At 32.2% G+C, this 110,716-nt stretch overlaps 1 protein-coding gene and 1 long non-coding RNA gene across 4 annotated transcripts; one reads left to right on the top strand and one right to left on the bottom strand.

Annotated features, from left to right (window-relative positions):
* Nucleotides 1-2,918: 2,918 nt before the first annotated feature.
* On the bottom strand, nucleotides 2,919-82,401 carry LOC139087526 (roundabout homolog 2-like). Of its 3 annotated transcripts, XM_070636359.1 has the most exons (14): nucleotides 57,489-57,690; nucleotides 53,224-53,759; nucleotides 29,704-30,000; nucleotides 16,449-16,602; nucleotides 15,600-15,730; nucleotides 15,203-15,343; nucleotides 13,574-13,705; nucleotides 12,677-13,330; nucleotides 10,150-10,427; nucleotides 6,980-7,099; nucleotides 6,601-6,841; nucleotides 6,005-6,511; nucleotides 4,796-4,991; nucleotides 2,919-3,682 (listed from the first exon to the last, which is right to left on the bottom strand). In XM_070636359.1, the coding sequence occupies exons 2-14, from the start codon at nucleotides 53,288-53,290 to the stop codon at nucleotides 2,926-2,928; spliced, it is 3,675 nt and encodes a 1,224-aa protein (XP_070492460.1). In that variant the 5' UTR covers nucleotides 53,291-53,759; nucleotides 57,489-57,690; the 3' UTR covers nucleotides 2,919-2,925. The 3 variants fall into 3 exon arrangements, with proteins under 3 accessions (XP_070492460.1, XP_070492462.1, XP_070492461.1); XM_070636361.1 differs by lacking the exons at nucleotides 53,224-53,759; nucleotides 57,489-57,690 and adding an exon at nucleotides 81,910-82,401; XM_070636360.1 differs by lacking the exon at nucleotides 57,489-57,690 and having other exon boundaries at nucleotides 53,224-53,767.
* An 18,151-nt stretch (nucleotides 82,402-100,552) lies between these two features.
* Nucleotides 100,553-104,037, top strand: LOC139087529 (uncharacterized). Its single transcript, XR_011544141.1, has 2 exons — nucleotides 100,553-103,007; nucleotides 103,404-104,037. It is a non-coding gene; the product is annotated as an uncharacterized lncRNA (long non-coding RNA).
* The last annotated feature ends 6,679 nt before the right edge of the window (nucleotides 104,038-110,716 follow it).

Here is a 110,716-nt window from a genome sequence, read left to right as displayed (position 1 = left end):
TCCAATCTTGTTAGCTTCTCGTTCTAACCTGGAGTACGCATCGGTAACGGACCTAATGTTCCTACCAACAATGTCCACGTCATCAGCAAAACCCAGCAACTGGATGGATTTTGTGAAAATCGTTCCGTTCAATTCCAACTTGGCTCTCCTGAAAACACCTTCCAGTGCGATATTAAACAGCTTCGTAGAAAGTTCATCGCCTTGTCTCAGTCCAATTTTGCACTCAAAAAGGCCCGATGTTGAGTCTTGAACCTTTACACTGCACATGACCTTTGCCAAGGTTGCCTTGAGTAATCTGATCAGCTTGTGAGGGAAGTTATACTCCCACATGATGTTCCACAGCCCCTCCCTGTCAATCGTGTCATATGCTGATTTGAAATCGATGAACAGGTGATGTGTTTCTACATTCCTCTCGTAGCTCTTTTGAACAATTTGGCGTATGCTGAAAAGCTGATCGGATGTCGAACGCTGCCGCCTAAACCCTGCTTGATATTCACTCAAGAATTGCTCTGTATACGGCTCCAGTCTCAAGGAAAGGATCTTAGACAGTACTTTGTATGCTGATGGAAGGAGTGAGATTCCACGATAATTTGAGCATGTCATCTTACATCCCTTCTTGTGTATGGGACATATCACGCCGATCATCCATTCATTCGGAAGCTTCTCTTCCATCCAGACTTGCACTATTAGCTGATGAAGTATGCTAACAAGCTCCTCACTACCCGTCTTGAACAGCTCAGCAGGTAAGTTATCGAGACCAGGCGCTTTGTTGTTCTTAAGTCTGCTAATAGCCGCCTCTACCTCCTCTAATGATGGTGCTTCGAAATCTCTGGAATCATCAATCTCATAGGATTGCCTGTTATGTGTGGAAATTCCATCTCCACCTGCGTTTAGAAGCTCGCTGAAATGCTCCTTCCATCGCTCCAGAACTCCTTCTTTATCACATACCAGACTTCCATCCTTTCTTCTGCAAACAGACACTCTCGCAAGGAAAGACTTCTTTGCTCTATCGATGGACTTATAGAACTTTCTGGATTCACTCATACTATGCGCCTCCTGAACATCAGTAATCAATTTGAGGTCGTGAGCCCTTTTCTTCCTTTGGAGCACTCTTTTCTTTTCTTTTTGCAGACTTCTAATCTCCTCAGCTTTTGCTCTCGTGATCCTTCCTTTTCTAGCATCGATTACTTTCTGAACTGCAGCTTTGCACTCCACGTCGAACCACTCGTTCTTTGTGTGTTGTTTGAAACCGAGACATTTCTCAGCACTATCTTGCATGGCGATGCAGCAATTCTGCCACAACATCTCCTCACAAATTATACCACAACATCTCCTTGAAAACCGATTAAAATCCATTTTATAGCTTAACTATAAAATACCTATTTTAATTAGCATTAAATAATTTCATCTTCAACTCATAAATTCCATAATTCATCAGCAAATCTCCACCTCAATGTCCATTCTTCAACAACAACAATATTTTCCTCATCATGATTATTATTTCTATTTTATTTCTTATTTAATGAGATTTAATTGCAAAAGCACGCTGAAGCAACATCTCAGCAGATAATGCATTCATTTATAGCATATTTTATATAAAATATCTATGTATCTAGAAATGAACATAAAGAACGCATTGTGCTTGCACATTCATTCACTGTGGTTGAGCAAGCACGAGAAAATCGAGAACAAAGCCATTTAAAATGCGGATGGAAGGAGTGGGGGAAATAATTAGTGTCGAATTACATTAATTAGGTTTCTATAGAATGTGAAAAAAAGAGTAAAAGAAGAAAAAATGGCAACAGAAGTAAATGAAAGGAATTGAAAAAAGCTTTTTTATGTTGTTAAGCTCCTTTCGCTGGCTTTTTTTTTCTTCTTTTCATCTTTCTCAATTCTACATACATATTGACGTGGAGATTAAAAGTTTTGTGTTGCTTCTCATTTAAGTCACTAAGACACATAGTAGGTAAGGAAGTATGTTATTGAGTTGAGTGGATTTTTGAGCGCATTTTTGTGCATGGTATCTTGTCTTTTGAAATGTAGAATTGACAGTCGCTTAAAATGTATGCAAATAGGTTACTCAAGCACCCGACGTAACCCCGACGTAATCTACAACAGCTAAGATTGTTTGTTGAACTTGTGATATGGAAATGGTCTTGAAAGCTTAGTTGGATAAGCTGCAAGTCACGAAAATTGGTGTTCAAATTCAATTTCCAGGTTTAAATCTCATTATGAAAAGTCAAGAAATTAGGAAATCTTGACATAGTCACATAATGCTGTTGGTTGTGATTAGTTAGACTGCTCTACACCCGACTGAGCTTCGCAACCACTGGATTTCAGGCACCAATAGAGATGCCTTTTGAACGTTTAAAGTCTGGAATCCTAAAGTACTGCCAACTTTCATCACAGTGACATTAGGGCAACTTTATGTCTTACCATTAACATGACAGCGTAGCGGTATCCTAGAGAATATCTTTTGTTCGTCGTGATGTAGTCGGAAACCTTACCAAAGAATCGCTAAAAAAGCGATAATCTTCCAAAATAAGGCCTAAACTGAAACAAAGCTCCGATTTTCCATCAAAGTTTCAAGGGATCCCAAACAGTGCCATATAAGAGCCTGGGATATCGCCACATTGATGGTAAGATACGTGGGTGCAATATCAGCTTCGCCACGGCTAATTTCAAGTCCCATTCTTAAATAGAAAACTGAAAATTGTTGCACCGTGCTGTTTTATGATTTATTAAGGCAGGACTATACCTCCTAACTATCTTTGCCACAAAGATGCCCTTCCTACGTAATTGTTTCCTTTCAATACCTAATTTTCGATGCAAAAAAATCCGCTCAACAATTTAATTCCATTTTCTCATTTGTTCACGTTCTTTTCAAGATTCCTTTTTTTATAAAGTCGAAACAATTTTTTCATTCTACACATTCTCAGGAAAATCTTTTGAGCTCATGTAGCTCATTATACTATGATTTCCATCATAAATAAATTCTTTATTATCATCATCATCATCATCATCATCAATACGATTACTATCAGGTTCATTAGTTATTGTAGCGCTACCATTCATATGATTATGCAATTGATTCTCATAAATATTAAAATTATGTTGACTCCAATTTATGGATCCACTCTGTGTTGACTGCGGTGTATGTGATTGCTGTGATGAATTTGAATGTGGACCAATTTGATTTATTTCACCAACTTTCACATACAACTGCTCATTTGGACTATTACTAAAATAATTTCGTATGCTTTGTGGCTTCATCAGCTTCAGTCGATTGCGTTTATTTGATGACATTTTAATACCATTTGGTTGATGCTTATTAAACATATTTGGCATCATTGTATTGGCCATACGATTCTCAACAATATTCATTTTATTATTACTATTGCAATATGATTCTGAATGTATACTTCTATTGTAATTATTATTATTATTATTGGTGTTGTTGTTATTATTATTGCCATTTTGCATCATAGCAACAGCATTTGCAGCATTCGGATAGATGTCTGTTTTGTAAAACATATTGTTGAAACGATGTGAATCATTTGGACCGAGTTTTGAGCTGCCAATTAATGTTGTTGTAGCATATGGTGCTGGCGATTGTTGGCCACTTTGATATGATGACACTTCAGCATAATCTGCTGGATAGTCGGTGTATTCTCCCATGAATCTATTTTTTTTTTTTTAAAAAAGAGAGAAAAATTATTTTTCGTGTTATTGGCAATGAGTCAAAAAAAACAGCAAGAATAAAAACTGTTGAAAATTTAATGAACAGTCGAGTGAATTGTTCGAGTAGCAGAGCTTTATGTTATACACACATAATAAAATAATCATTGACTATCATCCAAATAGTATTGGATTTTCAAAAATGTTTTTATTACATTTTATTCAATCTGTTTACTGTGCTTTGGAATGGATTGTTTGATGATGATTAATATTGCATTTTGGCATACATTTGTTGAATTTTTTAATTTGAATGGGCAATTGGGAATACATAGTTTTAGGAGGAGTTTGTTTTAAAAGTTGAGAGGTTAGGTGTATTGTTGAATTGTTATGACGGATGTATGGTCAACTGAAAATATGGATGAAGATGGACAGAAGGTCGCATAGACAGAAGCACAAAAGAACAGAAGAACAGAAGGACAGGAGGACAGAGGGACAGATAGATTGACAGACACAGGTCCAGACAGAGGTACAGACAAAGGGACACACATAGGGACAGACGGAAAAAATGACAGAAGTGACAGAAGAGACAGAAGAGACAGGAGGGACAGAAGGGACAGAAAGGACAGAATGGATAGAATGAACAGAAGGAACAGAAGGGACAGAAGGGATAAAAGGGACAGAAGTGACAGAAGGGACAGATGTGACATAGAGAAAGAGGCACAGAGGAACAGAAGTCGAGTACATAGTTCGATGGATGTACGGACGAATTGATTGACCAACCTTCAATTTTCAATCCCTAACATTATGCGAACATTACGCAATAATATCCATACACCCTCAATTTAACCCCCCATCGAAAAAAAGTATATCCAAGCCTATTCATCCATATAATCATCAAGAGCTTTCCACATCGCGAAATTCATTCGCATAAAAAGCGTTAACAATTTTTTAATACACAACACAGCACAACACAAAAAAAATCCTCTCCAGCATCGCTTCATAAATCGTTGAAATATTTAATAAAGTTCACTTTTATGTTCATCATCAAGCACAACACACAAAAATATTCTCACATATTCAACAAACAATGAAAAATGAAATGAAATAAAAGTCCTACCGAGCTCTCGCTGTCGTTTCTTCATCGACCGGAAGTGTCGTTGTTGTTGTAGACGTACAAACTGGAGCATAATCGGCAATAAGACTCCCCTTCGATCGAGGATTTGGACGCCATATGATTCCGGATGGATCTAACCAATATCCATCGTTGCCTCCAGGCACATTTTGTATTTTTACAGCACCACCAGCTGATGGTCCTTTTTGTGCCATTCATGAAAATAAAAGAAGAAAAAATTCAAAAAATAAATTCAATTTCTTATTTGAAATAACAACTCTTATGCTGGTTGAAAATTAAATTTCCGGAAAGTCACTTAAATCAACAAGTTCAAAAAGGAGAAGTCTGGGATATAAAAATAATTTCTCTGTAGAAATGGAAATCTGGAGCAAAAAAAGTAGAGTAAAACTTGTTGTTATCTCATTTACCAAAAAATATACTGGGCTAGTTTCTCTTACCACAGATCGAGAGGAGAAAAATCAATATTTGAATAGAAATCAGAGATGAGTAGATGGAAGTTTAGCATGATTTTTGAGGATGATGAGGTTGTTATGTTGACTAGACAGTTTTGTGTGGTAGTTTTGAGCATTTTGAGCTCAATTTAAGCGCAAAATTAATTCTTTTTTCAATATTTGGTAATTTTGAAATTTTGTCCACCTCGAAAAGTTTTTTTGATTTTTTGAACAAAATAAGCTGAATTTTTGAAAGGCTTTTGCATAAGATTGTAGAAAAAAGTGGCAAGAGTCAAATTAAGTCATTTAATCAAGTTGTAAATGCATGACATTGAAATAATTGACAAAATTTACTTTTTCACACCACGTGGTTTTGAGAAAAATGACTTTTTTGATGAAACAAGGATAAATTCCGATATTTAAGATAGTTAACAGTTGTTTTAATGTTTTCTAACTGAACTGCGTCTTAAGTACCCTTCAATATCTCCACAATTTACACTTCCAAACTGATTGAGAACAAAACTTTTTTTTTCTATTTTTTTTTATCAAACTCAAACTAAACTTCATCAAGGAAAAGAGAGGAATAAAAATCATGGAAAATGAACACAAGTTTTTGCAAAGCATACAAATGCCAAATAGAATGGCAATGCACAGCTTCATACATAATTACGATGATGAATTTCAAAAACTTTCTCCTCCCGGAAAATTGCAAATGAATGAAAAAAGCTTTTTCTATTTATTTTATACTTTCATGTTTGTTTACCTGCGAGACCATTGAATGCAGATTGCTTCATGAGCATATGCTTTCGTTTTATGAACACCATAATGCCAAACGATAGCATCATAATCACTAAAATTGTACCCAAGAGAATGATGAACCATGGTTGTGTGAGAAAGTCATCCATATGATCATTATTTAATGGAAAACGATAAGTAAACGATGTATCAAGTCGTTTAGTAATAGGATCAAGACGTAATATTGCCGGTGTACTATAAGGTCCAATTCCAATTCGATTTATAGCTGCAACACTCAATGTGTACGTAACACCTTCCGTTAAATTTGCTAACATTATTGATGAGCTCGTTGAGTCAATTGTTATGTTTGTAAGAATTTTTGAGATATTCTCATAAATATTCACGCCACGTACAATCACATTGTAAGATTTTAGTACACCATTGTGAAATTTGGCAGGTGGTGCTTTCCATTTAATGTAAACTGTCGATTCGTTTAGCAATTTTGCTTCCATATTTGATGGCGGCTCACTTGGCACTGTTTAAAAGATAGGAAGAATATTTAAGTATAAAAATTGCGTGTTTGCTTCCCAAACGGAACTAAATAATTGTATAAAAAATACTCACCATCCTCAAGCGTTCGAGCAGTTCGTGAATTTGATGGTTTACCTTCAACAGCCTTATAGAAAGGCACAATAAAAAATTCATACGTGGTAAATTTTTGTAATCCGCTAATTTTACATGATGATGCTCCACTGCCTGCATTTAAAACAGTCAGCATTTTATATGATGATGGTTGATGTTCATTACTATCATCGATGTTGCGAGCATAAATGTAAAATCCCTCAACATATTTTCCATTTATTATCTTTTTTTATTATTATGATGAGGAATTGCAAGCATGGCACAAAAAAAAAAGAACATAAAATTTTTTGCATGAATTAAATATTTAAATTACGTGACTGTTGCTGGATGAGAATTTCATCTTTTTTTATAAGTCTCTTACCTCCCACAATAATTTCATACTTGTTGAATCAACAGATGTGGCATTAATTAGCTCAACAACATCTCCCGACAGTAGACTTGCTCGTGCCTCACTTAGATCCAAATCTGTATTCATTTCATCCTATAGGGTACGTATGTAAATGATTAATTTAATTTTTTTGTAAAATGAAATGGAAGGAAAAAATTTTTTTATGCCTTTTGATGTTTGTGCACAGAGGAAAGAAAAAAAGCTGCGGCGGAAGAAGCACAGAAAAGCAATGAGCGTGAATGAAGTGAAAAATTGAATGAACTGGTTTCGTTTTAACTCAGTTGGGATTCAAAATGGGCTTCAATGTGCTGAAAAAAATGAAAACTTTTACGTTCAACTCATCAAATTTTCGCAGAATTCTATTTTGGATAAAAGAACAATGGATTGCTCAGCACACATCCGGAGGAGTTTGAATGAAACAAAGAATTTTTGGGATGTGGCTTTAATGTTAAATTAATGATGAAGCTGAAAGGCATTGGAAAGTGAAGCTTTGAATTTGATTTTTATAACATTTTATTAAAATTGAGATGAAATTGGGAGGGAGCTGGATGACCTAATAGGATAAGAGCATGCTTTCATATTACATAAAGACCAATACGATATCTAAAAACGGTATCTTTGCCTGTTAAGGACTGCTTTCATCGAGAAGTAAGCTCGTAAACGCCCTACATTTAATGGCGGATTAAAATGGCATTATCATCATAGAACAAGTACTAAGTTAGCATCAAGTTGACTTGACGTTTTTGTCAAGCTACATTTGTGTCCCTTTTAAGCACAACGAATCTCCCAGATTAATCTGCAAGCTTGTTTTTAAGCTTCTTATACTAAATTATGAACCCATTTCTGGAAGAAGGCAATTAATAGAGACAGTGTACTTGGTATTGACGATTAGCAGAAAGCAGCCAGCGTTAGAGTCAACGGAAAGAGGCCATGAATTACAAAGTGACTAAGTACTAACTCATGACCCTTAACGGACCAGATTTCACAAGAGACGAATAATGCTCAACTTTCGAACTGAGTCCGGATGTTAATTTGAATTCTATTAATGCTGCTTTTAGGCACATACATCTAAATTTGATCTAAATTTATATAGGTCAATCGGAAAAATTCTTTAAATTCAATTTTTCATCGAATTATCTCAAGAATCTTTGACTATCGATTCTTAATCTTATCCTTAAATTCTTACATCCTTATTAAAATCTTAAAATTCCAGTTTTTTCAATTTCAATGCCTGAATATCCATTGTTTCAATATTTTTTCCAATATCCAACAGGAACCCATCCCAACTCCTCCAGATTCTGATAATGAATATAATTCTTTAAATTATTGTCGTCGTTTCCTATTATTTTTATCCATTCATCCACTGCCTTTTTTATATTTCTATTTATACCGTAAGTAATCCATCGATTAAGAATCTTTCGAGATTCACCCCCATATCCAATTCTATTGTTATCATTCGTATCCCTTTCCTACCCACTCCAACCTTCCATCCTTTGTCCATTGTGTCTTAAATTCATGAGATTTTTTTTTCCCTTTTTTTCATCTATTCAGGCTGGAAAATTGTTACAATTAATAAAATAATTTAATTAAATTACAGTTATTCATAACTGAATTGTAGACTTGATGGGATACTTTTAGATACACACACAAAAAAATGATGAATAACTGAAATTTTAGAGCACAACAGAAGAGAATTTCTTTTGTAATTTTTGAAGTACGACGACTCAAAAGGGGGGCTTTCATTGTTTTTTTTTTCATTCTGTTCCTCAAGTTTACTTGAAAAACTTGTCGTTCCTATTTATATTGCCATCGTGCTGGGGGTGAAAAATAATTTTTTTTTGTTCCTTTTGTTATTCTTGTTTTCTTACTGAGAGGGTAACAAATTGTTTTCCATTATCAACGATAAAATAAAGAAGTTTTTTTTTGTTGTATATTGACCATGAGAAGCTTGTGAAGGATAATTTAAGGCCTTGATTAGGGGTTGTGGATTAGATTATGAATTTTTTGTGAAATTAAAACTAATTTAAGTGGATTTTTTGATATTTTTTGTGGATGTTTAGCTCTAATTTGTATTACTTAATGACTAAATGAGCGTAAATGTAGTTTAATGCTGGTTTGGCATCAATTTGGCTCCAAGTCATCGGTTTGGAGCCGGATTTATGATCAATTAATCAACTTATGCTATTCAGATGAAAGCTAAAGTCGATTTTAGGTTACAATACTGAACTTTATCCCATTATTTTCCAAAAAGACATTCGAACCAAAGGAAACTGAAGCTTTAAAGTAAGAACAATGCATGAATCATTCAATTGACGCTAATTACGAATATTGGAGCTCAATTGATGGATTAATTACTTAGCCTGAACCAGAATCAACATTTTAAGCCCAAACAATTCATGGATTACTTAATTAAAGGTATATTGAGACTTTTACATCCAAGCTTAACGTGATTGTGCCAATTCAAATTAAATTTTACCTCTTGAGCTCAGTTAAAGCTGCCTATCCAACTGCCTTTATCCGAATGAACAACTTGACGAGTTAATAACTAGACCCACAATTGGCTAATGACATTTTATCCGAAACGTTCCTTAAAATCTGACATTAGTTGCCTTTTAGCCTAGTTATCAACTAGATAGTATGTCAAGTTGTCCTCTCAGGTTGCCATATCAGACTTCCATGATACTTTCATACCCAAAAACCATCACCCAATGCCTACTCAACTCAAAAAATTTGCCATCTTAATTGCCATTTTCAACAAACCCCTAACCTAAAAGTAATTGTCAAATGACAAGGCTGAAAAAATTATCCAAGTTTTTCTTGATGAACTGAAGACAGTAAAAGAAAGTCTCGAAAATCTTGTCACTGACAGCAAAAAGAAAAGAAGAAGATTACAGAAAAAGGACACAAGAAGGACTTAAGTGTAGACTAAGATAAATGACATTTTTGTATCAGTAAGTAGCTCTTCCAAATGCACTTCCCTAACTTTTTTTTGTGTGAGTCTTAAAAAAATTCACGTTTTTTTGCCTTCCCAAAAAAAGGAAGAAGCAGCTACAAAAGTAATTAAATGCAAACTGTTCCTTCCACGACTTTTTTTGTTTGTTTCTGTGCACATTTTAAAAATAAATAGGAATTGTATGTCTTACCACTCCAATTGTAATTGGTTCCGACAATTGACTCGGTCCCGAAACACCATGAGAATTTTCAGCACGTACAGCAAAATAATAAGAAGCACCGCTCGTTAATCCAATAATTTTGTACGTTGTATTTTGTATTCGATTCGCAACTTGCACCCAACCGTCTGTTGAATTTCTACCAAACATTTCGACCGTGTAGCCGAGTAAGCTGGACGCACCAATTGCATTGCTTCGGATCCATGATAATGTTACGCTAGTGTCAGTCTTTTCAATTATTTGTGGCTTTCCTGTTGATGGTGGGAATAAAAAATTTATGAATTTTTAATATTTTTTGTAATTGCTTTATTTATTGGTAGATGTAAACTTGTTGAAAGTTTAGTTTTGAGAAAAAAGTGGCTGAGAAACAAGATTGTATAGGGGAGAGCATAGGTGAGTTGTATGGATTGATCTGTAGATTGATATTCCCATAAAAGGGCCTTCTGATCTTTCTTTGAAGGTTATATTCTTAAAATCAATTAGTATGGCTAATTTTGGAGGATTTTGATCTGCAAAAGTAGAACTAATTTGACCCTTCCGCTAAACAGCTAGGACCCCCATTCTTCTAAAAATGTACCTAACAATCCCAAATAGCACATATCGGTTAATTCAGTGGTGGGCAACCGTTAGTTATTCGCGGCACACCTTGGTTGGGCCCGTTGACGCCCAAAGAACTCTTAGAAGAAAGCTATCGATAGATATAGTATTGCACTTGGTATCGGATATTGGCAAGTGAAAGCCAGCTTCAGACGACTCCTGTGGGAGGTCATGGATCACAATTGATCTGTAAGACCAGCGAAGTAAGTAAGTAAGTAAGTAAGTAAGTAAGTATGTAAGTGAGCACCTTAGTGTTAAGCTTAGATTTAAACAGTACACGGCATACGGCTTGTGGCATTTCCAAAAAAATTTTAAAACACACTGGTTGTCCAACACACTGGTTGTCCAACACAGGGTGAATTGGTCAAAAGCTTGGCCATAGGCTAACGTGACTCTGATATTGTAGCAGATTTGGTTTAAATCCGGAATTATACCTGCGTCATGCCAACCTGATGCCGGATTTGGAATAGATTAACCGATTATGTGCTATTCAAGGATGTTCAAAAGCTACCAAAAAGCATGAAAAACTGAAGAAAATTACATGAAAAGTTAAAAGAATTCTGAAATTGATCCACAAAAGTTCTCAATCCTTTCTCAACAAAAAGCAGAATTTTTCCCAATTTTACCACTCCATCCATCGACATAAAACATTGATTTTCCACCCGTAAAAGAATAACATACAACCCGAAAAAAAGCAGCACAACAAAGTAATGAAAAGAAACAACCAAACTGATATGAATGAACGAAAATAAATATAAAGAAAAAAAAGTTCAGTTGCTCCCTCAACTGAGGTCGTGTAATTAACTAAAAACTTTTTTCACGTGTATTTTCCTCCATTTCCACTCAATATTTTCCTTTTTTCTCTCTGTTGGTTGTCTTAAACTCTGAGCTTTTTCAGTCTTTTACATAACGAGATCTATTTTTATTTTTGTGAGTTTCTCATTTTCATTTCTGGAGGGTATCAAAGTACAAAAACAGGAAAAAAATGAAAATGAAGCGAAAAACATACACAAAGAAAATTCTTTCATAATGAAAAAGTGGAAAAGTTGGAAAATTTAATGGGAAATTGATGGATTTTGGGCGAATATTGGAGATTAATGAATTGAAGTTGAAGGAAATTGAACAGAAATCAACGAAAAATGAGCAATTTGAGCAAAAGCTTAGGAATATGAGCAAAATTTGAGTAAATTGATCCAAAACTTGAGCAAATTGATCCAAAAATTGAGCAAATTTATCAAAAATGTGAACAAATTGATCCAAAATATGAGCAAATTGATCTAAAATTTTGAGCAACTTAATCCAAAATGTGAGCAAATTGAGCAAATTGATCCAAAACTTTAGCAAATTGGTGAAAAATGTGAGCAAATTGATCAAAAATTTGAGCAAATTGATCCGGAATTGAGCAAATTTATCCAAAATTTGAGCAAATTGATCTAATACTAGAGCAACTTGAGGAACTTAAGCAAAAATTTGAGCAAATTGATCCAAAATTTGAGCAATTTTATCAACAATTTGAGCAACTTAAACTGAATTTTGAACAAATTTATCAACAAGTTGAGCAACTTGAGCAACAATTCTAAAATTTTGAGCAATTAAATCCAATTTCCCCCCAAAATTCAGACATCCCGACAATCTAACCTCAAAATCTCCCTTTATCTCCCCATCTCCAGCTATTGAACATCAGCCACAACACAAAAAAATACAGAAACTATATTTTCAATTAATTACATTTTTTCGTGGAAGTAGAAAAAAAGAAATGAAAGAAGAAAAGTTTCCATCAAGAAGGTAAAATGAATGAAAATCATTAGGAAATGGAAATGAAAAAAAAATATTAAGTAAGGAAGAAGAAAAAGTTTGTTTTGTCGATTGAATTTAGAAAGTTTCGATTCTCTATAATTCATACCTGGTTGGCCGGGGAACGTCGATGGTTCGGGTGCTCGGAAGAACTTGATATTTGGATTTGTTGGATTTTCAATTTTCAAAAATCCACTCCATGTCGATTTTCCACTTTTACTGCTTGCAACGCATGTATAAAGTCCAATATCGTCATTTTTATTCAATTCTGTTATTGTCAGCAATCCATTGTCCTCAATTGAAATTTTATCAGACTGAACGACTGGAATGCCGTCCTTATACCAGCTTATAACAGGCTTTGGTGTTCCAATTGCACGACACGGCAACGATGCAACAGATTTTATCGGTAATGTTTGATTCGCTGGACCTTGAATAATTTGTGGAGGTGGTGAATCATCTTGAAGATTAACAGACAGTACAACTCTTGTACTGACACTTCCAACACTGTTTACGGCACTACACACAACAACTTTTCCATTATCACTTCTGTCTATCTCATCAATTGACAAAAGACTGCCGCCATCGGCTGTCAATGTTGCTTCACTTTTCTGTAGTTTCATTCCTGGAAGGATTAGTGATCGATTGCCCTCAATTGTCCAGAAGAGTGTTGGCTCTGGATAGCCTATTGCTTGACATTCAAATATCACTTCACTTCCTAATTCACCGATTTGTGATTTTGGACGGAGTGTGAATGTCGGTGGAGCTGTAAAAATTTGAAATTTTTAGTTAACGGTTTTTTGGAATTTGAATTAAGTCAATCGAATTATATTTGAAATTTTGTAACGGTTATCCGGCAAAAAATCTTGAATTTTTAAACAAATTTTTAAAAATTTGAAATTAAATTTTAACGGTTATTTTTTCAAAATTTTAAATTCTAACGGTTTTTTTTCAAAATTTTTAATTTTTTAAATCAAAAAATCTAAAAAAAATTGAAATTGATACTCACAATAAACCAGCAGCATTCCACTAGCCACAATCGTACCAACAGCATTGTCTGCCTCACAACTATATTCTCCAATATCATCCATAGTAATGTTATCAATTTTCAAGCTTCTATCTTCAAGTATGTGAACTCGACCTGTGAAAACCATAAACAAACACATTTTGTAATGAAATATTTATCAATTAAATTTATGTTGTACTGTACAGTCATTGACATTGGAATTTAAAATATTGGAATTTATGCATCCACAATCTTAATTAAAATTTTCTCATTACTTAATGATTTTGGACATAAAATCGGAGATTATGTTGAATTTGATATGTGGAATTAAATAATCTTGTGAGGATTATAATAATAATAATTAAACAGGATAAAGTGAAATGAGGTGATTGTAATTATGGTTGGGATTTATTGGGGGTTCTGGGATGAATTAGCGGGGTGCGGGGATGTGGGGAAGGGTTTTGTTTTGAACACAAAAAGTTAGTTTAGTTAAGATTGAAAATTTTAATGCTAAATAAATCAAAAAAAAAAAGTATTCCGAAATGAATGCACTTCATTACAAATTTTAATGAATTTTTGGGATTCGAACCCATGTCTTCTCGATAGAAGGGCATATACCAACCCTTTGAGCTATTTAGACAACACATTAGATATTGAAAATTTGAAATTTTGTTATAAAAATTCTACTAATTTGATAAAAAAATATAAAAAAGTAAGGAAATTGAGGTTAGCCTAGGACGGCCATCTGCTGTATTTTTGCCGGGACCCTGCTGTACTTTTCAGCCTTGCTGCTGTGTCCCAACAAAGTCTCAAAAAGTCCAAAACTCCATAGAAAATTCGGAATTTTTGACAAATTTTGAACATTTTCGTTTTGAAGCTCAGAGTTCAAATCCCGGACTGAAAATATTTTTTCCGGAATTTCAATTATTTCCTGCACTTTCTTGCAAGTTTTTAACCTAATTTAACTGGTTCTTTGAATATTAAAGACCCGATATTTTGTGAAAATCCTCTGGCCACCCTACTTCAGTATCATTAAATTTGGGTTTTGAACCCATCTATGTCTCTAACTTATTTAAAATTACTTAAAAACTACATTTTGTTTTAATTACAAGCTTGAATATTAGCTATATTTGAATCTACAATCACGCATGTATCCAATTACACCAACAAAGCATTTAAAATTCCAGAACCTCTAATACCAATTTGCGTAACTAAATGCGTGCTGTAAAATTTATTAAACCTATAATCATAAGTTACACATTAAGCAACATAAAGTCTCATTAAATTTCAACCCAATATACATATATATGTCGATTGTATTTACAACAAATGAATGCGGTAAGAGAGGTCAAAAACGAGAGTAAGAGAAGCTAAAGCTTGTTATATGCATGTTTTTTTCATATATGCCTTAGATGTGTATCATGGATAAAATAAATATGCAACTTTATGTGTATAATTTACATACAATGATTCCTGTGTACTTGAAAATTAATTAGATTGAGTGAATTGTAGGCTGCTTGACTGTACATTTATGTTACTTGCTGTGCATACATATATTCGATGCATGTGCTTGTTTGTGTATGCTGTATTAAATTACAGATACTCAATATGCATCCAAAACGAGTCTCTTACCTAAGGGCATATTTCCACCTGATGCCGTACGACGCCATAAAACATCGGGTAATGGCTCACCGCCCACACGACATTGAAATATGACGGAACTGCCCGTAACTGCTGTTTGATTTTGAGGTCCACGAATCAGGAATGGCTTGACTGTTAAAGATAATTTAAATTAATTTTTTTTTGTAACGGCTTACTTTGATTTAAAATTTGTCAAACCATCATTCAATTAACATTTTCATCAAATAGCTCATCCATACAACATCAAACCCACCCAAAATTGGTCACACACAATACAATCTCTTCATACACCACAAGAGCAATTACCCAGCAATTTCAGTTAACCAAAACAATCCCATACACACTCAGTAACAATTTGTAAATTGTGAAAAATAATAAAAATTCTTACCATGAACTTTTAGGAAGGCAATTGTCGATTCTCGCACTCCAACAATGTTCTTTGCAATGCACTGATATCGACCATCATCCGATTGTCGAGCATCTTGTATTAATAAATTGCCGCCGTCCACAATGCGAACTCTGTTTTTAAGGCAACAATAATAAGAAATTGAGAAATAAGAAGAATAGAAGAGATTTTATTTTGATGATATGATGTAACAATATTGAGTATGTTTGTATGTACTCTTTTGTATAAAAAGATAAAAAAAAGGATTTTCTGTAACTGGGCATTGTAGAAAAAAAATTGGCAAGTTTGAAAGGCAATTTTTGGTGAATGTGAATAGAGCGCATTTTTATAGTTGAGGATTTTGCAACTTGATTTCTTAAACAAATTGATTGCCTTTTCTAAATAATGCGTGCAATTTAAGTTACAATTGATAATTTGGTAGCGTATTTATAAAATTTGCTTAAAAGCAAATTTTTCGTCCACCTCGAGAAGTTTTTTGAACCAAAATTGATATTTTTTGCAATTTTGATCAAAACTTTTATGCTTAATCTCTTTTAAAAAGTGGCAAGCATCAAATACAAAAGATTTGAGATCAAATTTTCAGTGTTCATGCTCCATAACCTCAAAAAACGGTTCTATAAGGACAAAGAGTCAACAGAAAATCTTCATCTTTGCAGAATTCCCAGCTACAAATCTTCTTATCTAAATTGATTTCATTATATTATTTTTCATGTAACAACTACGACCAGCACAATGATTACATTCTTGGATTGTCGGTAATAAATGAAAAGAAGATATTTTTTTTGTACTTGACTAAAATGCACGACGAGAGAAACAAGAAAATTCCTTTACCTTTTTGAGCCGGTCAAATCCATTGTTTGTCCATTCTTTCTCCATGATATAATCGGCTCAGGACTTCCCTTTGGCGGACCGCATTCTAGCATTGCCGTTTCACCTTGAGCAACTCGAGTATTTTGCGGATCGAGACGAAATTCATCTCGAAGTACTGAAAAGAAAGAAAAAAGGAATTAAATTAATGAGGAAATCATTTTTATGATGATGGAGGCCACTTAGTACAAGAAGCTTTCATTTCCTACCCACTCCCACCCCTAACGGCCACTCCCCAACAATTCTCTTTTTATCAAATTATGAATAACAATGAAAATCATAATAAAATAAAATTATGTTTATAAATCACGTATAAGGATATTATCATGTTCTCCTTTATTCCCATATTTTTGCCTCAACTTTATTTTTTTGCTTTATTCAATTTGCAAAAAAAAAAGTAGGAAGTTGTGTACGAATAAGAAGGAGGAAATTTATTCAGTGGCTTTTTACATCATCTCCTATCCTCCTCCTCGTTCCATTTACTCCTGCTTTATTGCAATAGGAAATTTCCTATTATTATATTTCATTATATACGGTAAATATCGATTACCACGATAAAGCTTTCATGAAGCTCACTCTTTCTTTCATGTTTGTCTATAGCGTGTTATTGGAGTGATGATGACGGGATGGACAACTTGATTCGGATTGTCTAGACAGTGGAGAGTTGTTAATTGAATTGATTGGATACTGGAATAGCTCAAATTGGTTAATGGGTCAAGAATCTGGCTATTGGTATGCGCGGTTTTGTCATGGTACACGATTCCGACATCATCCCAGTGTCAGTTCAGTCTAGTGCTAGATTTTGGATTGGTTAACCGCCTTGTGCTACTCGGGATCGTTGACTATTCATTTTTAGTGGTTGTTTGATTGACATTTTTGAATTTCAACTGCCTAAAGGATGAAATTGAGTTCTGAGACAGGAAGATAGGACTAATTCAAGCTGAGCAAAGTGGGTCAGGACAGCACAACGTGTTCGTTAGGGCATCGCAACGTTACTGCGACGAGTTAACGATAAGACGCAAAGTTGTCCTTATGGCAACTTAATGGCTGACTTGGAGCCATTTTTATGGCAAACTATAAGGTTAGTCACATTGTGCTGCTCGAGGGAAGACCTTTGTAGACCTAGACCAACATAACATCGATCACAGAGATTGAAGTTGATTCGAATTTTGTATGGAATCGAGTCGACTCAAGTCTACTTTTCCTTACAAAGTCTGAGTTGACTTCGAGCTCTGATCGAGCATATTTGTTAATACCGAGTCAGCTGCACCACTCGTCCATAAAAATGCGCTTAAAACCCAAATACTCCAATCCTCAAGCTCAATTCATCTAATTTCTCATGCTATGTATGCCATGTCATGTAATAAAATATAAGTAATGTAATGTTATGAAATGAGCATGAAAAGAAGCAAAAGCTGTTTTTTGGAAAGAGAAATTTGTTGAGATATAATTTGATAATAATAATAATCCAGCATTGAATATTTTCCCATTCTATCCTTACTTCAATGTTTTGTTACAGGCAATAGACTCGCTTTCCTTTTTCCGCTATTTCTCTCTGATTTCAATTTCAAGTTGGCATGCGAAAAAGGAATGGATTTTCATTTCTGTAGTCTGTATTATGGTATTATTTATCAAGGAAAAAAATAAGAATAGATACGGATTGATTTTGAAGGTTTCTATGTCTTGTCTCTGTGAATTTCTGAGATTTTTTGGGTCGTGAGTAAATGATTCAATTTTGGGTAGGTCTATTTGAGGCTAGTGATTATGAAATTGATCGTCATTATGGTCATGTCTTGATAAGAGTAAGGAAAACATAAGGCAAACTTATCATTGAGTTACCTTGAAGTTGAGCAACTATAAAGTTGAACAAACTTAAATTTGAACGAACTTAAACCTGAGCGAGCCTAAGGCTGAGCAAACTCAAAGTAGGGTTAACTTAAAGCTGAGCAAACTCAAAGCTGAGCGAACTTAAATCTGAGCAAATTCAAAGTTGAGTAAACTTATAGCTGAGCAAATTTAAAGCTGAGCGAACCTGAAGCTGAGCAAATCCAAAATTGAGCAAACTTAAAGCTGAGCAAACCCAAAGCTGAGCGAACTCAAAGCTGAGCAAACTTAAAGTTGAGCGAACCTAAAGCTGAGCAAACTCAAAGTTGAGTGAACTTAAAGCTGAGCAAACTTAAAACTGAGTGAACCTAAAGCTGAGCGAACTTAAAACTGAGCGAACCTAAAGCTGAGCGAAACTAAAGCTGATCAAACTTAAAGTTGTGCAATCTGAAAGCTGAGCGAATTCTAAGTTGAGTCTAATCATCTATTAATATCAACCGATTCAATCCTGAATGTAAGTCATAACTCTTCCTTTAAGTCAATCCATCATATGCCCCAAAACTACCAGCAAAAGCGTTTCAAAACCAATCCTTATCTAATCAGGACAATCCTATTTCTATTTATAAATTTTCCACAACTTCAGCTGAGCGTGAAATCAACGTCATTATTATTGTAATGAAATTGTGGATTTGTGGTAACAAGCAAAGCATGGCAGAGGATGAAAAAAGGAAAGGAAAAATCTATATTGAATTCATTGATTGATTGCGGCTTATCATATGATGAATGTGAATCATAAATTCATAACATATTTTTATGGATAATGTGTACACATGTAGTGTGAGATGATTCATATAACTCGATCTCGCTTATCTATTTCTGTCTACGTGATATGGTAAAATTATTTATTTCCAATATATATTTTTATTTCGCTTTCCTGTTCAATCCATTCAACTGCAATTGAAACTTTTTTTTACTTCTTTTTCCATCTTTATGTGCTATTGGCTGGTGGGATGTTGATATGAGTGAATTGGGGATATTTTGTTGTTGTTTGAGTTGTTGGTGGATGAATAAGGTGAATTTTGGAAGTGAATTGTGAAGGATCTTTAAGGATTTTTATTGATTTTCTTAAAGATTTCTTCCAATTATTCGTTAATTCCTCGTTTATCTCCTTCATTGACTCCACAACCCAAACCTCTTTTACACTAAAGTATCGTCTACAAATATTCAAGCCAGAGATGGCCAACCTAGGTGTCCCGACACTCAAATGTGTCACCAAACAAATGCCATGAACAGCATACCGTGTGCTGTTCCGATTTGGGCTTCCCATCACAGTGTGTCGTTACGTGTGCCGTTCCTGTTAATCCTTACCATCACAATGCCCCATAAAAAACAGGTTGTCCACCACTGGATTCAAACACAAATCTTCAACAAACTTATTTTTTCCGAAATATATCCAGCATTAAAAAGCCAAGAAGAAGACACAGAAAAACTTATTTTCAATGTATAATGTGACTATATACGTGTCGGAACAAATCTTTACAAGACATAGAGCATCAAAAATTGAAAAGATGAAGAAGACAAACTTATACTAAAGTGACGTAAACCTTTTGGGTATTCATGATGGTTGTTAACAACGTTTTATATGAAGAAGAAGCTGAATTGCATTTGTAATATTAAGATGGAATTGGATGTGAATATGGTTGGATTGTTAAGGATAGATTAGGGTAGTTGGGATTTGGTAAGGTATTAAGGCAAAAATTTGAATTTTGGTGCCAAATTTAATATTAATTTAGTTAGTGTGACTAGAAACTGAAAAAAAGCACCGAATTTGACTTGATCTTTTCTGGGATCGAACCCTGGTCTTTAGGGTCATTAGGGTTAGTAGGCATACACTCTAACCACTACGCCAATGCTGCTTATCCAATGCCTTGAAACTAGTAACCATATTAAGGCAAGGATATCGAAAAATCCTACAAAGATCGACTCATTTCTGCTCTTGGATACCCCTTTGGCTATGACCCTACTTAACATTCCATTCATATTACTTAAAATCCCATCCTAAGCTTAACTCATATTTCCAAACTTTCTTATTTCCTCACATTTCCTTTTATCTCCCAACTTGTCTTCATACAGCTTCATATGTTTAGTTTTCTTTATCCTACCCAACCTCTTAATAGTTCTCTAACTGAATAAATTCATTCATAATTCAACTCAAGACGTGTGTGTTTATTCTGTGTGAGGATTTATTCTCAGCAAAACGGCAAACTTTTAAATTAAAATGTTTTAATTTGTGCTGGCTTTTTTGGTGAAAACAAAAATCATTAAAAATTATTTTCATTTTCTGTTTCTAAATATTTTTATAAAGCAAATATGAGAAAATATTGCTATTTTTACAGTTTGTTAGACAAATTATTGTGGAATGTTTTGATTAATTAGGTATGGAATTTGTTTTGGAGATAAATAGCTTGTCTTGAGGTGAATTTGAGATTTTGTGTTGTCAATTTGAGAGAAATTGGTCAAAAATTGCTTATTTTGAAGCTTATTAGCTTTTAGAGATTGTTCTCAGTTTCGATCCCGTTCTCAGTCTCAGTCCAGTTATCATCATCAGTTCGTTCTTAGTCTTTATCCCGATCTTGATCCCGTTCTCTATTTCGATCCCATTTTCGGTTTCGATCCCGTTCTCGGTCTCGGTCCCGTTCTTGATCCCGACTCGGACAAGTTCAAAGCCTTTGTCTCGTTCCTATACTTGGTCTCGAACATTCGTCGAAATAGAGACTTCGAGTCACCTTACTACTGATGAACTGATGAAAAATCAACAGAAATTTGACTTTTCTGTTAAAAATATCAATTTTTTGCTACCAGATTCTTTGACTTCAAACACTCCAACATAACCTCCAATATTCCCACAAATCCACCAACTCATCCATTCATCCATCCATCTGCTACCACTAGAACATCAATTAATGAATTTATTCACCCGTACACCACTCAAAATCCATCCTTTAAGACACCTTGACTCATCAAATCAAATAGCCTGTGTCTGTAAGTTATGGGAAATGTAATGAAGATAAAAACCACAAAAATTTAATACATTTTAGGAAGATGAAGAAGTTTTTTTTGAGTGTGAGAGATTAAAGTTCCTCTGTCTGACCGCAAAATTCAAAGAACTTCGACAGTTTGAGAAAAAAATTTTTTGTACTGAATTAAAACCATGGAAAATATTTTAGACAGAATGTTAATTAACTCAATGCTGTAAAATGATGTTATTGTTGTTGGGGGTAGGGATCATGGGTTGGGAGGTTGTGGGAGCATTTTGAGCTGATTTTAATTTTTTTTGTCAAAAATTACGGAAAAAAATATTTTAAAAATCCACAAAAATTTTAAAACTTTTTAATAATTTTCGACATTTCTGAACTTTATCCTGTTCAACAGCTGTCAATCACCTCAAAAATATTTCCGGAAAACTTCAACCCCAACCGCTCGTCACTTAACAGTCCTAAATTTCCCATCAAAGCACTTTCAACTATATTTATGCTTATTATAAAACATTATTCATATGAATGAAGTTTTTAATTTAAAACTTTTCTACTAAATGTTGCTGAATGTTTTTATACCATTGCCATAAATTTTATGAAAATTAAATTAAACATGAAAATGCAACATCTAAAAATGTTTATACATATGCTTGTGTAGTTTATGCTATACAGTGACTGTTAATAATAATAAAGTTGTTTCAACTTGTCTTGTTTCTTTGGATTTAGAAGGTGGATTTATGGAGGAGGGAAAATATGGTATTTTTTGGAGGAGTTTGGATGGGGAACGACATTGAGTTGAAGTTCTTTTAGAAAGTTTTGCAGTGGTTTTTTAAGAAATTTTAAAGTAATAAATTTTAAAGTAATTTTGAAATTTAAATTAAAAATTTTGAAACTTGAATTTATTAAATTACAAAATTGAAATTTGATTTTAAAAGTTTGAAATTTGAATTTAGAAATTTTAAATTTGATTTTAAAATATTGAAATTTGGATTTAGAAGTTTCAAATTTGAATTTAAAAGATTAAAATTTGAATTAAAAAGTTTGAAATTAGAATTTAAAAGATTAAAATTTGAATTAAAAAGCTTGAAATTTGAATTTAGAAATTTGAAATTTGAATTTAAAAGATTGAAATTTGAAATTAAAAGTTTGAAATTTGAATTTAAGAGATTTAAATTTGTATTTAAAAAATTTAAAATTTGAATTTAAAAATTTGAAATTTGAATTAAAAAGTCTGAAATTTGAATTAAAAAATTTGAAATTTGAATTTAAAAGATTAAAATTTGAATTAAAAAATTTAGATTTGATTTTAGAAATTTGAAATTTAAATTTATAAGATATTTTCAAAAATTGAAAAATTTTAAGATTTTTTAAATGAAAATATGATTGAAAATTAAAAACGCGCTATGATAAATTAATCCTCAACTTTAACGTTCATTCCAACTAATTTTTCATCTCCCGCACATGATAATAATTCCGTACATTAGTACATTTATTTATTTATTTGCTCCAAGTAATATTCTTACCTCATCTCATACTAAAAATGACGATCTCAATTACGCTCATCTCTGTACTTTAACAATTTCATATTTTCTTATTTCTCATTCTCGCCTTTCCCATCTCATTTCGTCTTATTCTTTGAAGAATTATAAGAAATTCTTACTTACTTATTAACCGCACTAAACTTTTGTGGTTTCCTTATTACAATATTTCTCATAACTCAACTAATATGTACGTGTATAATAAATAAATGTGAACAGACGTATAAATTTATCTGTATGAATATTATGTATTTAGAGTATGAACAATATGTGGATGAATAATATTCAGGCAGCAAGCAGCAAATTAAACAATAGCAAAATATACTTTTTTAATGAATTTCTTGAATATGTGGGGATTTAAAGCGCTTTTATTTAAAGCTGTTCTTAGCGTCGATCTTATCCATTTAGATGGAAAGCCTTATGTTGTATCCACATAGGAACATGGTTGCAGTAAGTAATTTAGCGTCGATCACCTAGATTTTCATAGGACCGTTCACTTATTACGTAACGCTCTTGGATCAAAAAGTCCATTTTTTCGAGTTTCGTAATAATTGAATGGCCCACATAAGGTCTTGGTTGATGGTGGATAAGGTCTAGGTGCAAAATAATGAATCTACAGGCTAGTATTGAACAATATTAATTCAAACTGACCAATCATGGTTTGATCTCGTTCATTAATCAGTCGAAGTATCAAAACATCCAAAAAGGACAAATTTGGATAAAACTAAATTTGAACCAACGACTTTCGGGTTCCCATACCAAATTTGAGTTAATAATCTCACCTATTTCACCAGCAAGATTGATCACAATGGTCAATATGGAACCTTTTCAAATACAATTACTAACTCACTTACTTCGTTGGCCGGACAGATCAAGTGTGATCTATGGCCAACAAATTAAAGGTTCGAATCCTTCATAATAAGATTTTGCACCAAAAATCACAAAACTCCACCCAATCCGTTCTACATTCTCCTCACAACGCCTTTTAAATTTCCAGCATCAAAACATTATTAAAGAGTAGGACGGAATGTTTCCATCTTTAAGGTTAACTTCATAATTAAATTATATGATTCACTGGATAGATCCACATTCGCTCGTAATTTATACACAATATAAATATGAGAAAATACGTTTATAGTCATGAGACAGTAAATACTCTCCGCATTTATCTCCATCATATAACATTTAATTGCTATGTGCCCCAAAAGATATATCCCAAAAAAAGAAAAGAGTAAGAAATTTACTTAAGGCCTTTTTTTTTAATGCCAAACCTTAACTCACACTTGTAAGTTTTAATGATTTCCTCTGAAATATCATCATCTTAATAATAATAATTATTATTGTTGTGATGCTTTCTTGTGCTTGATAAATATGAAATATGAAGAATTAATCCAACAGGCAGAGATTAAGATGTATCGTCTTGACTTAATTCCCTCAAGTACCTGCTGCATTATTAGATTATTTTTCATCTATATAAATAGAAAGGAGGCCAATTTGAGGAGTCATATGGTTTTTTGGGGGGGTGTCAAGGGATGGTAAATTTTTTTGAGGTTTTGAAATATTTTTGATTATTTTGAAGATTTTTGGCTTTTTTGAATTTTTGGGGATTCTTTCTACACTCATGAAAAAAATTTAAATTCATAAATATTTTTAAAAATTAATTAAAATATAACATGACTTTATATGGCTCGGTATCCCGGAGGATAGAGTAACAAGCAATCTATAGCTCATGGGATCAATTCTCATTCCTATCAATTTGTTTCAGAATATTTTAATTTTGTAACGGATTTTAAAATTTCAAAAATTTCAAAATATTTTCTACAAACTTTAAATCCACAGTCTGATCCACAGTTTAATTTTTTTTCATCCAAATTTGCATTTTTTGAAGCCTTTTTGTCCTCGAAATTGCCAGTTTCCATCCCTAGAAACCCCCTTCTTTTCAAGAGTGCTCATCATCCTGCAAAAATTGTGTTTATAACATTTAATGCCAATGCTAATCCTATGAATGATAAACATAATGGGATTTATCGTCCCAAAATACAAAACAGGAAGGAGGAAGAAAAAGAATCTTTCTTAGAACTTTTTTTGTGCTTCTCGTGTAAATGGAAAAATACGTGCACAGCTCTCAAAGTTAAGCCCTGCTACTTTTCCTTTCTTATTCATTTATTATCATTGTTGCCTTTGCCTTTAACACCATCTTCTTGTTCCTGGTGAGATTTTTTGATGTAATCTGGGTGTACTTGAGGAGAAGGTGTGGATAATAAGTTTGAGATATTAGCAGTTTGTCTGAGAATTTAGTTGATCATGGTTGTATTGAGACTTTAAATTTGAATTTTTGTCATTAATATCAAAAAGTATAATTTGTGAGAATGGAAGACACTAAGAATTGAATGAGTAATTCAGTATCGTGTGAAATTCCTAAAAACGCTCAGGTTCGAATCCTACTAATCCATATAATTTTCCAGAGCAGGTTTTCATTTCAAATAAATTTTTTTTTTTGATTTTTAGGTCCTTTACAAATTTGGTAGGACTTTCTGAGTCCAGACTTCACTGGAGTCCGAGCTTTACTGGACTCCGGGCTCCACTGCAGTCCGGGTTTCATTGGAGTCCAGGCTTCATTAGAGTTCGAGTTTCATTGGAGTCCAGGCTTCATTAGAGTTCGAGTTTCATTGGAGTCCGGGCTTCATTAGAGTCCAAGCTTCATTAGAGTCCATGCTTCATTGGAGTCCAGCTGTTATTAGAGTCAAGGCTTCATTAGATTCCGGGCTTCATTAGAGTCTGAGCTTGATTAGAGTCCGTGCATCATTTGAGTCTAGAGCTTCTTTGGAATCCGAGCTTTACTGGACTCCAGGCTTCAGTGCAGTCCGGGTTTCATTGGAGTCCAAGCTTCATTGAAATTTAAAGGACGTGCCTCCACCTTGGAATCCTCTAGATTCTGTTCCTTTTCAAGAATTTATGAATAATTTAATTTTGAAAAGTTAAATTCAATTCCAGCCTTTAAATGCGCTACAGTTCCTCTCAATCCCTAATTCAACCACCTCAATTGACCAAATCATTTGCTTTTTTTGTCTTATACTTCATAAGATTTTCTCACTACATGTCTATGTGCTCAAAATATAGAATCAAAATAAATAATTTTATCATATTATGGTATGAGGAATGATACGATACAAGTCAAGGTGTATTTTAGTAATAACTTCATGAAGCATTAAAGAGGACGTCTTAACGTATTTTTGTAGATTGCAACCAAACACCTAAACCACTTAAAAAGTTTCTCGTCTTGACGCCATACATATTGTCTCGTTCCATCTTTTGTCATTTGTTGTTTTACGATCATAAATCCCTATAGGATAACAAAGTTTTCTTCTTATATATTTTTTTGGCTGCTCTTGTTGTTGTCCAAGCGGAAAAATTAGAACGACAGAGACTTTTTTTGGTTGGCACTCTTAAGTGTGTCAATTTTAATAAAAGTCACCTGATACCTTAATCATAAATTACATTGTCACACAATTTTTTATTTTCGTGCTCTTCTCTTCGCTGGCTTATGTTTCTTGCTGCTCGTATTTTTTTTAGTTGGCATTGCTGTGATGTGCGTAATTGCGATGGCACATTAAAAAAGTATTTATCTTTATCGTCAAAATAACGAAGGAGAATTGTTTAAAATTTTAAGTTGAAGGTGGAATTTGGGGATTTTTTGGCGCATTTTTGGAACTTAAAATTAATATTTTAAAGGAACAGACAAGGATCAGGCTCATGAAAAGGAGGAGGTTCATGAGCATGCTTACATACTTGATCATACTCAATTATGAATATTATTTTGCTAATAAGTGAGCTAACTGTCTGGTATAAAAAGCGGTTGAAATTGCGCAAGTGTCTTAAATGGCAGACTGTTGGCCTTGAGTGTGCCAAGAGTCCAGGATTCAATCCCAAGTCATGCTAAATTTTCCTAGTATTTTTTTTTCATTTCGCTGTTCTAGCTACGAGCTTGGTTCGTGTGTTGAGTGCAGTTTTGAAGTGTTTGGCATTAAATGTATCTCTATTGCAAGGCACATATATTTTCAAGGATATCCAAGTTTCTTAACGGAATCTTGCGAACATCAATTGTAACTAGGGACATAGCAGGGGGTATATTAGATCTCATGACGTTCACGTGTCCTTGCAATTTTCTGAGCTTTCATGTAGTTCGAAATTCGAATTCAGCTATAAACTGTAGGAACTAAACGGTCTAGTGAAGTGACAGATAACCTGTGTGGCGCGACACACTAGTCTACCGCCAAAAATATTTGGAAATGCCATGAACCGCGTGTCTTGTGTGTTTAATTGATAGTTATTCAACGAATTCCCCAAATGCGAATTAATTACCACGACCTAAAATAACTTTATTATTGTCTTAACAGACACCCGATAAATCTGGCAATTCGTTCACATTTTGCTTTTAAAAATTTCTTCTTATTAAGATTATGATTGGTGTCGGGTAGGAATCATTATGAACAAAACAAATTTTTTTTATGACTTTTTATTTTCCTTATGAACAGAAAATAATTTTTTGATGTGATTATTTTTATTGGAATGGAAAGTTATTAAAAGAAGAAGAAGTCTTGAGATTCCTTCTGTCTTTTTGCTATTTTTGTGATGAAGATGTTTTGCTATAGTTGAGAGCATGTCTGACTTTATTCGAGGATGTTTAGTGGAAAAATTTGATTAAAAAGTTGTTGAAGAAGAATATATTTTGAGTAGGTGGATTTCCAGAAAGTTTTGGGAGATATGTAGATGGTTTGGATGGAATATTGTGAATTTCATGTAGACTAAGTTCATTAAAGGTCAATATTAATGTTGGGATATTTTTGGTTTCATGATTTACGTAATATAGTAGTCAAAAACAAGTATGATGTCTTCTTGGAAATTTATGGAGATGTATTTAGGGATCTATTTTTGGCTATCATAATTAATAAGGTCATTAATCAAAGTTAATAATCAATGACGTCGGACAACTGCGAAAAATATGTGTGGGGTGCCGTCAATTCATCTGAATAGCCATTGATCACCTGAGGAGTCCGTTTGTCACCTGAAAAGTCCTTTTGTCACTTGGAGAGCCCATTTGTCTCCCATGGAGCTCGTTTGTCACCTGAGGAGCCCGTTTGTCACCTGAGAAGCCCGTTTGTCATATGAGGAACCCGTTTGTCTCCTGAGGAGATCGTTTGTCACCTGTGGAGCCGGTTTGCCACATAAAGAGCCCTTTGGTAACTTGAGGAGCTGTCTTGTCATCTGAAGAGTATTCTAAACAGCAAAAAATGCCATATAATCACTTTATGGACCCACCAGTCCTCTAAAGACCCCCCAAATTCCAGTAAAAGCTTTTTATCTTTGAAAAATTGCCATTGAATCTATCAAAAGTCATCAAAAACACTCCCAATTCTTCCAACGTCTTCCAAAAATCATCTGACTGCCTCCAACATTCCCTATATTCCCAATAATTTCACACATTACATAACCTTTCACCTACCAGCACAATAAGTAAAAAAAAATCAATCGATTTTTCCCATTAGAACGGAAAATCATTAAAAAAGCCGGAGAGAGAATTTAAATTGAAGAATTTATTTCTCATCGATAAAATATCATCGATATACCTTGCAAATTGCATTCTCAGATTGATTTATAACTACAACAACATCAGCAGTAAAACAGCATAAAAAATAAAACTATTTACCTTTCCCATCAATATCATTGCAAGTTACAATTTATGGATGTAAAATGTGTTTAATATTATATCATTGCGAAAATTACGATGATGATGGTGAAAAGGCAGTCATGGTATTGAATTGGATGTAGTGTGAAAATAGGAAGCGTAAAAAATAAATTAAATTGATTTTTTTTTCGCCCTCCTTTATTTGAACATATTTCATTGATGGGTGCAAAAAAAAGGCAATACTTTCTCATATAATATTACTTCTTTAAGTCAGTAAAAGTCACAATAGAGATTGTGAGAATGAGGGTAATAGAAAAAAGGGTCAAAAAGGGTTAAAAAGTGTATCGGAAGTGTTGAAATGGTTTTTAATCGATTATTTAAGCGCATTTTTTCAGTGAGAATTCTATTATTTTGTGATATAGAAGAGAATTGGATGAGATATAAAGATACTTAGCATTATAGACTATCAGTTTTGATGGTGCTCAATTTCAAGAACGCTCAGCTTTAAGAATAATTAGATTGCGCATCATTAAATCATTTAAAACTATTTAGAAACGCAAAAATTCAAAGAACAAGCTTAAATAATGTTCAGGTTTAGTAAAGTTCAGCCATAAAGCGTTCAGCTTCAACAACGCTCAGCCATAAAGTTTTCAGCTTTAAGTATACTCAGTTTGAATTATTTTTCCGTTAGCAATACTTAACTTTAAAACGCTCAGCTGTAACAATGCTCAGCTTTTAACAACGCATAGCTTTAACAATGCTCAGCTTTAAAAATTCTCAGCTTTAACAGCTATCAGCTTTAATACGATTAGCTCTTTCAAAGCTTAACTTCAAAAAACGCTCAGCTTTAATAATTTTCTGCTTTAATAATGCTTAGCTTCCAAAACACGCAGCTTTAAGGACGCTCAGCTTTAAAGACGCTCAGCTTTAACAATACTCAATGATTCAGATTTTCAAATTTTACCATGTTGCTTGCTTCTCAAGTTGCTTGCTGTATAAAAACTGCAAACCTGTTCTTATTGGTTACAAAGACACTTCATAGACAAACACCCCCCTTTTCCAAATTCCCAAACCCTTCCTTACTTCACCTTCTATAAATCCCATTCAATTCAATATAAAAAAATCTTTCAACTTACCGGCAACCTGTAATGTTGCATTACGACTTTTTGCCACACCAAGTTCATTCCTCGCCTCACACCAATAAACGCCAGCATCACTCTCACGACGTGAATGAACGACCTTAAGGAAGAACAAGTCACCAGTTGGTAGAAACATTTGATGTGATCCCGGTTCTATTTTTAATGGATAGCCGTCTTTATACCATTCAATGACAGGCGACGGGGAACCTTCAGCCTTGCACTTTAATGTTACGGGATCATGTTTCGGCACGACTGCATCCATTGGATGCTCAATAATTTTTGGCGGCTCCAGTGCTGAAATGAGAAGAATAAAGAAATAAAGAATTTTAATGAATGTGAAAAGTTTCATTGCCTGGAAGTTAAAAAAATTTTTTCTACATGTTGAAATGAAAATGAGAAAATTCATAAATTTTCAAAGGACTTAGAAGAAATAGCAATAAAAATAAGCAGGAGATTGTTTGAAAAGTTTTTCTGGTTGTTTGGAGGAAATGGAGTAGTTTTGAGGTTGTTTTGTCTGTTTGACATTGTTGGAATTTTGAAAATTCATGGAAAAAACAGTTAAGGAACGGTGATCAGATTAGTGAACGCTCAGCCGAGAGGACGCATAGCTGGAAAAGATCTGAACTGCAAATCTTTCGCAAAATGACTGAAAGAACGTTTAGCAATTGGAAGAGAATTTAGCTTTTCAGATGTTTAGTCAGCAGTTCGCTCAGCCGGATAGACGTTCGGTCAGAAATACGCTCAGTCATACTGACGCTTAGCCAAAAATGTATGCTCAGTCGGATGGATGGCCTAGTCAACGCTTAGTCAAATGGAAGCTTAGCCAGAAGTACTTTAATCCAAACTAACGCTCAGGCAAACGGACGCTTAGCTAGAAGAACGCACAGCTGAACGGACGCTTAGCCAAAAGAACGCTCAGCTGAACGGAAGTCTAAACAGAAGTGCCTTCAACCAGATGGAAGCTTAGCCAGAAGGATGCTCAGTTGGATGAAAGCTTAGTAAGAAGTTCGCTTAGCCAATCTGGCATTTAGCTAGAAGAACTCTTATCCGGACAAACGCTCAGCCAAAAAACGCATAGTCAAACTAACGGTCAGCCGGAACTACCTTCAACTGTGTTTCGTATATACGTCCTTAGAATGAAGCAAACCATTAAGAGCGTTCAGCTTAAACTATGATATAAATTAATGCTTTTTTAAACTCTCCCATTTTTACCAAAAATTCCTAACTTGTTCCTATCTCTTCTTCATATTCCTTGTGACAGAGGCACAATTTCAGTCTCATTCTCTATCACTTTAAAAGCAGAAAATGAAAGAAAAATAAGAAGCAACATCGACAAGAGCTGAAAATGAAAATTTTTCGTTCCCTTTTTTTGATGTTTTCTGCTTGGATTTAAATCGACAAACATTTTTATGAAGATAGATGGTGAACGAGATGGAGAAAGTGAATGAAGCACGATGAAGATATAGAAAGGAATAAAATATGAAATGTGAAAAGTCTCAAGGCACATTAAAATGTTTATGAAAAAAAAAAAAAAAGAAAATCTTAAAGTAAAAACTTTTTTCATTCAGTTCCAAAAAATGTTGTAAAAGACATAAAATTTAAGCACTAAAATGACATAGCTTAATGGCGCATATTTAGATATTTATTATTATTAATTTAATTTTGGGGATTTTTTGTATTGGTAGTTTTATTTTGAGGGGAGTTGTTGAGTATAAGAAGGAGTCTTTATGAAATTTGGAACATATGGCAGGGGTGAGTAGCCCGAGTGCCGCGACACATGATGATAAACAGAATTTCAGGTGTGGTACGCATAATTCTCAGTAGTTGTAAAGTGCCGTGACACAAAAAAGGTTACCTATCACTGACAGGTGGTATATAGATGCCCACAGGATGACCCAGTACATAAAGTAGCAGAATCAGACTTTGTGGATGTTAAGAGATCTCGAGGAAGACCAATTGAATTATTTGGTTGAATGATTAGACTAGATTGAATGTTTAGAAAGAGACGTCCTCATCATTCCGAACTGAGCAAAATACTTCAAGGATTGAGCCGACTTAAGACGTTCTCTATTTGAGGCAACGAAGCCAAGGAAGTAAGTAAGTAAGTAACCACTGACATAGAATGATCATGGGGTATCCCTGAAGGGAGTCTAGTACGCAAGTCGTCACTCAACACCTTTCTTTGATTGAGATATAGGTCCTTAAATTGACAGCACATTCAAGATACTATTTGACTAAATTTCTACAAAAATATTACAATTTACCCCAAGAAAGCCCCTCAAAATATTCATAAAATATTTACAAAAGTCACTAATTCTAGCCATAAAAAATTGCAAAAAGAATCTCAACGACACAAATTTCATGAAAAATTTCCCATGCAGCATCACATAAAATTTTATTGTGACTCGTCCTTCATCTATTATTTATGAAAAAAATAAAATTATTTTATGTGAGATAAAGTTTTTTAATAGACGAAGTAAAGTTCCCCTCAAGTGACGCTCAACTTTCCAAAGCAGCTGACAGGAATATTTGAGGAAAATTGAAAATTTCTAAAACAATATTTTGCGATTTTTATTCCAAACAACAGCTTTAAAAAATTCAAATTAAAATCCACGCACATCTCCGCTATTTCCGGAATCGCAAGCAAAAAACACCGCAAAATTTAATTTGATCTGGCATCAAACGATGATCGCATTCCTTAAACATCACACAAAAGCAATTCGCAATCTTCAAAACACTTTATTTATTTAAAATTATGAGGAAATTAGAGCAATAAAATAAGTAATAAAATATACTTGAAGACATAATGAGTGTAAATAATTAAATAAAATTGTCAATTCTTGCTGTGAGTTCTGCTAAAGTAGGTTAGACGGAATGTGACAAACAGACAAATTAACAGCACAAAATTGCGATGAAATTTGAGTAAAATATTACTTTTTTTTACAGCATGAAACAAATAAAGTTTAAACTTGAATGCTTTACGATGTCGTTGGAACATATGTTTCTTAAATTATACACAAAATATACGCGAATGTGTCTTTACGGTTGACGTCTTTATGGGAATTTTGTGAGAATTTTTTTTTTTTGGGAATTTTTTGATTAAGGCTTGCCTGAGTTAAGGCGGAACTTCTTTGAATTTTAGACTCAAACCTAAATTAGACAATATTCAAGCTGAGCATCATCTAAGCTAAGCTGGTCGTCACCAAGTCTGAGTATCACATAATCTTATCATCACCAATGTTGAGCGCAATTCAAATTGAACGTTACTCAAGCTGAGCGTCATCGACCTAAGTGTCTCTAAAACTGAGCTTTATCGAAGTTGAGCGTCGCTCAAGCTGGCTTTCGCCTAGATCGAGCGTTACTCATTTTGAGTTTAATTCATGTCAAGCGTCACTCAATCCGAACATCCTACAAGCTGAGCGTCATTCAAACTGAACGTCATTGAGCCCTAAGGTTACTAAAGCTAAGCTACATCTATGACGAGCATTTCTTATTCATTTCATTTGAAGCGTCATTCAATTTAAGCATCTCGAAAACTGAGCGTCATCAAAGCTAAGGCCGAGCGAAACTGAGTTGAGCTTCACTAAGATCGAACATTCTTTAAGTTGAGCGTGAATCATATCATCATTTAATCTTAACATCACTGAAGCCGAGCATTACTCAATCTGAACATCATTCAAGCTGAGCATGATGCTGAACTTCACTAAGTCAGAGCGTAACTGAGCTGAGCTGAGCTTCACATAAATCGAATATCTCTTAAGCAGAGTGTGATTCGTGCCATGCGTCATTTAATCTGAGCATCTCTCAAGCTGAGCGTTATTCTAGTTGAGCATTCTAGCTAAAGCCGAGCGTTACTCAAATTTGCCATCACTCGAATTTAGTATCAATCAAACTGAGCGACATTACTTGCTATGCATTGCTGAATCCACCTACATACAGTAGCGCTCAAAAGTGTGCGACCAAGCTAATTTTTTTGATAATTTCATTTAAAAAGGACCTTAATCTCAACCAAATCTCTTCAAATTTTTACAGTAAATCTGTTTTTGCATGAACTTTTAAAAAAATAATAACTTTTGTACTATAATTAAGTAATTTGAATAAACCGTTAAATATTTGAAATCGAGAGCGCTCAAAAGTGAGCGACCAACAACAAATGATTGAAAAATAAGCATAAATAGCAATTTGTGACAACTTTAAACGATGAAAACATAAAATATGCATGTTTATCTTTATTTATGAGCCAAAATTTTCCACCCAGAACACGTGTTTTTCACGTTTTTCCCAATTCAAAATGGCTGCCATTTTTTACAATTTTTAACCAATTATTTCTGATATTTTAACACTAAATTATAGTTTCTTTACTAATTTATATTAAATTTATGATAAGCTTTCTGCACATGTATAGATTGTTGTGAAAAAAGTAGAATTTAGTACAAATTTTTGTAAAAATATTTTTTCAATGACGATTTTTTCATCGTACAAAATATTCAATTGAGAAAATCTTTTTAAATATTGCGGAAATATATGACTTTTTGGTACTAATTTATTACATTTTGCATGTACAATAAGATTCAAATAGTTCTAGTTCGCTAAAAAAATTATCCAGCAAAAAACAAACCATCAAATGGTTGGTTGTGTGATGTGCTCAAACCAAGAAAAAATAAAATTTTCCAAAATTGACTTTTTGCCTAAGTTTTTAAAGAAATCTTTATTTTTAATGTATATTAATACTAAAACAAACCATTTGAATAAATTTTTTCAAATGGATATTACATATTTTGTAGTTTTGAAAAATTTTATTTTTTCTTGGTTTGAGCACATCAAACAACCAACCATTTGATGGTTTGTTTTTTGCTGGATAATTTTTTTAGCGAACTAGAACTATTTGAATCTTATTGTACATGCAAAATGTAATAAATTAGTACCAAAAAGTCATATATTTCCGCAATATTTAAAAAGATTTTCTCAATTGAATATTTTGTACGATGAAAAAATCGTCATTGAAAAATATTTTTACAAAAATTTGTACTAAATTCTACTTTTTTCACAACAATCTATACATGTGCAGAAAGCTTATCATAAATTTAATATAAATTAGTAAAGAAACTATAATTTAGTGTTAAAATATCAGAAATAATTGGTTAAAAATTGTAAAAAATGGCAGCCATTTTGAATTGGGAAAAACGTGAAAAACACGTGTTCTGGGTGGAAAATTTTGGCTCATAAATAAAGATAAACATGCATATTTTATGTTTTCATCGTTTAAAGTTGTCACAAATTGCTATTTATGCTTATTTTTCAATCATTTGTTGTTGGTCGCTCACTTTTGAGCGCTCTCGATTTCAAATATTTAACGGTTTATTCAAATTACTTAATTATAGTACAAAAGTTATTATTTTTTTAAAAGTTCATGCAAAAACAGATTTACTGTAAAAATTTGAAGAGATTTGGTTGAGATTAAGGTCCTTTTTAAATGAAATTATCAAAAAAATTAGCTTGGTCGCACACTTTTGAGCGCTACTGTACATCTCAGCCCAAATCTTATCAAAAAATTCCCCCAAAATCCTCTCAAGAGACAAAAAAATCTTGCTTACATGGAAAATTGAATCACGAAATAGACACAAACATACGCACATACTCATACATTCATAAATGTCATCTCATATTTAAAATCTCTTTTAAAGCCCTCTAAAATTTCATTGCCTGCTATTGAAAACTTAAACATAATTTTTTATTATATTGGAGCAACGAGTTTGATATTAAGGTTATCGCTTTTGGGGCACATAAAATTACACTTAAATCTGTGTTGATTATTTTAAAAAAATTATTTATGTTTTTCAAAATTGATTTCAGCTTTTTTAGTTTTTTTTTCGGTAACATAGAAAAGAAATTTTTTTTATATAATTTTCGGTGTGGTCTGGATTTGGGAGTTTTGTGTGATGATATGAAAGTGTCTGATTGTCAGATTTATTGCTTTTGTATAATGAAAATTTTGTAAATTATGTTGTTGTGTTGTTAATGATGAAGATAGCCAGAGATGAGATTTTATTGACATTTAATGGCTCCAAGGTTTATTAGAAGTGTATTAAGATACAACTGACACTTAGTGTGATATGGGCTATGCTTAATTATAGTTGAGAATAGTTGAATGTTCATATCACTACAGCTGAGCGGAGCCAATAATGTGCGTAATTGCAGCTGAGCGTAGTAAAGGCTATACGTAAATACAGCTGAGCATTGTAAAGGCTATAGGTAGTTACAACTGAGCGTGGTTCCTGCTGAGCGTAGCTAAGGCTATGCGTAACTACAGCTAACCGTAAGCTAAATTATGAGTCACTACAGTTGAAAGCAGCTAAAGCTAAACGTAATTATAACTGAACGGAACCTGAGCTATGCTTAATTAGAGCTGAGCATTGCTAATGCTAATTAGATTTACAGCTTAGCGCAATTACAGTTGAACGTAAATGAATCTATGTATCATTACAACTAAACGTAGCTTTAACTATGCCTGAGCAAATCTAAATCTATGCATTATTACAACTGAGCAAAGCTTAGGCTATGCGTATCTACAGCCGAGTGTAACTAATACTATTTGTAATTACATACTATGCATAGTTAAGGCTATGCGTAATTACAGTTGAAAATATTTAAGACAATGCAGAAATCCGGTTGAGTTTAGCTCAAGCTATGCATAATCACAACTAAGCGTTACCAAGGCTCTGCGTAACTACATCTGTGCCAATAATTTACAGAATGCGCTCGCTACTTCATTTCAGCTCCCATCATTCCCACCTTATACTCTCTTTTGTCGGTAAAAGATATATTTTTTTATGTCTAAACAAAACACAAAACCCATTATGAAGATAATTTAGTCATTTTCTATGTGAATTATGATAACTGCAGAGCTCAAAGGGGAAAAGAAATTTATTTTTTTGTGTGTAAATACATTTTGTGCATTGCTTAGAAGCGACCAGGAAGTGTAGCGAGAAATTTTTATTATTCCGTGAAAATTGCATGTTTAACATTCATTTTTGAGCTTTAAGCATAGAAATATGCAAATTTAATATTCTTTTCTTTCAAGTACAATCGTTTTTTAAAAAGAAATTCTATTTTTTTAATATTTGGGTCCCATTGTTTTTTAGTAGCTCTTCCGACCAACTTGAAACTACTGCTAAGTGGTTGCTGTAGATGTCAAGTAGATGAAAAATTTCTGCCAGAATAGTTTTGTTGGGAAATGAGAGCAAGAATCGGCGATGGGATTTGTTTCTTGAATAAATTGAGGTGGTTAGCTGTGGCTGTGTAGAGCTGACTGGTTTGTAAAGATGGAGGCTGTTTATCAGGCTGTGCATCATGAAACTTTTAGTTGACCGTTCCTCCAGCTAAGAATTTGTCTTGCATTTGTTCAACTGAGCATTTAGCAAAGTGAGCGTTCGTCCAGCTTAGCGATAATTCAGCTGAATATTTGTCTAGCTAAGCATTCGTCCAGCTGAGCGTTCATCTAGCTGAGCATTCGTCCAGCTGAGCATTTGTCCAGCTAAGCGTTCATCTAAATGACCGTTCGTCCAGCTGAGCATTCGTCCAGCTGAGCGTGCGTCCAGCTGAGAATTCTTTCTGCTGAGCGTTCGTCCAGCTGAACACGCGTCCAACTGAGCATTCGTTCAGCTGAGCGTTCGTCCAGCTGAACACGCGTCCAGCTGAGCATTCGTTCAGCTGAGCATTCATCCAGCAGAGCGTTCATCTAACTGATCGTTTGTTCAGCTAAGCGTTCATCCAGCTGAGCGTTCGTAAAGCTTATAGTTTTTCCAGCTTAGCGTTCGTCCTTCTGTGCGTTAGTGACTATGTGTTCCCGGCTGAGTGACTATTTAGCTGTGTGCCCGCTCAGTTGAGCGATTGTATGAGTTTCAATAATTCTTCACGACCGAATTTCTCATAAACTGCGCTTTAGATACCACCACTACCAATGCCTTCCTTACTCGTCACCACTTTTTCTTAGAAAAACTACAAAACTACTAAAAAGCGGAAAGCAGAAAAATTTTCATTTTATTAAACATTTTCAGTTCTGTATATTTATATTTTGTTTTAAAAAAAGACCAGCTTGACACATTATTTTATTACAATAATGTAAGAAATAAAAATTCAGACAATGACTTGGGGTGACTGCTACTGCTGCTTCATTTCCCTCGAAAGGGCAATAACTATAAATTTGTCGGTTATTTATTTGCACAACAACTGATTTTTAAATGCTTTATTTTTTATTTTCATTCATATTTCTTCTTGTTATGCACAACAATACGCAATAAGACGTTTAAGTTATAGTTCTTTATTGTCAGCTATTAAGTGGATGGGTTGGTGTGAGAATGGGATGGGATTGGCGGAGGAATTAGATGTTTTGAGGGTTAGTATGGGGTCTATTGATGAGTTAGTTGAATATCCACTAAGTGGTCCTTAAAAACTTCCATTATTGCTAATTTCCAACTTAAAATTCACACAATATCCACTAAAAAGTATCCCAAAAAGCATAAAAATTCTCATTACATACAAAAATATTCATCCCATCTCCAAAATAGCTCCAAATAGTCTTTCTTCGCTTTAAAAAATTCAATTAAGATTTTATTTTGATGATACGACAACAAAAGGAATTTGTGAACTTGCTATCAACATTCTCAGCTATCGTCTATTCTAATATTGTCATGTGCAATGTGAAATTATTTGAGAAAAAATCAATTGGGAACAGCAGCAGCAGAAAGGAAAGTCAATGAAGCATTAAATTTCTTATCTTGATCGTTCAGCGGCGATTGAATGGCTGCTTCTGTGATTCTGTATTATTATTTTTTGAGAATATGGAAGGATGTTAAGATGCTGAGTTTGTATAGGGGTAGATGGGGTTGATTTAGACGAAGATTGTCTTATTGGCTGGTGAGTATTGAGGGTATGGATCATGAATATTAAGGTTGTCCATTTTTTGATTCTTGAAATTCTGAGATTGAGCATTTTTAGCCATAAATCATCAAGTTGTGCATTTATTTACCTAAAAACATTCAAATCTAAGATTTCCCACCAAATGCGCCTTAACCCCTCTCAAACCAACTCATCAAGCTTCACTACTTGCATGAATATTAAAGCTGTGCATTTTTTAATTCTTAAAATTCTAAGATTGAGCATTTTTAGTCATAAATCATCAAGTTGTGTATTTATCTATCCAAAAACATTCAAATCTGATTCTTCCTTCCAAATGCGCCTTAACCCCCCTGAATCCAACTAACCTGCCTTCCCTACTATCAAATTTAGCACAATATGGATCATTCAAGATAAGTTTCAAAAAATATATTGAATAGAGTTGTTTGTCCACCGATATCAAATTTCACATCTCACTGTCCCAAACAATCTCATTCTTCCTTCTTCTTCCTCCCGTTCCGTTCCTTTTTCCTTCTTAATAATTTCTCAAGAAATAAAGAAATGAAATTTAATTCAACGTATATCAAGCACAATTATTGTTATTGAGTAATTCTATCCGAAATTCCTGTTTTTTTGCTTTTCTATTAATGTTACATGCTGATGCTGTTGTGTGTGACCATAGCTAATAATAATTTTTTTTATTACTCTCATTTTACTTGCGATGAACGTTCGTACCGGAAAGATTAACAGAATGTGGAATATTCTTTGTAAAAATTGCTGTTATTATTTTTGTTGAACTTTGTGTCTTGATTCGGTAGCGGATTTATTGTTGTTGTTATTTAACACATATTGGGAATGGTAAAGTCTGCAAGAGGGTGTATGGTCTTGAAAAATTAATCAATTATTTAATAAAACGAGGTAAAGCTGTGGCTTTCATGAATTGCACGACAAAATTTTTACTCTCGGGTAGATCATTTAATGATGCAAAACAGTCACCAGTGACAGGCAAAAGCCATACAATTTCATGATAATTTGTATGGTTTTGTAAGAAAGAGCATTCTCATTAATAAGAAATTGTATGGTTTTTGCCTGTCACTGGTGCCTGTTTTTTTCCTGTGGACAGTCATGGATCACAACTGATCTGTACGACCAGCGAAGTAAGTAAGGTGCCAGTTTTGCAACTCTGAATCATTTGTACTACCGTAAAGTATACAAGGTCCTATTGGTGACGGAATTCGACTTAAATGTTTGGATTCTTCTAGCTTAATTTTAATTTTATGGATCATTAAGTACATTTTTGATCGAAACGAAAGTGCCAGAAATATTCAGTGCTTGGTTTTGAAGAACATGTCCCTCACAAGGGTGTATTCAGGGGACAGACTTCGTCTTTCGATTTTTGGAAAAATTTTGGCAAACCACCTGATATCCCGAATTGCAATAGCAACGCTATAAATACCTAATTCTTACTGATTTAGTTCAAATAGACTTTTTGCAAAATCAAGTCTACGTATAAATTTATTATAACTCGGTTATGCCATTGATCATGGTTATAATTAACCAAAACGAGTTCGAATCTCACTAAAAATGCAGACTGCAAAAATCGTTGTCATTAACAACGATCAATTTTTTTTTAAATCTGAGATTAAAACAACTTTTTTACCTAATAGAAATTCAGTTTAACTCCTTAAAGACTTACCCATCTTCATCCCAATCAAAAAAATACCCAACAACAACAATCAAGAAAGAAGGAAAAAGTAAGCAACACCGAAAAAAGGAACCAGACCACTTTATTTATTTTTTTATTTGAAATATGATATTTATGTTCATCATAAGTCTAATTAACGTCATTGCAAATCTTTTTGTTTTCTTTCTCAAAAGAAGCAAGAGAAAAAAACTGTTCTTTATCTCGGCAGGCAAGCAGACAGGCTGAAAAGGGAAGACACAGATCCAGAAGATTTCAATTTCGTTAAAAGAAAATTTGCCAAAAAAGAGAATAAAGGAACAATAATAATAATAATTTTGACAGTGCATTACGTCTAATAAACATTATTTTTTTGATATTACACATGGCCCGTCCCTCTTGCTTCCCTGTGATATGGCTTATTAATTTCATATTTCTCATTTTGCTTTTCCTTTTTACCTTCTTTTTTTTATTTCACTGCTTTTTATTTATTGTTGGACATTTAAGTGAAAATTGTTGTTGTAATCAACATTTAATGGCCATTTATGCGTAATTGAAAGTGAAAATTGAGAAAATTGCAGAAATTGTTGTAGATGTAATGGTCCTTGAGGTGATTTTGAGTGGATTTTGAGGGTTATAAAAATATAAAAAATTTCAGAACCAACTTTTGTACCAAAAATTTTGTTTTAAATAAATTTAAAAAAAACTTGAATCAAAAAATTTATTAAAAAAATTGATTTTTAAAGTTTATTTAAAAAAGTTAGAATTTTACAATTTATTTAAAAAAGTTAAAATTTCAAAAAATTTAAAATAAAGTTAATTTTTAAAAATTTTAATCAAATTTAAAGTCAGAATTTTTAAAAAATTAAAAAAATAAAATTAAAAAAGTAAATTTTTGGAACTCGAAAAAATTTAAATTTAATTAAAAAAGTTCAGTTTTTACAATTTATTTAAAAAAAATTAAAATATTAAAAAAATTTGAAATGATTTAATAATAAATAATAAGGTTTTGAAATTAAAAAATTTGAATTTTTAAAAATTTGAAAAGTTCAATTTTTAAAATTTGAAAAAAGTTCATTTTAAAGTTAAATGATAAAATTGATTTTTTAAATTTTTTTGAAAAAAATCTATTTTTAAACTTTATTTAAACTTAATCAAATTTGAAAGTTAAAATTTAAAAAAAAAAAATTAAAATTTGAAATTTTATTGTTCATGAAATTTAAACAAACATTCCCTTGAAATTCCTTACAATTTAAAAAATCTTCATCTCCAATCACAAAACATAATGACTCAAAATCACATCCATAATAACACATGTAATCATTCAACATAAATTTTTATTTTATTTTTATATCAGCACATAAAGTTATTAAAAATAATTTCTTAATTTTCTGTTTTCCACATTTATTCGCTACATGATGTAAATAACAATTAAAGACTTTTTCTGCTGATTTCAAGTTGTTAATAATTTTAATGCTTTGCAATTTTGAGGTGCCTTGTTATTTTTAAAAAATATTTTAAGGTGTCATTAAAAAAGCAGATACAAACATCATTAAAAATTGTAAGATAATGAAGATCTTTGATTGATCTTCTGGGAATTTGCAGGGCGCTAATAAAGTCGTGAAGGAAATTTATTGTAGAATTTTGATTTTGAGATTTTATCAGTTTTATTGGGTATTGGTTGCTGTATGGACATGAATTTAATAGATTATGATTTTATTGGAATATGAATTTAATGGGGTATTAATTAATGAGCGACCCGGAATAGAGAAATTGACATTAAAATTTCATAATTGATTATTAAGTTTTGATTAATTTTGTAAACTTTGTAGATATTAATTAGCATAAGATCATATTTCAATGGCTGGATTTTCATGTCCCAGACTTTCCCTAATTGCATGTTTCGCTGGCCGTACTGATCAATTGTCATACGTGACCTCCCTCAGATGGTATCTAAAGCTGGTTCTAGCACTGGGTTCCGTCAGACAATTTCCAACACCAAGTGCAATACTGTCTCTATCGACTGTATCCTTTCAAGAATTATTTGGTCACCCACGAGTACTTTTACCATCTACTAAGTTGGAATTTCTTTCAAATCGCTAAAAAAATCCCGTTCTTAAGTCTTTTTCATCTGCATTGTAATGCTTTGCATCAATATCATGAACCAATATTCATATTCCGTAATAAAATGATGATGCACCTCCCTGTTCCCCTTCAGAGTTTCGATAAGACTTCCAAAAATCCCCCTTTAGTGCCCTTGAAACCCCTAAACCTTCTCTTCAATACATCAAACTCCCAACAATTTTACTACCAACCTGCAATCACAAATTGATAAAACAATTTACCATCAATTTGCAATTCCACATAATAATTTATCGATATAACTACGCAGTAGTTCAGGAACAAATAAAACTCATTCGTAAATCTCGAGCAATTTGAAGCAATCAGCTAAAACTACAGCAATGACTGGTAATGACTTAATTTGAATAAATTTAACCAACTGATCTAGATTAGCTTCAGGATTATTTTAACTATAATTCAATATAAAATATTAAACAATGTACAGATTCATCTGCGATGACTTTTAAGCATCGACATTAAAAATTTTGATAAAAATCGCCTCCAAGATACACAACGTCTAGCCGTTCCCAACTTTCACAAATCATTTATTCCATTCAAATTATTTTATTAACAACAAACAAGAAAAACTTAATAATGCAAATAAAGCCAAAAACAGAATAGAAATGAAAATTTTAATAGCTCATTTCATGAATAAATATGTATCTATATCAAATGAATATAAAAATCAGTTTAACTAGGCGAGGGGGCGAAAGCAATGCAAACAAGAAGGAGAAGAAAAAAAGTGAAATTGGTTGTGATTTTCCTCAACAAAATTACAATAATAAATAACTAGTAATAAAGTCCTTTAATTTATCGTGATAAAGCGCATTTTTATTGTCAGGTGAGCTGAAGAATTAGTTGAATGACAGACTGGCTGTCGGACAGATTGATTATGAGACAGATTGATTATCAGACAGATTGACTATTGGACAGATTGACTGTCGGACAGTCTGACTATCGGTAAGACTGACTGTCGGACAGATTGATTGTCGGACAGATTGACTGTTTAATAGGTTGGCTGTCGGACAGACTGAGTGTCGGACAGATTGACTATCAGAGAGAGTGACTGTCGGATAGATTGACTGTTGGACAGATTGACTATCGGACAGACTGACTAACTATCGAACAGATCGACTGACTGTCTGACAGATTAACTGACTCTCGAACAGATTGACTATTGTACAGACTGACATACAACTTTACTCGATCAATTTTAAAAACTGCTCGTAGTCAGCGAAAGATTTTCTTATTGGGTTGTAGAAGCGGTATGAAGGGCTCTTGGCATGATATTTGATCAATAGCAAGCGAGCCATTAAATTTAATTTATTCCAATAAAATGCCAACAAATCGCTCATACAAAATGCTGCTTGCTGTTTCGCAGAGAGCAAGAAGAAAAAAAATTATTGTAAAAAGAAAGAAGAAAACGAAACCAGACATTCCGTTAAGAGGAGAGTTTTATGGACGTTGTCGAGTGCTTGATGATGTACGAGCATGTACAGAAGAATAAAAAAAAATATTTTTGATAAAAATTCTTCCATCTCATATACGCATTTCTCTCTAAATGGATGTTTCATAAATATTTTTTTTTTTGCATGCAACTTCTTATTTTCTTGTTGACGGAATTTTGTTCCTTTCATATTAGATTCAAGATTATTTTGTGATACATGACCGCAGTATGTCCATTGAATGGAATTTGAAGAGTTTATGTAGTGATGTTGTGTATCTTTTATTGATTTGTGAGATATTGATCAATTGAGGAAGAAGATATGATTGTGGAAATTGTGTAGATGGTCATCGATTGATGTCAAGCATGTTAAGGATATTGAGAGTAAATGCTCTGATCTTAAATGTTAGTGGTATTTTACTATGTAAGTAATTCAATTTTTGAGCTCTTGAATGATTTGAATCAGAGCTATAAAGCATAGTCGCTCAAGATACCCCGAACAGACAGGGAGCATTCTCATGAGTTTTTACTTACTTTCTTGCCTGAAGCGCACTAGGGCCCATTACCGCGCGCAAGATATGTCTAAAGACAGCTCAATTCTCATAAGTACCTACAAAATTGAGCATGTTTAACTACATTGATTGAGTATACTCATAAGTACACTCATTTAAGTGAATATGCTCATTGTCTGTTAGGAGACTTTACCATCCATAGCAGGCTAACAGAATGCTTGCAAGAGCAGAGGCAGCACACGAGCATGATCATTAAGTATTATATTTGAGGATTTTAAGCTCTCAAGAGCATGATCTTTGCCTGTAAGAGCATGTTGATGATAAAACTTCATTATGATGTGGAAATGCATTGACTGTATTGTACAACTTATGTTATTATTCATTTAAGCGTCAAAATTGTGGTTTGCTGCTTGAACCACTACAAGTTTGTCTTTGTTTTCGAGTTGGACAAGCCCAAATTTGGCCTCATGCTAGAGTCAAGCTGGCCCATGTACACTATTTTCAGACATTTCCACGCTTTGTGTATGCCAAGAAGATTTTCAAGACGGGACGGGATTGGAATTTTCTGGTCCGGGCTCCGACATCGGGAACGCATAGTTGTGTGCCTTTCGGGAAGCAGCTTATCTTGCTCTAAATTTCAAAATTGTCTAAATAATGATATAAAGGCAAACTCTCTAAGATCCCCAAAGAACCAGCTTCATTTCAGGGTATTCACTACTCAATAAAGCCCCAAAAATCCCATCTTAAAGTAAAACCTTCCAAAATTTTCCACATTTCCCCTTTAAGTCAACGATCAATATTTTTATTACCTTTATCATTTTACCAAATGTCATAATTTTCTGTATCTATTTACCTAGCGACTCCAAAGCAAGTCACATAAAAAATTTCCATAGACATTCAGCATAAATTTGAATGTTTCATATACAAAATAAAATAAAAAAATTCAAATTCGCATATTTTATCATGAAATTTGTATATTTTACCTCTAGTCAACATAAATGCGCTCAGTTCCACTTTGTCATTTCAACAAAAATAATTTGCAAATTTGTCTTCAGCATTCCACATCATAACTTATTTTGTCATTACCACCATGAAGGCATTGACAAAACTAAAGAGAACTCATGCCACGAGACGAGATAATTTTTTTTTATATTTCATTTTACTTATTTTAACAATGAAATTGAACACGACATTGTACAGCATTTAATGAGAATTGTATGCTGTAAAGTAAATATTATGCGACAAGAAAGAATTTTTTATATTTTTTTCATCTCTGCCTTCAATGAATATCTTTCTATTTACGGACATTGGGAGACACACTAAATAAAGTCAACAGAAATTCCTTCATTTAAAAGTGAGGAATGAGTATTGTGTGAGGTATTGTGGATGGGTTGAGTGGCTGGTTGGAATGTAGCGCATTTCTCTCGACAGAGCAAGAGTCCTATTTGGTGCTGAATGCCAAAAAATGGAAAAAAAGTTGATAATTGACTGTCTTTGGCTATTTTAAGTCCCTATCATCGGTGACTGGCTGCTGTTGGCTATTGATGGTATTTCGTATTTAGTGGGGCTTTTACCGATTGCCATCGACCTTTGATGTGGAATACTTGGTGTATTTTATGCAAATTTAATGACAACCACACTTTAAAAGGCTGTACTACTGTCCTTGGTTGGAATCCACAAGGTAAAAGGCGTCCAGGTGCTCCAAGAGCAACATGGCGTAGGATTGTAATGAAGGAATGCCAGTTAGATATCAAAACTGAGAATTTATATAAGCTTTGTGATACAGCCAGCAACAGAGTCAGATGGTAAGCATTTTGTAGCAACCTAGGCTCCAAGTCGGAGCATGGTTCCAGTAAGTACATCTTAAAAGAGTGTTTGAGTGTCTTTCTAGTTGTTTTCCTAGTTTTAAGCACGACGAATCGCATTAGGACGTCATTAGAACGCCACAGTTGAAGTCTCGTACTACAAAACCCCCATAGTTCCCCCATATCAGCCTCAATCAATCCCCAATCCTCCCTATCACCTCACATTTCCCTCCAATAATCCTGCTAACCTCACCAAAGTCAAGAAGCACAAACCAGAGTCAGTTAGATACAACAAAGATTACTTTTTTTTCTCTCATTTTTATACATTTTATTCATCTTTTATATATGACTTTTTTTGTTGTATTCATTCAGCATGAAGCATACTCGACATATTCCTTTGTGACCATTCTATGAAATCTGTCTACATCTAAAATTGTTTAATATGTCACAATATCTATCTTTTTTTTTTATTTCTCTATGGGTGGATTGAGAATTGCTACGGCTTGATATAACAAAACTGTATATGGCAACTCCCCAAAATTGCATTGGATATTTTGTGGGATATTTTTTAAAGTTCTGTGTATGAGGATATCTTTTTGTTGTGTAAAATGTTTATAAACTCATGTTTATCGAGTGATATATTGTGTGAAATTTTGTGATGCAATGGAATTTCTTGTGGTGCAGTCTTCCTTATTTTTTTGTTAGATTGTGCTTTGTTGACAGCATATGACAAAAAGTATTTTTGTTGACAAATTTATGCTTATAAAAAATTCAAATTAAATGAGGTTTGTTGTCAAAAATATAAACTTGTTGATGGGGGTTTGCTGGGTGATTGATGAATATTCAGGAATGTCTTGGATCTTGGGGTGGGTTTCTTTAGAATGATATAGGAAATAAATTGTATGTATCAAGGAACTTTCAGGGTGTACTAGGACAGCAATAGAGTTGTCTGTAAAGCGATGAGAGTGAACATTTCTTTTTATATTAGGGTATTTTGATGTAATTAAAAATAAGTTGGAAACTCAATTCTGATTCTGAGAGAGATGTATGAAAGCTTCTGTAAGAAAGGTTTGATAATCTGACTTTATAGACTACAAGAGGCTCGAACAGCACATGAATAAAGTGATTCTGGCATAATACCGGGTTTAACTGGAATTCGGCATCAATTCAACGCCACATCGGTTTTTAAACAGACTTTTGACTGATTTGTGCTATTCGGGACGCACCGTGGATCGTTGAAGTAAGCTGTTGATAAAGACAGAATTACATGTATTTGAAAAGTGGTGTATTGGTAATTAACTAGTAGTAGCCAATGATATAGGTAGCTTCAGGCTCAATCTAAGAGCTCATTAGAGCTCCATTCATGCTTCATACATCACAGTCAATCTATAAGACCAGAAAGAAAGTACACTTGTGATGCCATTTGGCATTTAGATGAGGATTCATAAGATCACATATAGATTCATCGCTTATTCAACCAACAAAAGGCTAGTTGACCCAAAAACATAAAAAATTTGCTGATTTCCATCCATATTTTCTCAAACTTCATCCTAAAAATCAACGAAATCCTTCCAAACACATCCCTAAAACTCACATAAAAATTGCAGACCACAAAAAAATCCTCACGCCAAAACCTGTGCATAAAAATTCCACCAGCACTCGAAAAAGTTTAACCACAAAGGTTGAAACACAACAAATGAAAGATAAAAATTAAGGTAGATAAACACACACGTAGAGGATATTTCAGTTAGGGATGAGAAATTAATTATCATTGCGTATTTAGAATTGTTTGTTTTGAGTTCTTCAAAAAGAAGCGAGAGCCAAAAACAAAACAACAACGATGGAGTTTAAGGTAGGAATAAAAAGGCAATTGAAAACAAGAAAAAAATACACTTGAGAAGTACAGAACAGAGAAATGAGATAATAAACAAACGTATGTGTACATAAATATATTATATGTGAGATAGCCACCATATGAAGAACATATTTAAGCAAGTGAAGTAGAAAAAAATAAATTTCTTTATGTGGTTGAATCGTCAAGTAATGTAATGCAAGGAGGAGAGGCAATAGAAGTGGAGGAGAGAAGGGAGATGTGTATAATTGACCTCATTAAAATTTCATGATCGCTTCAAAGGATTCCATCAATGAGTTAGGGAATGAAATAATGCTGAGCGAGTGAATAAGAAACAAAAAATTGTACAAGCTGTAGGAATTAAAATATGTACTGAGATAAAATTTGGATTGGTTTTTAAGGGAAGAATGGTTGACCGTCGACGGTTTGACGAGTTTTAATAATTTTGAGTGCAAATTGTTGCTTTAAATTCAATTTTTGATCAAATTTGCCACTTTAAGTTCAATTCGAGATTAAATTGTCGCTTTAGGTTCAATTTGAGATCAAATTTGCAGCTTTAAGTTCAATTTGAGATCAAATTTGCAGCTTTAAGTTCAAGTTGAGATCAAATTTGCAGCTTTAAGTTCAATTTGAGATCAAATTTCCAGCTTTAAGTTCAATTTGAGTTCAAATTTGCAGATTTAAGTTCAATTTGAGGTCAAATTTGCAGCTTTAAGTTCAATTTGAGATTAAATTGTCGCTTTAGATTCAATTTGAGATCAAATTTGCAGCTTTAAGTTCAATTTGAGAATAAATTGTCGCTTTAAGTTCAAATTTGAGATCAAACTTCAGCTTTAAATTCAATTTGAGATTAAATTGTTGCTTTAGGTTCAATTTTGGATCAAATTTGCAGCTATAAGTTCAATTTTGAGATCAAATTGTTGCTTTAAGTTCAATTTGAGATCAAATTGTAAGTTAAATATGCTTACAAAACCAACAAAAACCAAAAATGCGCTCAAAATCATCCACATTCCCCACCAACTTAACTTCTATCACAATTTTTATTCCCTTTTTTATTCCTCTTATTCACTTCTTTTTTTTATTCACTCTATCTCTGCAAGAGTAGCATAAATTGAAATTGAAATGAAATGTTTATTTAACAGATGAATAAATTTTGATTACTTATATCTTGTCTCTCGTTCATGTCGAGGTTGACGATAGTAGCTTGTTGATTTGTGTTGTTACTTGACGTGTCTTTAGATTTTTTCTGTTTCATTCCAATTCATTGCACTTACGACGGTATTATGAAATAATAAAGGCAGCAGTTTTACTATATTTTTATAATATTAATTTGAATTGACGTAAGGTTTTGTTAAGTTTGTTAATTCATCTTTATCGCTTATCTTCGTTTTCTTTTTTAGTTACACTTTGTGCTACCGTAAAATTTCTTGTCATTTTTCATGTCCTTAACTCAATACGAAGATGAAGAAAGAGAGATGGAGAAGAAATGACAACAACAACGAGACGAGTAAGTCTCAAGTGTCTTAAGTATGTTGAAAAATAATCGACATGGGGCTTCATTTTAATTATCAATTCAAGTGGCTCATTTTCTCGTTTTTATTTCAATGTTTATCTGGGATAGAGTTTAAGGGAACATGAACCTTGGGATGATTTTGGGAAGAGATTGACTGTTGAAAGTGACTGAATTTTGAGTTTTGACTCTGAGAAAGGACTTGATATTTGATACAAAATGAATTTATGCTTTAAATTTTTACTAGGAAAAAGTCGTTGCTTTAAAATTTGATTCTGAATGAATCGTTGCTTTTAGATTTGACTCTGAATAAATTATTGCTTTTAAATTTGAAAGTTAATAAGTTGTTGCTTTGAAATTTGACTCTTTATAAGACATTACTTCGAATTTTGATTCTGATTAAGTCGTTGCTTTAACATTTTGCTCTGAATAAATCATTGCTTCAAAAATTGAATTTGAATAAGTCATTGCTTTAAAAATTGATTTATAATTAGTCATTGCTTTATATTTTGAATCTGAATAAGTCATTGCTTTAGGCTTTGACTTGAAAACAGTCATTGTTTTAAGCTTTGACTCAAAATAAGTCATTGCTTCAATCTTTGACTTAAAAAAAGTCGCCGCCTCATGTTCCTCCTCTTAAAACTTCATCGCTTCAACACTTAATCTCAAATACATTGCCATTCACTTTAACTCTTTATAAAGCACCGCTTTGAATTCAATTAAGGAGCCTAATCCTCCCGAGATCAATTGTGTTGAACAAAAAACCTAACAAAATTCAACCCAAGGGACATGAAATAATTGCCGTTAAAGGTTCAACAAGTTGAAATGAAAATATTTGATTTCTTTCAATTTTTTTTTTCTTCTCTTGTTTCTTGTCTATTCCTGTGTATAAAAATTAAAGAGAATAAAAAAACCTTTCCTTTTTGAGACTTGTTTGCTCTGTGTCAATACAATTTTGTTGAGGCAAGTTTCTATGTCTTTTTTTGGTGCAATATTGTGGAGGGTTAAGAGACGCAGCTCAAAAAACTAGTTCAATAGTTTGGATAGACTGACATAGCAGTTCCATTGACACCCACTTAACAGTCATACTTAAAACAAATTCAATAGCTAGTTAAAGTGCCTGAAAAAAGTTCCCAATGTTGCGCATGAAGTGCTTCACGAATGATAATTAAACATCGTTAAGTAACATAATAAGGCAAAAAATGAATATTTAGACTATAATTGAATTTGTGGTCACAGTTGAAACTGAAAATAATTGTTCGGCATCGCACATGAAAAAATAACAAATAAAATTATAGATTTGGACATAAATTGAGTGAACACAGAGGATGTGAAGACTTTTTATTATAAACAATCTGAAATTAGATTTTTTATTCTTCTCCTTGTTGGATGAATAATAAGAATTCTAGGGTGGAGTAGTTTGTGGTTTTCGAGGATGGGTATAGTGTCAAGTTGTATGGGAACTGAATCTGAATTATGGGTTTATATTGAAAATTGGACAGATCTAATTGAGCGAAACAATACAGTCGCTAAGACACGGTTGTGCTACCAAGCAGATGGTAACTCCTCAAAATGATGAAAAGGGATTCTGGAAGCTCTGTAGTGGCTGTCTTTTGCCAATATTAATCTGGCTACAACCCTGCCATATCAGGCTACAATCTTACCGCATCTGGCATCAACACTGTCATATATGGCTACAAATTTGCCACATCTAGTTATAATTATGCCATAACTGACTTCACTTTTCCAATATTTTGGTACAACCCAGTCATCTCTAACTACAATATTGTCATATACGGCTGCAACCTGGCGGTATCTAACTATAAAATTGCCATAGCTTTATCTGGCTACAACTTTGTTTAATCTGGCTTCAAAATTGTCAAATCTGGTTACATCCTTGCCATATATGACTACAAATTGACCGCATCTGACTTCAACCTGAACCTATCTAGTTACACCCTTGTAATAACTGGCTACAATATTCTCATATCGGGCTATTCCCTTGTCAAATCTTTGCCATATCTGACTACGCTCCTGTCATATCAAGTATCATCACCCAGACTCCACACCCGACTTAATTAATCCTAAATAGCCCCACAAAACCCTATCAAAATACAACAAATCTCTCAATTCCCACCTCTTGTCATGTAACATAATTTTTATTCTTGTGATCAAACAGAAATGGGATACTTTTATGATGTTTTTATGCCACCCATTTCTATTCTTTTGATCTTTTTTAAACAAATTTTTTTTGATATGTAATGAACACACACACACACACACGCATCATCATCGTCATAATGAGACGAAGTAGAAAGACAGAAATGGAAAGGGATGTGTTTGGTTTGTAATTAAATTTATTTTTCAGCCTCTTTACAAGATATTTAAACAACATTTCATTTGTTTTACTTTTTCTCGACTTTTTTTTTATTCCATCGCTTCTCATTCCTCAATTGCTTTTTTGTTGGTTTAGGACAGTTTTTTGGTCGGTACGGGGCATTTATATAATCAATCTTTGGAGGTTACTTGAGGCTTGAGTTTAAGAGTGAAATTATTCTGAGAAATTCTTTGGAAGTTTCTTTTGGTTTTTGTGGACTTAAGTAAATGCTGTGATTTGTAAGGGGGATTGCTTGATTTTTCAAACATAATTATAATACACTCAAGAAAAAAGTTGAAAAATATTTTTAGGTTTTTTTGGAAAAATTCAAAAAAACTTTTTTAAATTGTGCATCTGAACACTTTTTTTTAAATTTTCAAAAATTAATTTAAAATTTTCAAATTTTTAAAAATTGTTTTAAAATTGAAACTTAAAAAAATGCTTGAAATTGGACTATGACCTCCCTTTGAGCCACCGATACAGATTTAACTTGAATGAAAAATTTTTAAAATTCAGATTTTCAAATTAAAATTAAGAATTCGGGTTTTCAAATTAAAATTGAAAACTTTTTAAGTCTTAACTTTTTAGACCAAATTTTAAAAATTTTTAAACCAAAATTTTTAAATTATTAAAACCAAATTTTAAAATTTTTCAAACCAAATTTTTGGATTTTTGAATAAAAGCTTTTACCTCGTTTTTTTTTTTAAATTTTCAAATCAAATTTTTAAAATTTCTTTCCAGAAGTGCACAATTTTTGAATTTTTTTGTAGAAATCTTGCAAATTGAAAAACTTAAATTATACTTTTATAGTTTTTAAATATTTTTCAAATTTTTCTTTTAATTCTTAATTTTACTATCTTAATTTTTTCCCATATTTCAATCAATTTATTAAAAAAAATTCAAATTTATAAAATTTATCGATATTTTCTTCATCAAAACAAGTTTCAATTTTTTATAAAATTAATAAATTTATTTTCAAAGATTTTCGAACATTTTCATGTTTTTGAAAATTGTTTTCATAAATTTTTTTCTTTCAAATTATTTAAAACATCTTCAAAAACTGCCAGAAAATAATAATTTTCCTTATTTTATGCCTCAAAAACTTTTTCAATACTTTTTTCTTATCCCCCATTTTTAACATTTACTTATTGTTGATGTTTCAGCCACAAGACACACAAAAAAAAAGAAACGAAATTCTTGAGACCTTTCTTAAACACTTTCGGGCTTCCAAAACAGGACCAGAAATGGATAAAATTTCAAGTGGTTATATTCATTACTTAATAATATTAATGTGAGATAATTTTTCAATGTTGAACCTACCATGAACAGCACAAAGGAGAATTACTAATAAAGTAATGTAAATTTCCATCCGTTTGCAGTTGTGCATCTTAATTCTTATTCACTGACTCATCAACATCATCATTAAAAATCGCGAAAAAAATAAATTTCCGTCTTTGTGCGTCAACGACCAGCTTCTTGTATTTACGAATTCAAATGATATATTGAGGAACAAAACAAAATAAATGTCTCATCAAATGATTAAACTAAAATAAATTTTATTTCTGTTAATATTTTCACAGCTACATAATTCTTATGATGATTTGTAAGTGCTCCCAATTTTTCATCTCTTCTTCTTCTTTTTTTCACTTCTATAAACACATTCGATACGTTGACAAATTTTTCTTCCTCGCCGACGAGATTCTCACACGCACAATATCTATGTGATGATCATCAAAGCATTTTTAACTCATTTAGCACTTGAGAGTTTATTCAATTTTTTTTTTCACATCACTTTTCTCATAAAAACGAAATTTTCACAGTTGATTCATAATTTCTTTTAGAGTTAGCACTTCTTCCTATGGGAAATGAATTGATGATTGAGTTTTGTTGGGTGATTTGGGAATTTTGATTTAGGATAATTCTTTTGGGAAATGAAGTTAATTGATTAGAGTTAATTAAATTTGATTTGATCAATTACCGTTGATTTTGAAGGATTTTTGAGTTTGGAAGAATGAGATTTATTTGAACAGTCGTGAGTATTGAATTTTGAATTTTGAATAATTTTTTATAGGGTTCGGCCATATTCAGTTATCTACAGTTATCTACACTTATATTCAGTTATCTACAATTTACTAACTGTAGATAACTAACTGAATATATTTTTTGAATTTAAAATGACCGTTTAAATTGAAATGCGTAAATTTCCTTCTTCAGGATCTTCTTTTATGACTTAGGGCAGCCATCTGCTGTCTTTTTGCCGGGACACTGCTGTACGTTTCACCCTTGCTGCTGTGTCCCGACAAAGCCCCAAAATATCCCGATTTTTTAACAAATCGAAAACTCCATACAAATATTGGAATTTTTGACAAATTTCAAACATTTTCGTTTTGGAGATGCGGGTTCAAGCCCAGGACTGAACATATTTTTTACAGAATTTCAATTAATTTCTGCACTTTTTTGCTAGTTCCTAACGTATTTTAATTAGTTCTTTCAATATTAAGACTCAAAATAGTAAAAAAGAACCCCAATAGTGCCAAGTTCAGAAATGCCCAGAAATATTCAATTTGAAATTAACGGAATTTTTGTATTCAAAAAATTTATCTACAGTTAGTAAACTGTAGATAACTGAATATATTCTGAATATTATCTACATGTTAGTAACTGTATATATTCAGTTAGTATTTTTCCGAACCCTAATTTTTTAAAATTCATAAAAAGTTGAAAATTAATTGAAAATAGCATGATCGATACAATCAAAGTGTTGCCATGTGACGTTCAAGTTGCAATTTTAATGTTAAATTCCTATAATATTGCCACTTGGATGATATGACTGCTAAGGATAACTAAGAATTTGTAACAAAGCATTGAAATTGGTCTCAATTTGTAAAGTCACGATTCACACAAATCTAGTTAAACTTTCTAGAATAAAGAAATATAACTAAAATTCGTCTAGACCTTCCTTTGGACCAAATCTTCCTAACAACTATGCAATTAGATAGAAAATTTTAGTATTTTATAAAGAATAAGTCTTCAAATTAGAATCATTAGATTCTGCAATAAAATATGTCCCCTAGCATGCAAGGATGATGTTCTTATGAGCAGAGTAAGCTGAGAGCACGCTCGTGAACATGCTTAGCTAGTATATTTAAGTAGATCAAATTCTTGATAGCATGCTCTTTGAATGTTAAGTATTTCTGTACAGTTAACTATGAATTTTCAAGATCAACATAAATTGGAACTGGAAGTGTCACAATCTTGAGAATCCATCGGAGTCAAGAGATCGAAAACCTCTTCATACAGTCAACCAAGCTAGTCATTACGACAAATAATATAAAAAATCGAAATTAGCAACAGTATTGTATCTTTAAAAAGTATCTTTATTTAATCTATTCTAAAGCATCCTGCTTTCATTCTTTAAAAAAATAACTGTATTGATGTGTCTCCGCAATCAAAATATCCTAGCCGACAGGTAAATATTCAACCTGTCAATCATTTTTTACCTCACACAAATTTTTGAGGACATTTAAAATAAATCAATATTTACTCTCATACATTTTTGCTTTCATTGGACAACAAGGCATTGGACGGACATGCCAATACTTGAAAAATTCGTCCACTTATAAAAAAATGCGTCTCAAATATTGCTGTCTATTAAAAAAAGTTTATCATCATCATCTCAAAAAGTATTCTCAGAAAAATGTTATTTATTTCCCCTTGATGAGTTTATACATATCGGATATGAGGCTGAGATGTAAACGAGATGAGAAATTAAAAGGAGATTCATGCAGAGGCCAAATGACAATAACAAATTAACGAGTATGGCAGTTTATTTAATACCATCAGTAATTTGTATTTCACACCGAAACTTGCTTGCTGTGTCCCAAATGTATTCTTCTTCTTGTGTGAATTAATAACCCTTTTTTTACAAAGTTTATGTTCAATTCACAGACGAAAAAATGTGAAACATATTAAGTCGATTAATTTGTATGACGATGATGAGATGCGTGTGGGGAAGGCGGCGATCTTTAAAAACTTCTTACTTTTACTGACAGTAAATTTATATTTTCACGAGCAAATTTTCATTTCTCAAAACAAACAAAAAATGAAAAAGATTAAATGAATGAGGAGAAATAAATAGAATAGAAAATGAGAAGATAAACCGCATTCAAAAATTTATCAACACTTAATAATCCATCAACTCAGACCTTTTGCTTCTCTTTACTGAATTAGTTTGAAGTCTTTTTCTTTGGTTTTTGTGTTTTTTGCGAATATTTTTTGAGAATTCAGATTTAAATTTGAAATTGTGATGATTGGTTGGAAAATTTCTAATTTAAATAAATAGAAAAGAATTTTTTGTGGGGTTTTTGTTGATTGAAAGGAAAATTAGCAGCATTTAGTAATTAATTTAATGGACAGACCACTTGAAAGGAAGTAAAGTGAATCAATTTAATAAATTTAATTTCAGTGAAATTACAGTTTTTATTACCTTAGTAACTAGATCATTAAGAAGGTAGTTGTAAGAATGAGTCATACATTATAGCTAAGAATCGTGATTTTTGCTATTTTTTAAAATCAAAAAATCTTAAAAATTGCGTTTTTTTTTGCAATTTTTATATGCACAAAAAACATTTTATTTATTTAAAGAAATCAAAAAAATTATTGGTCTGATTTTTTGAATATAGTGTCTGATTCTGGATTTTAAATTAGCTATAAGCTAGTCTATATGAATTCAACTTGACTACAACTTTGTTTACAACTATCTTTCTAAAGATCTGGTCACTATAGCAATTAAGCTAACAACTTTATCAGTAGATTCAGTAGATTGGTAATAAAATAAGTAAGCAAGTACATTTTAGTACTAAAGGTGTTTAAAAGACAATATCCGAAAGTCGTAGCATAAAAATAGCCCGAACAGCACAACATGATTGTTAGGACATCGCATAGTAAAATGTACAATGACGGCTGTTATCGGCTACAATTATAGCAATGATAGAATTATATCACAGTATAAGAGAAAACACTAAACTGACGAATTTGTGTTATTTTGTGTACAAACTGATTTGAAAATTTAATTTATTAATACAAATCTTGTTTAGCACGATTTGAATTTAAAACTAGTAAATAATTTTAAAAATTCAAATTTCTTCTAAAGTTAAGTTTTAAGTGTTGAAAAATTAGAAAGACTAGAAATTGCTAGAAGTGTTCTTTTAAATTTGTACTGATTAATACAAATGTATATATAATTCAAATTTTTCAAATAGGTTTTAAAATTTTGTTTCACAATTTTTAAAAATTTATCAAAATTCAGTTTTCTTCGGATTTTTCCAGATTTATATTAGCAAAAATATATACAAAATTGCATACATCTCAATTAATGTCATAACTTGATCTATATTTCCAAAATTTATTAACACGAATTTAACCTAATGAACTTGTTATTCCTCAACACTTCACATTTTTTTGCCAAAAAATAAATAATCTTTTCAAGTCTTCTTATAAAAAATTCACAACTTTTTTTTTGAAACAATCTCATCCTTCAACTTCATTTCCAAAAAAAATTTCCTGTTAATCATTTCCAACTTTACATAATAATTTCAAGCACAAGAACAAAACTCTTCACAAAAAATATGAAATCTCTCAAAACAATTTCCTCAAAAATATAAAACAAAATAAGTAAAAATCCACTTCATTCACAATCTTTTTGAGATTTAAAATATTTTCGTAATTTTTATTTTTTCAGAAAATTTTGCGAGCAAAAAAATCGTTTTTGATGTTCTTCCGCCGTCAACTCGCGTTAGACTGAAACTTGCAACATTCTGAAACTGTGAATAGGAAAAAAAACAGAAACTTTTTTCAACAAACAAGAAAAGAAAAATTGTTGAAATGAAACATTTAAGAAAATGCGCAGAATCAGAGGGAAAAAGTCGAAAAAGAAAATTTTCTTTGAGATTTGAGAGAATTTTTTTTATTTTTATTTTGATTGTTTTGCTGGGAAGAAAAGCACGTGGCGGGTTTTTGATGACAAAACAATACTTGTCGTGAAACATCGGAATGAAAATGAAAGTTGGAAGGAGGAAGAGAATTAGGCTGTGAGGAAAATTTAAAAAGGAAAATGTGCTGAAATGGTCTGAATTGTGTCAGGAGTTTTACTAAATTGTGAAAAATTAATAAAATTATATTAAAGTTAAAAACTTGAAAATTTTATGAAAATTTGAAATTTTGAAGAAAATCAAGAAATTTAAAATTTTGAACAAAATCAAAAAACTTGAAATTTTGAAGAAAATTAAAAAATTTGAAATTTTGAAGAAAATTAAAAAAATTGAAATTTTGAAGAATAACAAAAAATTTGAAATTTTGAAGAATAACAATAAGTTTGAAATTTTGTAGAAATTCAAAAAATTTGAAAATTTAAGAAAATGAAAAATTTTGAATTTGGAAAAAAATCAAGAAATTGAAATTTTGAAGAAATTCAAGATATTTGAAAAATATTGAAATTTTGAAGAAAATCGAGAAATTTGAAATTTTGAAGAAAATCAAAAAGTTTAAGATTTTCAAGAAAATAAAAAAAAAATTGAAATTTCTAGGAAAATTTTAATAAGATTTTTAAAAACTTTAAAAATTAAGGAAAATTTTGAGAAATTCCCCAAATTTTCCCAATCTCATTCCTTTTCAACCTCACAATTAAACAAAATCACGATAAAATTTCAATTTCCCCCTTCTGACAGACATCAACAGCTTTTTTTTTCATTCTATATTTGCGTTTTGATTTTCACCAAAAATAATAAAAAATGATGTTTCTCGTGGCCAAATGACGATGACTAATTGATTAATTACTTCATCTCACTTCGAATAATAAACACAATAAATAGAAAAAAAAAATAAGAAAAATTATAGACGAAATTCTATGTGGTTCCTTCATTTCTTGGGGAAAAAATTAATGACATACTTCACATCATCAATAAAGAGTGCTGCTTGAATATATATTTTTTTTGGGAGGTCAAGTGGCTTTAACTGTGTGACTTTGATCATTCATCGAATAATTTTTTTGTGTGTTTGTTGATGGATTTGAGCTTTGATTGTGGATTTATGGATTCACTTTGGGTGATTGTTGATGAATTGGGTGGTGATGAGTTGGTCTTGACTGTGGGGGTTGCATATGGTCGAATTTATAGTCAGAATTGATGAGATTTTAATGATTTATTGAGAAGTTTGAGATGAAAAATCGCGCAATAATTCAAAAAATCCATAAATTTACCTAAAATCTCTAAATCCTGAATTTTTACCAAACTTCAAAACCCCCAAAACCCCAAAGCGCCTAATTCACTCAACAACTCCTCCAATAAACCCACAAACTTCAACTTCCTCATCCATTCATTCTCTATTTTCCCTGAAATTCTAATTCAAATTGTCAAAATCAGATATTTTCATTCGTTCAGCTAACAAAAAATTCTCGTCGATGAACTCGAAATATATTTTTTTTCCCTCTGAAAACCAAACCAAAACAAAGCTAGAGAAAATAAAGACTTGATTAATGCGTTTTTCGGTTGATTTTCCGTATCGATTTATGTGAGTTCTTCACAGTTCACAACTATGCATGTAAGTTCAAATACATATTGATTTGGTTTCTTGAATAATTTGAAGGGAAATGGAAGAGTTTTAGGAGTTTGGGTGAAGGTGCAATGAGGTGTTTTAGGAGGTTTAAGGACGCATTTTGCTTATGAGTGTGGTTTGCCACTTTTTTCTGAATAATCGATCAAAAATCTAGCTTAATTATTCTGGCTTAGAGTCAGATAAGATTAGCTGATTTGTGATTCAGAATTTAGTTCAGAAAATTTAGAAAAATCGGAACTTGTCGGTTCTGATTCAAAATTTTTAAGTTTCTGTATTCTGGTAGTTCCTTCAAAATTTAGAAAATTATTAATAACCTTTAATTTCAGGCAGTAATGACGATTCAATAGTCATTAACAAAAATCCACCTTCCCCCTCACCTCTCACCCCTACCCCTACCTCCACCACACACCCACTCCATTAAAAAATCTAACTAATAAATGTATATTTTTTTTTCAAAATCAATGAAAATGTCGAATTGCCACGAACAGGAAGACTATATACAAATAAATAAATTGATGTTGTAAAGTAGGAAAATTTTTGGGTAATAAATTTTTGGTGAATATGGATTCATGTGAATATGTATGTGCGGTTATAAAATATATTCCTATCTATCTCTTCCTTCCTTCAATAAAAATAAAAATTGGCTCTTTAACTTCACAATATATAAAGCCGCAGTAGAAACTAAAGTTAACTCCTCAATGAGTATTGAATGGAGGAGGGTTAGAGGGTGCATAAGATATGATGTTGTTGTTGTTGTCGTTATATTAGAGTTCAATTGATCGTAAGATGGGTTACGATAAGAAAATAGAAAAATATAAATTTTATTGGAAATACTTCCTTTTTCGATTGCGTGTGCTCACCCTCAATTCTTTTAAGGAAAGTAAGGAAGAGACATTTTGAGGAAGTTCGAATGTCATTACAGATAGGAAAAGCAGTTAATTTAGAGAATTTTTTTTTGAAGATTAGATGAAATATGAAGTTGATTTATTTCAAATTGAGACCCGGTTAGTACAACTGAGTGAAGTTTAGTTCAGTTAAACCGAATTGAGGAGAACTCACCCGAGTTGACCCGAGCTTACCCGAGTTGAGCCGAACTGAGTTGAGTTTAAGCGATTTGAACTGAATTGAATAAAGTTTCTCTAAGTTAAGCTAAGTTTATTCGAACTAACCAAATTTATCCGAGTTGATCCGACTGCAATTCAAACCAAGACAAATTAAATCAAGTTAATTTGAATCGATTCGTTTCAAGTCAAGCAAACTTGAGTCGATTGTAGTCAAGTCAAGTTAAACGAAATAAAATCAAGCCAAATATAGTCGAGCCAAGTCAATTTGAAACAATTAGAGTAAAGTCAAGTCAAGTTGAATCGATTTGAAGTCAAGTCAAGTTGAATCGATTTGAAGTCAAGTCAAATTGAGCCGATTCAAATCAAGCCAAATGGACTTAATTTAAGTCATGTCAAGTTGAGTATATTTGCGTCAAGTCAAGTTGAGCTGATTTGAGTCAAGTCAAATTGAGCTGATTTGAGTCAAGTCAAATTGAGTATATTTGAGTCAAGTCAAGTTGAGTATATTTGGGTCAAGTCAACTTGAATCGATTTGAGTCAAATCAAGTCAATTTGAGTCAAATTATCATCAATAGAGTCAAGTTTATGCTTTGAAATTTGCTGTCATCAAAAACTTTTGAGTTTCAATCCCAGACACTGCCATAAACATCCAGACAAAAGTTCCTCAAAATTCTCAGTTTATCTCGAAAATCCCGCACTAAAAAAATCTACAAAGTCATCAATTTTTTTCTCTTTTTTTATTATTTCTATTTCTATTCCCATGAACGCGAATAAATTGAGCTAAATATGAATCGTATACGTATGAGAAACATTTCAATGCTGGTTTTGGGTATTTTTTTTGTTGCAAAAGGATGATGAAGTATAGTCGAATGAATTTTATCTAAAAGAAGACTCAACAAAAGAAAAGAAAAAAAACCCTTTTTATGTAATACGAAAATTTTATTATCAATCTTGTGGACTTGAATTCGTTCGTGTCCTTGCCAACAACTTGAAATTGCGATGGAAATAAGGAAAAAAGGAAAGAATTTTTCAAGACATTTGTTACATCTTGTGAAATGAATGAGTTTGAATTTGAAAGGATGAATAAGAAAAACAACAAGATCGGAGAGAAAGTAACTTGATAGACATGATTAGGCATAAACATCAGATTCGGAGAAAATTTGAAAATTTTGCATTTATTTGTGATTTGAGGATGAAAATTATGAGGGTGATGTGTATGGAAATTAGGGGTGGGAGGATGTTTATGGTGGTACATTTTTAAGAATTTTATGGAATTTTCTTATAGTTTGAACAGCGATTTTGAAACAATAAGCCTTTACATGGGAGTTAACTTGATATGTTCAGAACTAGAGTCAAATACTCCGTTATTTAACAGCTATTTACAGCAACTAGACAATATGTCTGAATATAATTTGAATGGGGTCAGGACTATAGTGCTTTGGGCTTGCGGCATAGTTAGTGCGTCGTGTACTTAGAACTATATATAGTAATAAACTTTATTGCATGATTAAGGGATCATATGAGACGCTTGTGCGTCATTATGGGTCCACGATCCTTAATTTCTGAAAGTGGCCAATTAAGAACACGATTTATAAATGACCGAATGGCCGAGAATGTGACACGAAGACAGCGAAACTCTAACTCCAGACCAGAGTCGATTAAATTCGACCTCAGGCAAAAGTCACGTCAGTCGAAGCTCGAGTTATGAATCGATTGAAGGTTGTGATGAACCCATTTTGCGCTATACATAGAAGGCTTTAAATCAAAATCTGCATTCTGGCATGGTGTCGGACTCAAACCATATACTATAACATGCCACAATTACACCATTTGATGATTTTGATTCAAAGCCTTTCGTGGATAGCGCCTGGACGATGGATCAATCATTTAACATCATCACAACCTTCAAATTCATCAAATATCTTTCATTTGGACCCGGATTTTCGATTGATTAACCATTTTGTGCTATTATACAGGTCACCTTAACAAGAACTAACCTTAACATCCAAATCAACATGAAAACTCCATTCAATAATAATTAAAATATCCAAAAACTTTACATCAACTCTTTAACATCGGAAGTATTGCACTACAAAACTTTACAACCTGTCCGTCTATATTGATGCATCTCTTGATAATGCCAATTTTCATGATCTACATCATGTTATGTTTTACAGCAACTTTCTCATAATTTTCATCTCATTCCCTGCCAAAAAAACATTTACTATTCAGCACTCACGTCCATTTATTCATCTTTTTTTATGTATCAAAGAGCTTATACTAAAAGTGAAGTGAAGCTAAAGTCAGTCGAGCATCAAAATTCGTCCATATATGCACAACATTACAGGTTTTTCAGCCAGAAAAAGAGCATCTCATATTAAATAAGTTTTTTTTGTCTGTTTTCATTCTTTTGGCAGTGCTGCATGCTCGAAAATATGATGGGGTATGAAGAAAGCAATTTAGCTCTACTTAAGAACTTTTGCTGATGCTTCACTTTACTATCCTTAGTCGTGTATATCTATTTGTATCCATGTATCTCTTTGGTTCTCATTTTTTTGGACTTTTATATCGCTCTTATGACTTTATTTGTTTATGTTTTCCATTTTCCTGAACTTTCTTCTTGCTGAGGTGGGATATATTGAGTGGAAAATGAGTTATGGGGTTGGGAAATGGCTTGATGTCTACTTGATGGTGGAGTATGGTAGGTGATTTGTCAATTGAGAGAGGAAAAGTTGTGAATTTTGCATAATTCTTAAACTTGAGTGTCAATAGTCGTATGATTTACACGATTTTTAGCCATTTATGACAATAGTCGCGTAATCAACACAATTTTGGGTTATGATTGTCAAAACACACGATTTATAGTTACTCGTGACAATAGTCGTGTAATTTGCACGATTATTAGTCACTCATGACAATAGTAGTGTAATCTACACGATTCTTGGTCACTCACGACCATAATCATTTACATGATTCTTAATATTGAGTGACAATAGTCATATAATCTTCACGATTCTGAACCTTTTCCAAAATTGTCCAAATCTGTACAACCTTCACCACTTTTGACCACAATCACCTTCAAAAACTGCGCTTAAGCCTCCCAAATCTCCATAACCCCATCTTATTCAATCGTCTTTATTCCCATTTTATGGCAAATTGTGAGGAGATTCACAAAACTATAAATGCAATGAGAAAGTTTTCCTTCCTCCTTTCTTCATCTTTACATGAACAAAATACAAAAAAAGTGGAAAGTTGAATCGTAAATTTTCTTACCACGATGGAATATTTTATATGCCAGTGTGAGACACAAAAGTTCTTTTTCTTTTTTTTTGGGAAACATCCGCGTGTACTTGGAAGGAAGAAACCGAGGAAATTCTTGGCACTTTAAGACATTTTTACTGTAACTAATTCAATTTATTAATGCGTCTAAGAATATTTTTTTTTTGCGGAAAAATGTCACAGCAGTTGGAATGGAGAAAGATATTTAGAGATGATGAGTTGGAGGAGGCTTTTAGGGGTTTTTGGGGACATAAGCGCTTGTGCGTTTGAGAATCTGAATGAGTGTACTTGATTGTAAGCTAATTATGGTTTGGGTGATGAGTAGTTCCTATTTATCCAATGTGATTTGCTCGGCAACTACGATTTGGAATCGTTCACTAATTACGTAACGCTCTTAAATGTGGAGCTCAGAATGTCGATTCTTTGCTCTACATGATAAGTGAACGGATCATTTTTGGGAAGTTCACGAAGTTTTATATGGCATAAATCTGAATTTCCCAATCTTTTCTGCGTCATGACACACATAGGTCTAGACCACGTTGGACAAACCTCGATTTTTCAAGAAATTTGGGCTTTACACTTGTGTGTCTTGGCACACATTTTGGGCAACACTGATATAGATTAATTGAAATTGCAACAATTGACCCAAAATATGTTAAAACTTTTCCAAAATTTAACTAATTTCTGATTACAAAATCAAATATTGAGCAGAGTTTGAAGTCGACTCGGATGTTGTACGATTTAAGTCATTTCGACTCCATATTAAATTCGAGTTGACTTCGAGCTGTGATATAGAGAAAAAGATAAGGTCTAGATACACATACTAATCCAATTGAAGATATCCGATTGATAGAGATAGGATCTGACCTTCAGAAATTCCAAATTTCATAGCCCTCAATGTGACAATGACCCCTAAAAATCACCTCTTTAACCAATCAAGCTGCTTAAAATTTTATTAAATTTAAAATGTCAACTTCTCAAAATACCCAAAATGCATCAAATTTCTATCTATTTTCAACCACATCCCATGCCAAAAAAACACCGCATTCATTGTACTGAGCAAAAAATGTGAACAGTCTGCACCGAGTTCTATGTAAATAGTCAGTTAAGTAGTCAGTGCAATTTAATATTCGCAATATGGGAAATAAATTTATTAAATTTCATTTTGATCCTTTTTCATTGTTCGAAATCCCATACAAATGCAATACAATATATAGCAGTAGAAGTAGGGGGCGAAGACAATGTGTCTGAGAAGCAACAAGCAGTAACATTTATGAGATTAGCATAAAGTTTCAATGGATTCTCTTTCATCATTACATCCCATCAATTTTAAATGATCCGGATAAACTGTTTTAATGGACTTCAATATTTTTGTTTGGTGCTGAAATTTAATAATATTTTTTTCGTATCGTGTTGGATGTCGTTTTTGGAATGGCAAAAGTTTTCTTTTTTTGTGTGATTTGAAACTTCATTTGAGATTATAATTGCTTTATTGCCTGGAAATCTGTTAAAACTCTTGTATATCTGAGATATTTTTTTGGGAGTAATTTTTTTAGGATTGTTGTGGATAAATATGGAATGTTGATCCTTGTGGTGATTTTGGGTAGAATTTGGAATTTTAAAATTGAATGAGATTAATTTTAGAAAATGTTAAAGTAAAATCATGTTAAATTTGGATACCCAAAAATTCAAATACGTGAATTTTTAAAAAAATTTAAATTGTAAAAAATTCAAATTTTTAAAAAATTTGAAATTTGAAATTTAAAGAGTCAAAATATTTAAAAATTCCAAATTTTCAATTCAAAAAGTTAAGTTTTAGTTTAAAAACACCAAATTTACATAATTTATATTCAGAAATTAATTTTATTTCGATTCTGATTTCAAAATTCAAATTGAAATTTGAAATTTTGAAACACTGAATTTTTAAACTTTCAAATGTAATTCAAATTTTTAATTTAGATGAACAAATTTAGAAGTCAAATTTGAAGATTTTGAAAAGTAAGTTTGAAATCTTTATAAATTTAAGAATTAAAAACAAATTAAATTTGGAAATTTTAAAACTTTAATTTGAGATTTTCAAAACCTTCATAAAATTTAAATATATTAATCCAATTTAGAAGTTTGGTGTGAATGTGAAAACATTAAATTTAACTTAGTTAAAATTTACACATCAATTTAAAAATTTCAAATGAAAATTTTTCTACTTTTTCGGGAACTTAAAATTTTGTTAATTTCAAATTTCAATTCTTTTGATTTATTTCTTCAGTTTAAATATTTTTTGAAATTTGTTTAATTTTTATTAGAAATTATTAAATTTTGATTTAAAAATTAAAAACTTGAAAATTTAACAAAATATTCTCCTAACATTAACTAATCTGCAAATTAAACCCAAATTCATCCTAAGGACCATCAATTCCAAAAAATAGAAATACGAGAACAATTTACAGTAGGTGAGGGTGAGTATAACAATAAACCCAGTTGTAAGCCTCATCTGAATTGTCAAAATTTACTCTTCACAATTTTAATTTGCTTTGTTCATCCAAAAAAAGAGATTCAAGAGCACATTTGTTAAATATTTTTTCACCCCCTCTCTTCTGCCTTTGTTCCTATCCCAAAAAATTCCTAAAAGAGTGAAATGATGAAATAATGATCATTGCCACAAAAAAAAGAAAGGAAAAGTGAAAGGAATTTGTTCACTAAGCTAATTAATTTCACTTTTAGGAGAGAATTAGAAGGATAGGAGGTAAAAATATTTTTGAAAAAATATTTAAGCAACCCCTCTCGATTCTATTGACATCTATTACCCCCTATACATTCCTACTAAACTCATAATGTGTGTAAAATATTTTAATAAAACTATATGCGTAATTTAAAATGAAAATTGTCACGCTACATGCACTCAAGATGGTTATTTAAAACTATAAAAATCTCAGCAGTTGCACAGTTAACACCCATCGGCTTAAATAAGCAACTGTCTCGATTTTTAAACAGTTTCAATTTTTATTTATGTATGTTTATTCTTTTAGATTGCAATAATTTTAAAATATTGCTAGGAAGAGATTTTTTTGGATTAAAATTTAAAGGATTTTAATATTGAATTTTGTGTATTTATGATATAAGTGGATTAAGGTTGAACATTTGGGTCATGTTTTGTTACAAAAAATGCTACTTATGAGTAGTTTAGTGATGACTAAAATTCAAATTTGGATTTTTTTAGAGCTTCACTCCAAGAAGATCTATATGTGAAATTGATAATTGATTTGTCAAATTTCAACCACAATCTCGAAGTGCATGATGCGGCAAATTTCATTTATTGCTGTAAGAATGGGCCAGAAACAGCTGCCATGATGAAGTTTGACCTTGAGTCTGGCCGACTTCATATCTTGACGATAACGCAGTGATTTAGAGGTAATGAGATGGCTACTTTGTGCTTCTCGGGAATATTTAAATTGTTCTTTGTTAATTAAGGACATGACAGACGTGAAGAACAGACATGAAACATCCTAGAGTTTAGTTACATCTTAGACTAAGACGCTTAAACATATAACAGTAGCTATAGACTAATCTGAGTATATTAGAACAACATGCGTATGAAAATTGCATCATGTTTGATTTTATGTATAGAAAGTGGTGATTCCGAAGATATAAGCAGCATGCACTTGAGTATGTTCACAAAATTGAACTGTTGACTGAATTTACTCATAAGAACGCTAATCTAAGTTAATGTGCTCATTGTCTGTTTGAGAATAGCTCTCATCTGTTTTGAAGAATCTATAGCCACAAACAAAATAAATTTTGTCCAAACATTGACTCCAAATGTTCCCTACATTGATGTACCCTTCAGTCAATCTCTAGAGATTATTAACCTCAACTAACCCTTACTTCATAACACTTTATATATTTAAAAAAGAATCATTTCCATTATAAAATCCCGTTTTCTTTTTGTTATTTAAACTATTTAAATATTGTTCATATAAACGACATTATTACCTACAACTATCTCCTTTATTATTCAACGTCATTATTATTGTTATGCTCATCTTTATTGTTGTAATGTAAACAGAACAAGTTTTTTTTTTAATAACAATGAACAAACTGAGTAGAATGAAAAGTTTCATCCTTTGACTTCTGTAATATTTTTTCATTATAACTGCCTTAACTTCGTCAACTCAGGCACAAGCAGTTATGCACGGGTAAAAAAAGACTTCAAGTCAATAAATTCTTCAAATGTTTATCCAAAGATTAATTTATGACATAAAAGAGATTTAAAAAATGTCTTTTTTTAAAGAATTATGAGATTTTTTTTAACCATAAAAAAAGTTGGGAAATATGACAAAAAAGTGTGTAGGGAGAGGAAAAATTATTGTGCAATGTTTATGACTTGAGTCAATAGTGAGCATGTCATGCATTGAGGCATACAAACAATTTTTAATGAAATATTATTGAATTGTGTGACTTTTTTTGAGCATGAATTGTTGAGTTTTTTTTATGTAGTTTTATGTATGATGCGTGAAATGAAGATGTTTAAGTTGATAATGGCATGGCATATTATGTACTAGAGGAATGCTTACGGTACTTGAATGGCTAATGGTAATTAGTTGAAGTTTGTTGATTAGTTGAAGTATTTGGGAGGCTTTTCGTTGAATTGAGTAGATTTCAATGGTGTAGCCATTGTAGCCAGCTATAGGCAACATCTAAGTAAGATCATGCATCCTTATTGAATTCGACGATTTTATTCTTAATACTTCCTTGGCTGGTGAACGGGAGCTCATTGACGAGTTTAGAGAACGTCTGTAGACAGCTCTATCAATCGATCCCATAATCAATTTAATAGTAATGAAGCGTTAGTTTTGTTCCAGCAATGCGATTTACAACAACACGAAGCAAACGGTGAAGATTCACCCGATCCCAATCATCTTAAGTAATTTAGTAGGTGGTGAAAGCAAATTTTGGTACTTAATAACTTGGGTATGGATTGAATAACGGAATAATGTACACTTTCTCGGCAATGTGTTCCGAACAGGGAATCGAACCCGAATTCTTTGATTTTCAGTCATATACTCTTTCCAATAAGCTATCGAGGTTGTTTGAAGTTGATTGAAGTTTTAGTCAGAATGTCAATTTAAACTACTATTCTACTATGACGACTTTTAGAGAGTGTACAAACCTTTCCGTTTTTGCGACTTTACCAAATAACACAAGTCGGTTAATCAATTCAAAATCTGGTTCAAGACCGACTTGACTTGGCTTGATGTTAGTTTAAACCGAAACTAGAATCAAATCAGAGCTTCGTCAACCTGAGACTAGATTTTTAATCAATTGATCGATTCAAAATTCGGATTTTCTTGGAAACTTCAATAAAAGGAAATAATATTTGATCTAAGGATGCCTGCATACCCAAAAAATCACTCTCCTTTCACTGAATTCTTCTCCATAAAATCTTCAATTCTGACCACATGTCATCAAAAAACAAATGCTAACAATTCATACCATTTTTTCTCTCAGTTATTTTCTTCTCCATTACCAAATCCAAATAATCACATGCATACCATCCGAATGAGCAAGCAACTCACCATAGCCAGTAAATAACAACTCATCACTCATTTTTTCCCCGAAATAAAGAAAAATAATCATTTAGAAATTATAAATTATTTGTTAGAAGGAAACCATATGTGTTGATGTTTATTGTGATGATCTCGCGATGAATGGATGTAATCGAGTCGCTGCAACTCAAAAAAAAGAGAAGAGAAAAACTCGCAGAAAAGAAGAAAATTTTTTTGGAATTGTTTATTAGTCTTTCATAAATTAAAGAGAAATATTTACACAATGCTGCTGCATTGAAAACTGGGAATGGGAAATAAAGGAGTGATGAAGAATAAGAAGACTAAGAATTCATGTTCATATCAGCCATCAGAATGCCATAAATATATTTATGAAACATTATAATATTATTTTTGACAATAAACAACAGCCGAACATGCTTCAACAATTTACATACTCTCGTGTAAAGTCTCGAGAATCGCTGAAGATCGAGAAGAATTTTTACTTCTTTTTTTTATCACAAACATTTGTTCATTGAAAATTGAACAATGAAGTTTTTTTGTTATTCATGAACTTTGAAAGATGAAAAAACAATAATATTATATTCACAAGTGTGTATATGGAATGAAAACTTAGACAGGGGAGCTAATAATAAACGGCTCACATTTCTTCTTCATACTTTTTGTGATTGTTTGAAAAATTGCAAGAAATTTGTTAGATTATTAGCTAAATTTTTGAAATTTAATGAAGCTTAGCATCACTACAGCTAAACGTCACTACATCTAGGCCTCACTACGGTTGAAAGTAAATTTCTCAAGCATTAATATAGTAGATGCTGAATACTATGACGTTATTAATGCTGAGAATTTCTACATCTTAGAAAAAATGAAGCTGAGCGTCAATCCTTTTAAACGCCATTACAGTTGAGAGTTATAATGGTTGAGTATTATTAAAGCTGAACGTCATTGAAAGTAACTAATGCTGAGCGTCATAAAATCTGAGCTACACTACATCTGAGCGACACTATAGCTGAGTATTACTATGATCGAAATTTACCAAAGCTAAGCGTCTGTACGACTTAAATCTGAGAGTCATAATGGTAATAATTAATAATAACCTAAATATTCCCAATAATTTGCACAAAAAAATTTTAAATGCGCCACAAAACTCAACAACTTCAGTCTCAATATCCTATTTCCTTCCAACTCTTTCTGCTCTCAATTGTTTTTATTACTTTGAAGACTTTGAAAAATTTTTAGTTTTTCTTCTTAACTTTCTTTACTGCTATGCATCCTGAAAAAACACTCGACAAAGGAACGAGTGAAACATTATATCGAGTGGAAATCTCTTCAGTGCTGTTTGTGTAAATATAAATTTATAAATATATGCACATGTATGTAAATATTAAAGAAGGGTTAAAAATTGCGCCGATGTTTGACTTTTGGGTTTAGAAATGAGAAAAAATTTAAATGATGGAGAAAATAAGATTTTTATTTGTTTAATGACTGATGAAGGATTGAAATGAATGTCAGATTTGAAGTGGAAATTCAAAGAAATTTCGTTGTTTTTTGAAAAATTATTGAAAAGAAAAAAAAATTAATTGAAATTAATATTTAAGACATTTAATGGGTTGTGAATTTTGATGAATTTTAAAATCTTAATCATTTTATTGAAATTTTAATGAATTTTTAAATTTTAAGAATTTTTTGAAATTTTGAAAAATTTTAAATTTTTTAAATTTAAATTTTTTTAATTTGAAAATTTTCAATATCAATTTGATCCATTTTCAACATAACATTAATAATAACAATATTTTAGGAACTACAATTTTTTTTATTATGTTTCTATTACTTTTTATCGATAATTATTTCGACCTTTATTAATTGTCATCTTCAGGATAAATTCAAATGTAATGATTTTGGGTAGTTTTTGTCAGGAAAATTTTTCTGTTAAACTACCCAAATTATTAAAAAATCGCAGTAATATTTGTTCAATTTTTACATTTGAATTTATCCTGAAGATGACAATTAATAAAGGTCGAAATAATTATCGATAAAAAGTAATAGAAACATAATAAAAAGGATTGTAGTTCCTAAAATATTGTTATTGAAAATTTTCAATAATTTTAAATCTAATTAAAAAATTTGCAGATTTTTAATTCAAATTTATCGACCTAAAAATTAAATTTTCAATTTTTTTTTATAAAAACTCACAAAACTTCAAAAATTGAAATTCAAATTTAATTTTCTATCCAATTTATTTCAAACATTTTTCAACCCTTTCATATCCAACAAAGCACAAAAAAAATTCCATGTCCATTAATTGAATATTTCATACAATTTTTTTTTTATATTATTAAAGACTATATATTGGAATTTGATAAGGCAATAAAGCACATTTCCTGGTCATAGACAATCAATTACACAAGCGAGTCAACAATTTAATTAAATCTGCTTAAATTCCAATCAATCACATTTGTTTATTGCCAATCCCCTTCCTGTGTCTACTCTGTTTGATAGTTTTTTATTTCGCATTTGTACAATATTTGTATGAAAAAATATGAAAAAAATTATTATGAGGATGTGAAATGAGACAGATTGTCTGGATGGATATGACATTTAATTTTGCAGTTATAGATTGAATGACGGGTATTAGACAGGGCATCATTAGCCACATTTTAGCAGTCATTTTGAGTTTTTCTAGAGATCGACCAAGAACAAGCCAGCATTTTTAAATTTTAGATAAGCAGGCCTGCAGTTTGTGACTGTATCTTATACTTCGTTCAAGGATACTAATCTGCGTGTTTAATCTGCAAACCTACTGTTGTGGATGAGCCATATTCTAGATTACTGTAGGTAGCAGTAGGTAGTTAAAGTTGGGGTTTCCTGAAGTCTCGATTTCGACGAATTCTCGAGATCGAGACCAACAGCAATGCGGAGGGAAGTGGATCATTTGGCAGAAACTATGGATTCCATCGAATTCCCTGGATTCCATGAATTTATCCATAATTTCCATCGATTCCATTGATTCCACCAAAAAATCCACAATTTCCATTTATTCAATGGAATCCATAGTTTGTGTTACATGATCCGGACACGATGCAGAGGTCAATATTACAAGAGAATTCTTTTTAGTTTTGGTCTGTATCAATCCCGATCATCAACACTTCCCGATTTTGGTCTCAAGAACACTCAAATTTAGTGTAGAATTTTTCAATGATCTTGGAATCTCATATACTTACTTACTTCTTACTTCCTTGACTGGGGCACACGAGGGCTCACTGCCGCGCGTAGGGAATGTCTGAAGACAGCTCTATCGTTCGAAACCTCACATACTTCGCATTAATAATGTATAGGTCTCATGTGGGAGTATATTCATATTCTATCCCTATTTTATGGAACTACGTGGTTAGCTCTAACTATTTTTGAGTCTATTTTAGGTCAAGCTAATGATGAATGACGAGAAACTACCCACTGAGCTAACTAAGTGACGAATTAAGTACTCAAAACTATGAAAATTCCATATTTACTTCATTTCTTAGAAAAATTAATTAAATGTATTTAACAACCTAAACCTTCCAGTTAATTACCATCAAAATACAACCTCAGTGACAATATTTAATATTAGCCCACAAAAATGCGCTCAAAAATCACGTAAAATCCATAAAAATCCATTTCACATCTCATCATCTTACATCGCAAATACACTAACGCCCTTTCATAAAGCAAATATAATTATTTCAAATCATCGTCCACATCAACATCATCAAAAGAGTTAAAAGAAATTACATTTAATCAATATTTGACCGTACTTAACATCTTCATCATAAATTAGACGTCTCTAAAATAAAGAAAAAAAAAATCTCATTCATCATCAACGAGTGACATTGTACGGACTTGCTGGCAAATAGAATGTCTCCGATGAGCAAATATGAAAGATATAAATGTAAAATGAGGAGGTAAATATTTAATTTAAAATAAAATCTTCGAAGACTCTATTTTTTTCACGCAAAAATGACAAGTCTTTGAGTCGTCATCTTTATGTTTGCGGTACGAGATGAATGAAATGAATGGAGGAAGTTTAAAGACTAACAGAAAATTTCTGTTTGTAGTTTATTAATTCATATTATAAAAATGGAAACGTGCATGTCAAAAAATAGATGACAAATTATTTTTTTAAATTCCATATTTAAGCTCATAATTATCATCGATGTGACACATAAAATATTCAACTCTTTGCGTTGATGTGATTATAAATTCAATTGCTGATGAGATTGTGACTCGGATTATTAATTAGTTATGAATATTTTATTGATTGATAATTGAAATATTTATTTGACATTTTGATTGTGGATTTTCTTGGAAAATGTTTTTTCTGATGCGGGAATTATTTTGAAATTATTGTAAAATAGCTATTTCGTTTCAAATTAATTATTTTGATAGATTTTTTAATTAGTATTAGTTTGAATTAAAATATTGGTGCTGATTAGATTTTTTAGTAATTATTTCGAAGAAAATAAAGAAATTTTAATCATAGCTATTTTTAAAAGATTGTAAAACCTTCCTAGAATTTGAATCGAACGAGAGAATTGTGATCCATAGCCTTTCTCAGATGGCGCCTAAGACTGAATCTTTGGCTGCCTTCCGTCTCCCAACTTCCTTGTGCAAAACTGTCCAAGTGCAGTACTGTCTCTATCAACAGTTTGCTTCCAAGAGTCCTTAGGTTGTCCACTAGCTCATTTACCATCAATCTGGTTTGAAGATGGTTCTTGTGATTGTCGGTTATATACTTTAAATATTAATTTAGTTTTGTGGTGTTTGAACAGAGTGGAATCTGGGATTTTGAACTAGAGAATCGCCGCTTTTTCACTGCTCAAAGGAATGAACTATTTATAGTCAAATCTGCCAGTGGGAGAGTAAGGCCTGTATGGCTGAGTGATTGGACAACAAACCAGATATGTGTGTCAATCTTTTGAACATACAATTCAATATCGAGATTAAAAATTTTAATCCTTGTAGTGTGGTCAGAATTCGGATCTGGCGTCGATGCAGATTATTTGCTGAATTGGTCAAGATTTGTGGTCAAATGCAAAAAAATTGAATTTTTTCAACATAACATCAATCCGCTATCAATCAAAACATATGACTTTCTATTTAAATCTCTCCTTAAATCCCACATTTTTTCTAATCCATTCCATCCACTTCATTTCAACTACAATCCATCTCAAGTACCACAAAGCCTTAATCCACATAAACTCTCTCTATACACTCAGCGTACAATATCTTTGCAAATATTTATTTCAGCCTAAAGTGAAAATCCATCTTTTACAAGAGATGAAAATTATGTTAATAGCATGACAGATGGAATGTCCATCAATGGCTGCTTGTGAGAAGAAAAAGAGAATTAAAATTCATCACAGAAAATTTCACTCTGCACACATTTTGCATGTCAATTCCAGATGCTTTTTTAGCTTCTAAATGAATATTTTTTTATTGATAGCGCAAAGAATGAAATGAGAAAGGAAGGAACATTTTTGAGATGAGATATAGAGAAGAAGGCACACAACATCATGAGATGTCGAACGGAACACCAGTTGATGTTAAAATCGTGCATTTGAAAATTTCTTCAGGGGACTTAAGACTTTTTTACAGGGAATGGAAAAATTGTGTATTGTATATAATTAATCTTAATTCATTCTCTATATCGTAAAGTATAAAAAAATTATCTCAACATTGATACTTTATGGCTCTGTCTCACTTACTCGTTCCTCTACCTTCTGCTGCTGTTCCTACTCATGTTGTTTTATGTACTGACTGCACATTCTGGTATTGTCTCGAAGGGATAATCTTACCGATAAGTTATAATTTTTTTCGTTGTTGTGCTGATGTTCAAGTGATCGAGTTTGAGAGATTGATAAGGAATGATAGGAGGTAATGTAGGCGCATTTTTCAGTATGGCATCATTTTGGTTTTAGTTTCGCATCATTTTTAGTTCAGATTTGTATTTTGATTTACTTTAATTTTGCATCATTATTTGATTAGTCTTTGTATCATTTACTGCTTCAATTTTGCATCATTTACTGCTTCAATTTTGCATCAATCTTAATTGGAATTTTGTATTGTTCCAAGCTTTTAGTATCATTTAATAAATCTTGCTTCTACATAATAAGCACTTCTACAGCTTCAATTGCTTCTTATAATCCATTGCCTCAATTTTAAATCTACTTATGTTTTAATTCCGCATCATTGTGACGCTTCAATTTTACACAATTATTTGCTTCATCTTTGGATCATTATTGATCTGAATTTCGCATCATTATTAGTTTAATTTCGCTAAATTCTTTGTTTTAATTTTGAATTATTCTTTGCATCAGTTTTACATCATCATTAACGTGAATTTTGCATCATTATTAGTTTCACATTTGCATCATTATTAACTTCAATTTCGCATCAATATTTGCTTCAATATTGCACTATTTTTTAGTTTAAATTTGAATCATTCTTTGCATCAGTTTCGCATCATTATCACCTTTGCATCAGCCTCTAATTCATCCATATTTCGCATCATTATTAGCTTTTTTTCGCATCATCATTATCTTCAATTTCGCATCATTATCTGCTTCAATGTTGCTTCATTGAACTCATTCAATTCCGCATCATTTTTTCAAGTTTGCATGATTTATGTCTCAATTTTGCATCATTTAACCTAATTTTGTCTAAACTATTGAACACATTAGACATAACTGTGCCAATTTCTCTGAAATCTCAATAAACATCAATGTCCAATTTCTCTGAATTCTTCCGCAATTTCTTTTAATTCAATCAGCAGACCATGAACGTTCCAGCCTCTAAGATTTCAAACTAAAATCGCCATTAACTATCCAGCAGAACTTCAATTCTATTTCCCACTTATAAGACCGCTCTAAGACAACATCCATTCGAATCAATTACAGCAAAATTTACACATAACAAAGTAAATTTTTTTAAAGTCAGACAGCAACAAAAGCAACACCAACAACTGCAATAGCTTAAAGGTATTTAAAAAATGTAGGAACAAGAAAGAAGAACAAAAAAAAAATGCAGAATTATGATGATGAATCAATACTTTAATGTCTTCTGTTCTACATCTCTGTCTCACCCATACTATTAATGTCCGTTGCCTGCCTTTAATCTACTGTTACAGATTCTTTTGCTTCATGTTTTTTTATTATCCCTTACCTCAAAAGCTGCATATAGTCTTTTTTTTTAATGTTTTTAATTGAAATAGCTTCAGGGTGACGATGAACGCAATAACAATTGTAGTCTTGTAAGCCATAACAATGCCAAAAAATATTATATTATGTGTGTACGAGTAAGTAAGAAGATAAAAAAGTGCATATTTTTTTTGTTTTTGCATCTTCATCATAATTTACTTATCGTGATCTCTCGTCAGAATTTTTATTTATGTTTTTTGTGTTTTGAGGCATTCATCAAAAAATTTATGAAATCAAAAAATATTGGGCTTTTGCCTTGATTGATAGAATGTGTTGGATTTGGAACATAAACTTGGCTTGTTCCTACAATTTACATTGGATTAGTAGAGATTAGTCTTCAACTCAGCTTATATGTAGTATTTAAAGAGCAAATAAACCTTCAAATTAAAATTAAGTGATGCAGAAGAGATGCGAAGATTGAAGCAAAAACGGAAGTAGTGATGTATTAAATGAACTAAAGAAAGATGCGAAAAGTGAAAACAGAAATGATGAAGAAACAAAAAAAGAGAAGTTCAGGTGATGCAAAAATGGATAATTTGTACAAACTTTTTGATAAGGCCAGCAATAGGAAACTAAGCTTCTAAATAATAGATGGAAGGCCTTTTGTAGGAAACTAAACTCCAAATTGGAGCATGGTTCCGAGTGGTTAGCTAAAACAGAAGCGAAATTGATGTGGAAATGAAAAGCAATGAACAAAACAGAAATGACGTAAAAATAAAGTCAGAAGCTATTAATCCAGAAATGATTCAGAAACGAAAATAGAAGCAAAAGTGACGCAGCAACGAAAATAGAAGCAGAAATGATGCAAAAATAAAATAATAGAATATAAGAAAATCAATTGGATGCTGAAATTGAAGCGAGATAGATGCAAAAGAGAAATGTTAAGAATAAATACAAGAATGATGCAGAAAAAAAGTGAGAAGCATAAATGATGCAAAAATTGGAGTAAAATAATCCAATCATCATGAAAAAGATTATAAAGATGTCATGCAAAAATTTCCACATTTTGTTTATGTAGTGTTTATGGCGTGTAGTTTTATATGTTTAAAGATGCAGAAAACAATTCCAAAATTGACGCGGAAAAGATGCAAAAATAAATCAAATCAATTATTTCAAATCCAAAACCCACATCACTTCCCAACTTATCTCACACAAAAAAAATGCACCTTTTACAAATTAAATCAAATCATCATCGTTAATGAATAAAGAAGACTTACAAAAAATCACAAATACTTTTCAATCCATGTGCAAAATGCTGAATTCATCCAAAAAACTTTACCTCGAAGAATAAAAAGAGAGAGAGAAAATATTGAATTATGGGGTTTGCTGTACATAATTTCATTATGATAAAAATCGACAAATTTTTTTTCAGCATTTTTCGATTGCATGATTGACGTTAAGGATTTTCTTTCAAGCAATATTTTGCATTTCTAGAGACAATGAAGGGTAAAAATGTTCAATTTATTGGATTGAGTTTAGTGACTGTGAAGAGCAAATAGTTTAGAATGTTATGTTGATGAAGGATGTATTGATTTTTGGTAAGAAGGGGTCAATGGATTGTACTTGATGAGTCAAGGACCTTAAATGTTTTGTGGGGTTGTAAGGAGAATTCAATTTGAGCATGTAGTTGGGTTAGGTCATTCAATTCGTCATTGTTGAGGGTATAGGAGCTTATGCTGGATCCACAGCCTTACAAGAGCCCCAAATCACCACTAAACCCTCAATTCCATCCAAATTTAATTGACGTCAGTCATGACTCCTCCAAATTATTCCTCATTCCACCCAAAAAATGAAGTAGTTCTCAATTTATTTTCATATTATCAAGAGGAAATGAACCATTGACGGCAATTAAATTTATTTTCAATCTCAATTTTTCCCTCCTTTCCATCCACTGCCCGAATCATTTTCACTTTCTATAGAAATTTTTTATATTCGCCCTTCACAATCAATTTTTTAAATTCCAGTTGAATGACATTGAGTGCAGTGAGGATTTTTTTTTAAATTCAATATTCAACTTGACTTTTTTCAAGACTGTTCAGGAAGGAATGGAAATCAATTTTTTTTTATCCCATTCGTCAGTCTTACACTCATTAGACACACGAAGAAGTAATGCATCAAAATATAAATAAAAAAGGAGTATTTTATTGAGATTGATTGCATTTCCGATTACGTAGCAGCTGATTGATCATTCTCACAAATTGAAATATAATCTCATTGCCAAATGTCAGTTTAACAAAAAAAAGTAAAATGTAGAGTGAAATAATGTAAAATTAGTCACATTAAATTTAAACAAATGAACGAGTGAAGAGTGAAATGAGGATTAGGAAATTTTGTAAGGTTTGTGGTCTGATTGGTTGGATATGGCGCAGTTTTAGAGACGAACTAGGTTGAACAGCACAAGTTGGTTAATCGATCCAACTTTTGAACCTGGATGGAAACCGTTAACGTGGTTCTGGATTTAAACCGATTCTGGCATCAAGTTAGAGTCACGTCATTCTGGTGCGGGATATTCGATCAATCCATCGATTTGTGGGGTTAATATGAGTCAAAATGGCGGATTTTATAGGCTCAGGATGAGATCATTTACTTGGCATTTACAATGTCGGCATAAGAATCTTTACAAGGTCGGCATGAGAAGCTCTGAACAGTTATCAGGAGAAAATCTATAATGTAATGGTGTGAGACTTTATAAAGTCAAAATAAGAGACTTGATAAGGTTGACATAGGAGACTCTCTACAGTCATGTGACAGCCTATATAGTGTTTATATGACGGCTTCTATAGTGTCTAAATGGTGGACTCTATAGTGTATATATCAAGGACTCTCTATTATAAATATGAAAGACTCTTAAATGCTGGTACATATGAGAGCCCCTGTTTGAGATTGCTAAAGAGAGTCAATAGGGTTTTTGTAAGTGGATCTTACTAAAATTTATAGCTAAATTCATTAATTTTGCCCAAAAATTTCTCCATGCCACTTTATAGCTATCCATACAATCGGCATTACAATCTTCTAGCAATATACCTTTCGGGACCAATTTCTTATAAGCATATTTAACCATAACCATACACAAAACTCAATCGAGCTCTTAAAATTCTCAAAAATATACATAAAACTATTCCTTAAAACGGCATCAAATCAACTATATAAGAACTAACTGCATTTCTATCCCAATAATTTATTCATGAGCAGATAACATGCAAATATTTTTTCTCCACCTCTTTCTTCACAAAAAAACTAAGCTAAGAGAACGACTGAAAAGACGATAAAGAACTGCTTACAGAATGAGTAATGCGAATTCAATTCACAAGTCTTTTTTGCGCCCTTACTTCTTCATACTTTATTTTATTTTTATCAGACAAACAAAATCTCTAAAGTGACTAATGCGCTTAACCATTTCTGTCTTTCCATCTTACTCCCTTCATTGCACTGAATAAGTGATGATGATGAAGAGAAATCCTTTAAAATTTCTTAATATGTGTGTCAGTGTGTGTGGCAACTGGCAATGACTTGAATTCATTCGTACGTATATATCGACCGTATGATCATCCAATTTAGTTGTCAAATGCAAACATTATACAGCATAAACTTCTTCTCGGTTATATTTTTTTACGGGATTTTAATCTGATTTTCTCATGAATCGCATATAATAATGCCGGCATCAAAGGAGAAGCTCCTACTTCTTCAATTTTATGCATTTTTAAGCGGAAAATGTGTTAATTAAGAATCGAAATGAACAAGTTTTTGGATATAAGATAGGGTACGGATATAATGAGAAATGGATGATGACGCATCTTATTAGTCGAAGTTAGTCGGTTAGTGAATTTTTTTGGAAATTGGGTTATGGGTTAATGCAAAAGGATTCTCGGATGAGAAAACTTTTGATTAATTGAGTTAGGTGTGTGATTTAGAATTGGGATGTTGAAGATGATATGAGATGGATGTAATATGTGAGGATTGATGATATAGTTTGTGATTCATCTCCGAGAAATACAACTTAAAGAAGAACTAGTTTAAAGACCTGAACAGTCTCTGATACAGAATTTTTTATTTGATTGCTGCATTTCGGTCAGAGTTAGAAGGACTTCATTGGAGTTAGGATCCCCATAGTTCTATAAACTCTTATTTAGTGTCCTAACTCCTTATAAACAAATATATAAGCCCAACATAGCCTCAAAATGTTCCGATTTTTCAAGAAGTCAAAAACTCCATACATTTGACTAATCATTTGAATATTAAGACTCAAAATAGTCCAAAAGAACCCCAATAGTGCGTCCCGATTTTTTCAAAAAGGGTCCTGATATTTTGCGAAATCCTCTGGCTACTCTATCATAGGGTAGTGTGTCTACTTATGTTGAGATCAAATACATGAGTAGATGTAAAACAAGTGACTTTGATTTTGCCAACATTATGAGACGTATCCAGATGTGGAAAGAGTCAAACCTCCTTGATTCCTAATTTTTCATGCATTTGTCTTCATCATAATCAAGCATGACACCAGCTCCATTTGAAATCATTTTTGCCGACAAGTTAAAAACCAAAATCCTTGTAAAATCGTTACGACATGGCATGGTTTGAAATTCACACCATATAGGTATCAATAAGTTAAACCAATATGGAGCCAGGACAATTAACACGCTTATTAATGTGTGAAGTATGGAAAATTACATTTTGGCTACTCAATTGTCAAACACTAACTTGAATTAGTGTCACTAACCTAAATGATTATACTCAATAGTGTACTAAATCAATACAATTGAGTATACTCAATTTTGAAAGCATAATCATGAGTTTCTTGTCTGTTTGGGTTGGTTTACTAAGTTCTGGGGCACTGAGATAGAATGATGGACCGGATGGAAGGTTTGTATCGTCCGGATGAAGGAAGATGGAAGCGGATGAATAATTGTTATTGACCAGATGAAAGCGGATGATGAGTGACAATGCCTTGTCCATATTCATGTACTTTTCGGTATCAATCTTCATTTTCACACCATATCAACCTTTTCTTACGAAATTAATCATCAAAAACCTTCATTCATACTTAAAACTTATCATAAAATTGCAACAGCATGACTCACTCAAGTCAATAAGTTCAATGTTAATCAAAACCTTTTAATTTATAGTCGATAAGACTCGCTCGGTAATAAAAAAATTGAAGTTGAAAACAAATCATAAAAAAAATCCGTTGGAGTACAAAAAGCAGAGTCTAGATTGGGTGTGTTCATATCATGTTGAGATTTATTCAGTTTTTTAACTTACCTAACGCACTACCGAGCAGTGTAATAATGACTATCAATACAATATCCAATTTCATTTTATTGCTTTTTTTGCTTCTTATTTCTTTCAAGTTTCTTTCAATGTATTTCCTCGACTTTAGTCAGAATCATCACATAAGGGCAATAAATTTAATTTTTAAATAATTCTTCATGCTTATGCTTATCATGACGTCCATATGCCAAGGACATTCCTTTATCTTTATCACTTTTAGCGACATTATGTCCATGTCTAGTTTTTAGTTCAATTTAACGTTTAAATGATGCATTTTATGATTTGTTCTGTCCCTTATTCCTTCATTCCTTATATTCTGACTTTAAAAACACGTTGACTACACTGCACGCTTATTACACACAACAAATGTTTCACTCTAAATATCATGAATCACATTATTAACAGAGAAAAAAAAAGGTTCAAGGATCTCCAAATGGAATAAGTTTTATTTTAATGCCTTTTTCTGTTCTTCTTCTTGCTGTTATTCTTGTTTATCTTACGACAATTTTCTATTTCTATTTTTAAGCTGGTATTGTTGTACGGCTGTTAAAGATATGAAAATTATACTGTTGGATATATATCTGGAAATAGAAAAAGAGAGAATAATGTTGGGTTGATTTAATTAATTTGATTCATGAAGGACATATTTAAGGTTTGGGACAATTTTTAGAGCAGAAATAAAGGCTTTAAAATTTGGTGAGGGAATGATGATGATGAGGGATTTCAAGGTGAATATTTAAATATTTTAAAATTCATAAGCAAAAGTGATTGTTTTAAGTGTTTTCATTCATAATTATATTTTAGATTTTAATATGAGACTTGATTCTTCTGGAATGGGATTTAAAGGAGGATGTTGATAGTATTTTCGACAAATAGTTTATGACATGCTTGAATGACTTATTTGCCTTCAGACAAGCTTCACAGTATCACCTAGGGACCAACATGTCAGACAAACATCACAGTATCATCTAAGGTACAACATGTTTCTGTGATTTTTGTTGTTTACTGGACAATTCTGTCCTAATAATTTGGAAATTAAGTCGCATAATTTTGGAACTAAAACCCTCTTGGAACAGGAAAATTACATAAATTTCAAGTTAATATTTGGAATAGGTAATTTGCAAGCGGTAACTAGCGATAGAGCTAGCTTCAGACGCTAACTGAGCGAGGCTATGGATTACACTTGATCCATACAGTCAGGGAAGTAAGTAAGTAAGACAAGTTTATAACTAGCCGTCTTGAAAAGACAAGTTGGTTAATCGATCCGAAATCCATCAACAGGTCATCGAGGATTCCTAATTGATGACGGATTTGGTTTAAATCGAACATGGTAAAACATGGTAGTAAACTCTGGAACTATCTCTTGAAAGGAAGCTATCGAATTAGACAGTATTGCATTTGGTATTAGTAATTAGCAGACGGGAGCCAACGATGGAGCCAACTTTAGAAAGTAAGTAAGTAAAATGGTAGTAAACTCGGTTGTTTAAATCTAGAACCATTCCAGAGCCACGCTGACCTGGTACCGTATTTCCAATTGATTAACTAATTTGTGACATCCGAGTGTAGGATCGATTAATCATAGATTGTTCGACACGAGAACTAATTGAATTTCACTTTATATTGTTAATATTTTTAACCATGTTCCTAAAACTTTTAATATCTACAAAATTTCATCGAATTTTTCGGTCAAACTTCCCCGTACAAGATTTCATCCTTAATCCAATAACTCACAACAATCTCAAGGACAATATCAGTCCACCTCAAACAAACATTCTTCATTCCTTTCCAAATAAAAATACTATTTTTTTTATTATCACCAATAGAAATCATCTGCTGCCCCGCACCGACGATAGAAATTGAAATAATTTTTAAGATACCCGGAATGCTAAATAAAATTAATAGTTTTATTGGTTTTAAACACGAGACAGCTGGAAATCTATTAATTTTCATATCTGCATTTTTATGGTCCCTCGAAAAAAAAATTTAACGAACTAGAGAAAAAGGAAGAACAAGAAGAATAAGAACGTGTGTGCTTCTCGACAGTTAAAAAAAATAAATGAAGAAATAAATAAATTTCACAACTTTGGTGTTCCTCGATTGTGAGTAGAGTAAGTTTTTTTGGACTGTCGGTGGATGTAAGTGAGAAAAAGAGATAGGAAAAAATAATTTATTAGAAAGGTATTCCAGCTTATATCTACATCATACACCCATATTAGACAATATATTGCTGTCTATCCTTTATTAATATTATTTCATTCATCTTCATCCATATATGCAGTACTAATAGAATATTTTCGAATTTACTGTGGATAGTGGTTCTCGATGAAATAGTTTTTTGGATGAGGAATTAACATAATTGATGGAGATTTGGAATTAGTTTTGTTTTTTAATAGATTGATTGAGATTTGTATGGAATTGAGACTTAAATTGCATAATGAACACAAATCTGGGTGAAAATCGTACATTCTGAAGAAATTTGCATTTAAAGCGCATAATCCGAGCGAGTTGAATGCGCACAATACTCTTGAATAAAGGCTACAATGACACTATCTAAATGAATTTATACGAAACGCGCATAATCTTCACAAATTAGAGTCAAAGCGCATTATCTTTACAAATAAGACTTAAAACGCATAATCTACTCAAATTAGTATCAAAACACATAATTCACACAAATTAAAGTCAAATCGTGTAATCTAGATGAACTCGAGTCAAAAACGCACAATCTACAGAAATAACAAATAATCTATTTAATAAAATTGCTCTAAATAGTCTAAACTAAACTAATTAGTTTATTCAAACTATCAAAATTGCTCCAATACCCTCAAAAACGAAAACCAATCAACATCGAACCTCCAAACCTCAATCATTCACCGTCTGGTATTTATATTTGTGTTGGATAATTTCATTAGCATTATAATTAATTAATTTTTTTATTATTCTCTCCTTCTTCCTCGAAAACGTCAAATTTGGATGAACCAAAAAAATCTTCACACTTTTAAGTGGATGAATAAAAAAATTATTCCCTCTAATTTTCAATTCACTCCTCCCGTGTGATCTACACCGACTTCTCATCATCTCAAAAAAGACTGAACTTTTATTCGGCTATTAAAATTCTTGAATGATTTAATTTTCTCAAAATTTCTTTTGTTCTAAAAAGAGGCACATACCGAAAATTTATACATATTGGAAATACATACATAATGAAACCGCCGGTGATGTGATAGACAGGCATGAGAGAATATCAAAAAATAAGGAGGTAAGAGGAAGAGTTGCAGTTGAATGTGAAAAGGATTGAATTTTTAAGGCGCTTTTTTAAAGTGTTTCAAAAATTTATAAATTTTTAAAATTTAACTAAAGAAGTTTGGAATTTAAATTGAAATTAGGGATCGGTTAAGAGCCGTAAGCCTGCATTACCCGCATTTTAGATAAGTAGCTCTTCAGTTTTGAGCTGAATCTTGCCCGAACAGGCGTAAAGCATGCTTTCATGGTGCAGAAAGACTACTAAGGGTACCTAAAAGCGGATGGTTCGGCCAAGAGCCGCAGACCTGTATTTCCTCCATTTAAAATGCGCAAGTATGCAATTTTGGATTGTTCCCTATAATAAAAAGCAATTACCATTATTTTACGTCACTGAGATGTCTCTTTGCTCTTTATAACCCTGTTAGGGTTATTCATTACTCGTCTAAGGTTACAAACCTGCGTTTTTTGTCTGCAAGCCTGACATTTTGAACTAAGGTAATTCTAATCAATTCAATAATTTGAAGCATTTTTCGTAATTTTATCCAAAATCTAATTCAGTAATTCTCACCCAATTTTCATACATTACAAATTAAAAATCTAAAATTACAGACAAACCGCAGCTGAATAGTTCCTCACCAGCATTCTCATTCTCTATTTTCAAATCAAAAATTTTAAAAAACAAAAAAAGAGCGAATCCAAATAGAAGAAGACAACCGAAGAACCAAAAACAGAGAAGAAAAAGACAAGAAGAAGATCTTGATCGATATTGTAACAAATTTGAAGGAATTCTTTTGTGATGATGATAGAAACATATGAGAACGTAATAGATAAAGATCTCGGGATCGATGATGATGGTTTCTGTTGGACAAAGACTCCTTCTTGAAAAAAATTAATTCAAGAAGAAAAAAAAATTGAATCTCATTTAAAAAAAGTCTTTTTTTTGTGTTACTGCTTCTTTTATTTTCGATTCCTACTCAACCTTTTAAATCACATTTGTGAAGATTCTCATCTTTATTTTTATATAATTTTTTTTTTATTCTTTATTGGCTTATTGGATTCGATTGGAATTGTGAATTATTCTTTTTTTTTTGTTTGACAAAAATAAAAATTGAGGAAGAAATAAAAAAAAGTTTGGAAATTTTGTAGGAGTTTGATGTTGATTGGAATGAGTTTTGGGAAGGTTGGAAGTGCATTTCATGATTTTAGCTGAATTTTAATGATTTTTGAGATTTTAATATTTATTTATCAGTGTTATTATCTGAGATTCTTTCTAGTTTAGATGCTGATTAGATAGAATTTAAGTCAGACCTAGATTTTTCAGAGATGTAACTCACTAAGACTATCCAAAAATCAGTTTTAACTATGGATGAAGTTTCTAGCCATATGCTCATTTCTGATTAGGTCTACAAATTGGCTTGCCATAGAGATCAATTGTGATCCATGACATCCCTCACATGTCACCTAAAACCAGCTGTATTGCTAGATACCGTTAGGTTAAACTACAATCTGCTTTAATCTTGACTAGTATCTAGTATATTTAATACTGAGCCTAGACAGGCCTTTCTGGTTAAAATCTAATTTTTGTTCCAAAATAATTCTAAATATTGAAAAACTGGTGGAAATAATCTAAAAATAATAAAATACCAAACTCTGAAAATTTCAAAAGTTTCGACAAGAAGCCCATTGCCGCATTTAGAATTCGTGGAAAGCTGGATATGTCTTTAGATAACTTCTGCCAGTTACTAATTCTCAGTACATTTGCATCGTTGCTCATACAGCAATTGAAAGGCAAAATTCTGGCAATGATCCGCCAAAATATCACTCCAAAATAACCGCTAACTCTCAAACAAACCAGCAAAAAACACAAAATCAAAAAACTCCATCAGCATATCCACCTACACAGCACACTTCACAGAATACAAAAAATTCTATCATAAAAATTATTACAAAACTTCTCATTTCTCATCTGGCCAATTCAAATAATTTTTATTCTTGACATATATTTCATCTCGAAATAAAAATTGGTCAATTAAAATGCTTCTAGATCAACAATCGGCAGTTCCAATAAATTTTATCTTTATTGACACCTCTCGACATTATTTGCATATTTTGCCGTTCATGTAAATTTATTTTCATCTATTTCTTCTCTATTTGAGTCAATTACTACTCTACGTCTACATAAATATTATGTGTGGTGAGCGGAGGAAGAAGGAATAACACAAAAAAAGTAGAAGAATGAAGCACACGCGGTGTAAGAATCAACAAACCGCGACGCTTTTAGAGTAAAGTGAAAATAAAGTTAAAAATATTTAAATTGATATCATAAATAATCCTAAACAGTGATTTCAATTTAAATAGAAGAAAATTTCACATAACTTCTCTCTTTCGCTCTCTCCCATTTGCCATCCATAATGACGATAATGGATTTTGAGTGTCGAATTGTATGGGAGAGTTGGCGCGCATTTATTGATAAAGAAGTTCGTTTGTTATGAAGCTATTTAGAGTTCGACGAACACGTCCGGAAACAAGGAAGATAAATTCAAATTACAACTTTTAAGACAAATAAAATGAAGACTTTTTTGGAGGGGAATAATAATAAGTTTGAGAATTAAGTACGGAAGCACTTTAGTTTTTTGAAAAATTGAGAGCAATAAAAATTATGAATGCATTAATGTTTTTAATAAATTGATAAAATTGTTTATAAAAAAGTTAGGAATTTATACAATTGATGTTAAAAGGCATATTAGTCGTTGGTATAAGGAGAATTTTGTGACTGACTTGAATCCTTTATTCTTCATTTACCCCAATAGCCTAAAATGCAGACCTTCGTGACCTAGACTCTAACTTGGTATCAAGGCATTGACATCATTCATCCGGCCCATAAAAATCTTTCATCCAGATGAAACATGTGTCAATGCCTTGTTTTGTCTTGCATTCGATTTAAATTGAGTCTGGCGTAAATTTGGTTTGAATTCAGGCAAAATTACAGAGTCAAGTCTGTCTGGTGTCGAATTTTGGATTGATTAATTGACTTGTGCTGTTCATGATCGCTTAAAATTCAATTTTAAAGACACCAGATAGTTCAACTGGGACATAACTCAGAGATCCGATGGTGAAATCTTTGGAAATCAAACTCAAACTCGAACAGCATAACTTTATCGCTAGGGTGCCGCTTTTTTCTCATTTTGACGGAAAGACGTGAAATTGCTAAAGTCATTGCAATGATAAACTTGTCTCAAATTAGCTTAAAACACATTAGTTTATGATATGCTCTAAAGCAGTTGTGGGCAACCTTACAGTTTTCACGGCACTCCTTGATAGTAAACCTCGACCGAAAACGCATACGACATTCAGTTCATGACAATTTCAAACATTTATTGCGACACAATTGAGTGCAGCTTCTCACAGATTCATCATTATTGCTCTATAGTAACTTCTACTTGTCTGCTGTACAAAATTTCCAGGTAATTAGACTATAAATGGATTATTTAGAAACCACAAGATATTTTAAACCTTTTAAGTTACATTTTAAACCCTTCCTACAGTAAACGAATGGTTTGCTGCTAATTTTATCAAAATTCATCCAAACCTTCATTCAAAATTCATAATAAGCTAGATATCATCCATTCTAGTTCTCATACAAATCATCTACCGTCATAAAACCTTCACAAATTCCAGTCGAGAATTCTTAATAAGTTTCATAATTTTCAACATCATCTCAAGACTGTTTACCCTCTATGCAACCTGTACAAACTTTAAGAAACACTCAGGTCGCTCATCAATTTTTCAGAAATGTTTAGTACATCATCTCAGATCAGAAACAAAAGCAAACAGAACGCGTTGACTAAAACCTTCACTTTTTTTTATCAGAATAATGCATTACAAAAACAACAAAAAAGTCAAGAAATTCTTCTTTAAACATTTCGTGACAACAACAAAAAGTGTAAAAGAAATAAAATAAAAATTATTGTCATCGTAAATATATTTAAAGTTAGTAGAAAATGAGTAGAAAAAATATATTTATTTTAAAGTGCAAGACACTTTTATGCATCGCTGTTAAGTTGATGACTATAAGACACATTCAATTGCACTTTGCGACGACGAAGCATCTCGCTAAACTGTCAACTTTTTGTGCATTGTTATTTATACACTTCACAATATTTTTTTTTTATTCCACTTCTATTTGCTCTTCTTATTCACTTTTTTTTGTTGTTGTGAAGGAATGAGTGTATAGAGAGTCTGTTGTTATATAGCATTAGAATGGATGATGTTAATCGGCTGTGCATTTTTTTTAATTTTCGTGTGTGAGGCAGAACACAATTAACGAAAATAAGAGAAGATTTTCTTCTTATTTTTGTGTTTTTTTATTAATAGACGATTTGCGGCGCACACAAGATTTTTTGCTTAATGCAGGAAAATATTTTGATCTGAGTTTTGGCTTTGGGGATGTTTTGGGTTATGAGGGGGTTTTTGAGAATTTAGTTTGATGATTTCTGAGGGTAAGGCCTTCGATTGAGAGCACATAGTGAAATTATTGACAATTTTGATAGCAGCGTCATCAAATGAGCTGTTCCGGAAGGTACAAGGCTGAAAAAGACCCCAAAATCCGACCCTAGACCAGCATGACTCTGCCTTTAGGTCTAGTTCGTTGGAATACACCCTTAGACTAGACTCAAGTCGGCCTATTCGACTAGACTCTAGTCGACCTGATAGACTAGGCTCTAATCAGTGTCCTGCCCAAATTTATTCAGCCCCCATCCCAAAAAATACGCTCCCAACACCAAAACCCTCAAAATCTCTTCAACTTCATAACAATTTATGCCTTTCTATTTCTCTCACACATCTCCCCATCCATCTCACTCCCTCACTTAATTTTGCTAATTTTCTGTATCAAATAAATTACACATTTGAGACACATTTGAGTTTCTATTGAGGCTTCTCGTGTCACTCTTTTTGTCTTACGTCGTTTGTTTTTTGATTGTTTGAAATTTCGCGTAACAGAAAATAAAAATTGAGAGTTTTTTGTTTGCGTTTGAACGATTTATAGACGGGTGTGAATGAACGATTAAGGATTTGTTTGATGTTTAATAATGAATTTGTTTGCTTGTGAGTCAGACGGTGTTGATTGAGTGGGATCTTGAGAGGATTTTTTGGTATTTATGGGGGATATAAATGTTTGGGGAAATTGGTTAGATGAATGATTTTTGGTAATTAAATTGACTGCTGATGTAGATACGAGGTTTTTAGATCTTCTGATTTAAACTTCTGAAAAATCACTGAACTGATAATTTGAGTCAAATTCTTTAAGTAACACAACATGCTCGCTAGGGCACTAACAATGTCGCCAAATCAACGGCAAGACGGCAGATTTTGATTCATTTTATAGCAAAAAATGAGGGTCGCTGCATTGTGTCAATTGGCTTTAGTGCCAATTTTTATGACCCACACTGATGCTGGGTTCTATCGTTGACTACAGCTTACCAATTTCCAATATAAAGTGTCTTGAAAGTAATCCGTTGATAGAGACAGTGGAGCACTTGGTATTGGTAGTAATTGGCAAAAGACAGCCAGCGAAAGAGCCAGTTTTAGACGATAACTGAGGATCAGAACTGGTTTGTACAAAGTAAGCAAGTACGGTCCAAGCCTGACCTCTACCCTCTATCACCTCATTTTCTTACATTTTAAAAGAAATTCTTAATTTTTTAACATTTTTAATCCGACAAAAATTGCTAAATTATTCAAAACATCTCCGAATAATCAGCAAAATATCCAACAATAATCACCATTTAAGCAGGTGTCAATGTACTAATACCCCGACTCAGAATTTCAATTTCATGATAAAAGAAATTATCAAAAATATTTAAAAATAACTCTTGATTCAGCAAAAAAAAAATTTTGTTTTCTCCCCATAAAGTCACTAAAGACCGCTAATACCTTTAAAACTAACGACAACTCACAAGAAGAAGCAACCAACTCGTTAGCGATAAATTATTCTTCATCGTACATTTCTCTTCTTCCACGGCAGCGAAGTAAAAAAATAAAATAAAATAAAAATTCTACAAATTTAAAAATTCTTTCAAACACTCAATAATTTATATCTGAGAAAATACCGCTAAAAATCGTGATACGTCCACAACCAGCAGACTTTTTGGTCAGCAGAGATAATTAAATTAATCCCATTAAGCACACTCATTTGAATTCATTACAATATTTCAATTCTGTTGTTTCTCGACTCAATTTTTTTTGTCTGTTTTGATTTTAATATTCACACATATCGAATATCACAAAAGGTACGATGTGGAGACAACAGCTACATAGTCGGAAATACAGTCTTTTGGGAAACTCAATTTTAATCTAATTTACGTTTGATTTGTGAGTTTTGAAATGATGTTGGCACTTGATTTGTGTGTTTTGGGGATATTTAAGATTAATTTTCAATGAAATGTGAAATTTTTAATTTTTTTTTGGCTTAATTGGAGGTGGTTGGGTCATAAAATTTGGGGATTATTAGTGTCAGGAATTATTTTTTTGAGGTTATGTTTTGGACATTAATTTAGGAGTGGATTTGTGGAAATTTTGCAAGATTTGGAAATTAAAAACTTAAATTTTACCTTTAAAAAAATTCAATTTTTATTTAAAAATTCTCACAATTTTCACAAAAAATTAATTCAAATTTTTTAAACAAGTTTTTTAAAAATTTCAGATTTTAAAAATTTTTTCACAACTTAAAACATTATTTTTGCATATAAAAAAACTAGGAAATAAATATTCTTTCATCACATAAAAATGTACGTAAAAATTTCTCGAATATCCGTTCGCGTGCTAACTGGCAACTGGATGAAAAGGATTACATCGTAACGACATCAACGTCCGCGATAAAACTAAATTCAGAAATTGCATGCGATGTGAAAATTGAATCACAGACAGATTTTATTTCTTCTGTTGTTCAGTTTCCCTCTACTGTGATTCGGGCTGATTATTAAGAGAATGAATTTTTTATGTTGAGTGAAATAAAAAAATATAATCGTTCGTTGAATGTTGGAATGGATTGGTAAATGGGATAGAAATTGAGAGAAAATTTAAATGAGAGGACTTTTTTGTGTGAGAGAAAATTATGGTTTGTTTTGAAACATTGTGTAACAATGAGTAACGAATTATTGGATGTTTTTGGAGGTAAAATGCAGTTTTGAATGTTTTGATGCAGTTTTCGATGTTTTGATGCAATTTTTTGATGTTTTAATGTTGTTTGTAGTATTTTATGAGATTTTGGAATGTTCTGATACATATTTGAATGTTTTATTGACCAATTTATCATTTAAGCATTGATATTTTATGTTCATGTCTTTAATAATCTCAAATATGTATAAAATATGCATAGTTGAAATGGCTCTGAGGAGAAACTAGTTCTTTTTCGAATCGTGTGTGGTGGAAACACTGCTGACAGCTTTCCTTTGTAGACTGCACACTACAAACTGCGAACCACTGACTTATTATCTCAAATATTTACAAAATATCCAAAGTCTAAGTGATTCAGTGATGGAACTTGGCCTTTTTTGGATCATATGTGATGGGAACACGACTTATAGGCTTATTTTGCAGACTCAAGGCAGTATTTTTATCCAATGAGTGGTTTAGATCCCATTAAAAGCTATTGGTCTACTGAGTGCAGAGGTCTAATGCAGCCTCACTTTTTAAGCATTATTAGCAATTATTAGCAACGAAATCAAAGTCAACAAGCAATCCCATGTAACCAAAATGTTCCATACGCATTACATTAACGTTCCTAAAGAATATCAAGTTAATGCATACTGATCATTTTGGTTACATGGGTTAATTTGAGCAATTTGCTATCATTTATTACCCCCTATATCCTTCTACATAATATTCAGAGCTATGAATCACAAATTGTTTATATAAAACTCCAATACTCTCTCACAGGTGAACCCCCTGCAAATATTATTATTTAAAAATCGAAAATTTACGACCAAACATAAACCAAACAATCCCATGACTGTCTTTAACTTCATTTTTTTTCTCAAAATATATGTAATCTCTCATGCCTTGAATGTTTTCTTTATTTCATAAACAAAACAAATTTATTCATCTAATTAACGCCCTATAGCCCTCGAGATAATCCATTAATTAACAAACAAATCCATTTTGTCAATCCTTAATAATCATAATTAAAGACACACTAATGAGATCATATAGAAGAAATTCTATCCAAACAAAAATATTCTCATCGACCTCATGCAAAGTCAAAATAACAAATATCCAAGCATGTTTGAGACAAAAAAAAATAAGAATTTATTGCATTTTGACTTCTGTGCGACACAAACTGCTTCTTTAACTGCCTACAAAGTGATTAAGATAAATGAAAAAAAATTTTTTATTTTCTTGAGTATTTGTTGATAGTTTCATTTAACTAAAATAGCCATTGCATATTGTATATGTCATATAAATTTTTATTCGCAAATAATAGTTTTATGGCCGATTCATTATCTCATGCAGAGAAAAAATGAGGAACAAGAAGAATTGAGAAGGGAAATAAATCGACGTGCTATAAAAAAGCGCAGTAAAAAAAATCTTTTGCTACGGTTGAGTTAGAAATTTATTCTTTGCCGAATTTATTTTTATAGCCGGCATTCAGTTTTTAGAACAGAGGAAGGAAATTAGACATAATTGGAATTGATGGAGATGATGAAAGAACTGAGCGCAGTTTTGGGTGAGTTTTTTATTGGGTGATAAACTTTGTTTTTTCGAGAATAATCAACTCTGTGGAGGTTTAACGTTTAATCTGTTCAGTTTGAAGGATGCTTAGCATAAAGACTGGTTTAGTTATGTTCAACTCGAATTACGATCAGCTTTAATGATTTACGGTTTGTAAAATGCCTAGCTTGAAGAACGCTCAGATTTGACGACGCAATGTCAGAAGTAAACACAGCTTAAATGAAGTATAGCCTGAATGACGCTTAGCTTTATTAATACATAGCCCGAATAATGCTCAGATTGAACGATGCTCAGTCCAAAGAACGCTTAGCTTGAATATTGCACAACTTGAAGAACATTCAGCATGAATGATGCATGCCTTGAAGTACGCTTAGCTGTAATAATGCATAGCTTAAAGTACGTTCAGCCTGAAGAACGCTCAACTTAAAGATTGCACAACTTGAAGAACGCTTAGGGTTAATGATGCACAGTCTGAAAAATACTCAGCTTTAATAGTATATTGTCTGAATGCTAAAAAACGTTTAGCTTGAAGAATACTCAGCTTGAATGATGCACAGTTTAAAGAATGCTACGCTTTAATGAAGCTCAGCCTTAATAACATTCAAATTCAATGATGCAAATCCTGAAGAACGTTTAGCTTGTATGTTGTACAGCCCGAAGAACTCTCAGACTGAATGTTGCATAACCTGAACACCGCTCAGCTTTAAATGCATAGTCTGAAGAACGCTCAGCTTTAGGAATGCGTTCTTATAAAGTACGCTTAGCTTGAATTTTGCACAAAATTAAGAACGTTTTGCTTTAATAAATTACTGCATGAAGAACTCTAAGCTTTAGTCAAGCATAGCCAGAAGAACGCTTAGCTCTAATGATGCACAGCCTGAATGACTACCAGTTTGAAGAAAGCCAAGCGCTAATGATGCACAGTCTGAATAATGCTTAGCATAAATGTTGCCTGAAAAACGCTCAGCTTTGATGTTGCATAGCCTGAAGAACATTCACCTTGAAGTAAGCACAGCCTGAAAAACGCTCATATAGATTGCACAGTCTCAAGAACATTCAGCTTAAATGAAGCACAACCTGAATAACGCTCAGCTTACCTTGTTTTGAGTTGCTGCAAATATATTGTCAATCAGACAAAATACAACAACTTCCACCCATTTCCCATGCCAAAAATAATTCTGTGCGTAAAAAATGATAATCACAAAAGAAAGAAAGAAAAGATTTTAAAGTCGAGAGCACATCGTGTCATCTCCAATTTAATAATTTTTTTTATGAATGATGATGACGATAATAATAACAATATTTTTTTATTTTTCATCTCCTTCGTTGTATTCAAACATAATAAATGATTGTGCTTCTACATTCCAGATGCAGCTACAACAGTATACCTCCCCTTTTTCTTCTATTATTCACTACTTTTTTTTCAATATTAAGCGTAAACATAAAAACATTTTTTTTGTCTTGTTTCCATCAATTCATTGAAGAATATGGGAGATGAATTCAATGCAAGGGACATTTTAACCACTTTGTTTGTAGACAATTGCATTGTTGACTCGATCTCGTACTTTTTTGTCTATTTTTAATTTAATATTATGTCTATAATTTTTATTGTATTTTTATAGCTTCGAAGATGTAAGAAGAAGGAAGATGCACCTTTATGAGATGATATATGCTTTTGCAACAAAATACTGCACACATGAAGATTCTTTATGTGTCACGAATCACTGACTTTTTAATGAAAAGGCTCTTGATGTTAAATCCCACAGAAAATTTATGCATTTTTATAAAATAAAAGTTTCGTAAGAAGAAATTTTTTTGTGAGATGAGTGAGTTGGAAGTGTGAATTTTGTGGTTTTTAAGGAACTTGAGCGCTTTTGCTGTATTGTCCTGATTAAGATAATCTTGGGACTATAGGATATCAAACCTACTAACAAATTATATATTATTTTATTTTATTTATCATCCTTCATATCACTGGATTGTGATCCATGACCTTCTTCAGATAGCGGTCAAAGCTGGCTCTTTTGCTGACTACCGCCTGCCAATTTCAAATTAATACTAGCCGAAACCAGATTAATTTAGCAACGTTTTCGAAAAGGAGGGTCGATATTGTCTGGAAATTCAAATGATACACATCTTCTAGACTATTCACATATTCGCCAGACTGTCCTTCACTTGATTGACGATACAGGATATTCTCATCATTCCCAACTAACAAAAGATTTTAACGGATAGACTCAGCTTTGGCCATTCCCTAAATACTGTCCGTATGTCTGTGCCATCAGCAGCACATTCATTAGTATGCCTGAATGTCTGGGATTGGTTACCTCACCGGATTACTATCTAAATTCCACTAATCTTTTACTGTCGATTAATGTCAGTCTGTCCAGATGTTTATCTATCAGTCTACTTATATCCACACTATAGCCAGTACTGGGTCCTATATAAAAATATATTTCACAACAGATATTTACCAAAATCCAAATTATTTCCGTTCAAAATGCCATACTACTGACTACATCTGATGCATACCAGCCTCTCCTGCTTACCTCATCAACAAATTGACTCAGACACCAGAAACATTTAAAAAATCTTCATTCTTATGCAAAAAAAAATCCACTTACAATGTGAACATTCTTTCCTCGTCTTTCTTTTGTGTCGTTTTCTCATAAAGCGAAATAAAATAAAAAAGAGAGACTGATGTGCCTTAGAAATTCACAGATGCATTTCATGACAATAATATATGTCAAGTTAATAATTTGTGAAGTGTTAATGAACATGATGCACAGCAGTTGTAAACACATCACAAGGAATATGAACTTTTATTCTTTAAATGCATGCGAGACTTAAAATGTGTTTCTCATTCCTATATGCAGTATGCAATGTGGATGCCATCAAAAAAAATCATTTCTTCTTTTGTCGCACATTTTAAAAAAATGTTATTCATATGTGTTGTGTACCGTCGAGACGTGAATTAGTTGTGTTATTAATTGGGTGGTCACAAGACATATACACACGCACATCTGCGACCAGAAGAATAAGAAATATTATTTTTTGATGATCTCTCATGTTCGTCGTTAAATATTCTCATTTTTTATAGTCATAAAATAATTTCATATTAATTTATCACATTAATTAAACAACAAAAAAAGAATCAAAATCAAGTGTGAGTGAAATAAATTTTTCAGACTAATCCGTTGGACATTTAATCCAGAAAATGATTTGTTGGATGAAGATAGATTTATGACGGTTGATCAACGATGTGAAGGAATATAAAATGAGAAATCTCGGTGGGCATTTAAATGCGGATAGATTTGAACTGATTTGAATGATTTACGAATTTTAAATTTTGCGAGAGTTGAACATAAATCTGACTAAATATAGACATGTTGTCTTTTTAATGAGAGTTTTGTATGTTTTTGCATCTTAGATTATTTATTGAGGTATTTTGTTAACATGTTTCGTGTTCTTATCTTTATCTGTTGTAAGAACTGCTTACTTTCATAATTTTTATTAATTAAAGGAATTTTGTAGTCAATAGTTTGGGTCAGAATTGGTTAAAAAGTAATATATGTTCAATAATTTGGGTCTGAATGGCTTAAAAAGTAGTTCATATTCAATATTTGATTTCATTTTACCAAGATTTTGCTTTATAAATGCAGAAAACTCTAAAATGTTGTATAACGGTCATTTTTAATTTGAATATTTTGATGTAAAGTTTTGCATCAATTGAAGCGGAATTATTTTCTATTGTTTTGCAAAAAAAGCGTGTAAAATTAAATTAAAGTAGTAAATTCAAGTGTTTTAGTGATATTAAATGGAATTGAACAGTCTAAAAGCAGCATAAGACTCGTTTTGACCTCCAGAAAGCCAATTAAGTTCAAAAATCAAAAAACAAATCCAAATTCCCAAGAATTCAAGTAAGTTTCTATATTAAAAACTCCAAAACTCAACTTTCTCTAGTTAAACATTCATTCAATCTGTTCCTGATTGCTAAATCTCATAAACTTCCTCACATTCATCAACCATATTCATCAAAAGCACCCACTCAGTAAATTTTCTTCACATCCACATACATTAAAATAAGCTTTGTTTACATCTACCTCAAGTACATCTTCAACTTCCTCAAACTCATTTTGAATAAAAATATTTCGCATGAACTGCTTTTAACATGACAACGATGACAAAGAAGAAGCAAAGAAAGGCACTTATGACGAGATCAATCTGTTGCTCCTAAGGAGAGTTAAAACTTCTTTTTTTATAATATTTCTCTTCCTTTTAATAAGAGATAAATAAAAGGCACTTAAGTGCATTCTTAATTAGACGGCAATCATGGCAATCATCGTCATGAAGTTCATTCGTCATCAGGGATGGCTTTTGAGTTGGAATTTTTGCTGTTTTCTTATGGATCGTATGAGGAATTTTGTCAGAACTTTGGTAATTTTTGACAAAATATGAGGATAATCGCTAGCAAATTAGCATATGCTCAATGAGAATCATAAGGTACCAATGAGCATGCTTAGTAGGGCAATGAGTATATGCAAGTATCTTAGGAAATACTTCAAAAGTCTGAATTTGATGTTTTTTTTTGCGAAATACCACCAAGCAAACTCAAACTCAACCACAACCTCTTCTGCCTTTGACACTCAAAATTCTGACAAAATTCCCTCAACATAAATCCCAATTAAATGCCTGCCTGCTCATGTCTAAACTCACAAGAACCTCAAACAAAAGTACGAAAAAAAAAAATTCATGCAGAAAATGAATTTGAAAACCACAAGAACTAAGAAGATTATGAAGACACACATGAAACACTTCAAACATCAAACAACAATGAACAAAATTAAATTCTTTTTCCTTTTTTGCTTATTCTCGTCTTCTTCCGTGTCATTCTCAAGAACCGACCATGCTTTTGTCATTTTTATTAGGTTTGGGATTAAAAAAAAACATGAAATTCTTTCCTGTAATCTCTTTTTAATCTTTCACACATTCAAAAGATGCTGAACAATTTTTTCAGAATGGGATTATGAAATGTTTTGAAAATTCATTGATTGCTGATCGTACTCAATGTGTTTGGAGTCATCGATTGTGGTTTTTTTGTCGGATCGGAAGAAAGGATTATAATTTTGTCGATGCTGAGGATCTTATTTAATTGAATTGTGTCAAGATTATGATGAGTTGATGAGGTTTTGTGAGCAAATTTGATGGTTTACAGATATTGAATTATTTTGAGGTTATGTGTTTTGTGTTTGGAGTTGACAGCAGCTGACTTCTAGAAAATAAACAGGAGTATATGGCTACAAAATGATTGAATGAACATGGGCTACTGGTACATATTACATGTCGACATTCATCTCTGAAATAAAGGTTTTAATCATTCAGTTTGCACAACCAATTACCTTCTCAAGTCAATTTTATCTTCTCTTCCTGAGTACCTGTCTGATATCAGGCGCATTTTATTGCAATTTAGATAAGATAACTGCTTACTTGTTTACAACCTAGTTCCCTAGAAAATACTACAGTCAAACTGATCTTATCTTACATCCACTGGTAAAAAGTAAACAACTTGTATGTGAATCATTGTGTAGTGTCATCATTGGCTATTTTTTAAATGATGTCTCAAGAAAATTAGGATTTTAATGATCTCACTATTTTAATGGCAAGGTTAAAGCGCTTAGAGGTTAAGTGCCGTTCACTTATTACATTACCAAGAAAGAGGTAAATCTGATCAGAAATTTCAAGAATTAAAAAAAAAAAATCGATTTTCTGTAACGTAACAAGTGAACGGTCCCTTATAAGAAAATATTACAACAAGTTTCTATCGTGCTCTAACAGTCAAATAGTATGCTCTTAAGAGCTTGTATTATTCAAATATACTAGTTGAGGATGTTCATGAGCATTTAATTCACCTTACTCTGCTCTACTAGTGATAGACCCTCAAGTATGACATCACATATCCTCTCTTCATTTACGAATAGTACAGGGCTTAGCCGCAAATAACGTTCCATTTTTTTTCAAAATTTCAACGGAAAAAAATAATTTTTTTCAAAAACAGAATACTAATTATGTTAATTAAACTAATTTAAAGCATGATTTGCTTCCGTAGAGTAATCTAATCTTAAAAAGGAACATAAAATATTTATGCTCCCACAATTTAAATCATAATAAACACATAAATTTAGCGATTTTTATTAATTTTTCTGAAAATTTTTAAAAAATGGAACAAAAATTCACACTCAGTAATTGAGATATTTTTTGAATTTTTGCATTAATTAAAGCACTAATCATAGCAAATTATATGCCAAAATGTTGGTTTTATGAATTTCTACAATTATAACTATCAAAAGTTATCCTAAAAAGTCCAACTAAGGAGAAAAATGCCTTTAACTTCAAATTACTGAGTGTGAATTTCTAAACGGCCATGCCCTACAATATTATGAATTTCAACTACTTATTGTTAGTAAGACGTCATTAGTGTACAACCTCCAAGTATTTCCCCGAAAACCTCGAGTGTTGCAAGATGAGGTAATGATTTGTGTTGTTTTAAGTGTGAGATGTTATTCATTTGTAGTTTTATTATTTAAACTTGAAACGCGCAATAAAAAAGTTGTATAAAAACAAAGACGACAAGACATTTCTTCAATTACTAATAAAACTGTTGGAACGTTAAGTTCTGTATAATTTTTAAAAGAAAAGTGCATCATGAACTCAATATTGATATTTATTCTAATATTTTCTACAATTGTCTGTTTAGTTAATGGACAAAATGAAGTTTTAAACTGTAGATATGTGATAAATTCAGCATTTGGTTACGTTTGTGATTTAACGATCATCAATCCAAGTGGTCTTAACAATTTCAATGGAATAAATGGAACACATTTAGACGGAAAGACAGACATGGATGTTGTTTTTGTCATGTTTTACAAAACTGGATCGAATTCATCAAATTTCCCATCAATAATTTGCCAGAAATTTCCAAATTTAGTGAGAATCCAACTTAATGGTTTTGGACTTCGTGCAATTGATGATTATTCCTTTAGAAACTGTAAAAATGTGCAGTATATCCATCTCCGAAGCAATAAAATCAACCAAATTCATGAAAATTCATTCCAAAATAATCCAGAGTTGATTGAACTGTTTTTGGAAAATAATGAAATAGCAGTGCTGCCTGAAAACCTACTGATGAATCTACACAAACTTAAAGGACTTGATTTTGGCACCAACCGGATTAGTTCCTTACCAGCAACTATTTTCAGTCAATTAATAAGTTTGGATTTTTTGTTTTTAAATGAAAATTTAATTAAGGATCTGCCGGCAAATGTTTTCAGTGGATTAAAAAATATGACAATGATTTATTTATACAGTAACAAACTCGAAGTCATTCATGCTTATCCATTCGGAATGTTGCCAAAATTAAAAGCAGTGAATCTGCATAGTAACCAAATATATGCAATTGATGAGAAGTTTATTGACAACACAAGTGTTAACCTGATCCACATGCTAAATAATATTTGTGCTAATAAACGTATTGAAGATTTACCAACTAGATATGTGTTGAGAGCAGAGCTGAAGGTGTGCTTTGATAATTATAGGAAAACCTTTGGCTTGCCTTTGGCTAAGAATTGGCAACACAAGGAGCTACTATCAAAATTACGTTATTACTTCTAAGTTGAAATCAAAATAAATTACATATTAAGGTGAAATCTAAAATAATGAAATCTAGACACGTTTCGGTCAAAAGTAAGTGCACTTGCATTAAGGGAATCACCAAAATAATTTTAAATTCTACTTAATTATTAATGATTATCAGAGTGTGGTCGTCAAATTCAAGTTTTCGATTTTAGATTTTCGAAAAATTCGAACATTTTTAAAGAGTTCGAATTCCGACTTATTTTAAATTTAAGATTTACGTTACCAAGAAAGTAGAAGCTACGGTAAAAAAATTTTGAAAATCAACAACAATTTTTGAAAAATAAACAACGGTCGTTTTTGAGAAAGCCACACTCTAGTGATTATCTTAATAAATTAATTAATTGGATTGAAATTGAATTAAAGCATTTGATATTTGATAATCTATTCAATATTGTATTACGTCGGGAATCACCAAGATAAACCTTGAAGTGGATAATAAAAATGTATAAAAATCAAATAAAATCAGCTACTTCATTTAGTATTTTAAAAACAAGTGAAAGAGTGACAAAACATTATCATGAAGGTTAACAATCTGTTTCTTGCCCTCGCAATAATTTTCGAAATCGACTCAATTTACGGACAAAATGAAGTTTTGAGATGTGTGTACTCTACGAATCTATTAAATGGATATCGCTGTGATCTCACAATCATTAATCCAAGAGGACTAAACAATTTTACTGCAATTAATGGAACGCATTTGTTTCTAAGGACAGACAGCCATGTTCGATACATAACTAGCTCTTTTGACTCATTCACGACGAATATTCCATGGATAATTTGTGAAAAATTCAGCAATACTACTATTATTGAGCTTTTAGCCATGGGAGTTCAAAGGATTGATGAAGATTCCTTCAAAAACTGCAAAGATCTATCATATTTAGACCTGAAAGATAACAACATCAAGTTTATAGATGAAAATTCATTTAAACAGAACTTTAAGCTAAATTACCTCCTTTTGTGGTTCAACAAAATCTCAGAAATTCCTGATAACATCCTTTCAAGTCAATATATTCTTCTAGTGCTTGACCTCGAGTCTAATCAAATTTCCAATTTAACGGAAAATGTCTTCAAATCATTAATTAGCTTGCGATTCCTGTATTTGGAGAATAATTTGATTGAGGAACTGCCAAAAAATATTTTCTCTGCATTGTTAAATGTATTAACAATTAGAATGGACAACAACAGCCTCAAAATCATCCATGCTGATTCCTTTGGTGTTTTACCAAATTTAAATACTGTAAATTTGGCAAATAATCAAATAGATGCGATTGATGAGCGATTTATTGATAATACAGGAATTACAACACTAAATTTGATTAATAATGAGTGCGCTAATAGCAACATCATCGATGTTACCTTATCTAGACTACTTATGAGGACAATGTTAAGCCAATGTTTTAGAAATTATGAGGATATTAAGCTTGGTGAGTATATTTGAGGTTTTGTGAATGATTGCTGAGTGGACTAAAATAGGTTATGACTAGTTAAAGGCTAGTCTATGTCTAATTTAGTGGTGGGTAACCTGTGTGCCGCGACATATGAATGTAGCGCTAACGTTTTTTGGAAATATCATGAACCGTATGTCGTGTGCGGCTTCGGTTGAGGACTAGTTCTAACGGTGTTATTACGCTTTCTCGCTGTCGGGACCGGGATCGGGATTTCCCGGGATATCCTGATCCCGAAAAATCCCAGGATCTTGAAAATTTTAAAAGTAAAGACGATTAAGAATAGGTGTTATGTCCATTCGGGTATTTTTAAGAGTTTAGTTAGAAATCAGAGCAATTTAAATTTAATTAAGTATTTTACTATATTCTGAACAGCTACTACAACTACCAAAACCACAACTACAGCTACTGTTACTACAACTACAACTTCGTTACTTCCATCTACAACAACATCTACACCATCATCCACAACAGACTCATCTACACCAAATACAACATCATCAACTACGAAGTCATCTACACCACAGACCAATCTATTATCACCAATCATCACAGAATCCACAACAATCGATACAAATCTACCACCAGAATGTGTCACTGGAAATTTAAATGAACGAGTTTGTAATCTTGAAGATGAAAATCAAGCCACAAAAAGCAAAATCGATGTGCTTACTGAAGAAAATCAAGAATTACATTCAAAAATCAACCATCTAACCTCAAAATTTGAGGAAAAAATTGAAAATCTGGAAAGTAAAATTGAAGCTGTCTCGAAGGATAAATGGGAAATTGAGGAGGAATTGAGGAATCAAAATAAAATTCTAATTGCGGCTGTCAGAGAACTTGAAAATCAATTTTTTGAGATTAAAGGATGCTCGTGTGGCTGTCAATAACTGTGGTTGTAAAATTGTTGTTTATTTTAAGGTAGCTGTACGATAAGAACCTGGAAATCCGGGTTATATACTATATATTATCACATTTTTAACTCAATAAAGGGTATCAGTTTATGGAAGTGCTTGAAGTCGACGCGGATTTTTGTATGGAGTCGAGTAGACTTTTCAATACAAAATTCAAGTCGACTTCGACCTCTGCTTTACATTAGTCCATTTTAAAAGCGCAAAACAATGACGCATAACAAAGATCATTATTTTCAGAAAATAAAAACTCAACATGAAAAATGAATTAATCCAGAACATCCCACAAAAACCAGCAAAATACACAAATAATACGCAAATATAAAAATAGTTGCTGTTGCATCAAAAATCACCCTAATTTTTATTTCCATTACCATTTTTACATACCCAAAAAAAATTTCAATTGAATTCGTCTCAATTTACCTCTCATTGTACTATCCTCATATTTGGAACTAAAATAAACTAAGAATTATTATTTTTTTTTTGGCTTTATTTTGTTTGTGTTTAGGACATCAGGTAACGCAAAAAAGGGAGGAAATGTTGAATAAAATTGCATAATGATGAATTTGTTTCTCATTTTTTTTGAGGTTTTATAGTTTTCATGATTGGTATGTTGTGTCAGTATTCGTGGTTTGTATGTAATGTCTGAACAGAGTGTCATCTTGGGTATCGAGCCATATGTAGGCAAATTTACCAATGCAAAATTGGAGCCTCTGTGGTCGAGTGATTAGGCAACAGATTGAATGTAATTTTCACTCATTTTTGAGGACGTTGGTTCTATTCCGACCATAGACAAACCTCTCAAGCATTATATATAATGCTGTCGATATGATATGAATTCGTACAGTGCTCACGATGCCTCACAGGCTAAGATACTGCAGTGGTCATTCTGTACGACGAAATCATGCTTTTTGACTGTTAGAGCCTATCAGGGACATTACAATTTCAGGCTGGGGTAGATCAGATGGTTCAGTAATGCAGTCGGGAGAAAGGAAGCGTCATTTAAAGCATAAATGGATAGTTCTTCAAAATTCACATAATTCAATTAAATATTAATTCACTGAAGCTAAAAGTAGACGCAGCATCTAAAAAATCATCAATTCCATCCCCTATCCCATCACTTTTCACGAACCCAAAATCCTATTTTTATTCTCATTTTTCAAATTTTACACAATAGATCACAAAAACAGCATCAAAACACACACACGAGATGCTCATCGATCGAAAAATAATTAAAAATTATATCCTAAAAATCATAAATGCGTGAATTGAAGCAGCTGCGATTTTTCCCCACAAACAACAACAAAACTCTTCAATGCGTCACGGAATTGAATAGAAAAGACTCATCCATTGCCTGATTGTCATTTAATGATGCGTGGAAAATCAAAATTGGCACTCGAAAATAATTTTTTTTTGCTGATGAAGAACTAACTGTAACTATTTTTTGAGAGTCAGATGCGACTGCACATGACAGAATTGGAAACTGTTACGCAATTTCTAAGAATCAATTGTTATGAAATTTACCAAACATGGAAAAGGCTGGACTTGAAAAATGTATGCAATTTATTTGAATTTGAAATTTTTTGCTGATAGGGATAAGAATTTGTAGTGGATATACTGCAATTTATTGATTTGTTTGTGTTTTGTTGATTGAATAAGAAATTGAAAAATTTATTGAAATTTATCTCAATTCCTACAGAGAAGATCTTGTTGATAATATCATGCAATGTCAAAAATCACTTCCTGATATTTTAAAATAATCGAAAATATTCACAAAATTTATGATTTTACTGATTTGAATTGAATATGTCAAGTTTGTTTATTTTGCAAATTGAAGCTATTTGTTTACGCAATTTTGCTGATTTTCTTTACTCTTGAGGATATATCGTCAGATTTTTGATGTTTGTATGCTGATTTTTGGGTTTAGAATGATGAAATCTTAACGACTAGCTAACCCGGAATGACAAAATCGGTTAATTGATCCAAAATCCAAATCCAAGCCGACATGACACTTCCATCGAATTTAAACTTGATTTAAACCGAATTTGACACCATGGAAGAGTCACACTGGCTTTATTTCGGGTTAATCATCAATTTCGAAAATACCCGGAAGGCACACTTTGTAGAAATGGTCAAAAATTCAGTTTCAGACTGACTTGACTTTGATTTTAGGCTGAATTTCATCAAATCTGGTACAGTGCTAAAGTCAGGCTGAGCTGTAGCTGTATTTTCATCATTTTATTCGTCATGGGCCTTCCAAGATAGTCCATACACAAATCACCTCAGAAAAATTCCCCCCAAAATCAATCTAAAGGACATTTCAACAGTTGACAAATGGATTGGTAATGGATTGTGAATTATTGACATTTCAGAGTCAATATCAATTGCTTTTTTATTTTTTTGCTCCTCTTAAAGGCTCCTTTTTCAACATATTTATTACCATCATTTATATGGTGTACATAAAGTATAAATTTTATGTTAAATCATGTAGAAAATGGAAATGTGTTAAGTTGTCATTCATGTCAAATTGACTTGACAGCTTTGTTTTATTTTTTTAACTTCTGATTGAATTTTGTTTTTTGTGGTTGAGAAAAATTGTGAGGATTTTTGAAATGTATGGGGGAGGAGGAATCTGGGTGGATGAGAGATTGAGATGAGAATTCTAACGCAGTTTAGGTTTTGAGATTCAAAATTTACATATTAAATGCTGTGAGTTCTGGTAAGAGCAAAAGATTCTTCTTCAAACTTCATCCAGGTTAGAGCTACGTCGACCTGAAACCCAAGTCTCAGTCATTTCTCTACCGTGTGTCTTCGTGTGCCTTGCAGGCTGATTCGAATTTCTAGTTCTTACTTATTTACTTACTTCCTTGGCTGGGGAGCAGGAGGGATCATTACCGCGCGTAAGGAACGTCTAAAGACAGCTCGATCCTTCGAAACATTCGATAATTTCTAGTTCCAAGGATGACAAACCGCATCACGATCCACAGAAAAAGACATAGAACTTGTTAAATAAAACCTCGAACAGACGAGGAGCATGCTTAATTATATTGATTGACCATACACATGAGGACCTTCATTTAGATGAGTATACATCATCATTGCCTGCATGAGGCGCTTGTCCATCTAGAATTGACAATTAGCCAGCCGTTACTAGCAATAAAGTCATCTCCAAACGCCATCTTAGGCCATTCTGGCTCACAATCGATCTATAAAGCAACCAAATTACATAAGATCACCCTGCCGCACTGGAAAATTCCCCAAAAATCCCCTAAAAATCCCCCAAAAATTTTTTTCCCATCTAAACCTTAATTTCCCAAATAAAGAACATTCAAAATACATTAATCCACTAATTGATAATGCATTTTCTCAACTTTTTTCGTGTATCTTCATTAATCATTCCATTAAATAGACAAAAAACTATGTCAAAGGTAAGAAAAATGAGAATAAAAGTAACAAAAAAAGTAAATTCTTTTTGTTCTTATCAATCAATTACATGAACTGTCAGAGAAAAGTTTCATCTACAGTTAAAAGTAATCTATTTCGTTGTTTCATGTAGAAAATTCAAAAGGTTTTTTTTGGAAAGGAAAAACTCTGCTTTTACCTGGAAAGTTTTTCCTTATTTGATGGACATTGGATGGTGAAAAATGAGCTGTGTCATAGTTCAAATCATGCTCAATTTCCGTCCAGTTTCTACTTAATCAACATCAGTCTTAGTCACTAAAAATGATACAGACATAAAAATGTATCTAAAAATAACAGCGGAAAAGGATACAATAAAATAAAATTTGACATGAGAAAAATTCCATAAAATTAAACATTCGGCATGGAATCAAAACTCATAATCGGATTTAGAGAATTCATGCTTTAAAATGCGCCTGTATGCACTTGACGTTTCCATGGAGAATCGTGACAAGTGTTTCATATCATTTCGAAGGAGATTAAAAGTGTGACTCATTTTGTATTATTTATTTGTTAGCTGTGAATATTGAGATGTTGAGGGAATGAAGGGGTTATGGTGATGTGATTTGACATCGTGTCTGAATGTCTGCTGATGATCGAGTTGTTGAATCGAATTGAGGATGGTATTCTTGTGATTCATGTCATATAAATCTTATGCAACTTAATTTTACTCAAAAATGATGAAGGTAAGCCATTTTTTCATCAAGCTCATTCCGTCACCGAACTAGTGGCACTTCTTTTATGTGTCATTATATATAAATTCATAGAAATTGCCGATAACTATGGACTTCCTTTTGCGAATAGTATATCATAGTCGCTAATTTAATGCTAAATAGCCGAGTTTGTGGCAATCTCTGATGGCAACACGATGCCTGTGTTTACTCAATTTTCTCAGTTGACTGACCGTTTAGATCAATTGACATCAACAGTCTCTCTCTCCGGAAAACACACGGCGTACAAATACCCGAAATCCGGTCTCATGCCAGCATGACTTTCATCTAAATTCAGATTTGATGAAATCCGGTCTCATGACATCCTCGAGACCCTAATTTTTGGCCAAATCTACGGCGAGTGCTTTCCGGGTTTAGGTTATGCTTAAAACTGGTTCTATCGCTGCCTAATAATTACCAAAACTTCAATCCTATCAGTTACGTAAATCAAAAAATTAATTGAAAAACCTAAAGCAGAGCTCAATGTCTACTCAAATTTTGTAAGAAGATGAGTCGACTTGGGTCCAGTTTTCATACAAAATCAAAGTCGATCCCAACTCTGGAGAAAACAAAAGCGCTTTTTCCTACCTTTATCTTCCCATATTCCTAACTTCCCCAATCATCCTCAATACTTGCGCACCAAAATAACTGTAGCAAGTGCAAAGACTCTTAAAATTTATTCCAAAAAATTTTCTGGTTTTTATCTCAATTGTAGTTGAAAATTTTTAAAGTTTTCCTTTCCTTTGGCAATGAATTTTAAATACAAAATTTCATATAAATATTAAGAATTGAACCCCTTTTATTTCCATCGGCAATGCACGTGCTTGTCTTCTAAAAACTCGCTTTATCACCTAACTTTGCATCTTGTTTCTAATAAATCGTCATCCCTCTATAATTTCTATGTTGAGCTGGTCGGCTTTATTTTTTAGATGTTCATATTTATTTCTTTAGTTTTAAAATGACTTGCATGAATCACACAGCATTGAATAATGTAGAATAAAAGGCAAGTTTTTATATAAAAATGTATATTTCTTTGATCATCAGACAAGACCTTAATGTGCAATATAAAATTAAAATAAAACGCATGAGTTGATGGAATTTTTTCGCTCCTTTTTTTTACTCTTTAATGATTATTATCTCACTCGTGTCCTCATGCTAAATTATTGTCATTATATGAATCTAAAGAAACATTTGTAATTAATGTTTTATGTCTTTTTTTTTATACAGAAATATTTGTTGCAAGTCATTTTTGGGATTGCGTTGCGTATCTTGTCATATATTGAGACATTTTCCATTTGTCATCTTGTCGCTGAATGTGTGATAACATCCGCTACGCTCCGAGCAGATTAGAATGAAGTATTCCCGCAAAATAACGAGAAAAACCCCTTTTGCTTTGTTGTCATTTATTTGTTATGTAAATTATTATTATTTGGTACATCAGTGGATGGGAGGTGGTGTGTGTTGGTTTAGGATATGGTAGGGAATATTTTTTGTAAATTGTTTGCTGATAATGAAGCTGGAATTGTGATCAATTAATGGAAAATCATTGCAATAATGAAGCTTCGACTTGTTTATAGTGAATTCTTAGAGTGATGACTCAATTGAAGTGTATTATTGAAGCTGTGACTTATTGCAGGCTAGTTTTTAAAAGCTTCACCTTATTTAGAGTAAATTTTAAAAGCAATGACTCATTTGAAGTTGATGATCAAAGCGACGACTCCTTTAAAACAAATATTTAAAGCCACGACTTATTTTGACATAAATTTTGAAAGTGATGACTTTTCTATAGTAAATTCTTAAAGCGATGACTCATCTCAAGTGAATTATTAAAGCGATGACTCATTTGAAGATAACAATTAAAGCGACGACTCATTTAAGACAAATATTAAAAGCCACGATTTATTTTGACATAAATTCTCAAAGCAGTGACTTATTTTTAGTAAATTATTACGACTTAATTACACTAAAATTAAAGCAACGACTCATTCAAACAAACTCATTAAAGCAACACTTCATATCCACATCCTATTCAAATTTCAAAATCATCATTAAAAATTTCTCAAATCCACATCCCGCTTATCATTCAATCCAAAACACACTAACTAACCCTCCTTACATCATTTTTGATTATTTATGCCTCAAAGGCAACAAAAATGACTCTCATCTTGTTCAAATTTATGCAAATATTCATTTGGGGAGTGTAACATTGTGTTTGACAAATAATAGCAATGGTCGCGTGTCACAGCGATGACTTTCGCATCAATGTGCTACATAAATGATGATTTATTGCGCGTACTTTTTAATTTTTTTTATTTCTCTCCCACTTACTTCCATGTCGTCTAAAAAATTTACTTCAATTGATTGTTTGGTTGAATGAAAACATGTTAATTATTTTATGTTGACGGATTTTTGAGATGTCATTGTTGTCATCATTATTATTATTTTATTTTGAAATGTCAAGGCAATGGTTCTCTTGGTTGATGGAAATTAGATGGATTTGTATGTGCTGCACAAAGTAACAGCTGGATTATTCAAAAGCAGACATTAGGAGGCTTTAAGGGTCGAGTAACCTCAATAGCTCAATGGTAGCCCCTACCGACCGAAAATC

The sequence above is a fragment of the Chironomus tepperi genome, unplaced genomic scaffold (genome assembly GCF_022539635.2).
Source record: "Chironomus tepperi strain 1889 unplaced genomic scaffold, CSIRO-AGI_Ctep_v1 contig_124, whole genome shotgun sequence".
Classification (NCBI taxonomy): Eukaryota; Metazoa; Arthropoda; class Insecta; order Diptera; family Chironomidae; genus Chironomus; species Chironomus tepperi.
This window is presented reverse-complemented; position numbering and strand designations above follow the sequence as displayed.

Bases quoted from the DNA above. Each gene is read 5' to 3' on its own strand.
- LOC139087526 (XM_070636359.1), bottom strand. From the start codon at position 53,290: ATGCACAACTGCAAACGGATGGAAATTTACATTACTTTATTAGTAATT. The intron at 6,842-6,979 runs GTAAGAGACTTA...TAATAAAAAAAG, and splicing joins GTATGAAATTATTGTGGGAG to ATAATAAATGGAAAATATGT. The intron at 4,992-6,004 runs GTAAACAAACAT...TGGCACAAAAAG, and splicing joins TGCATTCAATGGTCTCGCAG to GACCATCAGCTGGTGGTGCT.